Source organism: Lineus longissimus, chromosome 14 (genome assembly GCF_910592395.1).
Source record: "Lineus longissimus chromosome 14, tnLinLong1.2, whole genome shotgun sequence".
Taxonomy (NCBI): Eukaryota; Metazoa; Nemertea; class Pilidiophora; order Heteronemertea; family Lineidae; genus Lineus; species Lineus longissimus.
The window spans coordinates 13,220,051-13,361,808 of NC_088321.1; the positions used below are offsets into that span (position 1 = coordinate 13,220,051).

At 41.5% G+C, this 141,758-nt stretch overlaps 17 protein-coding genes across 18 annotated transcripts in view; 3 read left to right on the top strand and 14 right to left on the bottom strand.

Annotated features, from left to right (window-relative positions):
• Positions 1–6,052: 6,052 nt before the first annotated feature.
• Positions 6,053–12,430, bottom strand: LOC135499028 (uncharacterized). The gene is made up of 9 exons (XM_064789653.1): positions 12,366–12,430; positions 11,070–11,251; positions 10,142–10,520; positions 9,562–9,803; positions 9,091–9,213; positions 8,653–8,883; positions 8,232–8,396; positions 7,471–7,693; positions 6,053–7,101 (listed from the first exon to the last, which is right to left on the bottom strand). The coding sequence occupies exons 1-9, from the start codon at positions 12,408–12,410 to the stop codon at positions 6,823–6,825; spliced, it is 1,869 nt and encodes a 622-aa protein (XP_064645723.1). The 5' UTR covers positions 12,411–12,430; the 3' UTR covers positions 6,053–6,822.
• Positions 12,431–14,474: 2,044 nt separating this feature from the next.
• LOC135498699 (uncharacterized) lies at positions 14,475–21,803 on the bottom strand. The gene is made up of 11 exons (XM_064789081.1): positions 21,791–21,803; positions 20,638–20,804; positions 19,376–19,571; positions 18,552–18,734; positions 18,076–18,317; positions 17,199–17,327; positions 16,495–16,722; positions 16,025–16,177; positions 15,456–15,672; positions 14,943–15,082; positions 14,475–14,614 (listed from the first exon to the last, which is right to left on the bottom strand). Exons 1-11 carry the CDS (start codon positions 21,791–21,793, stop codon positions 14,485–14,487), a joined length of 1,788 nt encoding a protein of 595 aa, XP_064645151.1. The 5' UTR covers positions 21,794–21,803; the 3' UTR covers positions 14,475–14,484.
• Positions 21,804–24,812: 3,009 nt separating this feature from the next.
• LOC135498701 (kynurenine--oxoglutarate transaminase 1-like) lies at positions 24,813–28,666 on the top strand. The gene is made up of 7 exons (XM_064789082.1): positions 24,813–24,861; positions 25,835–25,883; positions 26,191–26,292; positions 26,992–27,141; positions 27,815–27,904; positions 28,342–28,470; positions 28,649–28,666. The coding sequence occupies exons 1-7, from the start codon at positions 24,845–24,847 to the stop codon at positions 28,664–28,666; spliced, it is 555 nt and encodes a 184-aa protein (XP_064645152.1). The 5' UTR covers positions 24,813–24,844.
• A 1,215-nt stretch (positions 28,667–29,881) lies between these two features.
• Positions 29,882–33,132, top strand: LOC135498544 (kynurenine--oxoglutarate transaminase 3-like). Its single transcript, XM_064788808.1, has 6 exons — positions 29,882–29,998; positions 30,155–30,312; positions 30,776–30,965; positions 31,207–31,271; positions 32,182–32,268; positions 32,790–33,132. The coding sequence occupies exons 1-6, from the start codon at positions 29,896–29,898 to the stop codon at positions 32,955–32,957; spliced, it is 771 nt and encodes a 256-aa protein (XP_064644878.1). The 5' UTR covers positions 29,882–29,895; the 3' UTR covers positions 32,958–33,132.
• A 5,024-nt stretch (positions 33,133–38,156) lies between these two features.
• On the bottom strand, positions 38,157–51,047 carry LOC135498702 (uncharacterized). The gene is made up of 4 exons (XM_064789083.1): positions 50,915–51,047; positions 45,779–48,535; positions 45,076–45,520; positions 38,157–41,245 (listed from the first exon to the last, which is right to left on the bottom strand). The coding sequence occupies exons 2-4, from the start codon at positions 48,257–48,259 to the stop codon at positions 38,310–38,312; spliced, it is 5,862 nt and encodes a 1,953-aa protein (XP_064645153.1). The 5' UTR covers positions 48,260–48,535; positions 50,915–51,047; the 3' UTR covers positions 38,157–38,309.
• A 489-nt stretch (positions 51,048–51,536) lies between these two features.
• LOC135498792 (zinc finger protein 850-like) lies at positions 51,537–57,272 on the bottom strand. Its single transcript, XM_064789243.1, has 2 exons — positions 56,975–57,272; positions 51,537–55,229 (listed from the first exon to the last, which is right to left on the bottom strand). The coding sequence occupies exon 2, from the start codon at positions 54,951–54,953 to the stop codon at positions 51,708–51,710; it is 3,246 nt and encodes a 1,081-aa protein (XP_064645313.1). The 5' UTR covers positions 54,954–55,229; positions 56,975–57,272; the 3' UTR covers positions 51,537–51,707.
• Positions 57,273–57,890: 618 nt separating this feature from the next.
• Positions 57,891–62,221, bottom strand: LOC135498929 (zinc finger and BTB domain-containing protein 24-like). Its single transcript, XM_064789447.1, has 2 exons — positions 62,078–62,221; positions 57,891–60,349 (listed from the first exon to the last, which is right to left on the bottom strand). The coding sequence occupies exon 2, from the start codon at positions 60,057–60,059 to the stop codon at positions 58,098–58,100; it is 1,962 nt and encodes a 653-aa protein (XP_064645517.1). The 5' UTR covers positions 60,060–60,349; positions 62,078–62,221; the 3' UTR covers positions 57,891–58,097.
• Positions 62,222–63,010: 789 nt separating this feature from the next.
• Positions 63,011–73,406, bottom strand: LOC135498703 (uncharacterized). The gene is made up of 4 exons (XM_064789084.1): positions 73,191–73,406; positions 68,778–71,442; positions 68,504–68,528; positions 63,011–65,802 (listed from the first exon to the last, which is right to left on the bottom strand). Exons 2-4 carry the CDS (start codon positions 71,150–71,152, stop codon positions 63,202–63,204), a joined length of 5,001 nt encoding a protein of 1,666 aa, XP_064645154.1. The 5' UTR covers positions 71,153–71,442; positions 73,191–73,406; the 3' UTR covers positions 63,011–63,201.
• Positions 73,407–73,806: 400 nt separating this feature from the next.
• LOC135498704 (zinc finger protein 770-like) lies at positions 73,807–76,026 on the bottom strand (the record flags this gene model as incomplete). Its single annotated transcript, XM_064789086.1, has 1 exon — positions 73,807–76,026. A coding segment is annotated over one exon (2,010 nt), but the record flags the coding sequence as incomplete, so codon positions are not given.
• A 2,935-nt stretch (positions 76,027–78,961) lies between these two features.
• Positions 78,962–85,392, bottom strand: LOC135498986 (zinc finger protein 814-like). Its single transcript, XM_064789577.1, has 2 exons — positions 85,254–85,392; positions 78,962–81,881 (listed from the first exon to the last, which is right to left on the bottom strand). The coding sequence occupies exon 2, from the start codon at positions 81,589–81,591 to the stop codon at positions 79,120–79,122; it is 2,472 nt and encodes an 823-aa protein (XP_064645647.1). The 5' UTR covers positions 81,592–81,881; positions 85,254–85,392; the 3' UTR covers positions 78,962–79,119.
• Positions 85,393–91,275: 5,883 nt separating this feature from the next.
• LOC135498705 (uncharacterized) lies at positions 91,276–101,193 on the bottom strand. The gene is made up of 3 exons (XM_064789087.1): positions 101,021–101,193; positions 96,829–99,284; positions 91,276–93,758 (listed from the first exon to the last, which is right to left on the bottom strand). The coding sequence occupies exons 2-3, from the start codon at positions 99,145–99,147 to the stop codon at positions 91,416–91,418; spliced, it is 4,662 nt and encodes a 1,553-aa protein (XP_064645157.1). The 5' UTR covers positions 99,148–99,284; positions 101,021–101,193; the 3' UTR covers positions 91,276–91,415.
• Positions 101,194–101,460: 267 nt separating this feature from the next.
• On the bottom strand, positions 101,461–104,077 carry LOC135498706 (uncharacterized). The gene has a single exon (XM_064789088.1). The coding sequence runs from the start codon at positions 104,075–104,077 to the stop codon at positions 101,846–101,848; it is 2,232 nt and encodes a 743-aa protein (XP_064645158.1). The 3' UTR covers positions 101,461–101,845.
• A 3,841-nt stretch (positions 104,078–107,918) lies between these two features.
• LOC135498707 (zinc finger protein 260-like) lies at positions 107,919–112,975 on the bottom strand. The gene is made up of 3 exons (XM_064789089.1): positions 112,381–112,975; positions 108,069–110,638; positions 107,919–107,955 (listed from the first exon to the last, which is right to left on the bottom strand). Exons 2-3 carry the CDS (start codon positions 110,360–110,362, stop codon positions 107,919–107,921), a joined length of 2,331 nt encoding a protein of 776 aa, XP_064645159.1. The 5' UTR covers positions 110,363–110,638; positions 112,381–112,975.
• Positions 112,976–113,062: 87 nt separating this feature from the next.
• On the bottom strand, positions 113,063–115,784 carry LOC135499014 (zinc finger protein 33A-like). The gene has a single exon (XM_064789618.1). It carries the CDS (start codon positions 115,703–115,705, stop codon positions 113,207–113,209), a length of 2,499 nt encoding a protein of 832 aa, XP_064645688.1. The 5' UTR covers positions 115,706–115,784; the 3' UTR covers positions 113,063–113,206.
• On the bottom strand, positions 115,784–120,621 carry LOC135498708 (guanosine-3',5'-bis(diphosphate) 3'-pyrophosphohydrolase MESH1-like). The gene is made up of 4 exons (XM_064789090.1): positions 120,507–120,621; positions 118,744–118,799; positions 117,929–118,010; positions 115,784–116,097 (listed from the first exon to the last, which is right to left on the bottom strand). Exons 1-4 carry the CDS (start codon positions 120,619–120,621, stop codon positions 115,799–115,801), a joined length of 552 nt encoding a protein of 183 aa, XP_064645160.1. The 3' UTR covers positions 115,784–115,798.
• A 3,183-nt stretch (positions 120,622–123,804) lies between these two features.
• On the top strand, positions 123,805–132,000 carry LOC135499018 (uncharacterized). 2 transcript variants are annotated; one of them, XM_064789633.1, is made up of 10 exons: positions 123,805–123,826; positions 124,387–124,690; positions 124,914–125,114; positions 125,243–125,499; positions 126,128–126,436; positions 126,559–126,732; positions 126,941–127,483; positions 128,080–128,121; positions 128,662–128,902; positions 129,717–132,000. In XM_064789633.1, the coding sequence occupies exons 2-10, from the start codon at positions 124,399–124,401 to the stop codon at positions 130,820–130,822; spliced, it is 3,165 nt and encodes a 1,054-aa protein (XP_064645703.1). In that variant the 5' UTR covers positions 123,805–123,826; positions 124,387–124,398; the 3' UTR covers positions 130,823–132,000. The 2 variants fall into 2 exon arrangements, with proteins under 2 accessions (XP_064645703.1, XP_064645701.1); XM_064789631.1 differs by lacking the exon at positions 123,805–123,826 and adding an exon at positions 123,957–124,201.
• A 607-nt stretch (positions 132,001–132,607) lies between these two features.
• The window catches only part of LOC135498891 (serine-rich adhesin for platelets-like), a 9,329-nt gene continuing 178 nt past the window's right edge, over positions 132,608–141,758 (bottom strand). The window contains exons 2-5 of the mRNA XM_064789407.1: positions 136,876–141,012; positions 136,299–136,531; positions 134,401–136,000; positions 132,608–133,809 (exon numbers count right to left, since the gene is read on the bottom strand). Of these exons, the coding sequence (XP_064645477.1) occupies positions 133,229–133,809; positions 134,401–136,000; positions 136,299–136,531; positions 136,876–140,977 (6,516 nt within the window). The 5' untranslated portion in view covers positions 140,978–141,012 and the 3' untranslated portion in view covers positions 132,608–133,228. The remainder of the gene's footprint in view (positions 133,810–134,400; positions 136,001–136,298; positions 136,532–136,875; positions 141,013–141,758) is intronic.

A 141,758-nucleotide genomic window follows, 5' to 3' on the forward strand; every position in this document is an offset into this window, starting at 1 on the left:
GTTGTCAGTCCGGGGCTCGTAACAATTGCTACCTTCTCTCCATACATTTGTCAGCTTGTTCTTTATAAGGGCCTTTGATTCTGTGTAGGAGGTCTTGATCTATTTTGCTGCTACTAGCAGTTCTCGTTGGCCAGGGTATCAGCAGTGCTGTTAATTCCCCACATCGCTGCAGACGCTGCCCATAATCGTCCTCAAGTGCCTGGGGATAAGAGACGGTGCGGACATGTCTGTCGTTTGGAATATACCGGAAGTGCATCACGCCCAGTGCCTGTTTTATGCTTATACACGCCATCAGCTTGTTATGGACTTATTCAATGTTGTAGTTTTTTCAACGACGACAGTAAGTGCATGTTAAATGACAAGTCCCCCATCCCCCCCCCTCGAACTCTCAAACTGCTCTGGAAGACCTTCTTCGTTAGTCGCGAGGCCTACAGCCTTATCATCAGTAGCTAGATGCCTAACCAAACTACAATCGCATGGTTTAGATATATAAAACACGTTTCATGAAACTTCATTGGCAAATTCCCCGATGAATAGGTTATGTGTATGTAGGATACAATTGATTCTGTGGTTTTTAACCTCGTATGAACTCTTTTTCTCCTTGTGTCTGTCGCAGAGAAACAGCCTCGTCCCAAGTCAAAGTGCGCCTCCATCAATAGGTGGCACTAAACATTGCAGAGGACGGCGTCAAGGGCCGCGTCAAATAGGCCAAAGGCAACCGACACAAGGTGTTGTTTTAGTTCATGCTGAGGCCAAACCATACATCACAGGCGCCATAATCTATGCATTTCTACCTTCGTATGAACCCAGAGAAGAAGTCTACGCGATCTGCATGGCATTTTGTTAAGAAGTCCAGCGATAGTTGGCGCCACATTTGACCCCACTCGGATCCAGAAAATGGTAAAACATTTAGCCAATAAAGAGAATGATGTGTGCAGATTGTTTCATTTAGTTTCGTTATTTGATGTGAAAACATCGCCCCCCCCCCCCTCTTATTCTTTGCGTTTTATGGCCTAGAATTTGAACCAACGAAATTGCACAACTACGTCCAACCTGGCGTGGCAGGTGGAAGGTATGTTGCATAATGAGAGCAAACTGGGGCATGAGACCTGCTTCATATGGCACATATCCGAACCACATAAAATCACAACAAGATCCCTCTGCACATGGAAACTAAGGCCAGAGCGTCAAAGTAAACAGTATTTGGAATAGGATGGACCCATTTATATGCATAGAAACGGTCTGCGCCTTAAGAAGTACATTTCTTTCTTTTGGGGGAGGAGTTGACAGAACGGATCCCGTCCCCACTGTGTAGTGCCACCACAACGTTGACCGGAACGGGCGACCACCTAAGTATGACGAGATCTCACAGGGAGGCGCGTGGTTTACCAAGCAGGCTGGCAGATTTTGACAGAAATATAGTGCCACCTGACCGACGGAAGCTGCTGGACGACTGTGGTTGCACAGGTGGCGACAAGGTCACCATTATCAGATGATGATGATGGCGATGACGATTCATCACTATGACCAAATGACCCCGTCTTGATTACCGGTGAATGAAACCTTACCGACTCTTGAAAGACAAAGCTTGTGCGGTTTCATTTGATGGTGACCATTGGCAACTCGAACGTGTTATTGAATTTGCTGCGCATGCGTAGCTTTTACTGTCGTGCTTAATAGATTCAAGAGCTCGTCCATTGTGCCTTAACACCTGTTTGTTGTGGACAATTGCTTTGAAAGGAGTATAGCAAAATTCCTCATGGCTACAGGACCTTTGCCCCTGTGTAGAAAAAGAAAATATCCCCCTCGAAATAGTCTCCGGGCCTATTGTATTCTGACGAATTATGGTATACAGATTTATAGAGGCCACGGCCGTCAAATAAGCGCAAAATAGAATTCTTTGTTTCCCGAACATTCTTTCCCAGGACAGTCGAACTTCTGCACTGGATAGTTAGTTCACGAGAATAATTAGTCCCGGGAAGATATTCGTCCCTTTTTCCAGGGGGACATTTCTTTACTTCTACCCCCCGGCCTTCACAGCAATGCGGAGTTCAAAGTATGCCGAGTGAACTGTCATAGTTTTTATTGATATTCTCCCTGAATCGTATACCCGGAAATTATTGTTTTATAAGCTTTCATAACATAATGTACCTTATTTTTTCCAGTATGATGTGCCGTCATCAAATAAGACATTTTAACGAGACCTTATTATTTTTACTGTACAGGTAGTTATGAATTTTAGTCCCGTAAAAGGTAGGATCAACGAGCTTGTTACTAGGATATGATGGCACCAGAAAGTGCTCTCCCTCTGTCACATCTTCTGTTGACTGCCAGTACAATAATAAACACTGTCAAGGTAATTCGGCCAGTATATACATGGAGTTTGATAATGATATAGTGTTTTTCAGATAGATCTGGCCAATTGAACTTTTTGTTTACCTTTTGTCACTAAACTGTAATAGTGTGATCACAGATAGTAATGTTACACAGCCGTGGGCAGCTTTTGTCATAGTTGACCGGCTTTAAAGCCCGCAGCACACTAGCCGCCAACTTTGGCGACAAGAAGCGTTCGGCTGACGCCTCTCGATGCCAAAGTTGGTGGCCAGTGGATCCCGGTCAGAACACACCTTCTCAGAATTGGCGTCCAGTAGCGTCTTTTCCGCCACAAGACGCAAGCTGATTGGCCATAGCCTCGCCGCCAACGCCAAGTCAGGCGGCCATTCGTAGCACACCTGGCTTCCTCTTGCGTTCAAACGCAACAACACGCGTCAAAAATCAAACATGTTAGATATTTGGCGTTTAATTGTGGCAAGTGGCGTCAAGTCGCGTTCGCCGACGCCGTTCGTAGCAGACTACGGATTTTTCAGGCGTTCAGGACTCTTGAGGCAAAAAACGCCTGTGAACGCCGAAGTTGGCGGCTAGTGTGCTGCGGGCTTAAGTGACACCGAGAAAGAGCATTGGTTGGGCCCACCCTGATGTGCCACACCACCATATTTTGGTAAATGTGATCTGGTCACACATCTGAGTTCAGTTATGTATCTTTGGCCGGAACGATATGAAAAGCACTATGACAACTATGAAGAATCATCCGGGAAAGGGAAGGAACGATGAGGAAGAAATCCGCCAACTTCTTCAACCTTTCAATGTAAGATAAACCATTCTTCTATGATGAGCCCAAATTCAGTAGTATCATCTTATCGATCAAAAGTTCTTGGGTTCGGTTCTGCACATTTGCATATGCAGTTAAAGATTGACCTATATGCATCGATATTTAGTCTGGTTATTGATAATTTGACAGAGTACCAGCAGTATTGTGACACTCATATGGGTAGACACACTTCCATGGAAAGGACTGCAAAAATCCTACTATATTGTGTATGAGGTGAGGGTTGTGGAAGAAGAGAAACGACCCTACGGGTCAAGGCGGAACGCCAGGTTCGAAATCACCCCGGCAAAATGGAAGGAAAGCGCTTGGAAGAGGGTTAATAGTTGGCCACATCACAGGAAGGAGAGAGGCTTGGAGGTGGTATTTGCAGTGGATATCAGAGGTGATGATCGTCGATGGAATGTTGGGAATGCGACGCTAGGCATGAGAAATTTCTGCTCGGATTTTGGAGTAAGGAATATCTTTTGTCGTTTATTAATGAATTGGAAATATGCAAAACCGTCGGCTTTTGAGGGGAATTCGTGCAAAAAGCGATCAGAAATAGTTTGTACTAAAGTGTTGTACAGTTTGGAGAGGCCTAAAATGAGGTGAATATTTTCCCGCGCCGGAAGAACTGCGTGCTAAAAAGCAAGTAACCGCGTTTTCTACTGTCATAGAGTCTAAATGAAATGGTAAAGACGTTTAGACGTTTTGAACGTCTTTTCAATTTCTTTATACGGTTTTAGAAAAACAGTTTACTAAGGGAACAGGAAAACCCTAATCATATTGAAAGAATAATTCTCCTTCTCTTCACAAGCCTAAGCCATTCGTTAAAAATTTTGAATTTTATATTTTAATTTGAAAATTGGTTATTGCGTAAACATATACAAGATATAAATTTCAGCATTGCCTTGTGAAGACAAATACACAAAATCAGTGCGGAGATTCGGACAGTGTCAGCAAGTCACTGTCCACTATGGCTACAGCGCTAGCAGACGACAATAACAATTTGAAAACTCCGGCAGATTCAACAGCGAATAATTCTCGACGTGGATTTGGTGGTAAACATTCCTAGACAACTGTTAGTAGGTTTACAAAGACACTCTTTTCTCTATTTATTCAGGATACAAACCTATTAACAGATGGGTTAAAGTTATAATCTAGAAAACTCTACCAAGAAATCCACGTCGTATTTATCGCCGTTGAATCGGCCTGCAGTTATCGTCGTCTGCTAGCGCTGTGGTAACCATAGTGGATAGTGACTTGTTGACACTGTCCGAATCCCCACACTGAATACACTTGTACTATGAAAACAAGTTTTAGCAAATTCGAATGCATAATAACTGCACTGCGGCATTTTGCATAACTGCATTTCTTTGTTCCTTAAGCACATGTAATTACGAACGGCGTATCCCTTTAAAATCATATTGCTTTAATCTATGATTCGTTTAGTCGATATCACCGTGATACTTCAAAGGTATAAAACAAGCATCTTCAATAAAACACGACTCAAAAAATGCCACAAATAAATATCGATGAATATCAAAATCGGGCAGGTTTTCAAATCCAGGTTTTACACATTAAAGCTCTTCATGGGTCTATCAGTACTTTGTTAAATGATCGTCGATCAACAAGTGGGTAATAGCCACTTTTTTAGGCCAAGAAATTGCAGAAATTGCATATACTGTCCTGTGTGAAGGATAAAGTAGGTCTTAGTTTTCTAGCATACAGGGTCTTAGTTTACTAGTTGGGTCTTAGTTTCCTAGCATTTAGGGTCTTAGTATTCTAGCTGGGTCTTAGTTCACTAGCATATAGGATCTTAGTTTTCTAGTTGGGTCTTAGCTTGCTGGTATATATGGTTTTAGTTTCTAGTTGGGTCTTAGGTCTTAGTTTTCTAGACACCCGTTATTGTCGTCTGCTAGCGCTGTGGTTACCAATGTGGACAGTGACTTGCTGACACTGTCCGAATCCCCAAAATGTAATTGAAGCCTTTCTTATTAGGACGACTCGCCCTTCAAGTTAGTCGGCCACCTAGTTGAGGAAAGGAGAGGCAGTCCATCAACTTACCCCAGGGATTAGACGACGGCAATAAAAAACAAAATGGATAGCGATAATTACGGACAGACAGGTGATGCGGATCGCCATCGTTTTTTGATTCAGCATGTACCAAAGAAATATTGTCAAGAACTCGTTTTAAATAAAAACATTATAGGAATCAAATTCAAACGGTTTTTGTGTTCAAAGTCCGAGATGATTTATGATGGGAAATACATGGATATTATTGTAGGTAGGTAGCAAACATACCTGCAGTAACAGCTCACTTTCAACAGTAAGGAGACCACTCCGAGCAAGTCTGAGATTGAGAGTTATTCAAACAATCTTTATCTATAAGGGTTGCTCTTGTAAATACCCCCCCCCCCCCCCCCCCCAACGTATTTGCTCCAAATGATAGCCTGTCTCCAGTATATCAATGCCATAAGAAATAAGCTTATTTTTGAAGGGGATATCATTATCACTTACATGTAAACACGAACTTTTGCACTGCTCCGAAGTATTATTCAGATTAGCGTGGCGTGTGCCAAAGGACCTCAATCATGTGCAAAATTTATCAAGTTGAGAGCAGCGCATGAACTTTGCGAAGGAACAAATTGTTAAATGGTTGTTTGAAAGTGCGTGTGAATGATTTTATGGGTAGAAATCTGTTGCGCGATTTACACCGGCTCGGTATGATGGAGGGCTCTTTTGCTCGGTTTCAGGTTGGCAATTTAAAGTCCTTACCATGGACACGGAAACAAGCTACGACATTATCAAGGCAAAAGGCAGATTCCACTGCGTCATTTTATGCATTCCTGTCTATGAGTGCTGGGGTGCTCGTTACACTATTGGGAAAGATGGGATCTTTGAGTGTCATCTTTTAAACAGCTTTTATTAGTTCAATGCGGCAAATCTGCGCAAGAGAAACTTTCAACAAAAAATATCTCATCTCCAAAATCCTTCCTAAGTTTTGTTTATTAAATCCTGAATACCTTGATAGCTTGAGGAAGCAAGTTGTACTAATCTTACGTAATCTACCTTTGGTCTTGGAGTGCTCGCACTGCCAAGATGATATCATCTATGTAAATCAATAGACCACGTGCGGTCAACTGGTAAGCCCCGCAAAACAATTCCTGACAGAATAAATGGAAGTGTTGTAGGATCACGGGCCGTGATAACAATTGGTTCTCTAGCGCAGATTTACGAGGCTGACTCAGGAACCGTGTTTCAAAAAAGGTCAATACGCAACCGTTTTGGTCCATGGCATAAAGAATTGACAGTATGAATAAATAATTGATCAGACATAGTTTCCAGTAAATTTTCTCGAAAATATGCCTAGATTTTCATTGAAGCAGCGATCAAGTACACTAAGTGAATCGACATTCGTCATGCATTAAAATTGAATGGAATAGTGCGAGTTGTCTTTATGTTGGGGCTGATCAACATCATTCTAATTGTTTATTATTAATTGTTTCACAGTAAAGTTCTCTCCAACTTCACGAATGTTCAAATTAGCGGGATAATCTCGTGACATTTTTTAACCAGGCATCACTATCAGATTACTTTCTCAGCTCGCCACTAGAGGCGGTCGTATCTGAATCAAGTATATCACTAGTTGTGAGACCTGCCGCTGTTTGGCACCACTAGTTACAGAAGAACTTAAAATGTTCGGGCAGGAGGTCTTGGTACGTGTTCCACTGCATCAGGACGTCTTTAAGCGCATCCATCTGCTTCCAGATTCCGCTTCCCTCCCCGTGGAGTGGCGCGATGGGCCATCGCTGTCTGATCTTTCCAACTCCGGGAATGTGTGGCAGGATAATATTGTGCCCGGACGCGACCACGGAACGGACGGTACCATTCCTGTCTAGGACGCCAACGCCGTGAGACTTGGTCCCGGTGTCAGCAGAGTCCTGTTCCTTGTTCTGCAACGAGAAATTGATGTGTTTGCATAATTGGCGGCTGTGAAGGGCGAACTACTTTCAGCTCGATCGGGCTTGGTCATTGAGGATTCCGACTGATTATGAAACTGATACTCGGAACTGATGTGACACACAAAAAACACTCCATCGATGGCTTGCACAAGACCATGTGATTTTTCATGGCAGGTACTTAAATACGTTGTGATGATGATTTCTCCAAAACTAGATCGGTCTAGCCCAGTCGATAGGCTAATGCAGCGTCAAGACCAATGGGTATGAGGTTGTCAATTTACCGGCATTTTATACCGTCAGGTACTACATAACCATTTTTGGCCGGTTTTAGTTTTTTTTAGGTTCACCCTGTACACCAACCTGCGTGGTCGAGAAAAACTCGACGGGCGTCATGTAGTAGGTATTGCTGTTGGTACCGTTGAAGGCCTTTGCCTTGGTCTTGACACCGTTCCTCTGCCAGTGCCGGACAGTATTGGCGTACGGCGTATTGATCAAGCCCTTGTATTCAATGTTGTAAGGGTTCCATTTCGAGAGCGGAGTCGTGTAGATGATTTCAAGGGGAATGGCGTAGGTCCACCGTTGGCTACAAAAAAAGAACTGACATGATACTAGTTGGCCCCCGACCTCGCAGTTGTAAGAATTCGTGCATAGTCCAATACACGGTCCGTTGTCTTTGAACAAAGCCCGCTCGCACCTGGGCCTAATATTCTATTGTTCTACTCTCTTATCAAAGGGTTATCAGGGCAAATCTTGATAATATCGACCCCCACACCCACACATCTCCTTTCATGGGGGTCGGTATGCCTAAATCGACATGGGCAATGAATGGGCAATATCGCAGTCGTCAAAATGATGTTAAAAATCATTTTAGAATATTCTTAAAAACAAGCTCCGAACATCTCAGAGTTAACGTTCACTTTTTAGAAGATGGGGAGTTTTTGAAAATCCCCCGAAGTGCCAACTTGAACGCTTATCCCATTGTTTGATATCCCGATAAGTATGTCGAACAATGCGAACGGCGATTGCGTTTGCGGGCGTTTCGGGGAATTTGCGAAAACTCCCTACTACCTCATCACCCGAACCGCCCTGAAAACAAACTCTACCTTCCTCCCGGTACTAACCTGTATGTCTTGCACACCTTCTGTCCATTGACTTTGTTACACGTCTCCACGCTCATTGGCGCAATCTGCGGATGTGATGTCATGGACATGAAAACGCTTGGGTCGGAGAAGCCCCGGCGTCTCATATTGGTCCCCATGGCTCCGAGAACAAACTCCTTGTACCATCTGAAATATGTAACACTAGCGTAAGTTTCTGTACAGTGCGTATCACTTAAAATGTGAATTCTGGCAATCTCTTTTACCAGCAGCTACTTTCGTATAATTAGTCTGCCCTGATTTGTAAGTAAAGACAGGAATGCACCCCACTTGGCAACCTTTCTATTGGTAGACTGTCGAAATGAGCGTACATCTACGTCTCCTCTGTGGAAAAACAAAGGAATTATGTATGTCTTCTTTGGAGAGTAGCCTTCATTGTACTAACCTATGATAGAAACCAGTGTTCAGCGGTCCCTGTTGCTTCCTGTTCTCATTGATGGTCCAGAAATGGTAGGCGGGCTCGCCGTAGGTGGTGTCCGTTAGGTTGGCAGAGTAGTTGTCGAGTCCGGGAACCTCCTCCATCAACACATCTAAATAGTCAAGGAAGGTCAACAACTCGTATTTATTCCACGTTCGCCGGTTAATGTCCCCCCTAAGATTCGGGTTTAGCTGAAATCTGAAGTGATACGGTCAAACCGTCCGCGAATTAAAGGTAAAATGGGTTAATAGTAGTTTTTTTAAACCTATAACTTCGGTTAGGCAAACGATTTTCACTGCATGATCTTCACACTAAGTTTCACGAGTAATAGTTAATATAATAAAATTTTCATGGGTTGCATTATTTTGGGTCATCCTGTATAAGATTCACTCAACGTATTCTCACCTCGCTGCTCTTGTACCGGAGAATCCCTCTCGCTTTGCGCGCCTCCTCATCCGGGCATTGAAGTCGTCAATCATTCTGAACCCGTAAAGCGGCACCTGGTGTTTGAGAGGATGACACGCGATCCTAAAAAAGAAAGAGATTTTGAAATGGTACGTCGTTCGTTCACTTATATTTACTCTTGGTCTATGAAAATCAAGTTCCTATTTCTAACGCCAGGCCACGCCACTGGTCATAATGCATGCTACAGCTGCATGGTAATTTAAGCTATGTGTGCACTGTGGTCACGTTCTTTTTTCTTTAAACAAAGCCCTCTGGCACCGGGGCCTAAATTCCGATTGTTCTACTGTCTTATCAAAGGATCATTGGGGCAAATCTTGATAACATCTACCCCCTCGAAACAGCTCTTACGAGGTCGATCGGAAAAAAATCAGCAATGGCAAAAACGTAATGAGACCTGTTTTTCTACTCTACCTGTAATTCCATTGAGCATAAACAGGGATAGTATCATTCACATAGTCCACAATCTTGGTCGGAAGGAAGGCGAGGTTCTCGCCAGCATCTTTCCTTCCACTGTAGGCACTGAAACTATTCCTCCGAAGAAGTTCATGCCAGGTAGACGCATCGATGTAGTGGCGGTCGCTCTGAAAGGGTTCCTCAACTTTGCCAGTATTGTCCGTGTTCTTCCAGTAGCCCTCCAGGTAGCACAAAACCGGCTGAAATAGAATTTTGAGACCACGATATATCGAATATATAGAAATGGAAGTAAAACTAGTGACGAGTTTGGTCGGTGAACTGATGTGAGTACGATGTCACGGTTGGATGTTTGGTTTCAACATTATTTAAAACGCTAGAAACTGCAAAAATATTTTCTCCAAAATTGTAATCAGCGAGGCATTGTTTTGTCCTTGTTGCTTGTTGAAACGATACCAGTCTCCTGCTGGTAATAGCGACTGTCTCGCTAGGGACAGAGATGGTTAAGAGTACACAAGGCCATTTCCCAGAAAGATTATGGGTAGAGCTGGCCATTTCCAATGTTATGGTCGTCGTTTACCTTGAAATATTTCCTATAATCCCGTGTAGAATGATCAGAGTCCTTCCATGCCTTAAACCAAGCCCTCATCTCCTCAATCTGCTCATCAACAGTCGACTTGGACAGTACCTCTGGTGGTACATCCGGAAACGGAACATCCTCCATCTTCCTGAACTTCGTTTGGGTGGTACTGGGCATGCGCAATTTGTAATCGTTGTGGCGTGTCTTGAATTCTATACCATTGAGAACAGCAACGACTTCCCCCATCCCTATGGTTCGAATGTGGTTGGCATGGTCGTGGATGGCGGCGTGGCGGTCGCCCGTGGTAGAATCGTAGAAATAAGGCCTGGTGCCGCCGACCAACACACGGTTTTGCTTCAGGCCTGACTGCCCGTCAGACCTGGAACACAACGGAACATGTTCACATTTTCCCTTCTCAAAGCAAGGCTGTCCAGGTGAAATGGAGACCACAATTGTGACCCGTTCCAGCAAAACCAGTCGCATGTCGCTCTGAGCTTGGCAGGTTGAGATGGACTGTTTTTTTATTTCACTATTGTCTGCATTTTGTGAAATCTGACGACATCAATTTCTTCTATTATCTCCTGGTGTCGTCTAGGCTCATCTTATGTGCGACATGCGACTGGTTTTGCTTGAACGGGTCACAATTTGTCTTCGGTGCAGCCTCGCTCGATGTGGCAATGGTCAAGGTGGTACTTGGTTTAGCAGTGCATGAAAGACCGAAACTAGAAATATGGTGGGAATCCCTGCTCAGTTTTGCGATCCCGTAGATTGCGTACGACTTTGTTTACATTTACATTTTAAATTCGTATTCACGTAAACATTAGACTCACACCTGTTTTACACAATATTAATTCCTTAACAGTTAAACCCTGTTGTTTTCCGTGGAATAAAGAGGGTGGGAGCATTTACAATCTACGCGGGTACTCACCTTATTCTCTCCTCAAACTCGGACTGCTGCATCATGACCTGTTTCGTCAGAAGCGACATCTTTCTTTCCATGTCCTCTAGCTTCTTCTCAAGGTCGCTGACTTGGTCACTGGATTCTGACCTTGGCTTGCTTTGCGTTGGCGTCGTCACCAGCATGACAGCCAACACCATTAGGCACACTCCCTGAATAAAAGTAACAAAATGTTTATGGCCAGAGACCTCTATTAAAACCTGTGTACATTACGTGTACATTGTTGTGCATAAGTTTTGGTAAAAAAAGTACACATTGGACCAATCAATCTGTACAAAATTTTATATGTGTCAAGAAGAACACTTTGCCAATAGCATAATAAAGTTTAAAAACATTCCAATACCGATTGCCTGAGAAAAAGAGATTTCCGTACACCATATCCATCAAAACGTCACTGGCGCATTGATATGGCCCTGTCAAAGTACAAGTTCTAAACTGACCAGTGAGACCACATTTTCTTGAATATATTATCAAAAAGCATATTTCTGTGATGGCCTGACTCTGTAGATTAAGAATCAACCACAGATTGAGAATTAATTCCACTTTGGTCCATCCCAGCCATGTATTTACCACAACTTGACATTTTGATAAGCTCTATGTTTGATGATGCAGTAACAACAGGTAGCCTAATTCATATTTTTGCATATTTGGAGGCAAATTTTGTGCAGAATCATATTGGGATTTGCGTCATGGCCATGCATGGGCCAACGCGGCAGTGTCGAAAGCGAGTCCCAACAACATTTTAGCTGATCTTTTGTTTTCTGATATTAGACAGGATTAGCAGACGCCCAAATCCGGATCCTACTTCGAATATGAGTTTGAGTCCTACCGGGAATCGCTTCTAGCTTGGTTCGTAGGGATATGGATCGGGCGAAAAACACATTACTCCAAGGATCATATAGATATCGCGAATTGTCACTGCGGATGAATATTAATTCAACAAAAATAAGTTTTTGTTTGCTTGTTTTTGGTCATCAAACTAATGAAAGGTACTGCGGGGGATGCATTTGGCCGCTCCACATTGGCCTATATTTGGGTACTGCGACAGCGGCGTACCTCTAAACTGCAATATTGTTCAAAAGTTTAATGACTGACACTTCTTCATGGAATATCACATGAAATAAATGGATGTGAATTACGTTTAAACTGTTTTGAACATCTTCACAACGAAAAAAACCCCCGAAATATCCGTGTGGTCACCATCTATATGAAAGAATTTTAATCCATATTGGCGCATATCCGATTGGGTGCCGCAAAGTCACCTACCTTATCAAGAGAGAACATGTTTACGCCCTTCGAGAATTTCTGCATATGCCAATTTAATGGCCCAAGTTGAATTCTTATCACTGCTGGTATGTATAACTTGAGAAGATAAGAGCGATTCCGATTGGCCGCATGCCTTACCAGAGGTCATCGGAGAGATTTTTTTTTAATCAACAAAAGAAGAAAAATCCAAACATTAAAGGTACATTGTTCTGTGGATTACACAGACATCTTACCAACAGTAAATCGTGTTTTTACTGCGCATCTTCTCGTCTAAATCGGGTGCATCTTATCCGCAGCTGTCCCCGGGATGGGGTGAGGGTCCTCTCCGGATTATTTCTATCAAAACGGCGGGCCCGTGCGGGAGATCTTAGCCACTTTTGTGGAACTTTAATTTTTTGCTTGCAATAGCCAATGGAATTGCTTAATCCACCATCAGCTGCATTAAACTTCTACAAACACAACATTGGCACCCAGAAAAGCACGAAAGCCCCGATTTGAAACAACAGCTGTCCGACCGACTACCACCCAGCCTTATTCAGAAACTTAGGAGTGCATTATCTGCGCAATACTTGGCCAGTTGAGGCCAGTTGAAGGTAGATGCAGTGGCACCGTCCGATATTCTGAACCACGACCTTCCGGTGCCACTGTTAGACATAGCTTTTTTCAAACTACATGTACCAAGACGTTTCGCCTTCCCTAATACTGCCATAAAACAACAAGACCTATTAACATTTTCTTACAACTATCAAAAGCATGACGATAGTCACACTTCAATGAGGGATTCGGGCTTATCTGTTAAGTGAATGCATAATCCTACTTCTTGAATTAGACATAGCAAATCCATTAAACTGATCCGAATGCTGATTTCCTTTCCCGATATCATATCAACAGAATTTCTGTATTCTTAAAGGCCAATTCCATTCGTTAAAAAATCAAATGCGAACCTGAATTTGAACATTTCCAATAAATACGTACTGAATACAAACTTCGAAGTCTAAGTTTCCTTTCAGTTACGCACAAATTGGGCAACAAAGACGTGCCTGTAACACGCTTATTTATCAGTGAATGTTTCCCCTGTGTTACGCAGGCCCTACGCACCGAGTATTGGGTCCTTGAATAACCCCAAAAATGTTTAGGTAGGTAAAAATCCGAAAATTAATAAAACATTTCAGAATCTTTTTCATTTTTTCTGAAATTTTCTTTAATAAAAAAATCATGAATGATTTGAACAGCCCTTCTGCCGGCCGATCAGGGGAGAGTTATCGGCGGTGAAGGATGGATATACGCACAATGACGGTGGATCGACATGCTGTCTATAGTCTTCCTTAAAATTCATTTCAACTGGGACAAGTTATCGTTTTTTCAACACTTTTCTTTTAAATAGTATGTATACAGTCATGATCATGTACATGTATATGTAAAGATGTCATCTTAAATGCATGTAGGTCAGATTAAGAAACACTTGAATGTGAAAAATTTGTTATGGCGCGTTAAATGAATGTTTGAAATTATAAAACTATTTTTAATACAGTCCATTCGTAAATGCATGGTCGCGAAGCAAATATCAAAGTAATAGATCATCATGCCCTTGTAGCTACATATCTCAGCCCCGAGTAAGATGCGGACAAGACATTCACAATGGACGTAACCTAGTTCAACTTAAGCTCAGGGAAGTGACCTAGGTCATGCATGAATCATCATAAGAGACCTACAACATTAACATTTAATCGTAGTTTTGCCGATATACGAGTGCTTGATTAGTGATAAGAAACTAAAGCGAAAGCAAAACCAAACATGACGTCATGACTGTCAGACCACTTGGTGTCTAACGACCAACTATCTATCTGAATTGATTGGCATAGAACAACCTTGTAAAGATAATTTCTTTTTCATTGGAAATGATCGTGGAGTACTTCCATTGAGATCTCTAAATAGGCCCGGTGGTCCTTAAAATCGTTGTTAAAACTTACTTTGGCGCAATGATTTCATTGGAAGTGATCGTGGAGCACTTCCTTTGAGATCTCTGAATAAATGCATAAATGTACATATTCAGCAAAACCATTATTTGAAGATAATGTCGCACAGGTAAGAACTTTTAATGGTTTAGATTCAAGGTCATCTACAAGCGGAAGTCAAAGTCATCATAGAACATCGGAATGTTGTGTCTCCATGCCAACACGATATCCTTCAGGGCGTCCAATTCCTTCCAGACCGGGCTTCCCTCCCCGTGGATGGGGGCGATGGGGTACCTGAGGGGAACACAAACAGGCTCAATGAATCTCAGCAGAACGATCATGAAGAGTAAACAACTACATGCACAGTACGGGAGGCACCGGTTTAGAATACGGGCATGTTTTTTTCTATTTCGATGCGTTTTGCCGCTATTGAAAGACCAAAGAGGGCCTAAAAATATTATGATAGTGGAAAAGCCGAGTCCATCCGGAGGCAATTGCGGCCAAGGGACGTAAGGACGTCGTCAATAAGTTCCGGACATATGCAAGGAGGAGGATTGTTTGAAACACTGAGATATGGAGAACGCTAAAACCCATTTTACCAGCAACACATTTCATTACGTACCGCTGCCTGAGAGTTCCTACACCTGGGATGTCGGGGAGGTGGATCCTTACTCCAGCGGCCTTGACTCTACGCATGGCCCCGGAAGGATCAAGGACACCGACGACATCGGCGGCTGTGTCAGCCTGGTCACCTTGGGATATCTAGAAAGAAAAATTACTTTGAGGTCAACTACCGTCGAGGTTCATGATGGATTGAACAGCGGAAGACCTCGTCCCAACTAGATGTTGCGTGTATCTCTCTATGATCGAATTTGGATCTCTAGAAATGAAATACATTTGTCGCCGGGACACTCTATCCTATGACATTTAAACCTGGTACATCATGAACCATAAAGAATAATGTGAATTGGAACAACTATATGCAAACCCTATCCCAACGTTCGATAATGCCAGGATGTCAAACAATAGACAAAATAATAAAAAGGCGTCCACATTGGCATTTCGGGGGCTCAACGAAAACTCCCTAATGTCACTCGAGCACTCTTGCTTGACAGGATGTTTTCTGGTGCATTACCTCGCCGCCGTCAAAGAAGGCTTCCGGAGTAATATAATAGGTGGCACTGCCCGTTCCATTGTAGGCCTTGGCTGATGTAAACCCTCCGTTGCGTCCATTGGCCTTGCTGATCTTGTCTTGCCATGGAAAACCATGATACGCGAGATTGTATGGGTTCCAACCTGATAATGGAGTGGTGTAGATTATCTCGATAGGGATGGCGTAGCTCCAACGTTGCCTGGAAGCGAGATTCACCATTTATGAACTCATGAGAAATCCTTCACCACAGGTGATAAACATTTATCTAATCAACAATCCAGACACTTATTTCCAGGGAGCATTGTGACATGTTATGATTGGAGCGAACAAAATGACTTAAAGGACCAGAAGACTTATCACGAACAATTTCACTATGCTGTCGACTGTCCAGTCCCCTTCCACTCCACAGTCCTAGTACATGCAGTTCCTATCATCTGAGTGGACAAAAATTTGACTGAATTATCGCGCTATTCTCATTTTACAGGACAGGACTCGCTCGATGCTCATGCAATCTCGTCTCGATGGGCGGAGTACTTCCAAAGTTTGCTTACTGGAAATTGGTGCATTTATTCTTTTTGCAGTAGTTGAGGTTAGATGGCGCCACCTGCGGTTGAGTGTTCATGGCCATGAAGACACTCTCATCAGAGTAGCTTCTTTTCCTGTCGACAACCCCCATTGCACCGACGGCGAACTCCTTGTAGAAACTGTAAGGAGAGAAGAGAAGTTCACGGTTGAGACGTTAGTCTACTGATTTAACGACACAAACAACACCTGCTTAGTATAAATCTAGCTGACTTTTTTGTTCTTTTGATATGTTACAGCGACATTTTGCTAGAGGACTTCGGTGGCGCATCTTGAGGATAAGGTGTGTGGATTTCTACGACCTTCAAGCCAGGGATTTCGCCAATGTTAATGTTTGCTCTTCGCTACTCCCAACCTAGGGATCAAATTCTGACCACCGATTCTTGTGTTGATTTGGAACGTGCAGCGAAACAAAAATAGCTTGCAGTTCATTACCTACCGATGGTAATATGCTACATTCTTGGCTGGCGCGTCAGGTGAATATGGTGTGCCGATTTCTATGGCTTTGTAGTTGAAGGCGTCGTCGACGAGGTCGGCTCCGTAGTTATCCAAGCCTGGTATCTCGCCCATGAGCGTGTCCATGAATTCGCGGTTGGACATGCGCATCTCCCACCAGGGTTGCTTTGGATTGTACCACTTCTGTCCGATCCTTGGGTTGATTTGGAACCTACAGAGAGACAAAATAACTCCTGTTATTTTTACTTTTGAAGGCGACGACCGTGTGTACTGAAAATCAATTGGAACTCATCATGAAACAGCAATATCTTTACTCACTGTCATTTAGAACATAATGGGAATACATGCTAAAATTACAATGTAGGTCCCCAGGCCAGTAGAAACCGGTTCCACTTTGCCCTCGTCCCAATTTAAATACACTTCTTAAGGCGCGATCGAGCTGTCTAATCTCGGATATATTTACGGTCATGGCTTCTTTAAACCATTAATCCATCATAAAACAAGAGGAGAGGGGACCGGATATTAATTAAACAGCCAGTGCTCCTAAATGATGGAGCACAACTTTGTGAGCCCTTTTAGAAGGCAGCCTCTTGTCTCATCAGAGACTTGCAAATTACATCGAATGGCACAGCCAGGGTCAATGTGGAATTCGTTATCAACGTTTGTAAAACCAAACGAAATATCTACCTTGCAGCTCTGGAGGCAAGTTGGGCAGTTTTATTTCGACCTTCTCCAAAGGACTTTCGTGAGGCAAGATCATCTACCAATCGGAATGCGGAATGTGGAACTTCGGTCTTCAATGGATGACAGTTAATCCTGAAATAGATGAACTCATCTAAACAGTGTCTCCACCTATTGTCAGAATTATGTTGGCGGGAGTGGGCTCGATCTTAATGTGCCGATTCGAACCATCCCACGGAGTGGCCTCAAACGGGTGGAATCGGTGGGTATACTTCAGTTTGTAATTTTGGGTTTCTTGGGACCTCGTCCATCAATGAGGAACCTGCACAACAAAACCTGCCAATAGGAGGCCCTGCAGGCAAGTGGACCATGGTTGTAATGAGAAAGCCATTCTCCGGGTCAATGATCATTGAATATTTAATCCCTTAATTACTCTACATGGGGAAATGGCACCAAAAATGTTGTTTTATTGGTCCTTAATTCTATTTTGATGAGTTTTAGGGAGAAAATCAACAAAAATTAATTTTCATGGAAAATGCACTACTGGAAGTGTACCTTTTAGTACTGGTGCTGCCATCTGGATTTTTAGTTCTGCAGGTTCCTCATTTCGTCCCAAAAAAGACCTTCCAACGTTTAGATTGCCTCACCTATTCGCTTATTTTACCCGAGGCAAGGAGGTGACCAGATACTAACAAAAAACTGAATGTTTTCATCACCTTGCTGCCAAAAAGTGCCACAGTTTGTGCGATGTGGATGTATGCATGGCATATGCTTACAATTTGGAAATGCACTGAAATCATTGCTGGCACTGACGTATACATTAAAATGTGTGCAAAAATTGTTTTCAAAACACTCCAGCGTTGAAAGCTCCTTAAAAACTAACCTGTAACCCCATTGGGCGTACACTGGGATAGAACCATTGATAAATTCCGTGATCTTCGTGGGCAAATAGGCGAAATTTTCCCCGGCGTCTTTACGGCCTGAATAGGCACTAAATCGAATCTTCTGGAGGAGGTCATGCCATGAGGTAGCGTCCAAGGCGTGACGCTCAGAGTCAAAAGGTTCGTCGATCTTGTCGGAACCGTCGGGAATTGTCCAGTAGCCTTCGAGGTAACAGAGATTGGGCTAAAATGGAAGGAGATGGCAGCGTAAGTATGATCTCCGAGGGAGGCTAGCAAGAATTGATTGCATTTACTGAAAATACGTCTCGGCGTTCGATAATTCCCCTGCCTCACAGCTATGATGTTGTCTAGTATACTTCTTGTTATCTCTGGCAGAGATGTCATTCCACCGATTTCCGCGCGGTTAGAGTAATCCTTGACTAATACCTCTGCCGTCACGGACCCCTTTTTGTCTTACCTTGAAATACTTCCTGTAGTCTCTGGTAGAGTGATCAGAGTCTCTCCAGGCCTTGAACCACTCTCGTAACTCGGCGATCTGCGCGGTCAGAGTGGCCTTGCTCAACACCTCTGGGGGCACATCGGGGAAGGGGATGTTTTCAACTTCCCTGAAAGCCTTGCTATTTTCGACGGGTTTCTTGAGCTGGAGTTGAAAGGATATGGAATGGTTTTGGCATCCTACGCAGCATAATTCGCTTTGGATCAAAGGTAGCTGAGCCAAACGACTGTAGAGGCCCCATAGCGGGTGGACAAACAATGGTTCAGAGTGGGACACAAAATATCCATTACTTTCCGTTTGCCGCGAGTACTAGACTTTAAAGTCCTTCACAAAATAATAATAGAGTTCAAGTCTTAATGCAATTTATCGAAAGCACAATCGAAGTCTATGAATTGACCATGGTGTTTGCTTGTGCTTACACGACAGGGTGAGTACGGCGTCCGTAGTGGATGCCACCCTGACCGTAACAAGTCGAGTGTGGGGCCAATCAACCCACAACGCTAACGTCAGAAGCACTGCAGAGGCGCTACACTCTTTAAACTAATTTTTGAGAGGTTTTCGCCCAACACAAATAATGCAACCCGTAGAAGTTTTCCGGGGAAATGATTCTGGGAAATGAATAGTTTTTCACAGGCTCGAAACCTTTTGGGGGTTTTCATTTCTCTGAAAAACCTCTGCGAGGTGCATATGTGTTGGCAGAAAGCCCCAAAAAGGTTTTTCAAAAGTTAAAAAAAAACCAATATGTATTTTGAAGAGAGTGGCGAAGCTGAAACACATTGGCTCACCTGAAAGTCGTTGTGTCGGGTCTTGAACTCTACGCCATTAAGGACAGCAATGACTTCGCCCATGCCTGCCGTCCGGATGTGGTTAGCATGGTTGTGGATAGCTGCGTGCCTGAAGCCGGTGTGCGACTCCGAGTGGTAGTTCTTCGTGCCAATCTTGGTGACACGGGACTGCTTCAGACCGGATTGGCCATCGGACCTGTGAGAGTACAGTAGAACCTTCCTCAGGGGACACCTTTCTAATAAGGACACCCTCATTATTAAGGACACAATTTCTGGTCCTAAATTGGTTTTCTCCATCAAATATGACCTTTCTAATCAGGACACCTTTCTATTAAGGACATCACCTGTCAGTCCTGCGGGAGGGTGTTTTTGATAGAGAAGTTCTGTTCTACTAGAGTTTTCATTTTATTTTCATTTTCTGAACAGTCCAAGCATCTTTAATTGGACAGAAGCCAGGTACATGTAGGTCAGATTCAAGTGAATTTTGCACACCCAGCTTTTTAGCCTATTTGGCTTTATTCGGTCAGCGGAATTTTTTACTTTATCACATTCGTTTTGTTTGTTTTTTGCATGAAGAAAAACAAGGTACGTTTTGAAGGTACATTTTAAGACTTCTTCGTTAACATACCAGTTCGTATACAACAAATACATGTACAGTCATGTATTAAAGATGAAAAAGAGCAATGTTCGATTAAATTGCAAATGTAATCTCAAAGTTGTTTGTTTATACCAAACATGTGTTTATGCGGCGCCTCGATAAACCTCATAGCGATACGTATTGCCAAGGTCGGTTGGTCGACCGGACTGCGATATTCTACCCACATAACTCCTGTATACAATGTACTAGCAAACTGATACACGCTAAAGTGTCCATGCGTGGGTCTATGCCGGGGATTAATCATCAAGGTTCTATTCAAGGACCCATCCATGGAAAGATGATGGAGAATCCCCATCACATGTTCTTTCCAACCCCATGGACATTCCTGATTCCACATTTTTATAAGGCCCCAAACATTTTATTCTTGCTTTGTATTGGCAGGGGAGCTCTTGAAGGTTTTTGAACAAGTTTTGAGGGTGTGTGCACTGGGGTGTGAGCAAATTCACAGAGCCTTTAAATAAGATTGGATATTTCTGATGCGTTTGGGAATGCGCCAAAACGCGCAGCAATACGCCTTTCTCGGGACAAAACGTGCCACGGTGTGCCAAAACGGGTGCTTTTTGATTAATCGCGCCATTTTGGGGGTTACTAGTGTATAACTCACCTAATTTTCTCCTCATGCGCAAGTTGCTGCATCATCAGCTGACCTGTCAACAGCCCTATCGTCTGTTTCATCGAGCGCATATCAGCCTCTAACCGAGCCAAAGTGTCGCTGCTTTGACATCTTGTTGACGTCACAAGTACAACAACCACAAGTGACGTAATGCGCCACTTTTAAAAGAAGAATTATAAATTTGTTCTTTACAAGGGAAGTCGTGATATTTACATTGATATCCTTGGCGTTTGTACAACAGTAGAACCTGTATATTAAGGACACCCTCGGGACTGAGAAATCCCTATAACTAGGGCGGTGTCCTTATTATAAAGAGGTCAGAACTAATGAAGGCAACCAATTTGCGACCAAAACAAGTGTCCTCAATAGAGAGGGTGTCCTTAATAGAGGTTCTACGTACATGTATACGTATTTAAACGCTAAATTATCACCTTCGGTGACGGTTCACCGGAGGCCAACCAGAGTACTTTTTGCACCTAAATTTCAAGCAGTAGTAAAAACAACTAATTTGGTTGTTCCTATTGAACCAACTGTGAAATAACATGTAAGGTAGAATGGGGTATTTGTAGCTCCAGTTTATTTGTAGGCCCTGCATTGTTTGATGCACGGGGATATCAATCAATGTCATAGGCAGGGGCTACAATTATCCTATTCTACCTTACTTTTTCTAGCTGGAAAAAAATCATAGTAAAACATAACCATTAAAATGGTTAAGAATCATAACAACGCTTTTCACAGTCGGTGCAATAGGAACTTCTTGAATAGTAAAAATAACTATTTAAAAATATTATTATCATATTGTTATTTTACTAATTAATTTTAAGAGTTTGTACTCCGTCATTTGCAGGAAATAGTGTAGCCACAGGCCAAAATCGATCAAAATTAATAAGCCGGAGATGCAGTCAAAAACACGGCCTACTATTATTGTATCGGTCTATAGACTTGAATTGGAACATGGGAAAAGTGGGTACGGAAGTTTGAAATGTCCTAAAGATAGATTGATGAGGAAAGAAAGGATTTCGATAATCTTTAAACAATTTTGTCTCTTAGGCGAAATGCCCTGTATCTCCTTTATATTTAGGAGCTCAGCTGATAAATGATATTCACAGAAATAAGTAAAGTGGTATACATGTATAGTACCTACCATCTTGTTTGCTTTTGGAAATCTGACTCGAATCTAGGTAGCCTTCACCAATATCAATCTTATATTTTATATATTTATATGAAAAATTGGGAACTTTTCCCTAATCTCCACCTGTCAGATAATCTCTATCCAACGATAAGAAAACCGCATTACGTAAAGCAAATACATCTAGACAAATTGTAGTTGGGCAATCTGCAAATCCATTCCCCAGACTGCCGGGAATCAGGCAGGCCTTCCAGATTGCCGAGCTGGCCTGTTCCGGGAAGGAAAAAATTATCCAATTAAGTTGAAAAAACTGTGTTATTTGAGTTTGTCAATGGTTATCGTTGTGTTGATCTGGTAATAAAGTTCCTTCAACCATGATTTGCATTAAGGAGGCAGAAAAATGCACCGCCGGTTTGTCCAAAGGATGGCGAACAAATTAGAAAATATGCATGTATTGAGTTGATTTTGTGTGCGCACCACAGATTAACCCGCTGGTCAGACATGTATGGTGGTTTGAGACGTAAGGGATCACGAGGCCGAAATAATTAATGTGATAAAGTTATTTACTTTCGGCATGGCGAATGAAACGCCACCATTCGAGGTCAATTCCCGCCCCTCTCGTAGTGGAACGGGCAAGCGCTGGTCTAGAGATTTACGATGCAGTTACTCGTATCGTTTTCTGGCAGTTTAGTCATGCGAACTGGCTGGTTGTAAGAGTGTATTCGATCAATGTATTTCAAAGTAGTTTAGAGTTTGAATTCGGTCCATAATGTCCGTCTGAATTTGATGAAACTTCTCCAGCTGTAAAACGAAAGAGTAATATTTTGTATCCATGGCAACTCTTTTGCCATATCTTGGCTCCTGGTTGAGTTGTTGAAAAAAATGAGATTTTACAATTGTGTCGCCCAAGGTCCAATGTCTCATGAAAAATAGTGTCTTGCACAAGGCCCCACATCTTGGCACAAAGAAAGTGTTTTGTTAAAGGTCGAGAATCACTGCAGATAGTGAATTGTTTTGTCCAACCACGTCACATGATCAGTGGCAAGGAGTTTACCATAGGTACCGCCATTTTGGCTAAAATCCTAAAGCAATTTTAATTGCTTTATGATTTTAGCAAAATTAATTGAATGCTCATTTAAAACCCTGGAGGCTGTGCTCTGGAAAAGAAAGAACCGACTCCTGCCCTTGAAATGAACATTCACTATGTTTTGAATAAGTTCTAATTGCTTTAGGATTTGGAGGTCTACACAAAATGGCGGAACCTATGGTCAACCCTTAATGGGGCAACCATGCATAACACATACTACTAAGTATCCAGTTCACCTAATATCAACACGATCAAGTTATTCTAATAACTCTATTAATAATCATAGAAGTGACTACTTGGCAAGCAGCGACTTTTTCTTGTCCTGAATGGAGAGCCGAACTCATGCATATTCAACCATCCAGGAGCTCATTATCATTCGTGGCAACACGGTCAGCAACACTGGAGTTACAGTGAAACGCCTTTAGAAATGCACACTAATGCATTTAACATACTTATCAGTCAAATCACGTTTATGACTTTTTTTGTAAATCCATTCAGTCATGTACATGTACATGCTTCTTCATGGATTATTGACCAAAACCCGAGTTTAGTAACAGAAATTGAATCGAGAGCGGGAAGTCGGCCATTGTTAAATATGCGCATATAAATTCGAATATGACGTCACTGCTCTCTGATTGGCCAACATGTTGTAACCTCTCCGGCTCGCCAAAGAGGGTAGTATTTTTGCCCTGTTTGGCAAGCCCGGCTTGCCGAACAGAGTTGATTTTTAGTGCTGTTTGGCAAGCGGCTCTCCAAGCAGGGCAAAAAAAGATGCCTGTTCGGCGAGCCGCTTGCCAAATAGACCCGGCCAATAATCATATCATCCTTATGCTCCCAATATACATTCGCGATACACAATAACCTCTTTCACGTTGCTGATTACCTGCATGTATTGAAGCCATTACCGCACATCGTCGTAATCAGTAGCTTTGCCGCTCATTGAAGAAATTGTGTCGATCAGTCAGAATACCAGAATGATAAAAGCCGGTTACGTCAAATCTGTCAATTCATTGCTGAACTAGCCAATCATGACAAAATTCGCGCTTGAAGACATGATGTGGCAATGCAGTATTATAATCTTGGGTTGGGTGGGGCATGGCCAACGGACTGTCGTTTAAAACCGAGAATAAAGGATATTATACTTACTTTGGATACATTACATGACGTAGGTGTTGATATCAATATGAGCTTGACTGCACCACCCACACCTGTTTTACGCCATTCACTGTCCCGGTATTCACTTTCCGATGAACCCACAGTTATTGCAATAAATAGAAAATCAATGAATAAGGAGAGATTGTCAGCCCATGAACAATAATCAGTGTCACCATGACTTACTGCATTTGTTTGATAATGGGATTCTGGTAGGCCTCGGTCTAACATATGTTGTAGTTTGCTAGCTACGTATTTGCCGGGGATCTTGCTCCCATCCAGCAGTCGATAGAAGGCTACTGGAGAGCACGTCCGTAGAAGGAACTGCTGGTTTCTCTAGGATTGTGAATCCGACAAAACAAGAAAATCACTATTTGTACTTTACTTAAAAACGTAATTCTTGGGCTTCCAAAATATATAAGGGTTGTATAGACGAGATAGACGATAGACGATAGACGAGAAACGAGAACGAGAACGGCAGCGTTTCCTGTACAGGTGTTGTCGTACGGACAGCTATTCCAGAACTCCCCCGGAAATGACATAATACATCAAAGAACACCTTATGAAACTCGTGCCTACGTCAATAATATTTCATTGTCATAGCGTCAATGTCGAGTTACAAAACATATCAAACATTATCTAATCACATGCTAAAATAAGAAATGACGATCTTGATTGGGCACGGCACAGATGAAAACCCTGTTATGATTCACCAAAATATAGGCCTATTTAAACTGTTAAGTACATGTACAAGCAAAGACTAAACAAGCTACCTATCTGTAACACATACACACAACCAAAACAGCGCCGTGTGGGATTGATCTAAGAAAATGAGGGACACAGTGATGTAAGTATCATTCCCAAAGGTAGCTTCGCGAAAATACTTTTCGGCTACTGTATGTGTAAATACCCTTTTCACAGGCAACTGGAGTTTACCATGACATAAAAATGATTTTTCATATGACATCATCACCAAAATCATTTAAAATATCATCAACATTCAGACCTGGACAACTTCAAATGAATTACTTGAACGAGTGTGCTTGTAGTTACTTTTGGATTTTTTGAGGTCACATTTTGGCAACATTTCTGTCGACAATTTCCTGTAGTGTTTTTGCACGGCAATTCCTCGACCCACTAGACAAATGTGAATAGAACGTGCATGTTTGTAATTTTGAGCGAACAATTGCTATCGGAAGGTGTTGCAAAGCGTCAGGACTAAATAATATGCAGCATGCTCCTAAAGCAAACTTTAACCCCATGCACGCTGGTATTTTACCCGTACCTATTTTACCTAGTACCTATTTTACCCGTACCTAATTTACCTGTACCTATTTTACCGTACCTATTTTACCGTACCTATTTTACCCGTACCTATTTTACCCGTACCTATTTTACCTGTACCTATTTTACTGGATACCGCAAAAAATGCTAGAGGATAAATGATTGGCAATATCCCTCCTCAAAATTTCGGCAAAATTTGATCCAAAATGACTACGGGTCACAAAACCGGCGGCTATTTGGGCAAAGGGCACAGGACGTACGCATTCACATTTTGTGATAAAATTTTGCTTTTGGAGCTTGCTGCATTGCATTGTATTGTTTAGGCCCGACACTTTACAACACCTTTCGAAAGCAAGTATTCCCCAAAATTACAATCATGCACGTTCTGTACTAGAATGTCCATGAATTGCCGTACAAAAACAATTCAGGACAACAAGATTATTGGTAAATGTAGCCAAAATTTTACATCCAAAAATCCAAGATGGCGTCCGATGACATAACCCTTAAGAAACATCCCTTTCTATCTCTCTTTGCAGGGAGTTAGAGCGGATGTGCAGCGGAGATTCAGCGATCAGCCTGCTTGTGGTATGTTTTCACACCTCCACATAATACACATCAACGAGAATGTTTTTCAACACAATATAGCTAAGCTAAGCACAAAACAATGTTTTAAAGTAGAATAAACAAATCAAATCTGATTAAGGGTTTGTATCTGTTTACCAACAAAATGAATACTTAAAAATAGTGATTGGCATTGGCATACACTGACTGTAAGCCAAGCCGAGCTCAAATTTATTGGTAATTTTGTCTTTACCAAACATGGTAAATTAGAGTGCTAGACCTCTTGATAATTAACATTTCAAATTGTATTTTGATATTCCTGCTATTTCAGGGGTTCCCCGACTATAGTCCTCCAGAAAATCTCGTGGAATACATCAAAGACACTGTTAGCGGGAAGAACATTATACTGAACCAGTACTGTACAACAACAAACGTCAGTATACCAATGAAGAACCGGCGTTAGGATAAATGCCAGTGGCGGCGCCACAATCGATCGTACCTTCTGACGCCATGACGTCATTTTCTGGTGTGTTGACGTCGCATGAGGTCAATCACGGGAAACCATTGCGTACATTTTTGCACAGGATTTCAACAACAGAAAACGTGCCCAATAACTGGCATCGCGCATATTTTCCGCAAAATTATCTTAAGAAACTGACAACTCAATAGATTTAAAACAGGAAGATGCAAACGTCGCCGAAATCGGTCGAAAATAAGCGATCGTTTTCAGGCTCAGAAATAACATGATAATGCATTGGAAATGGAGAGTTTCGGTATGATCGATTGCAGCGCCACGCGGCGGATAAATCGCGCCGGTTCCTCATTGCAACTTATCCTTTATATACGGTTATCTACCTTTATTTGGCCTTGCTGCCCGGACGTGACCAACCGGAATATGCCAAATATACGTTAGTAACTCTCCCACTGGTTGGCACACGATTACCGGTAAACCGAAATGCTGTGCGCCTATATCTGGTGAATTTATGATTATTGTTTCTTTAAACATCGATGTTGTGTGTAATGATAGCTAGCAGATGTAGAGCAGAGTCAGTAAATTGGGCAAGAGAGCAGTTGTTACCAATGGTGAGGCTAGGAGATTGGCATTCATTAAAAGTCTGTCCTCTCATTTCAGGGCCATCTCCCACTGCTGGAAGCATTCGCTGACCTCTATTCCCCCAAATTCAACAGAACCTTGCACCCACTCAAAAATATTGCCACGTCTATTGGAGCGACAGGTGCATTGATGAAGCTATTCAGGTCGTTTACATTACCTGGGGACGAGGTAACGAAACATTTTTTGGTCTATTTTATCCGTTTGAAGTTTGACAGGAATAATTTGAATTTGAATATATCCATTGGGCTCTAATTACATTCCTTGAAACTTTCGCCCCACTGTAAATATCCGATATTAACCATTTTTGTTGTTTGTTTTAGTTTGTTTGATCGCATGATCTGCATTAGGTAAAGGAATTAATACCGAGCTGTTATTGTTTATAATTAACCCGACCACTCGGGTAGGCCGAAAATGCGGAACAAAACCCGAGATGCCAGCCGAGTGATTTGGACATAATTTGAGGTCCAACCATGCGTGGTCTTGATGAGACAACGAATCACCCAGAGCGACGATGTTTATCTTTGTTGTAAAATGGCTGCACATTTGCGAGCGAGCATGCATGCATGTAGCCTGAATTATGACTATTGGCTTCGCCTGGCGTCAGAAGTGGGAAATAGACATACACTGTAGTTGAACCAACAGTAATTATATAGGCCTATGAACGAACGGCGTACCACTTAAGCAGGGGTGTTGGGGACACCATTTTCGACCCCGTGCCTTACGCTGAATGAATGACCCAGATATAAAAAGGTCACTGTCACTTGATGGGATGAAAGGCTGGTTGGCCCTGGCATCTAAGAAAGAATCGTAACTTCATCGTTATTTCATTTTGCAATTTCAGATAATTTTATTTGAACCCTACTATACCCTCTTCTATCACATGATGCAGGACACTAGTGGCGCCACCGCTGTCACAGTGCCATTACACTTGGTAGGTATACATACGAGAAAATGTTTAAACTATTCTCCGAGCAGATCGAAGTATACACTCTCTCTCTCTCTGCCAACTCATATTTCCATGACACCATGCGGACACGGGTGCGTGATAAAAGTAAAATCAACTCGAGCAATCAGCCTCAGGTAACCTACAGAAAACACACAAGCACTTGGACATCAAAGAGTCCATTGTTTTGTAGGCTGTGAAAATTAATTGACTTGGGATCGATCTGCCGACTGCAAGGTAAGAGGCAAAATAACGTTCAGCAAAACACCAGTGGCGATCAAGCAGATCGACTTATGCACTCTCTGCAAATCGGCTTTCTCAATGTGTTCCTGCTCTGAATTGAGCTGATTTCGAAAGTTTGCTCTTTCCCGAAGTTTCTCTTTGATTGTTGACAATCACTCTCTGTAATGGCCGTCTTGTTCTAGAATCGTTCACCGAATGCTGTACCTCCAACAAGTGCAGATTTCACATTCGACCCCGAAGAATTGGAGGCAGCATTCACGGAGAAAACCAAGATGCTTCTTTGTAACACGCCTCACAATCCAACAGGAAAGGTAAAGTTAAAATTGTTCTGTATAGCTTTGTATTTGATGTTAAATTTCATTATGTATATCTTTGTATACAGCAGCCCACACAATCCAACTGGAAAGGTAAACTGGTGTTGTGTGGCTTTTGTATATGCAACAGCGAAGATAAACTCGTTTGTAGTCAACTGTCATCTGAATCCAACAGAAAATTTCTGGTCTATAGCGCTAACAATCACCCAATGAGAGGACTCCGCCTTATTGCCTCGACCCAACCGGAAGAGGCCAAATTTACGCTAGTATCACTAAGCAACCGTCCGTTACCAATGGTGAGGCTAGGGGATTTTAGAACCTGTCGACCATAGTCCAACAGGAAGTGTCAGGGTAGCTGGTGCAGTTATGTTTTACTTGACAGTGAATTGAGGGTTTGTATGCAACAGTTTCACAAGGGCAACTCGCCTGCGCGTTTAATGGCCTGTGTACACTAGTAAAATATTAACAACATTTTTACAACATTTCCAGTTGCAACAAATGTTGCAAAAATGTTGCGTAGTGTGTACAGAGCAAAATGCGTTTTACAACATGTTGTAAAATTGTTGTAAAATTGTTGCAAATTAAATGCAAAGCAATTCTTTGTTGCATGTTGTAAAAATGTTGCAAACTCTTCAGCCAATCAGAAATAGGATTTGCGTCATGTGATCTACCTGAGGTCATGTGACTTGAACAAGAAGCTGGTATAGCAACTCTCAAGTGAGTGTCTTGCTTCGTAGGGTGGTGAAACCTTTTCTAGAAGTTTCATCCATTCGCAGGAAGTTTTTGTATGACGGCTTGTCAGTCAGCCGCAACTCCTTTAACATGCAGTGATATGCCCCATGATCCAGCCTCATTTTCATCCAGGGCCAGGTCCATATTATCTTTGGTTATTTCGCCGCCTCTTCCGCCTCCGCTCAACAAAGAAAGCTAGAATTGCTGCAGAAGCACTCAAAACACATCTTCTCTCCTTGGAATCATCCATTTTCCCTCCAAAATACCATTTCCCTTTGTTCCCACTAAAAAGTTTGCAGCAGTTTACCAACATGTTGTAAAATTGTTGCTAATTTGTTGCAATTTTGTTGCTAGTGTACACAGAACCTTGAAGGGCTTGTTGAAAAATTGTTGTGAAAATGTTGGTAAAATGTTGAAAAAATGTTGCTAATATTTTACTAGTGTACACCCTGCTTTAAGTTCGATTTCTCACCAAGCACTATTCCACGCGTAGGTCCTTCCTCAAAGTGCTTCGTCATCCATGAATCATTGGACTATAAAGGGGCGGCTACTAAGCGCTCACGACCCACCACGCTACCGCACTGTCGTAGATATGCCCTTTTTTAAAATCCAGAATGATCATCAGAAGTTCAACATGGCCGCTACATTTTATTTGTATCTGAATCCTTTTAGATGTTCACGAGAGAAGAAATGGAGATCGTTGCCAATCTCTGTAAGAAACATGATGTGATCTGTATCGCTGACGAAGTCTATGAGATGTTCACATATTCTGACCAAGAGCATATCAAAATGGGTAAGTACAAAAAAATGTTCAGATATTCTGATCAAAACGGGTAAGTCTATGTGATGTTCACATATTCTGACCAAGATATGAATAGTCAGCCGACAGTTGGTGATATTGGCGCTTATAATGCCATAGTCCTTTGAACGTAGTGCATCCTCATTCCAGCTACCCTCCCCGGCATGTGGGAACGAACGGTTACCGTTGGAAGCGTCGGAAAACTGTTTGGCATGACAGCCTGGGCGACAGGGTATGTCATTGGACCGGAGCACCTGATTGAAAAATATCTACAGCGGGTCGTCATACCCATGAACACTGTTTTACAGGTAAGTTTATTTTGACAACCTTTTGGCTGAAACATACGTTGGCCTGTGAGCATTTTACCGTGTCATTATACGGTTTGCACGAGTTGTGGTTATTGGTCTTGTGTCACTGTCTTCGACAAGAGAATTATTCATCCAAATTGCTTGGCAATTTGTTTCTTCCTCGATACAGTCTTTTACATGCATAAACAGATTTTTCCTTCCATTCGCAGTCTTTTCTCTGCGTTGGATCTGGTGAGTGTTTTGCTTCCAACTGGAAGTAGTTGGGCACCGATTGGGTTCATTCGACTGGGGCTTCTGGCGGAAAGTTAGACGTCTGTCACAAGCCACTATCCACTTGCATGTTGTATCTTTTGCTTGTTTGGTCAATGATCATGATAGGCACCAGCAACTTCTAGCAGACTACCATGTAGGCCCGGATGCAAGGTTCGGCCGACTTCAAATTCGTATATTTTTTTTTGCACAGGACGTATACGCCCAGGCCTACCGCCATGAACTGAACCGCCTCGACCAACCAAACTGTTTTTTCAAAGCACTACCAAGAGAATTGAAGGCCAAGCGTGACCAAGTGATGCATATCATGTCGGGAATTGGGCTCGAGCCTATTGCACCTGAGGGTGGATACTTTATATTCGCCGATGTTTCCAAGTTCGACGGTAGGTACAAGTGCGCTGTGTATGAGGATGAAAAGTATTTTGTAAGTGAGGTAGTTTTATGTAAGTGGGAAGTGTTTCGTTGTGCTATGTAAGTGGAAAGTGTTATGTAAGTGGGGAAGTATTACATGTATTATGTAAGTGGGATTTTTGTGTAAGTGGGCATGTGTTATGTAAGTACGATCGTGTGTTGTTAGGGTATGTCTGACTTTCAGGTGTAAAGATATTGCCATTTGCCTTGCAGACCAATACTGTCAGGCTTCCGGAGACAAGGCGTCCAACTTTGCCTTATGGCTCTGCAAGGAGAAGGTGGGTTAATAATTGGTTTATTTCCCTTGGAAAAAGTTGCTATAAGTGCTGTGCTTTGATGAACTTAAGGATTGACCATAGGTAACACAATTTTGGCTAGAACTTAAAATCCTAAAGTAATTAGAACTCCTTCAAAAAATTAGGTGAATGCCCATTTGAAATAGAACCTGGGAGGCTGTTTTCTCTTGAAAACAAAGAACAGACTCCCACTCTTGAAATTGGTATTCAATTCCTTTTGAAATAGTTCTGATTGCTTTAGGATTTCACGTTCTAGCCAAAATGGTGGTGCCTCTGGTGAACCCTTAATCATCCTCTGTCATTGTTTAGGTCGATTCCGAAGCGACTGAAGCTATCAGTGGAGTCTTTTCCTGGGGGTTGATTAGCCCTGGCCCAGAGGTCACCAGGATATCTCCCCAGTTTCAGCCTTGGTTAAGTTTGTAAAGTAGCTCTCACTGAGATCTTTCAAGAATCACCTCGTTCTTGGTGTAAAACAAGTGTCCTATGGCCATTTTCAAGTCGAATGCTTGGTGGAAGCCCACAGTCAACCGAACACCATATAAAACAGATGAGCCCTGAGACTGATAGAGAAAGGTAGTTTAGGGTTACCCGTTAGATGATCCTGCTCAGAGATGAAGCAACGTCATCCTGGGCTGGCGAAGCAGTCTAAGCCCCCCCCCCCCCCCCAAGAGAGATTAACAGTGCATGATAGAATTTCGTGCCCCCCCCCCCCCTCTCTCTATCCTAGGATATCTTTAAACGATAAAGAAGTAGAAAATGTATTCCGTGAAAAAGTGTTGTAACTCTTGCATTCTGACGGATTGTGGTGGCTCTATAGAGCCATGACCGTCAGTAGCTCCGAGATTAAAGCCCATAATTGGGTCATGTTATATTTCATGATGACACATTTCAGGGCATTGGCGTAGCCCCAGCATCAGTATTCTACAGCACGGCGAACTCACATCTTGGAGAAAACTATATTAGGATCTGCTTTGTCAAGGTAAACATTCATTCTTGGACTATTTTGAAGGAAAAAAATGCACGGGAGTATGGAGGTCACTATTCTTTATCAAGGGCAAAAGTATAACAGGTGATACAAAACTGTACTCAATCATTTTTTTCAAGTTAATTTTTTAAATTGAAATAGCTTTTCAATATGTAGAATATATTTGTATGCGAACTGTCTAGTTTCCAAAGCATCACAGCAGAATGATGTCTCATTTTTCTGTATCGTGCAGGAGGAATTCCCAAGATACACAAACTGTACGTGAAATCCAAAGGGTCACCTGGGCAAGCTTGATGGCACTGGCCCCGATGAAATCCGTTTTAACTAATCATCTTACACCGGTCTTGAAACGGTTGTACATGTACATGCCCATACGTAGCTGAATAATATCTTAATGAAGAATACAGTTGAAGAGCTGCATCGGGATTTCCGCCCTTCGTACCGCCTCACAGTAATCTCGGGTCATGAAAATAATAAACGAAGTAACGTGGCGATATTGTGCATTGTTTTTTCAGAGTGAGGCTACCCTCAATATCGCCGAAGACAGATTAAAAGGCGTAAAGGTATCAAGGAACAATGACGAGATTTGCAACGTTTTGGCCAATGGCAAAGGCGGTTTGGCCAATTGTAAAGATGATTTAGTCAATGGCAAAGAAGATTTGACCAATAGCAAAGACGGTTAGGCCAATGGCAAAAACGGTTTGGCCAATGGCAAAGAAGATTTGGCCAATGGCAAAGACGGTTTGGTCAATAGCAAAGACGATTTGACCAATGGCAAAGAAGATTTGGCCAATGGCAAAGACGGTTTCGCCAATGGCAAAGAAGATTTGGCCAATGGCAAAGACGATTTGGCAAAGTGTTGGGCTATATTAAAGAATCTATATACAATTGTAAATCATATTTGAAGTATTTATATATAGCTTTTCCTTTTAGAAAATCTATAGGAAATTGCCATATATAATCTATATTGAATCAATATAGATTTTGAACGGCCCTCATTTTCTTTATAGATTTTTTCACGGAAATGTTTCCCCGTGAGATAACCATGGTAGCGATATCACAATGGCCTAGTCTCTGACATTCGGATGCAATGCACAGACTAAGAGGATGGTATGAATATAATGATTATGTGATTTATAATTTGGTTATGTTGCATTTTTTACAGGGGAATCCTTGTAATTAGGCTACTGGTGTGTTCTACGAAAATAGAAATGTACTCTCTGCTATGCCGTAGTGCACTTATTTTGCATAGGACTATCTTGAAATTTTTGATTGTATGTATATATGTTACCTGTTATATTTATGTATACCGCATGTGAAGAGTATATTTGATTTTTAATTGTTGGCACTTCTATTATTAAACTGCACCTCAGCTCAGTTATGGCTTCCAGTTCAATGCCCGAGAGAGCTGTGGGATCTTGTGTTGTAAGTCGCTCCTCCATCGAAAGTTCTATTAGTATCACCAGTACACAGCATCATCTCTAAAACTAAAACATCTTAAATCACTCAATTCGAGTTCTTCTCTTCCTCCTTCAGCCATATTTATTTTACATTGATTACAGGTAATACAGGAAAAACAATTACGCAGTGGATATTTTGCCGTGAACCGGTCGAGAGTTATTTTCGCTATTTTGCCGTGCACTTCCGTTGGACATGTGCAGTTCGCGTTTTTCGGACTTAGCGTTTTTCCGTAATGCTGTTTGCCGGCAAGACTTGCCAGGGAGTCCAACTTACTTTTGATTGGGTCGTTGACCAGAACTCTGCTGCGGTTCATATTTTCGGCCACCTTTGATGCATGTGAACCGCAACTCATAGTATTTGATCTCGTCATTTTCCGGCAGATGCTTCAGTCTTTTCCAGGCAGCAGTAATTGTCCTTGAATCTCGCCGCCAGTATGATATATGCTGCTCTTCTCTTTTTCTAAAGCTCTTATTGCGATCTGAACTTTGTGAAATGAGGAAAATTCGTCCCGATCAAGCATGTCGAGAGTGAGATCGTCAACACGGCGGACAAATCTGAAAAATGCCAAGTCCGAAAAACGCGAACTGCGCATGTCCAACGGAAGTGCACGGCAAAATAGCGAAAATAACTCTCAACCGGTTCACGGCAAAATATCCACTGCGAAACAATTAACTTAAAAAATAAAACAAACTCCCAACCACTGAATAGAGTAGGAATTTGATTGTATCCTGGGAGTCGGTCTCTGTTTTACCAAGTTTACTAGTCTTGGTTGTAACAGGAGTCTTACCAAGCTCAGTACTGTGATCAACATGACTGTGATCAACACGACTGTGAACGACAGGTTTCTTACCACCAGTCTTCACACCAATAGCATTAGTTTCAACTCTTATTTTCTTCACACTTGAACCTTCCATCATTGAAGGAGACCAAATCTTTTTATCATTAATGTCTTTTTTACCAGGTTTTAAGTGTTTTGGAGCAACTAAGATGTTGTTATTGTAATTCTTGATCTTACCAATCTTAAGGATCATGTCAGATCCAATTATGTACAATCCTGGAGCTATTACGTATTCTAATCTTGTATGAGTGTCAGACAATGCTTTCTGGTACCTAGCAATTGAAGTTGGGATATCCACGTGTTGGTCAATTGAATCTTGTAAGAGTTTAAAGAATTGCTTCTGTGCGTCCAATTCAGTTCGAATTATCGCTGTCCTTGCTTCAGCCTGGGCTCCAAAAATACAGTAAACATAAGTTCTTATGCTGTCGTTGAGTCTAACAATTCCAGGCTCAGTTAAGCTCTTCTTATCACACTTAATGAAGTATTTCCAACCATCATCATTCTGAACAATTCTCTCTATCTTAGGTATGTGTAACGATTCAGCAAATGTGTAATGTTTATCAGGCAAAGCATGGTGGTCTCTATGATCTATGAATCCATTTCTGTGAACTCCATAACCCATAAAACATGTTGTTCCCATACCATAATTGTCTCCTTTCTTTGTCTGTAGATACATTAAATCCATTACATAATCTGAAAAATTCTGTTGCACTGTAGTGATTTTTTATAGCAGATTTAAATGCATCATCCGTGAGTGTAGTATTCCGTGTTATCCTCTATTTTTGTAGTAATAGGGAAAGGCGTTGGGGTGGTTTTAGGGTTTATACTTTAGCCATTCTTAGTGGTTTTGCTCCAAATAATATTGCCGAAATATATTATTACCTAGATTCCTACCAGCGCCTTTCCTACCAGCACCATGGGCATGGATCTACCAATCCGTGGCTAGGTCGGTCTGGTGCCCAGCTTGTGATTGCAAATAGGCCGACTGTAACAACTCAGCCTAATAAAAAGCCCAACAGTACAATAATGAACGTTTTTCTTTTCGTCTGTAGAGTGCAACCTCAGGATGTCTGGGGCAAGGTCAAACAAAAAGTCAAAAATACTGCAAGTCAAAAAGTCAATGGTCACTGGACATCACTTCCCAGTCGTTCATATAAACTTAAGAGATATAAAGATATCAAGCTCTTTGCCAAAGACTTTCATCAAAGATTATTCTTTGCTGACTTTAAGTTGTCAGTTGGGCTTGCGTTCTCGGTCTTGATGCATTGGCCTTTGGTCCGATATTGGCATTTGGTACTGGGAGTCGGTAGCAGACATCCCAAAATGTGTAGGCCTATCTCGAAACGGGACCTATCACTGGTCACAATGCATATGCAAAATAGAATAATCTATTGTAGGTTCAAGTGTAACATTTTTGATAGTCCCAGGATAGATAGTTCCTGGGACAACGGATTCTATAATGCACTTTTAATCTTTGTCTGCATTGTTGAATGTCAACAGTCTATATTGAATCATACTTTAATCTATCATCAACAATAGGGAAGGCCACTTTCTCGAGGGGATATTTAATACAATGTAAGAAAGTGGCCTTTGGAGAGATTATGCAGGTGCAAGCCATTTGGTGCCTTACAGAGTGCACTTCGAAGGGTGTGGAGAACAAGGGCCTTGCTGCCTTCAGATTAAGTCTTGCAAATTAATTTATCTGAAAGGCACTGTTTGGATGGCCATATGATGACAGCCATAAAATTCCAGGTATGGAAATCCATCCCATTCCAGACTATCTATGAATTGTTTATGGAGAAGGCTAACAGGAAACGAATACAGCCATAGACTAGTTATTGTAATTGTATTTTATTCACACAAATTTTTACACAATGTATTAATCACAAGGTCTGTTTCCATACATACTCGAACTTGCTTAAAACTCAATCAAAGAAGAGGAAACCAAACTCTCCATACACATGAGACTAAGACTGGTCGCCTTTTTGAATCATCGATAACTGATTTAACAGGAGAATACAACAGTTATATTCTCTTGACCTAATCTGTATTTTCACACAACATTTCTGCCCAGCGATCAAACACTGCAATGTATTAATTAATCTTGGACATATCAACCTGTGCACCACTCGAGTTTTCCTTCTCTACCCTAACATGCCTTGCTTGAGACATGTCATCGTATGACTCACTTTTTACACTCACCTGATCTATAGGAGATATGACACTTGTTCCACTTTTTATATTGGCCAACTCTACAGGAGAAATGTCACATGGTTCGCTTTTGATATCAACCAGGTCAATAGGAAACAAGTTATCTGGCGCACTTAACACCTTGGTTCGTCTATTAACGGACACATGTCATCTGGCTCACATTTGACATTGTCATGTTCTGTAGGATACATGTCACATAGTCCATATATTTGTAAGACATAATCTTGTTCTAGAAGAGACACGTCAAATGGCACAATTTTCACATTGGCCTGTTCTATAGAAGATATGTCACATGGCTCACTTTTGACATTGGTCTGTACATTAGGAGACACGTCAGTTCGATCACATTTGACATTGGTCTGTTCTGTAGGTGACATATCAGATTGACATAGTCCCCTTTGGAAAACTCTAACTCTGTAGGTGGCAGGTTGACGGCCCCACTGTTGACATTTCTCTCCTTGGTAACATGAACAGCCCGTACATTACAGCCTACTGAAGTGAATTGCTGCCTTACAAGGTATGCAAAGGAGCAAGCCACTGGCTTTGGAGGGATCATTTTCAGGTTCAAGACACCGCGGCCGCCATCTGGAGTGTAATATGGAAGGGTGGTTCCCCTAGGACGGGGTCAAGACAGGTGACTTGGTTGTCATGTTTGTAGATCAATACGAAACTAGAATTGTCAGTTGAGTCTTTGCAGACTCTGGAGTCTCCGCCTCATATGCACACAGCCATGCATGTTGACAAAAACAAAACAAAAACATCGCACTTTCACTGATAAAGGCAACATAAAGTGTCCAGAAGGGAAGAACACATTCTTGAAACTCAGCTGCTTTAATTCACTGCCGTTTTTTCTTATTTCATAGCCCATAAACTCCAAATATTAGGTTTTATAGAAAAATGCTTCGATGGTGTAGACTAGTCCCTGGTCTTTATCCGTTACGTTCCTCCATATGTGCAGCCAATATGTAATACACATAACGCGGGGCACCAGTCATCGTGCCGGTATGGCGAGGTTTATTGGTTAAAAATTTACATGTATTGCGCTATGCATGCCCATAGCACTTTCGCGGCTGTTACCCAGATTGACTTCTTAATTCATGGACACCCTCGTTTTATCGATGTTTTGCAATGCATTGCCGTGTTCATGTACATATGAAGCTTTCACCTGGGGACGAGAGTTTGCTGGCATAATTTCTTGAGGAGAATAATACCCTAATACAAAAGTCTCAGCCGATGGCGGAGACTAATTCCTTGTATGGAAATCCTTCTCATTCCAGACTATTTACCGGTACAAATTGTTTATGGAGAAGGCTGACAAGAAATGAATACAGCCATAGTTTAGTTATTTTTATTTTATTTTATACACTCAAGCTTTTACACAATGTACCAATCACGTGGTCTATTTCCATGCATCCTCAAACTCAATAAAAAAAGAGGAAACCAAACTCTCCATACACATGAGACTAAGACTGGTCGCCTTTTTGACGGATTTACCAGGAGAATACAACAGTTTTATTCTCTTGACCTAATCTGTATTTTCACACAACATTTCTGCCCAGCGATCAAACACTGCAATGTATTCATCAATCTTGGACATATCGACCTGGGCACCACTGGAGTTTTCCTGCTCTACCCTAACATGTCCTGCTTGAGACATGTCATCCCCCAGACCTACAGGAGATGTTGCACTTGTTCCACTCTTCATATTGGCCAACTCTACAGGAGAAATGTCACATGGTTCGCTTTTGATATCAACCTGCTCAATAGGAGACAAGTTATCTGGCTCACTTATCACCTTGGCCTGTTCGAAAGGACACTTGTCACCTGGTTCACCTTTGACATTGGCCTGATCTGTAGGATATATGTCACATGGTCCAACTACCTGAATGATATATCCCTGCTCTTGAAGAGACAAGTCACATTGCTCACTTTTGACATTGGCGCCCTCTTTAGGAAATGCGCCGTCAAACGGCTCACCTTTGACATCTGCCTGCTTAACAGGAGACATGTTACCTGACATTTCACACGGTCTCACTACCTCTATGATATAACCCTGCTCTTGAAGAGACATGTCACACTGCTTACTTTTTACATTGACCTGCTCTTGAAGAGACAAGTCACATGGCTCACTTTTGACATTGGCCCCCTCTTTAGGAAATGCGTCGAACGGCTCACCTTTGACCTTTCCCTGCTTAGAAGGAGACATGTTACCTAACATATCACACGGTCTCACTACCTCTATGATATAACCCTGCACTAGAAGAGACATGTCACACTGCTTACTTTTGACATTGGTCTGTTCTATAGGAGATGTGTTACATGGCTCACTTTTGACATTGGACTGTTCTATAGGAGATGTGTTACATGGCTCACTTTTGACATTGGACTGTTCTATAGGAGATGTGTTACATGGCTCACTTTTGACATTGGACTGTTCTATAGGAGATGTGTTACATGGCTTACTTTTGACATTGGACTGTTCTATAGGAGATGTGTTACATGGCTTACTTTTGACATTGGACTGTTCTATAGGAGATGTGTTACATGGTTCACTTTTGACATTGGACTGTTCTATAGGAGATGTGTTACATGGCAGGTTGAAGGCCCCACTGTTGACATTTCTCTCCTCTGTAACATGAACAGAACGTATGTCTAGTTCAGCCCTGGACTGCCCTGTAGCAGATGTGAGGGCTGGTTCAACACTTCCATCAGACTGGTCGGCAGCAAAGATGTCAATGAGTTGACTTTTAACATTTCCAAGCTGATTAGAATTATGATCAATCGAATCTCGTTTCACACCCAGCCGCAAAACTTCATAATCTTCTCTTTTGGCAGTACCCAGACCAACAGTTTCATTCCCATTGATAACAGTAATTTTTGCAGCAGCATCCTTGATATCCATGTCCAAACACCCGACTGCAGCAGGCAACTTTGATACCTCACTCTCAGGCTCTCTGCTGATCAAACATTCATTCGTCGCAGAACTTGCAGGGACTGGGTTTTGTCCATTTGGAGAATTATTGTTATTTGAAGGACCAGTTAATACTACTGCATCTTCTCCCACATCAGTTTGCTCACAACGAGACCTTGAACGAGAACTTTTCATAGCTTTGCCACTTTTTGACTTTAACCGTTTATCCTTGCCGGGACTTGCATCAGACACCTTGCGAGTATTACGAGAAGTATCATTGTGGCTGCGTTTATGTTTTTGTAAGCCAGACTCACTCTTAAAGGTTTTATGACAATATTTACAGTTGAAGCTGAGTTGGAATAGTTCGTCTCCTGCATGAACATGACTATGACTGACAAGAGCCTGCTTTGAGAAAAATGATCTCTCACATTGTACACATCTGAACGGTCTTTCTCCTGTGTGAATACGCTCATGATTCAAAAGACTTCCACTGCGTGAAAATAATTTCTCACAATACTTGCACTGGAATGGTTTTTCTCCAGTGTGAATACGCTCATGAATGAATAGATATCCCTTCTGTGGAAATGATTTATAACAATATTTGCATTGGAATGGTTTTTCTCCTGTGTGGATACGCTCATGAGTCAATCGATGTCCCTTCTGTGAAAATGATTTCTCACAATATTTGCACTGGAATGGTTTTTTTCCAGTGTGAATACGTCCATGAATCAATAGATTTCCCTTCTGTGGAAATGATTTATCACAAAATTTGCACTGGAATGGTTTTTCTCCTGTGTGGATACGCTCATGAGTCAATAGATGTCCATTCTGTGAAAATTGTTTCTCACAACACTTGCACTTGAATGGTTTTTCTCCAGTGTGAATACGTCCATGAGTCAATAGATGTCCCTTCTGTGAAAATGATTTCTCACAATATTTGCACTGGAATGGTTTTTTTCCAGTGTGAATACGTCCATGAGTCAAAAGATATCCCTTCTGTGAAAATGATTTCTTACAATATTGGCATTGGAATGGCTTTTCTCCTGTGTGAAAACGCTCATGAGCCAATAGACTTCCACTCCGTGAAAACGATTTCTCACAATATTTGCACTGGAATGGTTTTTCTCCTGTGTGCTTACGAATATGCATTACAAGACCTTGCTTAGTTACAAATGATTTCTCACATTGTACACATCTGAATGGTTTTTCTCCAGTGTGAACACGTTCATGATTCAAAATATTCCTCTTCCCTGAAAATGATTTCCCACAATATTTGCATTTGAATGGTTTTTCTCCTGTGTGAATACGCTCATGCGTCAATAGACTGTCACTCCGTGAAAACAATTTCTCACAATATTTGCACTGGAATGGTTTTTCTCCTGTGTGCTTACGAATATGTATTACAAGCCTTTGCCGAGTTACAAATGATTTCTCACATTGCACACATCTGAATCGTTTTTCTCCAGTGTGAACACGACGTTCATGAGTCACTAGACATCCCGTCTGTGAAAACGATTTCTCACAATAAATGCATTTGTGTGGCTTTTCTCCTGAGTGGATACGCTCATGAGTCAATAGATGTCCATTCTGTGAAAATTGTTTCTCACAATACTTGCACTTGAATGGTTTTTCTCCAGTGTGAATACGTCCATGAGTCAATAGATGTCTCTTCTGTAAAAATGATTTCTCACAATATTTGCATTGGAATGGTTTTCCTCCATTGTTCTGGCATATGTGTTGTATAAGCTTTTGCTTGGTTACAAATGATTTCTCACATAGCAGACATCTCAATGGTTTTTCTCCAGTATGAATACGTTTATGAGACAAAAGATTCCTCTTACCTGAAAATGATTTCTCACAATATTGGCATTGGAATGGTTTTTCTCCTGTATGAATGCAAATATGTCTTACAAGACTTTGCTTGGTCAAAAATGATTTCTCGCATTGTACACAAGTGAGGGATGATTTTGGTGCCATCCTAGTGCTCAAAGGGGCACAATAATTAGGCCAATACAAGTCCACTTCTTTGAAACATCTAACATAGATCTCGCACTGCGTCAATCACCTTCTTTGCCCATTCAAAATATTCCGCTACTCGATCATCCGTCCGACCAACTGGGGTCGTCAATCAAGGTCACAGAGATTGTACAGTATATCTGCTAATTTTAAGAGTTTCACACGATTCAACAAATCGAAGACGTTTCCGCACCTGTTTTGGTAGTAATTTATCATCAGTGATCTCTGCCACGACACCTGCAAATAAAAAGGATTATAGACAGGTACAAATTGTTTTGTTTGAATTGTTTAATGAAAGCCAAAATACTTCTAACAGATTGCGTTTACATCTTTTTACAAGATAACCATGAACCAGGTTTCAAACCCTAATCATATGAATTTTGGATGAACGCTACAATAGCAACCGGCATCATTTTGGGTTTTTGATCGGGCACGAAATCCACCATTTGGATTAATTTGATAAAATGATATTAGAATTAATGATATACATGTATAAAGTAGAACCTCTCTATTAAGGACACCCTCGAGATTGATAAGTGCTGTACCTAATCATGTGACTAGAGAGGTGCCTGATTAGACACAGGTCTAATTGAATTTGGGACCAAAACTAGTGTCCTTCATACAGTGGTTGTCCCCAAGAGAGGTATTCGATATCAAGGGAGGATCCACTACATATGATTTCCTTCCGCCCGAGATAAACGAATCTACGCAGATGGAGGACCTCACCAGATTCTTAAAAAGGTGGGAATCAGATTATGAGCAGTTTCACCACATGGGAATTAGACTATGAAAGATCAATATCAGTGTCAGGGGGTAGGGATCAGATTATAAATGATGTCAGCATGCAAGAATCGGGAAATGATAGAATAAGCAGGGGGCGGGGATTAGATTATGAATAGTGTCAGCATTTGAGAATTAGATTATGAATGGTGTTATGGTGCAGGAATCAGATTATGAATGGTGACAGGGAGTGGGAATCAGATCAACACCTGCAACGATTATGAAAGGGTTACACTAAATGTTAATAATTTGAAATATGTAATTGGATTTGAAAATTTCCCATTGCGTAAATACACATGAATAAAAGTGCCTGTAACTACCGTTGTCAAGACAGCTATCCAAAAACTTAATTCGTATGCATAAATACTACCATATGGCCTTGTGTATAACTGCATTTTCATTTTCCTTGACCACCAGTTAAAGAATGCATTATACCTTTAAAAAAACAGTCTCAGCTGGTTGAGATTATCCGTTGCCTCGTTCTATGCCATTAAACTTTTAAAGGGATACACCATTCGTGTTCAATATATTTACTGGTGATACAGGAAAATAGAAATAGAAAATGGATATAGTAATGCAATTATAATGCAGGCCAATGGTCAGATGTCTGACATTGTTTGAAATTTCACAAGCGTTTACGGTAGATATAGAAGATAACTGCGGTGTGCGCGCCGTGTTCAGATATACATGTAGTGTTCTCATTCATGCCAAACAGTTCAGTTGAGTTGAAGCTTTATAGGCTTGTGACTCTAGGTTACAGATAGGTTGAAGTTTTGAGAAATCTTTTGAGATGACTTAGTATAGTAGTAATCGTTGTTGCAAATGTGACAACCGAGATTGCACAATGGAGGCCTACGGTACTGGAATGCCTTCTATTCTTTTACGTATTTTATCAGTGGTGGGTGTTTGTTAGTCGATGGGGGGGGGGGGGGGCATGACCGTGGGAGGATTTCAACGTTGTAAAACCTCAGTCAAAGTGATAGTGCTGCAGGTAAACATGCCATGCATATGTGCAAAGCAATCTTCTGATCGTGAGATACGCCTCCTGTTCCTCTAGTCAAATGCCAATCAAAAACCAGGAATATTGTAATTTTTCAGGGACACCCGGTAGCCAAGTTTAACGTGCACCACACTAGTCTCTAGTTATTACGGCTGATATAGCATATATATAGATAAACGATGGAATTATGAGGTTACCAAAAGGATGAGTGATACACGGAGTAGCGTCTTTATTATCTCCTACGCTGATCTTTATGTTTGATCGCTGCGAAATTGGCACATTTTATCAAAATTAAAACAATAATAGGATTTCATCATATCGTAGTTGAGTAATTGGTTCACAGATGGCACTTTGGGATTACCGTAAGGGTTTTGGAAAGTGATGAAGCGGTCTATCTGAGTCTTGCCAGCCAAGACACTTTACTGTTTTTTCTTCGGGACACACTAGCTCACATTTCAAGCAATAATCGCGCATTAATATCAAGTGATATTTTGACTCAGAGAGGGGCCTTTGGAGGGGTCAGGAGCAAGCCATTACAGCCTACTGAAGTGAATTGCTGCCTCACAAGGTGTGCAAAGGAGCAAGCCACTGACTGCCTCACACTCACAGTGTGGTATTTGGAGGGGTCACTTTCAGGTGCTAGACACTGCGGCCGCCATCTAGTGTGTCCTATGGGAAGGGTGGTTCCTTGTGGTCAGAAGAAAGCCACTGGCTGTCTTCTAGTGTGTCCTTTGGAGGTGGAAGGAGCAAACCGCTTGCTTAACGATTGTGGCTCATTGGGGGTCAAGAGAAAGTCACTCCTGGAGGAGTGGATCGACGGAGGAGCAAACCACTTGCTGCCTTCTGAAATGCCTTTCGAAGGGGTCAGGAGCTAGCCTCTTGTTGGGTGTCCTATATGAAGGAGCTAAGGAGCTAAACACTTGCTGTATTACAGAGTGTCCTTTGAGCGGGCAGGTTACAAATTGCCCTTCGGACACGGTCAAGACAAGTGACTTGGTTGTCTTGTTTGTAGATCATCAATACAAAATTCCTTGTATGGAAATCCATCTCATTCCAGACTATTTACCGGTACAAATTGTTTATGGAGAAGGCTGACAAGAAATGAATACAGCCATAGTTTAGTTCTTTTTATTTTATTGTATTCACTCAAGCTTTTACACAATGTATTAATCTCATGGTCTGTTTCCATACATACACGGACATGCTAAAAACTCAATAAAAAAGAGGAAACCAAACTCTCCATACACATGAGACTAAGTCTGGTCGCCTTCTTGAATCATCGATATTTAACAGGAGAATACAACAGTTAAATTCGCTTCACCTAATCTGTATTTTCACACAACATTTCTGCCCAGCGATCAAACACTGCAATGTATTCATCAATCTTGGACATATCGACCTGTGCACCACTGGAGTTTTCCTGCTCTACCCTAACATGCTCTGCTTGAGACATGTCATCCCCCTGATCTATTGGAGATGTGGCACTTGTTCCACTTTTAATATTGGCGAACTCTACAGGAGAAATGTCACATGGTTCGCTTTTGATATCAACCTGCTCAATAGGAGACAAGTTATCTGGCTCACTTATCACCTTGGCCTGTTCGAAAGGACACATGTCACCTGGTTCACCTTTGACATTGGCCTGATCTGTAGGATATATGTCACATGGTCCAACTACCTGTATGATATATCCCTGCTCTTGAAGAGACAAGTCATATTGCTCACTTTTTACATTGACCTGGTCTGTAGGAGATGTGTCACATGGCTCACTTTTGACATTGGCCCCCTCTTTAGGAAATGCGCCGTCAAACGGCTCACCTTTGACATCTGCCTGCTTAACAGGAGACATGTTACCTGACATTTCACACGGTCTCACTACCTCTATGATATAACCCTGCTCTTGAAGAGACATGTCACACTGCTTACTTTTTACATTGACCTGCTCTAGAAGAGACAAGTCACATGGCTCACTTTTGACATTGGCCCCCTCTTTAGGAAATGCGTCGAACGGCTCACCTTTGACCTTTCCCTGCTTAGAAGGAGACATGTTACCTAACATATCACACGGTCTCACTACCTCTATGATATAACCCTGCACTAGAAGAGACATGTCACACTGCTTACTTTTGACATTGGTCTGTTCTATAGGAGATGTGTTACATGGCTCACTTTTGACATTGGACTGTTCTATAGGAGATGTGTTACATGGCTCACTTTTGACATTGGACTGTTCTATAGGAGATGTGTTACATGGCTCACTTTTGACATTGGACTGTTCTATAGGAGATGTGTTACATGGCTCACTTTTGACATTGGACTGTTCTATAGGAGATGTGTTACATGGCTCACTTTTGACATTGGACTGTTCTATAGGAGATGTGTTACATGGCAGGTTGAAGGCCCCACTGTTGACATTTCTCTCCTCTGTAACATGAACAGAACGTATGTCTAGTTCAACCCTGGACTGCCCTGTAGCAGATGTGAGGGCTGGTTCAACACTTCCATCAGACTGGTCGGCAGCAAACATGTCAATGAGTTGACTTTTAACATTTCCAAGCTGATTAGAATTATGATCAATCGAATCTCGTTTCACACCCAGCCGCAAAACTTCATAATCTTCTCTTTTGGCAGTACCCAGACCAACAGTTTCATTCCCATTGATAACAGCAATTTTTGCAGCAGCATCCTTGATATCCATGTCCAAACACCCGACTGCAGCAGGCAACTTTGATACCTCACTCTCAGGCTCTCTGCTGATCAAACATTCATACGTCGCAGAACTTGCAGGGACTGGGTTTTGTCCATTTGGAGAATTATTGTTATTTGAAGGACCAGTTAATACTACTGCATCTTCTCCCACATCAGTTTGCTCACAACGAGACCTTGAACGAGAACTTTTCATAGCTTTGCCACTTTTTGACTTTAACCGTTTATCCTTGCCGGGACTTGCATCAGACACCTTGCGAGTATTACGAGAAGTATCATTGTGGCTGCGTTTATGTTTTCGTAAGCCAGACTCACTCTTAAAGGTTTTATGACAATATTTACAGTTGAAGCTGAGTTGGAATGGTTCGTCTCCTGCATGAACATGACTATGACTGACAAGAGCCTGCTTTGAGAAAAATGATCTCTCACATTGTACACATCTAAACGGTTTTTCTCCAGTGTGAATACGCTCATGAATCAATCGATGTCCAGTCTGTGAAAATGATTTCTCACAATACTTGCACTGGAATGGTTTTTCTCCAGTGTGAATCCGAATATGCATTTCAAGACTTTGCTTGGTTACAAATGATTTCTCACATTGTACACATCTGAACGGTCTTTCTCCTGTGTGAATACGCTCATGATTCAAAAGACTTCCACTGCGTGAAAAAAATTTCTCACAATAATTGCACTGGAATGGTTTTTCTCCTGTGTGCTTACGAATATGCATTACAAGACTTCGCTTGGTTACAAATGAATTCTCACATTGCACACATCTGAATCGTTTTTCTCCAGTGTGAACACGTTCATGATTCAAAATACTGCTCTTATCTGAAAATGATTTCTCACAATATTTGCATTTGAATGGCTTTTCTCCTGTGTGGATACGCTCATGAGTCAATAGATGTCCATTCTGTGAAAATTGTTTCTCACAACACTTGCACTTGAATGGTTTTTCTCCAGTGTGAATACGTCCATGAGTCAATAGATGTCCCTTCTGTGAAAATGATTTCTCACAATATTTGCACTGGAATGGTTTTTTTCCAGTGTGAATACGTCCATGAGTCAAAAGATATCCCTTCTGTGAAAATGATTTCTTACAATATTGGCATTGGAATGGCTTTTCTCCTGTGTGAAAACGCTCATGAGCCAATAGACTTCCACTCCGTGAAAACGATTTCTCACAATATTTGCACTGGAATGGTTTTTCTCCTGTGTGCTTACGAATATGCATTACAAGACCTTGCTTAGTTACAAATGATTTCTCACATTGTACACATCTGAATGGTTTTTCTCCAGTGTGAACACGTTCATGATTCAAAATATTCCTCTTCCCTGAAAATGATTTCCCACAATATTTGCATTTGAATGGTTTTTCTCCTATGTGAATACGCTCATGCGTCAATAGACTGTCACTCCGTGAAAACAATTTCTCACAATATTTGCACTGGAATGGTTTTTCTCCTGTGTGCTTACGAATATGTATTACAAGCTTTTGCCGAGTTACAAATGATTTCTCACATTGCACACATCTGAATCGTTTTTCTCCAGTGTGAACACGACGTTCATGAGTCACTAGACATCCCGTCTGTGAAAACGATTTCTCACAATATTTGCATTTGTGTGGCTTTTCTCCTGTGTGGATACGCTCATGAGTCAATAGATGTCCATTCTGTGAAAATTGTTTCTCACAATACTTGCACTTGAATGGTTTTTCTCCAGTGTGAATACGTCCATGAGTCAATAGATGTCTCTTCTGTAAAAATGATTTCTCACAATATTTGCATTGGAATGGTTTTCCTCCATTGTTCTGGCATATGTGTTGTATAAGCTTTTGCTTGGTTACAAATGATTTCTCACATAGCAGACATCTCAATGGTTTTTCTCCAGTATGAATACGTTTATGAGACAAAAGATTCCTCTTACCTGAAAATGATTTCTCACAATATTGGCATTGGAACGGTTTTTCTCCTGTATGAATGCAAATATGTCTGACAAGACTTTGCTTGGTCAAAAATGATTTCTCGCATTGTACACAAGTGAGGGATGATTTTGGTGCCATCCTAGTGCTCAAAGGGGCACAATAATTAGGCCAATACAAGTCCACTTCTTTGAAACATCTAACATAGATCTCGCACTGCGTCAATCACCTTCTTTGCCCATTCAAAATATTCCGCTACTCGATCATCCGTCCGACCAACTGGGGTCGTCAATCAAGGTCACAGAGATTGTACAGTATATCTGCTAATTTTAAGAGTTTCACACGATTCAACAAATCGGAGACGTTTCCGCACCTGTTTTGGTAGTAATTTATCATCAGTGATCTCTGCCACGACACCTGCAAATAAAAAGGATTATAGACAGGTACAAATTGTTTTGTTTGAATTGTTTAATGAAAGCCAAAATACTTCTAACAGATTGCGTTTACATCTTTTTACAAGATAACCATGAACCAGGTTTCAAACCCTAATCATATGAATTTTGGATGAACGCTACAATAGCAACCGGCATCATTTTGGGTTTTTGATTAAGGAATTGAACCCGAGGCGGAGGACCTTGGTTGAGTTACCAAGACACTCGAGGGTGGAGCTAAAATACAGTCCAAACCCGAGCCGACAGGCGAGGGTTTGGACGAAATTTTAGCTCCACCCGAGAGTGTCTTGGTAACTCAACCAAGGTCCGAAGCCGAGGGTTCAATTTCTATTCTAAAATACCTCAAACTTAAAAAGATAGGCCACGAAATAACTTGAATATGTGCGAATTTGGCAAATTCCATCCATCGCCTGCCCGGAGCGCCGGTAGCGCCGTTGTTTACATTATGTTACGGCAGCCCGTATAGGAAGTCCGGATCGGCTCGCTCAAGTGACGCTAAAATCCGCGCAAATGGGCTATTTGGAGCGTTTTTCTCAGCAAATATGTGTAGTGCTCATTAAAAAACTTAGGGTGGTTGATGCTTCCTTGGCTGATTTGTGTTTGAAGCAGTGTTTTGAGAGCCTCAAACTTCTGAAGTGAGCTGTGTGCATGGTTCCACATTTTAGTGCAACCCGAGGGAACTTTGGTAGAGCATCTTGGTTGCGTGTCCAAAACACTCCACTCTCAGAACGAGGCTTATGCATTTTCCATTTAAAAGTTGGCTTTACGGTACCAAGGTATTTTAGAATCGGGCACGAAATCCACCATTTGGATTAATTTGATAAAATGATATTAGAATTAATGATATACATGTATAAAGTAGAACCTCTCTATGAAGGACACCCTCGGGATTGATAAGTCCTGTACTTAATCATGTGACTAGTGAGGTGCCTGATTAGACACAGGTCTAGTTGAATGGTAACAACCAATTTGGGACCAAACCTAGTGTCCTTCATACAGTGGTTGTCCCGAATAGAGAGGTATTTGATATTAAGGGAGGATCCACTGCATATGCTTTCCTTAGTTACCGCTCCAGATAAACGAATCTACGCAGATGGAGGACTTCACCAGATTCTTAAGAAGGTGGGAATCAGATTATGAGCAGTTTCACCACGTGGGAATAAGCCTATGCAAGATCAATATCAGTGTCAGGGGGTAGGGATCAGATTATAAATGATGTCAGCATGCAAGAATCGGGAAATGATAGAATAAGCAGGGGGCGGGGACTTGATTATGAATGTTGTCAGCATTTGAGAATTAGGTTATGAATGGTGTCAGGGAGTGGGAATCAGATCAACACCTGCAACGATTATTAAAGGCTTACACTAAATGCTGATAATTTGAAATATGATTTTGAAAATTACCCATTGCGTAAATACACACTAAATAAAAGTGTCAGTACTTGCTGTTGTCAAGACATCTATACAAATACTATAAACACCGGGGTAGTAAATTCATATGCATAATTACTACCATATGGCCTTGTGTATAACTGCATTTTCATTTTCCTTGACCACCAGTTAAAGAATGCATCAGACCTTTAAAAACCAGTCTCAGCTGGTTGAGATTATCCTTTGCCTCGTTCTATGCCATTAAACTTTTAAAGGGATACACCATTCGTGTTCAATATATTTACTGGTGGTTCAGGAAAATAGAAATACAAAATCGATGCGGTAGTGCAGTTATAATGCAGGCCAATGGTCAGGTGTCTGACATTGTTTGAAATTTCACAAGCGTTTACTGTAGATATTGAAGATAACTGCGGCTTTTCCCGTGTTCAGATATAGTATTCTCATTCATGCCAAACAGTTCAGTTGAGTTGAAGCTTTATAGGCTTGTGACTCTAGGTTACACAAAGGTTGAAGTTTTGAGAAATCTTTCGAGATGACTCAGTATAATAGTAATCGTTGTTGCAAATGTGACAACCGATATTGCACAATGGAGGCCTACAGTACTGGAGTGCCTTCTATTCTTTTACGTATTTTATCAGTGGTGGGCGTTTGTCAGTCGATGGGGGGCGGGGGGGGGGGCATGACCGTGGGAGGATGTCTTATTTCAACGTGGTAAAGCCTCAGTCTTAGTGATAGTGCAGCAGGTAAACATGCCATGCATATGCGCAAAAGCAATCTTCTGATCGTGAGATACGCCTCCCGTTCCTCTAGTCAAAGGCCAATCAAAAACCAGGAATATTGTAATTTTTCAGGGACACCCGGTAGCCAAGTTTAACGATGTGCACCACACTTGTCTCTAGTTATTACGGCTGATATAGCATATATATAGATAAACGATGGAATTACGAAGTTACCAAAAGGATGAGTGATACACGGAGTAGCGTCTTTATTATCTCCTACGCTGATCTTTTAGTTTGATCGCTGCGAAATTGGCACATTTTATCAAAATTGGAAACAATAATAGGATTTCATGATATCGTAGTTGACTAATTGGTTCACAGATGGCACTTTTGGATAACCGTAAGGGTTTTGGAAAGTGAAGACACTTTACTGTTTTTTCTTCGGGACATACCAGCTGACATTTCCAGCAATAATCGCGCATTAATATGAAGTGATATTTTGACTCATAGAGTGGCCTTTGGAGGGTTCAGGAGCAAGCCATTACAGCCTACTGAAGTGAATTGCTGCCTTACAAGGTATGCAAAGGAGCAAGCCACTGGCTTTGGAGGGATCCTTTTCAGATTCAAGACACCGCGGCCGCTATCTGGAGTGTACTATGGAAGGGTGGTTCCCCTCGGACGGGGTCAAGACAGGTGACTTGGTTGTCTTGTTTGTAGATCAATACGAAATTCCTTGTATGGAAATCCTTCTCATTCCAGACTAGTTACCGGTACAAATTGTTTATGGAGAAGGCTGACAAGAAATGAATACAGCCATAGTTTAGTTATTTTAATTTTATTGTATTCACTCAAGCTTTTACACAATGTATTAAACACGTGGTCTATTTCCATGGATACTCGAACTTGCTAAAAACTCAAAAAAAAGAGGAAACCGAGCCCTCCATACACATGAGACTAAGACTGGTCGCCTTTTTGAATCATCGATCACTGATTTAACAGGAGAATACAACAGTTATATTCTATTGACCTAATCTGTATTTTCACACAACATTTCTGCCCAGCGATCAAACACTGCAATGTATTCATCAATCTTGGACATAGCGACATGTGCACCACTGGAGTTTTCCTGCTCTACCCTAACATGCCCTGCTTGAGACATGTCATCCCCCAGACCTACAGGAGATGTTGCACTTGTTCCACTTTTAATATTGGCCATCTCTACAGGAGAAATGTCACATGGTTCGCTGTAAATACCTGGTTCACCTTTGCCATTGGCCTGATCTGTAGGATATATGTCACATGGTCCAACTACCTGTATGATATATCCCTGCTCTTGAAGAGACAAGTCACATTGCTCACTTTTGACATTGGCCCCCTCTTTAGGAAATGCGTCAAACGGCTCACCTTTGACATCTGCCTGCTTAACAGGGGACATGTTACCTGACATATCACACGGTCTCACTACCTCTATGATATAACCCTGCTCTTGAAGAGACATGTCACACTGCTTACTTTTTACATTGACCTGATCTGTAGGAGATGTGTCACCTGGCTCACTTTTGACATTAGCCCCCTCTTTAGGAAATGCGTCAAACGGCCCACCTTTGACACTCGCCTGCTTAGAAGGAGACATGTTACCTAACATATCACACGGTCTCACTACCTCTATGATATAACCCTGCTCTTGAAGAGACATGTCACACTGTTCACTTTTGACATTGGTCTGTTCTATAGGAGATGTGTTACATGGCTCACTTTTGACATTGGACTGTTCTATAGGAGATGTGTTACATGGCTCACTTTTGACATTGGACTGTTCTATAGGAGATGTGTTACATGGCTCACTTTTGACATTGGACTGTTCTATAGGAGATGTGTTACATGGCTCACTTTTGACATTGGACTGTTCTATAGGAGATGTGTTACATGGCTCACTTTTGACATTGGTCTGTTCTATAGGAGATGTGTTACATGGCTCACTTTTGACATTGGACTGTTCTATAGGAGATGTGTTACATGGCTCACTTTTGACATTGGACTGTTCTATAGGAGATGTGTTACATGGCAGGTTGAAGGCCCCACTGTTGACATTTCTCTCCTCTGTAACATGAACAGCACGTATGTCTAGTTCAGCCCTGGACTGCCCTGTAGCAGATGTGAGGGCTGGTTCAACACTTTCATCAGACTGGTCGGCAGCAAACATGTCAATGAGTTGACTTTTAACATTTCCAAGCTGATTAGAATGATGATCAATCAAATCTCGTTTCACACCCAGCCGCAAAACTTGATAATCTTCACTTTTGGCTGTACCCAGACCAACAGTTTCATTCCCATTGATAACAGTCATTTTTGCAGCAGCATCCTTGATATCCATGTCTGAACACCCGACTGCAGCAGGCAACTTTGATACAGGCTCTCTGCTGATCAAACATTCATTCGTCGCAGAACTTGCAGGGACTGGGTTTTGTCCATTTGGAGAATTATTGTTATTTGAAGGACCAGTTAAAACTACTGCATCTTCTCCCACATCAGTTTGTTCACAACGAGACCTTGAACGAGAACTTTTCATAGCTTTGCCACTTTTTGACTTTAACCGTTTATCCTTGCCGGGACTTGCATCAGACACCTTGCGAGTGTTACGAGAAGTATCATTGTGGCTGCGTTTATGTTTTCGTAAGCCAGACTCACTCTTAAAGGTTTTATGACAATATTTACAGTTGAAGCTGAGTTGGAATGGTTCGTCTCCTGCATGAACATGACGATGAGTATGACTGAGAAGAGCCTGCTTTGAGAAAAATGACTTCTCACATTGTACACATCTGAACGGTTTTTCTCCAGTGTGAATACGCTCATGATTCAATAGACTTTCACTCCGTGAAAACGATTTCTCACAATATTTGCACTGGAATGGTTTTTCTCCTGTGTGCTTACGAATATGTTTTACAAGCACTTGCTTAGTTACAAATGATTTCTCACATTGCACACATCTGAATCGTTTTTCTCCAGTGTGAACACGTTCATGATTCAAAATATTGCTCTTATCTGAAAATGATTTCTCACAATATTTGCATTTGAATGGCTTTTCTCCTGTGTGGATACGCTCATGAGTCAATAGATGTCCATTCTGTGAAAATTGTTTCTCACAACACTTGCACTTGAATGGTTTTTCTCCAGTGTGAATACGTCCATGAGTCAATAGATGTCCCTTCTGTGAAAATGATTTCTCACAATATTTGCACTGGAATGGTTTTTTTCCAGTGTGAATACGTCCATGAGTCAAAAGATATCCCTTCTGTGAAAATGATTTCTTACAATATTGGCATTGGAATGGCTTTTCTCCTGTGTGAAAACGCTCATGAGCCAATAGACTTCCACTCCGTGAAAACGATTTCTCACAATATTTGCACTGGAATGGTTTTTCTCCTGTGTGCTTACGAATATGCATTACAAGCACTTGCTTAGTTACAAATGATTTCTCACATTGTACACATCTGAATGGTTTTTCTCCAGTGTGAACACGTTCATGATTCAAAATATTCCTCTTCCCTGAAAATGATTTCCCACAATATTTGCATTTGAATGGTTTTTCTCCTGTGTGAATACGCTCATGCGTCAATAGACTGTCACTCCGTGAAAACGATTTCTCACAATATTTGCACTGGAATGGTTTTTCTCCTGTGTGCTTACGAATATGCATTACAAGCTTTTGCCTAGTGACAAATGATTTCTCACATTGCACACATCTGAATCGTTTTTCTCCAGTGTGAACACGACGTTCATGAGTCACTAGACATCCCGTCTGTGAAAACGATTTCTCACAATATTTGCATTTGTGTGGCTTTTCTCCTGTGTGGATACGCTCATGAGTCAATAGATGTCCATTCTGTGAAAATTGTTTCTCACAATACTTGCACTTGAATGGTTTTTCTCCAGTGTGAATACGTCCATGAGTCAATAGATGTCTCTTCTGTAAAAATGATTTCTCACAATATTTGCATTGGAATGGTTTTCCTCCAGTGTGAAGGCATATGTGTTGTATAAGCTTTTGCTTGGTTACAAATGATTTCTCACATAGCAGACATCTCAATGGTTTTTCTCCAGTATGAATACGTTTATGAGACAAAAGATTCCTCTTACCTGAAAATGATTTCTCACAATATTGGCATTGGAATGGTTTTTCTCCTGTATGAATGCAAATATGTCTGATAAGACTTTGCTTGGTCAAAAACGATTTCTCGCATTGTACACAAGTAAGGGATGATTTTGGTGCCATCCTAGTGCTCAAAGGGGCACAATAATTAGGCCAATACAAGTCCACTTCTTTGAAACATCTAACATAGATCTCGCACTGCGTCAATCACCTTCTTTGCCCATTCAAAGTATTCCGCTACTCGACCATCCGTCCGACCAACTGGGGTCGTCAATCAAGGTCACAGAGATTGTACAGCATATCTGCTAATTTTAAGAGTTTCACACGATTCAACAAATCGAAGACGTTTCCGCTCCTGTTTTGGTAGTAATTTATCATCAGTGATCTCTGCCACGACACCTGCAAATAAAAAGGATTATAGACAGGTACAAATTGTTTTGTTTGAATTGTTTAATGAAAGCCAAAATACTTCTAACAGATTGCGTTTACATCTTTTTACAAGATAACCACGAACCAGGTTTCAAACCCTAATCATATGAATTTTGGATGAATGCTACAGTAGCAACCGGCATCATTTTGGGTTTTTGATCGGGCACGAAATCCACCATTTGGATTAATTTGATAAAATGGTATTAGAATTAATGATATACATGTATAAAGTAGAACCTCTCTATGAAGGACACCCTCGGGATTGATAAGTGCTGTACTTAATCATGTGACTAGAGAGGTGCCTGATAAGACACAGGTCTTGTTGAATGGTAACAATCAATTTGGGACCAAACCTAGTGTCCTTCATACAGTGGTTGTCCCGAATAGAGAGGTATTTGATATTAAGGGAGGATCCACTGCATATGCTTTCCTTAGTTACCGCTCCAGATAAACGAATCTACGCAGATGGAGGACTTCACCAGATTCTTAAGAAGGTGGGAATCAGATTATGAGCAGTTTCACCACGAGGGAATAAGCCTATGCAAGATCAATATCAGTGTCAGGGGGTAGGGATCAGATTATAAATGATGTCAGCATGCAAGAATCGGGAAATGATAGAATAAGCAGGGGCGGGGACTTGATTATGAATGTTGTCAGCATTTGAGAATTAGATTATGAATGGTGTCAGGGAGTGGGAATCAGATCAACACCTGCAACGATTATTAAAGGCTTACACTAAATGCTAATAATTTGAAATATGATTTTGAAAATTACCCATTGCGTAAATACACACTAAATAAAAGTGTCAGTACTTGCTGTTGTCAAGACATCTATACAAATACTATAAATACCGGGGTAGTAAATTCATATGCATAATTACTACCATATGGCCTTGTGTATAACTGCATTTTCATTTTCCTTGACCACCAGTTAAAGAATGCATCAGACCTTTAAAAACCAGTCTCAGCTGGTTGAGATTATCCTTTGCCTCGTTCTATGCCATTAAACTTTTAAAGGGATACACCATTCGTGTTCAATATATTTACTGGTGGTACAGGAAAATAGAAATACAAAATCGATGCGGTAGTGCAGTTATAATGCAGGCCAATGGTCAGGTGTCAGACATTGTTTGAAATTTCACAAGCGTTTACTGTAGATATTGAAGATAACTGCGGGTTTTCCCGTGTTCAGATATAGTATTCTCATTCATGCCAAACAGTTCAGTTGAGTTGAAGCTTTATAGGCTTGTGACTCTAGGTTACACAAAGGTTGAAGTTTTGAGAAATCTTTCGAGATGACTCAGTATAATAGTAATCGTTGTTGCAAATGTGACAACCGATATTGCACAATGGAGGCCTACAGTACTGGAGTGCCTTCTATTCTTTTACGTATTTTATCAGTGGTGGGTGTTTGTCAGTCGATGGGGGACGGGGGGGGGGGCATGGCCGTGGGAGGATGTCTTATTTCAACGTGGTAAAGCCTCAGTCTTAGTGATAGTGCAGCAGGTAAACATGCCATGCATATGTGCAAAAGCAATCTTCTGATCGTGAGATACGCCTCCCGTTCCTCTAGTCAAAGGCCAATCAAAAACCAGGAATATTGTAATTTTTCAGGGACACCCGGTAGCCAAGTTTAACGATGTGCACCACACTTGTCTCTAGTTATTACGGCTGATATAGCATATATATAGATAAACGATGGAATTACGAAGTTACCAAAAGGATGAGTGATACACGGAGTAGCGTCTTTATTATCTCCTACGCTGATCTTTTAGTTTGATCGCTGCGAAATTGGCACATTTTATCAAAATTGGAAACAATAATAGGATTTTATCATATCGTAGTTGAGTAATTGGTTCACAGATGGCACTTTGGGATTACCGTAAGGGTTTTGGAAAGTGATGAAGCGGTCGATCTGAGTCTTGCCAGCCAAGACACTTTACTGTTTTTTCTTCGGGACACACTAGCTCACATTTCAAGCAATAATCGCGCATTAATATCAAGTGATATTTTGACTCAGAGAGGGGCCTTTGGAGGGGTCAGGAGCAAGCCATTACATCCTACTGAAGTGAATTGCTGCCTCACAAGGTGTGCAAAGGAGCAAGCCACTGACTGCCTCACACTCACAGTGTGGTATTGGAGGGGTCACTTTCAGGTGCAAGACACTGCGGCCGCCATCTAGTGTGTCCTATGGGAAGGGTGGTTCCTTGTGGTCAAGAGAAAGCCACTGGCTGTTTTCTAGAGTGTTCTTTGGAGGTGGAAGGAGCAAACCGCTTGCTTAACGATTGTGGCTCATTGGGGGTCAAGAGAAAGTCACTCCTGGAGGAGTGGATCGACGGAGGAGCAAACCATTTGCTGCCTTCTGAAATGCCTTTCGAAGGGGTCAGGAGCTAGCCTCTTGTTGGGTGTCCTATATGAAGGAGCTAAGGAGCTAAACACTTGCTGTATTACAGAGTGTCCTTTGAGCGGGCAGGTTACAAATTGCCCTTCGGACACGGTCAAGACAAGTGACTTTGTCGTCTTGTTTGTAGATATCAATACAAAATTCCTTGTATGGAAATCCATCTCATTCCAGACAATTTACCGGTAAAAATTGTTTATGGAGAAGGCTGACAAGAAATGAATACAGCCATAGTTTAGATATGTTTATTTCGTTGTATTCACTCAAGCTTTTACACAATGTATTAATCTCATGGTCTGTTTCCATACATACACGAACATGCTAAAAACCCAATAAAAAAGAGGAAACGAAACTCTCCATACACATGAGTCTAAGACTGCTCGCCTTTTTGAATCATCGATATTTAACAGGAGAATACAACAGTTATATTCTCTTGACCTAATCTGTATTTTCACACAACATTTCTGCCCAGCGATCAAACACTGCAATGTATTCATCAATCTTGGACATATCAATATCATGTGCACAACTGGAGTTTTCCTGCTCTACCCTAACATGCAATGCTTGAGACATGTCATCCCCCAGATCTATAGGAGATGTGGCAATTGGCTCACTTTTGACATTTGCCCCCTCTTTAGGAAATGCGTCAAATGGCTCACCATTAATATTTGACTGCTTAGAAGCAGACATGTTACCTAACATATCACACGGTCTCACCTCCTCTATGATATAACCCTGCTCTTGTAAAGACATGTCACACTGCTCACTTTTGACATTGGTCTGTTCTATAGGAGATGTGTCACCTGGCTCACTTTTGACATTGGACTGTTCTATAGAAGTTGTGTTACATGGCTCACTTTTGACATTGGTCTGTTCTATAGGAGATGTGTTACATGGCTTACTTTTGACATTGGTCTGTTCTATAGGAGATGTGTTACATGGCTCACTTTTGACATTAGACTGTTCTATAGGAGATGTGTTACATGGCGCACTTTTGACATTAGACTGTTCTATAGGAGATGTGTTACATGGCAGGTTGAAGGCCCCACTGTTGACATTTCTCTCCTCTGTAACATGAACAGCACGTATGTCTAGTTCAGCCCTGGACTGCCCTGTAGCAGACGTGTGAGCTGGTTCATCACTTCCATCAGACTGGTCCGCAGCAAACATGTCAATGAGTTCACTTTTAACGTTTCCAAGCTGATTAGAATGATGATCAATCAAATCTCGTTTCACACCCAGCCGCAAAACTTGATAATCTTCACTTTTGGCAGTACCCAGACCAACAGTTTCATTCCCATCGATAACAGTCATTTTTGCAGCAGCATCCTTGATATCCATGTCCAAACACCCGACTGCAGCAGGCAACTTTGATACTTCACTCTCAGGCTCTCTGCTGATCAAACATTCATTCGTCGCAGAACATGCAGGGACTTGGTTTTGTCCATTTGGAGAATTATTGCTATTTGAAGGACCAGTTAATACTACTGCATCTTCTCCCACATCAGTTTGCTCACAACGAGACCTTGAACGAGAACTTTTCATAGCTTTGCCACTTTTTGACTTTAACCGTTTATCCTTGCCGGGACTTGCATCAGACACCTTGCGAGTATTACGAGAAGTATCATTGTGGCTGCGCTTATGTTTTTGTAAGCCAGACTCACTCTTTAAGGTTTTATGACAATATTTACAGTTGAAGCTGAGTTGTAATGGTTTGTCTCCTGCATGAATATGACTATGACTGACAAGAGCCCGCTTTGAGAAAAATGATTTCTCACATTGTACACATCTGAACGGTTTTTCTCCAGTGTGAATATGCTCATGAATGAATAGATGTATCTTCTGTAGAAATGATTTATAACAATATTTGCATTGGAATGGTTTTTCTCCTGTGTGGATACGCTCATGAGTCAATCGATGTCCCTTCTGTGAAAATGATTTCTCACAATATTTACATTGGAATGGTTTTTCTCCAGTGTGAATACGCTCATGAGTCACTAGATATCCTTTATGTGAAAACGATTTCTCACAATACTTGCACTGGAATGGTTTTTCTTCAGTGTGAATACGCTCATGAATGAATAGATATCCCTTCTGTGGAAATAATTTATAACAATATTTGCATTGGAATGGTTTTTCTCCTGTGTGGATACGCTCATGAGTCAATCGATGTCTCTTCTGTGAAAATGATTTCTCACAATATTTGCACTGGAATGGTTTTTCTCCAGTGTGAATACGTCCATGAGCCAATAGATTTCCCTTCTGTGGAAATGATTTATCACAAAATTTGCACTGGAATGGTTTTTCTCCTGTATGAATGCGAATATGTCTGACAAGACCTTGCTTCGTCGAAAATGATTTCTCACATTGTACACAAGTGATGGATGATTTTGGCGCCATCCTAGTGCTCAAAGGTGCACAATAATTAGGCCAATACAAAGTCCTCTTCTTTGAACCATAATATAGATCTCGCACTCCGTCAATCACCTTCTTTGCCCATTAAAAAAATATTGCGCTACTCGATCATCTGTCCAACCAACTGGGGTCGTCCATCAAGGTCACAGAGATTGTACAGTACATCTGCTAATTTCATGTGTTTCGCACGATTCGTTTTTTTTGTGCTTTCAACAAATCAATTTTCCGCTGCTGTTTTGGTAGTAATTTATCATCAGTGACCTCTGCCACGAAACCTGCAAATAAAAAGGATGAGAGAAAGGTACAAAATTTGTTGAATTGTTTAATGAAAGCCAAAATACTTCTAACAGATTGCGTTTACATCTTTTTACAAGATAACCACGAACCAGGTTTCAAACCCTAATCATATGAATTTTGGATGAACGCTACAATAGCAACCGGCATCATTTTGGGTTTTTGACCGGGCACGAAATCCACCATTTGGATTAATTTGATAAAATGATATTAGAATTAATGATATACATGTATAAAGTAGAACCTCTCTATTAAGGACACCCTGGGGATTGATAAGTGCTGTACCTAATCATGTGACTAGAGAGGTGCCTGATTAGACACAGGTCTAATTGAATTTGGGACCAAAACTAGTGTCCTTCATACAGTGGTTGTCCCCAAGAGAGGTATTCGATATCAAGGGAGGATCCACTACATATGATTTCCTTCCGCCCGAGATAAACGAATCTACGCAGATGGAGGACTTCACCAGATTCTTAAAAAGGTGGGAATCAGATTATGAGCAGTTTCACCACGTGGGAATTAGACTATGAAAGATCAATATCAGTGTCAGGGGGTAGGGATCAGATTATAAATGATGTCAGCATGCAAGAATCGGGAAATGATAGAATAAGCAGGGGGCGGGGATTAGATTATGAATAGTGTCAGCATTTGAGAATTAGATTATGAATGGTGTTATGGTGCAGGAATCAGATTATGAATGGTGTCAGGGAGTGGGAATCAGATCAACACCTGCAACGATTATGAAAGGGTTACACTAAATGCTAATAATTTGAAATATGTAATTGGATTTGAAAATTTCCCATTGCGTAAATACACACTGAATAAAAGTGCCTGTAACTACCGTTGTCAAGACAGCTATCCAAAAACTTAATTCGTATGCATAAATACTACCATATGGCCTTGTGTATAACTGCATTTTCATTTTCCTTGACCACCAGTTAAAGAATGCATTAGACCTTTAAAAAAGAGTCTCAGCTGGTTGAGATTATCCTTTGCATCGTTCTATGCCATTAAACTTTTAAAGGGATACACCATTCGTGTTCAATATATTTACTGGTGATACAGGAAAATAGAAATAGAAAATGGATATAGTAATGCAATTATAATGCAGGCCAATGGTCAGATGTCTGACATTGTTTGAAATTTCACAAGCGTTTACGGTAGATATAGAAGATAACTGCGGTGTGCGCGCCGTGTTCAGATATACATGTAGTATTCTCATTCATGCAAAACAGTTCAGTTGAGTTGAAGCTTTATAGGCTTGTGACTCTAGGTTACAGATAGGTTGAAGTTTTGAGAAATCTTTTGAGATGACTTAGTATAGTAGTAATCGTTGTTGCAAATGTGACAACCGAGATTGCACAATGGAGGCCTACGGTACTGGAATGCCTTCTATTCTTTTACGGCAGTGGTGGGTGTTTGTTAGTCGATGGGGGGGGGGGGGGCATGACCGGGGGGGGATTTCAACGTTGTAAAACCTCAGTCAAAGTGATAGTGCAGCAGGTAAACATGCCATGCATATGTGCAAAGCAATCTTCTGATCGTGGTACGCCTCCTGTTCCTCTAGTCAAATGCCAATCAAAAACCAGGAATATTGTAATTTTTCAGGGACACCCGGTAGCCAAGTTTACAATATGCACCACACTAGTCTCTAGTTATTACGGCTGATATAGCATATGTATAGATAAACGATGGAATTATGAGGTTACCAAAAGGATGAGTGATACACGGAGTAGCGTCTTTATTATCTCCTACGCTGATCTTTATGTTTTATCGCTGCGAAATTGGCACATTTTATCAAAATTGGAAACAATAATAGGATTTCATCATATCGCAGTTGAGTAATTGGTTCACAGATGGCACTTTGGGATTACCGTAAGGGTTTTGGAAAGTGATGAAGCGGTCGATCTGAGTCTTGCCAGCCAAGACACTTTACTGTTTTTTCTTCGGGACACACTAGCTCACATTTCAAGCAATAATCGCGCATTAATATCAAGTGATATTTTGACTCAGAGAGGGGCCTTTGGAGGGGTCAGGAGCAAGCCATTACAGCCTACTGAAGTGAATTGCTGCCTCACAAGGTGTGCAAAGGAGCAAGCCACTGACTGCCTCACACTCACAGTGTGGTATTGGAGGGGTCACTTTCAGGTGCAAGACACTGCGGCCGCCATCTAGTGTGTCCTATGGGAAGGGTGGTTCCTTGTGGTCAGAAGAAAGCCACTGGCTGTCTTCTAGTGTGTCCTTTGGAGGTGGAAGGAGCAAACCGCTTGCTTAACGATTGTGGCTCATTGGGGGTCAAGAGAAAGTCACTCCTGGAGGAGTGGATCGACGGAGGAGCAAACCACTTGCTGCCTTCTGAAATGCCTTTCGAAGGGGTCAGGAGCTAGCCTCTTGTTGGGTGTCCTATATGAAGGAGCTAAGGAGCTAAACACTTGCTGTATTACAGAGTGTCCTTTGAGCGGGCAGGTTACAAATTGCCCTTCGGACACGGTCAAGACAAGTGACTTGGTTGTCTTGTTTGTAGATCATCAATACAAAATTCCTTGTATGGAAATCCATCTCATTCCAGACTATTTACCGGTACAAATTGTTTATGGAGAAGGCTGACAAGAAATGAATACAGCCATAGTTTAGTTCTTTTTATTTTATTGTATTCACTCAAGCTTTTACACAATGTATTAATCTCATGGTCTGTTTCCATACATACACGGACATGCTAAAAACCCAATAAAAAAGAGGAAACCAAACTCTCCATACACATGAGACTAAGTCTGGTCGCCTTCTTGAATCATCGATATTTAACAGGAGAATACAACAGTTAAATTCTCTTCACCTAATCTGTATTTTCACACAACATTTCTGCCCAGCGATCAAACACTGCAATGTATTCATCAATCTTGGACATATCGACCTGTGCACCACTGGAGTTTTCCTGCTCTACCCTAACATGCTCTGCTTGAGACATGTCATCCCCCTGATCTATTGGAGATGTGGCACTTGTTCCACTTTTAATATTGGCGAACTCTACAGGAGAAATGTCACATGGTTCGCTTTTGACATCAACCTGCTCAATAGGAGACAAGTTATCTGGCTCACCTATCACCTTGGCCTGTTCGAAAGGACACATGTCACCTGGTTCACCTTTGACATTGGCCTTATCTGTAGGATATATGTCACATGGTCCAACTACCTGTATGATATATCCCTGCTCTTGAAGAGACAAGTCATATTGCTCACTTTTTACATTGACCTGGTCTGTAGGAGATGTGTCACATGGCTCACTTTTGACATTGGCCCCCTCTTTAGGAAATGCGTAAAACGGCTCACCTTTGACATCTGCCTGCTTAACAGGAGACATGTTACCTGACATTTCACACGGTCTCACTACCTCTATGATATAACCCTGCTCTTGAAGAGACGTGTCACACTGCTTACTTTTTACATTGACCTGATCTGTAGGAGATGTGTCACATGGCTCACTTTTGACATTGGCCCCCTCTTCAGGAAATGCGTCAAACGGCTCAACTTTGACACTCGCCTGCTTAGAAGGAGACATGTTCCATAACATATCACACGGTCTCACTACCTCTATGATATAACCCTGCTCTTGAAGAGACATGTCACACTGTTCAGTTTTAACATTGGCCTGTTCTATAGGAGTTGTGTTACATGGCTCACTTTTGACATTGTTCTGTTCTTTAGGAGATGTGTTATGTGGCAGGTTGAAGGCCGCACTGTTGACATTTCTCTCCTCTGTAACATGAACAGAACGCATGTCTAGTTCAACCCTGGACTGCCCTGTAGCAGATGTGAGGGCTGGTTCAACACTTTCATCAGACTGGTCGGCAGCAAACATGTGAATGGGTTCATTTTTAACATTTCCAAGCTGATTAGAACGATGATCAATCAAATCTCGTTTCACACCCAGCCGCAAAACTTGATAATCTACACTTTTGGCAGTACCCAGACCAACAGTTTCATTCCCATCGATAACAGTCATTTTTGCAGCAGCATCCTTTATATCCATGTCTGAACACCCGACTGCAGCAGGCAACTTTGATACTTCACTCTCAGGCTCTCTGCTGATCAAACATTCATTCGTCGCAGAACATGCAGGGACTGGGTTTTGTCCATTTGGAGAATTATTGCTATTTGAAGGACCAGTTAATATTACTGCATCTTCTCCGACATCAGTTTGCTCACAACGAGACCTTGAACGAGAACTTTTCATAGCTTTGCCACTTTTTGACTTTAACCGTTGATCCTTGCGGGGACTTGCATCAGACACCTTGCGAGTATTACGAGAAGTATCATTGTGGCTGCGCTTATGTTTTTGTAAGCCAGACTCACTCTTAAGGGTTTTATGACAATATTTACAGTTGAAGCTGAGTTGGAATGGTTCGTCTCCTGCATGAACATGACTATGACTGACAAGAGCTTGCTTTGAGAAAAATGATTTCTCACATTGTACACATCTGAACGGTTTTTCTCCAGTGTGAATACGCTCATGAGTCAATAGATGACCATTCTGTGGAAATGATTTCTCACAATATTTGCACTGGAATGGTTTTTCTCCAGTGTGAATACGCTCATGAGTCACTAGATATCCTTTATGTGAAAACGATTTCTCACAATACTTGCACTGGAATGGTTTTTCTCCAGTGTGAATACGCTCATGAATGAATAGATATCCCTTCTGTGGAAATGATTTATAACAATATTTGCATTGGAATGGTTTTTCTCCTGTGTGGATACGCTCATGAGTCAATCGATGTCCCTTCTGTGAAAATGATTTCTCACAATATTTGCACTGGAATGGTTTTTTTCCAGTGTGAATACGTCCATGAATCAATAGATTTCCCTTCTGTGGAAATGATTTATCACAAAATTTGCACTGGAATGGTTTTTCTCCTGTGTGGATACGCTCATGAGTCAATCGATGTCCCTTCCGTGAAAATGATTTCTCACAATACTTGCACTGGAATGGTTTTTCTCCAGTGTGAATACGTTCATGAGTCAACTGATTCTTCTTACATGAAAATGATTTCTCACAATATTTGCATTGGAATGGTTTTTCTCCAGTGTGAATACTTTCATGAGTCAACTGATTCCTCTTACGTGAAAATGATTTCTCACAATATTGGCATTGGAATGGTTTTTCTCCTGTATGAATGCGAATATGTCTGACAAGACCTTGCTTCGTCGAAAATGATTTCTCACATTGTACACAAGTGATGGATGATTTTGGCGCCATCCTAGTGCTCAAAGGTGCACAATAATTAGGCCAATACAAAGTCCTCTTCTTTGAACCATAACATAGATCTCGCACTCCGTCAATCACCTTCTTTGCCCAATAAAAAAATATTGCGCTACTCGACCATCTGTCCAACCAACTGGGGTCGTCCATCAAGGTCACAGAGATTGTACAGTATATCTGCTAATTTCATGTGTTTCGCACGATTCGTTTTTTTTGTGCTTTCAACAAATCGATTTTCCACTCCTGTTTTGGTAGTAATTTATCATCAGTGATCTCTGCCACGAAACCTGCAAATAAAAAGGATGAGAGAAAGGTACAAAATTTGTTGAATTGTTTAATGAAAGCCAAAATACTTCTAACAGATTGCGTTTACCTCTTTTTACAAGATAACCACGAACCAGGTTTCAAACCCTAATCATATGAATTTTGGATGAATGCTACAATAGCTACCGGCATCATTTTGGGTTTTTGATCGGGCACGAAATCCACCATTTGGATTAATTTGATAAAATGATATTAGAATTAATGATATACATGTATAAAGTAGAACCTCTCTATTAAGGACACCCTCGGGATTGATAAGTGCTGTACCTAATCATGTGACTAGAGAGGTGCCTGATTAGACACAGGTCTAATTGAATTTGGGACCAAAACTAGTGTCCTTCATACAGTGGTTGTCCCCAAGAGAGGTATTCGATATCAAGGGAGGATCCACTACATATGATTTCCTTCCGCCCGAGATAAACGAATCTACGCAGATGGAGGACTTCACCAGATTCTTAAAAAGGTGGGAATCAGATTATGAGCAGTTTCACCACGTGGGAATTAGACTATGAAAGATCAATATCAGTGTCAGGGGGTAGGGATCAGATTATAAATGATGTCAGCATGCAAGAATCGGGAAATGATAGAATAAGCAGGGGGCGGGGATTAGATTATGAATAGTGTCAGCATTTGAGAATTAGATTATGAATGGTGTTATGGTGCAGGAATCAGATTATGAATGGTGTCAGGGAGTGGGAATCAGATCAACACCTGCAACGATTATGAAAGGGTTACACTAAATGCTAATAATTTGAAATATGTAATTGGATTTGAAATTTCCCATTGCGTAAATACACACTGAATAAAAGTGCCTGTAACTACCGTTGTCAAGACAGCTATCCAAAAACTTAATTCGTATGCATAAATACTACCATATGGCCTTGTGTATAACTGCATTTTCATTTTCCTTGACCACCAGTTAAAGAATGCATTATACCTTTCAAAAACACTCTCAGCTGGTTGAGATTATCCGTTGCCTCGTTCTATGCCATTAAACTTTTAAAGGGATACACCATTCGTGTTCAATATATTTACTGGTGATACAGGAAAATAGAAATAGAAAATGGATATAGTAATGCAATTATAATGCAGGCCAATGGTCAGATGTCTGACATTGTTTGAAATTTCACAAGCGTTTACGGTAGATATAGAAGATAACTGCGGTGTGCGCGCCGTGTTCAGATATACATGTAGTATTCTCATTCATGCAAAACAGTTCAGTTGAGTTGAAGCTTTATAGGCTTGTGACTCTAGTTTACAGATAGGTTGAAGTTTTGAGAAATCTTTTGAGATGACTTAGTATAGTAGTAATCGTTGTTGCAAATGTGACAACCGAGATTGCACAATGGAGGCCTACGGTACTGGAATGCCTTCTATTCTTTTACGTATTTTATCAGTGGTGGGTGTTTGTTAGTCGATGGGTGACCGTGGGAGGATTTCAACGTTGTAAAACCTCAGTCAAAGTGATAGTGCAGCAGGTAAACATGCCATGCATATGTGCAAAGCAATCTTCTGATCGTGAAATACGCCTCCTGTTCCTCTAGTCAAATGCCAATCAAAAACCAGGAATATTGTAATTTTTCAGGGACACCCGGTAGCCAAGTTTACAATATGCACCACACTTGCCTCTAGTTATTACGGCTGATATAGCATATATATAGATAAACGATGGAATTATGAGGTTACCAAAAGGATGAGTGATACACGGAGTAGCGTCTTTATTATCTCCTACGCTGATCTTTATGTTTTATCGCTGCGAAATTGGCACATTTTATCAAAATTGGAAACAATAATAGGATTTCATCATATCGCAGTTGAGTAATTGGTTCACAGACGGCACTTTGGGATTACCGTAAGGGTTTTGGAAAGTGATGAAGCGGTCGATCTGAGTCTTGCCAGCCAAGACACTTTACTGTTTTTTCTTCGGGACACACTAGCTCACATTTCAAGCAATAATCGCGCATTAATATCAAGTGATATTTTGACTCAGAGAGGGGCCTTTGGAGGGGTCAGGAGCAAGCCATTACAGCCTACTGAAGTGAATTGCTGCCTCACAAGGTGTGCAAAGGAGCAAGCCACTGACTGCCTCACACTCACAGTGTGGTATTGGAGGGGTCACTTTCAGGTGCAAGACACTGCGGCCGCCATCTCGTGTGTCCTATGGAAGGGTGGTTCCTTGTGGTCAAGAGAAAGCCACTGGCTGTCTTCTAGTGTGTGCTTTGGAGGTGGAAGGAGCAAACGGCTTGCTTAACGATTGTGGCTCATTGGGGGTCAAGAGAAAGTCACTCCTGGAGGAGTGGATCGACGGAGGAGCAAACCACTTGCTGCCTTCTGAAATGCCTTTCGAAGGGGTCAGGAGCTAGCCTCTTGTTGGGTGTCCTATATGAAGGAGCTAAGGAGCTAAACACTTGCTGTATTACAGAGTGTCCTTTGAGCGGGCAGGTTACAAATTGCCCTTCGGACACGGTCAAGACAAGTGACTTGGTTGTCTTGTTTGTAGATCATCAATACAAAATTCCTTGTATGGAAATCCATCTCATTTCAGACTATTTACCGGTACAAATTGTTTATGGAGAAGGCTGACAAGAAATGAATACAGCCATAGTTTAGTTCTTTTTATTTTATTGTATTCACTCAAGCTTTTACACAATGTATTAATCTCATGGTCTGTTTCCATACATACACGGACATGCTAAAAACTCAATAAAAAAGAGGAAACCAAACTCTCCATACACATGAGACTAAGTCTGGTCGCCTTCTTGAATCATCGATATTTAACAGGAGAATACAACAGTTAAATTCGCTTCACCTAATCTGTATTTTCACACAACATTTCTGCCCAGCGATCAAACACTGCAATGTATTCATCAATCTTGGACATATCGACCTGTGCACCACTGGAGTTTTCCTGCTCTACCCTAACATGCTCTGCTTGAGACATGTCATCCCCCTGATCTATTTGAGATGTGGCACTTGTTCCACTTTTAATATTGGCGAACTCTACAGGAGAAATGTCACATGGTTCGCTTTTGATATCAACCTGCTCAATAGGAGACAAGTTATCTGGCTCACTTATCACCTTGGCCTGTTCGAAAGGACACATGTCACCTGGTTCACCTTTGACATTGGCCTGATCTGTAGGATATATGTCACATGGTCCAACTACCTGTATGATATATCCCTGCTCTTGAAGAGACAAGTCATATTGCTCACTTTTTACATTGACCTGGTCTGTAGGAGATGTGTCACATGGCTCACTTTTGACATTGGCCCCCTCTTTAGGAAATGCGTAAAACGGCTCACCTTTGACATCTGCCTGCTTAACAGGAGACATGTTACCTGACATTTCACACGGTCTCACTACCTCTATGATATAACCCTGCTCTTGAAGAGACGTGTCACACTGCTTACTTTTTACATTGACCTGATCTGTAGGAGATGTGTCACATGGCTCACTTTTGACATTGGCCCCCTCTTCAGGAAATGCGTCGAACGGCTCACCTTTGACCTTTCCCTGCTTAGAAGGAGACATGTTACCTAACATATCACACGGTCTCACTACCTCTATGATATAACCCTGCACTAGAAGAGACATGTCACACTGCTTACTTTTGACATTGGTCTGTTCTATAGGAGATGTGTTACATGGCTCACTTTTGACATTGGACTGTTCTATAGGAGATGTGTCACACTGTTCACTTTTGACATTGGACTGTTCTATAGGAGATGTGTTACATGGCTCACTTTTGACATTGGACTGTTCTATAGGAGATGTGTTACATGGCTCACTTTTGACATTGGACTGTTCTATAGGAGATGTGTTACATGGCAGGTTGAAGGCCCCACTGTTGACATTTCTCTCCTCTGTAACATGAACAGAACGTATGTCTAGTTCAGCCCTGGACTGCCCTGTAGCAGATGTGAGGGCTGGTTCAACACTTCCATCAGACTGGTCGGCAGCAAAGATGTCAATGAGTTGACTTTTAACATTTCCAAGCTGATTAGAATTATGATCAATCGAATCTCGTTTCACACCCAGCCGCAAAACTTCATAATCTTCTCTTTTGGCAGTACCCAGACCAACAGTTTCATTCCCATTGATAACAGTAATTTTTGCAGCAGCATCCTTGATATCCATGTCCAAACACCCGACTGCAGCAGGCAACTTTGATACCTCACTCTCAGGCTCTCTGCTGATCAAACATTCATTCGTCGCAGAACTTGCAGGGACTGGGTTTTGTCCATTTGGAGAATTATTGTTATTTGAAGGACCAGTTAATACTACTGCATCTTCTCCCACATCAGTTTGCTCACAACGAGACCTTGAACGAGAACTTTTCATAGCTTTGCCACTTTTTGACTTTAACCGTTTATCCTTGCCGGGACTTGCATCAGACACCTTGCGAGTATTACGAGAAGTATCATTGTGGCTGCGTTTATGTTTTCGTAAGCCAGACTCACTCTTAAAGGTTTTATGACAATATTTACAGTTGAAGCTGAGTTGGAATGGTTCGTCTCCTGCATGAACATGACGATGAGTATGACTGAGAAGAGCCTGCTTTGAGAAAAATGACTTCTCACATTGTACACATCTGAACGGTTTTTCTCCAGTGTGAATACGCTCATGATTCAATAGACTTTCACTCCGTGAAAACGATTTCTCACAATATTTGCACTGGAATGGTTTTTCTCCTGTGTGCTTACGAATATGTTTTACAAGCACTTGCTTAGTTACAAATGATTTCTCACATTGCACACATCTGAATGGTTTTTCTCCTGTGTGAACACGTTCATGATTCAAAATATTCCTCTTATCTGAAAATGATTTCTCACAATATTTGCATTTGAATGGTTTTTCTCCTGTGTGAATACGCTCATGAGTTAATAGATAATCATTCTGTGAAAATGATTTCTCACAATACTTGCACTGGAATGGTTTTTCTCCAGTGTGAATACGCTCATGACGCAATAGATGTCCCTTCTGTGGAAATGATTTCTCACAATACTTGCACTGGAATGGTTTTTCTCCAGTGTGAATATGTTCATGAGTCAATTGACTGTTCTTACGTGAAAATGATTTCCCACAATATTGGCATTGGAATGGTTTTCCTCCTGTATGACTGCGAATATGTCTGACAAGACTTTGCTTCGTCGAAAATAATTTGTCGCATTGTACACAAGTGATGGATGATTTTGCCGCCATCCTAGTGCTCAAAGGGCACAAAGATTAGGCCAATACAAGTCCTCTTCCTTGAACCATAACATAGATCTCGCGCTCCCTCAATCACTTTCTTTACCCACTCAAAACATTTCGCTACTCGATCATCCGTCCAACCAACTGGGGTCGATCATCAAGGTCACAGAGATTGTGCAGTTTATCTGCTAATTTCTTGAGTTTCGCTTGATACATTTTTTTGGTGCGTTCAACAATTCGGAGACGTTTCCGCTCCTGTCTTGGTAGTAATTTATCATCAGTGACCTCTGCCACGACACCTACAAATAAAAAGGATGATAGAAAGGGTACAATTTTGTTGAATTGTTTAATGAAAGCCAAAATACTTCTAACAGATTGCGTTTACATCTTTTTACAAGATAACCACGAACCAGGTTTCAAACCCTAATCATATGAATTTTGGATGAACGCTACAATGGCAACCGGCAGCCATTTTGGATTTTGGATCGGGCACGAAATCCACCATTTGGATTAAATTGATAAAATGATATTAGAATTAATGATATACACATATAAAGTAGAACCTCTCTATGAAGGACACCCTCGGGATTGATAAGTCCTGTACTTAATCATGTGACTAGTGAGGTGCCTGATTAGACACAGGTCTAGTTGAATGGTAACAACCAATTTGGGACCAAACCTAGTGTCCTTCATACAGTGGTTGTCCCGAATAGAGAGGTATTTGATATTAAGGGAGGATCCACTGCATATGCTTTCCTTAGTTACCGCTCCAGATAAACGAATCTACGCAGATGGAGGACTTCACCAGATTCTTAAGAAGGTGGGAATCAGATTATGAGCAGTTTCACCACGTGGGAATTAGACTATGAAAGATCAATATCAGTGTCAGGGGGTAGGGATCAGATTATAAATGATGTCAGCATGCAAGAATCGGGAAATGATAGAATAAGCAGGGGGCGGGGATTTGATTATGAATGTTGTCAGCATTTGAGGATTAGATTATGAATGGTGTCAGGGAGTGGGAATCAGATCAACACCTGCAACGATTATTAAAGGCTTACACTAAATGCTAATAATTTGAAATATGATTTTGAAAATTACCCATTGCGTAAATACACACTAAATAAAAGTGTCAGTACTTGCTGTTGTCAAGACATCTATACAAATACTATAAATACCGGGGTAGTAAATTCGTATGCATAATTACTACCATATGGCCTTGTGTATAACTGCATTTTCATTTTCCTTGACCACCAGTTAAAGAATGCATCAGACCTTTAAAAAACAGTCTCAGCTGGTTGAGATTATCCTTTGCCTCGTTCTATGCCATTAAACTTTTAAAGGGATACACCATTCGTGTTCAATATATTTACTGGTGGTTCAGGAAAATAGAAATACAAAATCGATGCGGTAGTGCAGTTATAATGCAGGCCAATGGTCAGGTGTCTGACATTGTTTGAAATTTCACAAGCGTTTACTGTAGATATTGAAGATAACTGCAGCTTTTCCCGTGTTCAGATATAGTATTCTCATTCATGCCAAACAGTTCAGTTGAGTTGAAGCTTTATAGGCTTGTGACTCTAGGTTACACAAAGGTTGAAGTTTTGAGAAATCTTTCGAGATGACTTAGTATAATAGTAATCGTTGTTGCAAATATGTGACAACCGATATTGCACAATGGAGGCCTACGGTACTGGAGTGCCTTCTATTCTTTTACGTATTTTATCAGTGGTGGGTGTTTGTCAGTCGATGGGGGACGGGGGGGGGGGGGGCATGACCGTGGGAGGATGTCTTATTTCAACGTGGTAAAGCCTCAGTCTTAGTGATAGTGCAGCAGGTAAACATGCCATGCATATGTGCAAAAGCAATCTTCTGATCTTGAGATACGCCTCCCGTTTCTCTAGTCAAAGGCCAATCAAAAACCAGGAATATTGTAATTTTTCAGGGACACCCGGTAGCCAAGTTTAACGATGTGCACCACACTTGTCTCTAGTTATTACGGCTGATATAGCATATATATAGATAAACGATGGAATTACGAAGTTACCAAAAGGATGAGTGATACACGGAGTAGCGTCTTTATTATCTCCTACGCTGATCTTTTAGTTTGATCGCTGCGAAATTGGCACATTTTATCAAAATTGGAAACAATAATAGGATTTCATGATATCGTAGTTGACTAATTGGTTCACAGATGGCACTTTTGGATAACCGTAAGGGTTTTGGAAAGTGAAGAAGCGGTCTATCTGAGTTCATGACAGCCAAGACACTTTACTGTTTTTTCTTCGGGACATACCAGCTGACATTTCAAGCAATAACCGCGCATTAATATGAAGTGATATTTTGACTCATAGAGTGGCCTTTGGAGGGGTCAGGAGCAAGCCATTACAGCCTACTGAAGTGAATTGCTGCCTTACAAGGTATGCAAAGGAGCAAGCCACTGGCTTTGGAGGGATCCTTTTCAGATTCAAGACACCGCGGCCGCTATCTGGAGTGTACTATGGAAGGGTGGTTCCCCTCGGACGGGGTCAAGACAGGTGACTTGGTTGTCTTGTTTGTAGATCAATACGAAATTCCTTGTATGGAAATCCTTCTCATTCCAGACTATTTACCGGTACAAATTGTTTATGGAGAAGGCTGACAAGAAATGAATACAGCCATAGTTTAGTTATTTTAATTTTATTGTATTCACTCAAGCTTTTACACAATGTATTAATCACGTGGTCTATTTCCATGGATACTCGAACTTGCTAAAAACTCAAAAAAAAAAGAGGAAACCGAGCCCTCCATACACATGAGACTAAGACTGGTCGCCTTTTTGAATCATCGATCACTGATTTAACAGGAGAATACAACAGTTATATTCTATTGACCTAATCTGTATTTTCACACAACATTTCTGCCCAGCGATCAAACACTGCAATGTATTCATCAATCTTGGACATAGCGACATGTGCACCACTGGAGTTTTCCTGCTCTACCCTAACATGCCCTGCTTGAGACATGTCATCCCCCAGACCTACAGGAGATGTTGCACTTGTTCCACTCTTAATATTGGCCATCTCTACAGGAGAAATGTCACATCGTTCGCTGTTAATACCTGGTTCACCTTTGACATTGGCCTGATCTGTAGGATATATGTCACATGGTCCAACTACCTGTATGATATATCCCTGCTCTTGAAGAGACAAGTCACATTGCTCACTTTTGACATTGGCCCCCTCGTTAGGAAATGCGTCAAACGGCTCACCTTTGACATCTGCCTGCTTAACAGGAGACATGTTACCTGACATATCACACGGTCTCACTACCTCTATGATATAACCCTGCTCTTGAAGAGACATGTCACACTGCTTACTTTTTACATTGACCTGATCTGTAGGAGATGTGTCAACTGGCTCACTTTTGACATTAGCCCCCTCTTTAGGAAATGCGTCAAACGGCCCACCTTTGACACTCGCCTGCTTAGAAGGAGACATGTTACCTAACATATCACACGGTCTCACTACCTCTATGATATAACCCTGCTCTTGAAGAGACATGTCACATTGTTCACTTTTGACATTGGTCTGTTCTATAGGAGATGTGTTACATGGTTCACTTTTGACATTGGACTGTTCTATAGGAGATGTGTTACATGGCAGGTTGAAGGCCCCACTGTTGACATTTCTCTCCTCTGTAACATGAACAGAACGTATGTCTAGTTCAGCCCTGGACTGCCCTGTAGCAGATGTGAGGGCTGGTTCAACACTTTCATCAGACTGGTCGGCAGCAAACATGTCAATGAGTTGACTTTTAACATTTCCAAGCTGATTAGAATTATGATCAATCGAATCTCGTTTCACACCCAGCCGCAAAACTTCATAATCTTTTCTTTTGGCAGTACCCAGACCAACAGTTTCATTCCCATTGATAACAGTCATTTTTGCAGCAGCATCCTTGATATCCATGTCCAAACACCCGACTGCAGCAGGCAACTTTGATACCTCACTCTCAGGCTCTCTGCTGATCAAACATTCATTCGTCGCAGAACTTGCAGGGACTGGGTTTTGTCCATTTGGAGAATTATTGTTATTTGAAGGACCAGTTAATACTACTGCATCTTCTCCCACATCAGTTTGTTCACAACGAGACCTTGAACGAGAACTTTTCATAGCTTTGCCACTTTTTGACTTTAACCGTTTATCCTTGCCGGGACTTGCATCAGACACCTTGCGAGTGTTAACAGAAGTATCATTGTGGCTGCGTTTATGTTTTCGTAAGCCAGACTCACTCTTAAAGGTTTTATGACAATATTTACAGTTGAAGCTGAGTTGGAATGGTTCGTCTCCTGCATGAACATGACGATGAGTATGACTGAGAAGAGCCTGCTTTGAGAAAAATGACTTCTCACATTGTACACATCTGAACGGTTTTTCTCCAGTGTGAATACGCTCATGATTCAATAGACTTTCACTCCGTGAAAACGATTTCTCACAATATTTGCACTGGAATGGTTTTTCTCCTGTGTGCTTACGAATATGTTTTACAAGCACTTGCTTAGTTACAAATGATTTCTCACATTGCACACATCTGAATGGTTTTTCTCCTGTGTGAACACGTTCATGATTCAAAATATTCCTCTTATCTGAAAATGATTTCTCACAATATTTGCATTTGAATGGTTTTTCTCCTGTGTGAATACGCTCATGAGTTAATAGATAATCATTCTGTGAAAATGATTTCTCACAATACTTGCACTGGAATGGTTTTTCTCCAGTGTGAATACGCTCATGACGCAATAGATGTCCCTTCTGTGGAAATGATTTATCACAATATTTGCAATGGAATGGTTTTTCTCCAGTGTGAATACGCTCATGACGCAATAGATGTCCCTTCTGTGGAAATTATTTCTCACAATACTTGCACTGGAATGGTTTTTCTCCAGTGTGAATATGTTCATGAGTCAATTGACTGTTCTTACGTGAAAATGATTTCTCACAATATTGGCATTGGAATGGTTTTCCTCCTGTATGACTGCGAATATGTCTGACAAGACTTTGCTTCGTCGAAAATAATTTGTCGCATTGTACACAAGTGATGGATGATTTTGCCGCCATCCTAGTGCTCAAAGGGCACAAAGATTAGGCCAATACAAGTCCTCTTCCTTGAACCATAACATAGATCTCGCGCTCCCTCAATCACTTTCTTTACCCATTCAAAACATTTCGCTACTCGATCATCCGTCCAACCAACTGGGGTCGATCATCAAGGTCACAGAGATTGTGCAGTTTATCTGCTAATTTCTTGAGTTTCGCTTGATACATTTTTTTAGTGCGTTCAACAATCGGAGACGTTTCCGCTCCTGTCTTGGTAGTAATTTATCATCAGTGACCTCTGCCACGACACCTGCAAATAAAAAGGATGATAGAAAGGGTACAAAATTTGTTGAATTGTTTAATGAAAGCCAAAATACTTCTAACAGATTGCGTTTACATCTTTTTACAAGATAACCACGAACCAGGTTTCAAACCCTAATCATATGAATTTTGGATGAACGCTACAATGGCAACCGGCAGCCATTTTGGATTTTGGATCGGGCACGAAATCCACCATTTGGATTAAATTGATAAAATGATATTAGAATTAATGATATACACATATAAAGTAGAACCTCTCTATGAAGGACACCCTCGGGATTGATAAGTCCTGTACTTAATCATGTGACTAGTGAGGTGCCTGATTAGACACAGGTCTAGTTGAATGGTAACAACCAATTTGGGACCAAACCTAGTGTCCTTCATACTGTGGTTGTCCCGAATAGAGAGGTATTTGATATTAAGGGAGGATCCACTGCATATGCTTTCCTTAGTTACCGCTCCAGATAAACGAATCTACGCAGATGGAGGACTTCACCAGATTCTTAAGAAGGTGGGAATCAGATTATGAGCAGTTTCACCACGTGGGAATAAGCCTATGCAAGATCAATATCAGTGTCAGGGGGTAGGGATCAGATTATAAATGATGTCAGCATGCAAGAATCGGGAAATGATAGAATAAGCAGGGGGCGGGGACTTGATTATGAATGTTGTCAGCATTTGAGAATTAGATTATGAATGGTGTCAGGGAGTGGGAATCAGATCAACACCTGCAACGATTATTAAAGGCTTACACTAAATGCTAATAATTTGAAATATGATTTTGAAAATTACCCATTGCGTAAATACACACTAAATAAAAGTGTCAGTACATGTACTTGCTGTTGTCAAGACATCTATACAAATACTATAAATACCGGGGTAGTAAATTCATATGCATAATTACTACCATATGGCCTTGTGTATAACTGCATTTTCATTTTCCTTGACCACCAGTTAAAGAATGCATCAGACCTTTAAAAACCAGTCTCAGCTGGTTGAGATTATCCTTTGCCTCGTTCTATGCCATTAAACTTTTAAAGGGATACACCATTCGTGTTCAATATATTTACTGGTGGTTCAGGAAAATAGAAATACAAAATCGATGCGGTAGTGCAGTTATAATGCAGGCCAATGATCAGGTGTCTGACATTGTTTGAAATTTCACAAGCGTTTACTGTAGATATTGAAGATAACTGCGTCTTTTCCCGTGTTCAGATATATTATTCTCATTCATGCCAAACAGTTCAGTTGAGTTGAAGCTTTATAGGCTTGTGACTCTAGGTTACACAAAGGTTGAAGTTTTGAGAAATCTTTCGAGATGACTCAGTATAATAGTAATCGTTGTTGCAAATGTGACAACCGATATTGCACAATGGAGGCCTACAGTACTGGAGTGCCTTCTATTCTTTTACGTATTTTATCAGTGGTGGGCGTTTGTCAGTCGATGGGGGGCGGGGGGGGGGGGCATGACCATGGGAGGATGTCTTATTTCAATGTGGTAAAGCCTCAGTCTTAGTGATAGTGCAGCAGGTAAACATGCCATGCATATGTGCAAAAGCAATCTTCTGATCGTGAGATACGCCTCCCGTTCCTCTAGTCAAAGGCCAATCAAAAACCAGGAATATTGTAATTTTTCAGGGACACCCGGTAGCCAAGTTTAACGATGTGCACCACACTTGTCTCTAGTTATTACGGCTGATATAGCATATATATAGATAAACGATGGAATTACGAAGTTACCAAAAGGATGAGTGATACACGGAGTAGCGTCTTTATTATCTCCTACGCTGATCTTTTAGTTTGATCGCTGCGAAATTGGCACATTTTATCAAAATTGGAAACAATAATAGGATTTCATGATATCGTAGTTGACTAATTGGTTCACAGATGGCACTTTTGGATAACCGTAAGGGTTTTGGAAAGTGAAGAAGCGGTCTATCTGAGTTCATGACAGCCAAGACACTTTACTGTTTTTTCTTCGGGACATACCAGCTGACATTTCAAGCAATAATCGCGCATTAATATGAAGTGATATTTTGACTCATAGAGTGGCCTTTGGAGGGGTCAGGAGCAAGCCATTACAGCCTACTGAAGTGAATTGCTGCCTTACAAGGTATGCAAAGGAGCAAGCCACTGGCTTTGGAGGGATCCTTTTCAGATTCAAGACACCGCAGCCGCTATCTGGAGTGTACTATGGAAGGGTGGTTCCTCTCGGACGGGGTCAAGACAGGTGACTTGGTTGTCTTGTTTGTAGATCAATACGAAATTCCTTGTATGGAAATCCTTCTCATTCCAGACTATTTACCGGTACAAATTGTTTATGGAGAAGGCTGACAAGAAATGAATACAGCCATAGTTTAGTTATTTTAATTTTATTGTATTCACTCAAGCTTTTACACTTGGTTGTCTTGTTTGTATTAATCACGTGGTCTATTTCCATGGATACTCGAACTTGCTAAAAACTCCAAAAAAAAGAGGAAACCGAGCCCTCCATACACATGAGACTAAGACTGGTCGCCTTTTTGAATCATCGATCACTGATTTAACAGGAGAATACAACAGTTATATTCTATTGACCTAATCTGTATTTTCACACAACATTTCTGCCCAGCGATCAAACACTGCAATGTATTCATCAATCTTGGACATAGCGACATGTGCACCACTGGAGTTTTCCTGCTCTACCCTAACATGCCCTGCTTGAGACATGTCATCCCCCAGACCTACAGGAGATGTTGCACTTGTTCCACTTTTAATATTGGCCATCTCTACAGGAGAAATGTCACATGGTTCGCTGTAAATACCTGGTTCACCTTTGACATTGGCCTGATCTGTAGGATATATGTCACATGGTCCAACTACCTGTATGATATATCCCTGCTCTTGAAGAGACAAGTCACATTGCTCACTTTTGACATTGGCCCCCTCTTTAGGAAATGCGTCAAACGGCTCACCTTTGACATCTGCCTGCTTAACAGGGGACATGTTACCTGACATATCACACGGTCTCACTACCTCTATGATATAACCCTGCTCTTGAAGAGACATGTCACACTGCTTACTTTTTACATTGACCTGATCTGTAGGAGATGTGTCACCTGGCTCACTTTTGACATTAGCCCCCTCTTTAGGAAATGCGTCAAACGGCCCACCTTTGACACTCGCCTGCTTAGAAGGAGACATGTTACCTAACATATCACACGGTCTCACTACCTCTATGATATAACCCTGCTCTTGAAGAGACATGTCACACTGTTCACTTTTGACATTGGTCTGTTCTATAGGAGATGTGTTACATGGCTCACTTTTGACATTGGACTGTTCTATAGGAGATGTGTTACATGGCAGGTTGAAGGCCCCACTGTTGACATTTCTCTCCTCTGTAACATGAACAGAAAGTATGTCTAGTTCAGCCCTGGACTGCCCTGTAGCAGATGTGAGGGCTGGTTCAACACTTCCATCAGACTGGTCGGCAGCAAACATGTCAATGAGTTGACTTTTAACATTTCCAAGCTGATTAGAATGATGATCAATCAAATCTCGTTTCACACCCAGCCGCAAAACTTGATAATCTTCACTTTTGGCTGTACCCAGACCAACAGTTTCATTCCCATTGATAACAGTCATTTTTGCAGCAGCATCCTTGATATCCATGTCTGAACACCCGACTGCAGCAGGCAACTTTGATACCTCACTCTCAGCCTCTCTGCTGATCAAACATTCATTCGTCGCAGAACATGCAGGGACTGGGTTTTGTCCATTTGGAGAATTATTGCTATTTGAAGGACCAGTCAATACTACTGCATCTTCTCCCACATCAGTTTCCTCACAACGAGACCTTGAACAAGAACTTTTCATAGCTTTGCCACTTTTTGACTTTAACCGTTTATCCTTGCCGGGACTTGCATCAGACACCTTGCGAGTATTACGAGAGGTATCATTGTGGCTGCGTCTATGTTTTTGTAAGCCAGACTCACTCTTAAAGGTTTTATGACAATATTTACAGTTGAAGCTGAGTTGGAATGGTTCGTCTCCTGCATGAATATGACTATGACCGACTAGAGCCTGCTTTGAGAAAAATGATTTCTCACATTGTACACATCTGAACGGTTTTTCTCCAGTGTGAATACGCTCATGAATCAATCGATGTCCAGTCTGTGAAAATGATTTCTCACAATACTTGCACTGGAATGGTTTTTCTCCAGTGTGAATACGTTCATGTTTGTAAATATTCCTCTTATCTGAAAATGATTTCTCACAATATTTGCATTTGAATGGTTTTTCTGCAGTGTGAATACGCTCATGGGTCACTAGATATCCCTTATGTGAAAACGATTTCTCACAATACTTGCACTGGAATGGTTTTTCTCCAGTGTGAATACGCTCATGAATGAATAGACATCCCTTCCGTGGAAATGATTTATAACAATATTTGCATTGGAATGGTTTTTCTCCTGTGTGGATACGCTCATGAGTCAATCGATGTCCATTCTGTGAAAATGATTTCTCACAATATTTGCATTTGAATGGTTTTTCTCCTGTGTGAATACGCTCATGAATCAATAGATGTCCCTTCAGTGGAAATGGTTTATAACAATATTTGCATTGGAATGGTTTTTCTCCTGTGTGGATACGCTCATGAGTCAATCGATGTCCATTCTGTGAGAATGATTTCTCACAATATTTGCATTTGAATGGTTTTTCTCCAGTGTGAATACGCTCATGATTCAATAGATGTCCCTTCTGTGGAAATGGTTTATAACAATATTTGCATTGGAATGGTTTTTTTCCTGTGTGGATACGCTCATGAGTCAATCGATGTCCATTCTGTGAGAATGATTTCTCACAATACTTGCACTGGAAGGGTTTTTCTCCAGTGTGAACACGTTCATGCTTCAATAGAGATCCCTTGTCTGAAAATAATTTCTCACAATATTGGCATTGGAATAGCTTTTCTCCTGTGTGAATCCGAATATGCATTTCAAGACTTTGCTTGGTTACAAATGATTTCTCACATTGTACACAAGTGATGGATGATTTTGGCGCCATCCTAGTGCTCAAAGGTGCACAATAATTAGGCCAATACAAAGTCCTCTTCCTTGAACCATAACATAGATCTCGCACTCCGTCAATCACCTTCTTTGCCCATTAAAAAAATATTGCGCTACTCGATCATCTGTCCAACCAACTGGGGTCGTCCATCAAGGTCACAGAGATTGTACAGTATATCTGCTAATTTCATGAGTTTCGGACGATTTGTTTTTATTGTGCTTTCAACAAATCGATTTTCCGCTCCTGTTTTGGTAGTAATTTATCATCAGTGACCTCTGCCACGAAACCTGCAAATAAAAAGGATGAGAGAAAGGAACAAAATTTGTTGAATTGTTTAATGAAAGCCAAAATACTTCCAACAGATTGCGTTTACATCTTTTTACAAGATAACCACGAACCAGGTTTCAAACCCGTGGGGTTTCAAACCCTAATCATATGAATTTTGGATGAACGATACAATGGCAATCGGCAGCCATTTTGGATTTTGGATCGGGCACGAAATCCACCATTTGGATTAATTTGATAAAATGATATTAGAATTAATGATATACACATATAAAGTAGAACCTCTCTATGAAGGACACCCTCGGGATTGATAAGTCCTGTACTTAATCATGTGATTAGTGAGGTGCCTGATTAGACACAGGTCTAGTTGAATGGTAACAACCAATTTGGGACCAAACCTAGTGTCCTTCATACAGTGGTTGTCCCGAATAGAGAGGTATTTGATATTAAGGGAGGATCCACTGCATATGATTTCCTTAGTTATCGCCCGAGATAAACGAATCTATGCAGATGGAGGACCTCACCAGATTCTTAATGAAATGGACAGGGCCATTGTGCTCACCTCATGTGGAGGAAAGATGGATAAAGATCATGGTATTGTGTAATGTAGTGTTAGGTTTGATGTAGGTCCAAGCAATTACAATTTCCCCAAAATGGCCAATTTACAGTACATTCGACCTCTGTGACCTTGAAAAGTAGGTCAAATCAAAGAAGACCCGGGTGACACATTGAATGGTTGTTAGAATTAGATGTACCTATGATATAAAATTGGTGCCAATCGGGCAAGTAATTACTAAGAATAATGGCATTTTGAAGAATTTAGGATTTGACCCCCTCCCTGGAGGCCAAACAGGAAATCAGATCGCACCAAACTTCAGTACCTGAGATCACCTGACCAAGGGGTACATGTGTACTTAATTTGTGATCAATAGTCATTGCAGTTAAGAAACGTGCCATAGTTACGGCCTGACGGCCAATTTACGCCATTTGACCTCTGTGACCTTGACAAGAAGGTCAAATTAAAAACCTGTGTGACATATACTGTATGGCGGTTAGATGTACCCATGATATCAAATTGGTGGCAATCGGGCAAGAAGTTAAGGAATAATCACATTTTTAAGATTTTTTGATTTTGCCCCCTGGTGGTCAAGTGGTGAATCATATTGGACCAAACTTCGATCCCTGAGATCACCTGACTAAGGGGTAAATGTGTACCAAATTTGGGATCAATAGTCATTGCAGTTTAGAAACGTGCCATCGTTACATCCTAACGGCCAATTTACACCATTTGACCTCTGTGACCTTGAAAAGTAGGTCAAATCAAAAACCCGTACGATATGTGATGAATCCTTGCTAGGAGTACCTACCATAAAAATGTTATGAAAATCAGACCACTATTAAACGAGCAATCAAACATTTTAACTTTGGACATTAAATTTGGCCCCCGGGTGGCCAAACTAAGAATTTTTCAAGATGCCCGCCTGGCACCCATATTGGCTATCACATTTGATAAAAAATCAAGGATTTAGTAGAGAGTACATAGATATACATCCAGATCAAATTTGGTTGCAATCCGATCATTAGTTTCGGAGTAATAGTACTGTGTTTATTTTTCAAGATGGCTGCCTGGCGGCCATATTTGATGTCCGAACGGCCGAAATTTTAGGGGTGGAATAGAGAATCCCCAGATACATGTCCACACTGGTTTAAAACCTTCTAGCTGAAATAGATAGGAAACATGCTACTGTTCAGTGAATCAGCAAACTTTGACCTCTGTGACCTTGAAAAGGAGGTCAAATCAAAAACCCGGAGGATATATGACGCACCTTTGCTAGAAATACCTACCATATTTTTTTCAAAATTTCCCGACTACTATTAAGGGAGATATTGCATATTTTCACTTTTAACGTTTGGCCCCCTGGTGGCCAAACCATGAAACGAATCAGACCGAAACTTGGTCTCCCAGGTGTCATTACATAAGGGTACATGTGTACCAAGTTTCAACTCAATAGCTCTAACAGTTACGAAACGTGCCCTGCTAACGGACGACGGACGACGACGACGACGACGACGACGGACGACGACGACGACGGACGACGGACGCCACGGTATGGGATAAGCTCACCTCTGCTAAGAGGTGAGCTAAAAAGGTGGGAATCAGATTATGAGCAGTTTCACCACGTGGGAATTAGACTATGAAAGATCAATATCAGTGTCAGGGGGTAGGGATCAGATTATAAATGATGTCAGCATGCAAGAATCGGGAAATGATAGAATAAGCAGGGGGCGGGGATTTGATTATGAATGTTGTCAGCATTTGAGGATTAGATTATGAATGGTGTCAGGGAGTGGGAATCAGATCAACACCTGCAACGATTATTAAAGGCTTACACTAAATGCTAATAATTTGAAATATGATTTTGAAAATTACCCATTGCGTAAATACACACTAAATAAAAGTGTCAGTACTTGCTGTTGTCAAGACATCTATACAAATACTATAAATACCGGGGTAGTAAATTCGTATGCATAATTACTACCATATGGCCTTGTGTATAACTGCATTTTCATTTTCCTTGACCACCAGTTAAAGAATGCATCAGACCTTTAAAAAACAGTCTCAGCTGGTTGAGATTATCCTTTGCCTCGTTCTATGCCATTAAACTTTTAAAGGGATACACCATTCGTGTTCAATATATTTACTGGTGGTTCAGGAAAATAGAAATACAAAATCGATGCGGTAGTGCAGTTATAATGCAGGCCAATGGTCAGGTGTCTGACATTGTTTGAAATTTCACAAGCGTTTCCTGTAGATATTGAAGATAACTGCGGCCTTTCCCGTGTTCAGATATAGTATTCTCATTCATGCCAAACAGTTCAGTTGAGTTGAAGCTTTATAGGCTTGTGACTCTAGGTTACACAAAGGTTGAAGTTTTGAGAAATCTTTCGAGATGACTTAGTATAATAGTAATCGTTGTTGCAAATGTGACAACCGATATTGCACAAAGGAGGCCTACGGTACTGGAGTGCCTTCTATTCTTTTACGTATTTTATCAGTGGTGGGTGTTTGTCAGTCGATGGGGGACGGGGGGGGGGGGGCATGACCGTGGGAGGATGTCTTATTTCAACGTGGTAAAGCCTCAGTCTTAGTGATAGTGCAGCAGGTAAACATGCCATGCATATGTGCAAAAGCAATCTTCTGATCTTGAGATACGCCTCCCGTTTCTCTAGTCAAAGGCCAATCAAAAACCAGGAATATTGTAATTTTTCAGGGACACCCGGTAGCCAAGTTTAACGATGTGCACCACACTTGTCTCTAGTTATTACGGCTGATATAGCATATATATAGATAAACGATGGAATTACGAAGTTACCAAAAGGATGAGTGATACACGGAGTAGCGTCTTTATTATCTCCTACGCTGATCTTTTAGTTTGATCGCTGCGAAATTGGCACATTTTATCAAAATTGGAAACAATAATAGGATTTCATGATATCGTAGTTGACTAATTGGTTCACAGATGGCACTTTTGGATAACCGTAAGGGTTTTGGAAAGTGAAGAAGCGGTATATCTGAGTTCATGACAGCCAAGACACTTTACTGTTTTTTCTTCGGGACATACCAGCTGATATTTCAAGCAATAATCGCGCATTAATATGAAGTGATATTTTGACTCATAGAGTGGCCTTTGGAGGGGTCAGGAGCAAGCCATTACAGCCTACTGAAGTGAATTGCTGCCTTACAAGGTATGCAAAGGAGCAAGCCACTGGCTTTGGAGGGATCCTTTTCAGATTCAAGACACCGCGGCCGCTATCTGGAGTGTACTATGGAAGGGTGGTTCCCCTCGGACGGGGTCAAGACAGGTGACTTGGTTGTCTTGTTTGTAGATCAATACGAAATTCATTGTATGGAAATCCTTCTCATTCCAGACTATTTACCAGTACAAATTGTTTATGGAGAAGTCTGAAAAGAAATGAATACAGCCATAGTTTAGTTATTTTAATTTTATTGTATTCACTCAAGCTTTTACACAATGTATTAATCACGTGGTCTATTTCCATGGATACTCGAACTTGCTAAAAACTCGAAAAAAAAAGAGGAAACCGAGCCCTCCATACACGTCAGACTAAGACTGGTCGCCTTTTTGAATCATCGATCACTGATTTAACAGGAGAATACAACAGTTATATTCTATTGACCTTATCTGTATTTTCACACAACATTTCTGCCCAGCGATCAAACACTGCAATGTATTCATCAATCTTGGACATAGCGACATGTGCACCAATGGAGTTTTCCTGCTCTACCCTAACATGCCCTGCTTGAGACATGTCATCCCCCAGACCTACAGGAGATGTTGCACTTGTTCCACTCTTAATATTGGCCATCTCTACAGGAGAAATGTCACATGGTTCGCTGTTAATACCTGGTTCACCTTTGACATTGGCCTGATCTGTAGGATATATGTCACATGGTCCAACTACCTGTATGATATATCCCTGCTCTTGAAGAGACAAGTCACATTGCTCACTTTTGACATTGGCCCCCTCTTTAGGAAATGCGTCAAACGGCTCACCTTTGACATCTGCCTGCTTAACAGGGGACATGTTACCTGACATATCACACGGTCTCACTACCTCTATGATATAACCCTGCTCTTGAAGAGACATGTCACACTGCTTACTTTTTACATTGACCTGATCTGTAGGAGATGTGTCACCTGGCTCACTTTTGACATTAGCCCCCTCTTTAGGAAATGCGTCAAACGGCCCACCTTTGACACTCGCCTGCTTAGAAGGAGACATGTTACCTAACATATCACACGGTCTCACTACCTCTATGATATAACCCTGCTCTTGAAGGGACATGTCACACTGTTCACTTTTGACATTGGTCTGTTCTATAGGAGATGTGTTACATGGCTCACTTTTGACATTGGACTGTTCTATAGGAGATGTGTAACATGGCTCACTTTTGACATTGGACTGTTCTATAGGAGATGTGTTACATGGCAGGTTGAAGGCCCCACTGTTGACATTTCTCTCCTCTGTAACATGAACAGAACGTATGTCTAGTTCAGCCCTGGACTGCCCTGTAGCAGATGTGAGGGCTGGTTCAACACTTTCATCAGACTGGTCGGCAGCAAACATGTCAATGAGTTGACTTTTAACATTTCCAAGCTGATTAGAATGATGATCAATCAAATCTCGTTTCACACCCAGCCGCAAAACTTGATAATCTTCACTTTTGGCTGTACCCAGACCAACAGTTTCATTCCCATTGATAACAGTCATTTTTGCAGCAGCATCTTTGATATCCATGTCTGAACACCCGACTGCAGCAGGCAACTTTGATACCTCACTCTCAGCCTCTCTGCTGATCAAACATTCATTCGTCGCAGAACATGCAGGGACTTGGTTTTGTCCATTTGGAGAATTATTGCTATTTGAAGGACCAGTCAATACTACTGCATCTTCTCCCACATCAGTTTCCTCACAACGAGACCTTGAACAAGAACTTTTCATAGCTTTGCCACTTTTTGACTTTAACCGTTTATCCTTGCCGGGACTTGCATCAGACACCTTGCGAGTATTACGAGAGGTATCATTGTGGCTGCGTCTATGTTTTTGTAAGCCAGACTCACTCTTAAAGGTTTTATGACAATATTTACAGTTGAAGCTGAGTTGGAATGGTTCGTCTCCTGCATGAATATGACTATGACCGACTAGAGCCTGCTTTGAGAAAAATGATTTCTCACATTGTACACATCTGAACGGTTTTTCTCCAGTGTGAATACGCTCATGAATCAATCGATGTCCAGTCTGTGAAAATGATTTCTCACAATACTTGCACTGGAATGGTTTTTCTCCAGTGTGAATCCGAATATGCATTTCAAGACTTTGCTTGGTTACAAATGATTTCTCACATTGCACACATCTGAATGGTTTTTTTCCAGTGTGAATATGCTCATGAATCAATCGATGTCCAGTCTGTGAAAATGATTTCTCACAATACTTGCACTGGAATGGTTTTTCTCCAGTGTGAATACGTTCATGATTCAAAATATTCGTCTTATCTGAAAATGATTTCTCACAATACTTGCACTGGAATGGTTTTTCTCCAGTGTGAATACGTTCATGAGACAACTGATTCTTCTTACTTGAAAATGATTTCTCACAATACTTGCACTGGAATGGTTTTTCTCCAGTGTGAATACGTTCATGAGTCAACTGATTCCTCTTATGTGAAAATGATTTCTCACAATATTGGCATTGGAATGGTTTTTCTCCTGTATGAATGCGAATATGTGTGACAAGACTTTGCTTCGTCGAAAATGATTTCTCACATTGTACACAAGTGATGGATGATTTTGGCGCCATCCTAGTGCTCAAAGGTGCACAATAATTAGGCCAATACAAAGTCCTCTTCCTTGAACCATAACATAGATCTCGCACTCCGTCAATCACCTTCTTTGCCCATTAAAAAAATATTGCGCTACTCGATCATCTGTCCAACCAACTGGGGTCGTCCATCAAGGTCACAGAGATTGTACAGTATATCTGCTAATTTCATGAGTTTCGCACGATTCGTTTTTATTGTGCTTTCAACAAATCGATTTTCCGCTCCTGTTTTGGTAGTAATTTATCATCAGTGACCTCTGCCACGAAACCTGCAAATAAAAAGGATGAGAGAAAGGAACAAAATTTGTTGAATTGTTTAATGAAAGCCAAAATACTTCTAACAGATTGCGTTTACATCTTTTTACAAGATAACCACGAACCAGGTTTCAAACCCTAATCATATGAATTTTGGATGAACGCTACAATAGCAACCGGCATCATTTTGGGTTTTTGACCGGGCACGAAATCCACCATTTGGATTAATTTGATAAAATGATATTAGAATTAATGATATACATGTATAAAGTAGAACCTCTCTATCAAGGACACCCTCGGGATTGATAAGTCCTGTACCTAATCATGTGACTAGTGAGGTGCCTGATTAGACACAGGTCTAGTTGAATGGTAACAACCATTTTGGGACCAAACCTAGTGTCCTTCATACAGTGGTTGTCCCTAATAGAGAGGTATTTGATATTAAGGGAGGATCCACTGCATATGCTTTCCTTAGTTACCGCTCCAGATAAACGAATCTACGCAGATGGAGGACTTCACCAGATTCTTAAGAAGGTGGGAATCAGATTATGAGCAGTTTCACCACGTGGGAATAAGCCTATGCAAGATCAATATCAGTGTCAGGGGGTAGGGATCAGATTATAAATGATGTCAGCATGCAAGAATCGGGAAATGATAGAATAAGCAGGGGGCGGGGATTTGATTATGAATGTTGTCAGCATTTGAGAATTAGATTATGAATGGTGTCAGGGAGTGGGAATCAGATCAACACCTGCAACGATTATTAAAGGCTTACACTAAATGCTAATAATTTGAAATATGATTTTGAAAATTACCCATTGCGTAAATACACACTAAATAAAAGTGTCAGTACTTGCTGTTGTCAAGACATCTATACAAATACTATAAATACCGGGGTAATAAATTCATATGCATAATTACTACCATATGGCCTTGTGTATAACTGCATTTTCATTTTCCTTGACCACCAGTTAAAGAATGCATCAGACCTTTAAAAACCAGTCTCAGCTGGTTGAGATTATCCTTTGCCTCGTTCTATGCCATTAAACTTTTAAAGGGATACACCATTCGTGTTCAATATATTTACTGGTGGTTCAGGAAAATAGAAATACAAAATCGATGCGGTAGTGCAGTTATAATGCAGGCCAATAGTCAGGTGTCTGACATTGTTTGAAATTTCACAAGCGTTTACTGTAGATATTGAAGATAACTGCGGCTTTTCCCGTGTTCAGATATAGTATTCTCATTCATGCCAAACAGTTCAGTTGAGTTGAAGCTTTATAGGCTTGTGACTCTAGGTTACACAAAGGTTGAAGTTTTGAGAAATCTTTCGAGATGACTCAGTATAATAGTAATCGTTGTTGCAAATGTGACAACCGATATTGCACAATGGAGGCCTACAGTACTGGAGTGCCTTCTATTCTTTTACGTATTTTATCAGTGGTGGGCGTTTGTCAGTCGATGGGGGGCGGGAGGGGGGCATGACCGTGGGAGGATGTCTTATTTCAACGTGGTAAAGCCTCAGTCTTAGTGATAGTGCAGCAGGTAAACATGCCATGCATATGTGCAAAAGCAATCTTCTGATCGTGAGATACGCCTCCCGTTCCTCTAGTCAAAGGCCAATCAAAAACCAGGAATATTGTAATTTTTCAGGGACACCCGGTAGCCAAGTTTAACGATGTGCACCACACTTGTCTCTAGTTATTACGGCTGATATAGCATATATATAGATAAACGATGGAATTACGAAGTTAGCAAAAGGATGAGTGATACACGGAGTAGCGTCTTTATTATCTCCTACGCTGATCTTTTAGTTTGATCGCTGCGAAATTGGCACATTTTATCAAAATTGGAAACAATAATAGGATTTCATGATATCGTAGTTGACTAATTGGTTCACAGATGGCACTTTGGGATTACCGTAAGGGTTTTGGAAAGTGATGAAGCGGTCGATCTGAGTTCATGACAGCCAAGACACTTTACTGTTTTTTCTTCGGGACACACTAGCTCACATTTCAAGCAATAATCGCGCATTAATATCAAGTGATATTTTGACTCAGAGAAGGGCCTTTGGAGGGGTCAGGAGCAAGCCATTACAGCCTACTGAAGTGAATTGCTGCCTCACAAGGTGTGCAAAGGAGCAAGCCACTGACTGCCTCACACTCACAGTGTGGTATTTGGAGGGGTCACTTTCAGGTGCAAGACATGCGGCCGCCATCTAGTGTGTCCTATGGGAAGGGTGGTTCCTTGTGGTCAGAAGAAAGCCACTGGCTGTCTTCTAGTGTGTCCTTTGGAGGTGGAAGGAGCAAACCGCTTGCTTAACGATTGTGGCTCATTGGGGGTCAAGAGAAAGTCACTCCTGGAGGAGTGGATCGACGGAGGAGCAAACCACTTGCTGGCTTCTGAAATGCCTTTCGAAGGGGTCAGGAGCTAGCCTCTTGTTGGGTGTCCTATATGAAGGAGCTAAGGAGCTAAACACCTGCTGTATTACAGAGTGTCCTTTGAGCGGGCAGGTTACAAATTGCCCTTCGGACGCGGTCAAGACAAGTGACTTGGTTGTCTTGTTAGTAGATATCAATACAAAATTCATTATATGGAAATCCTTCTCATTCCAGACTATTTACCGGTAAAAATTGTTTATGGAGAAGGCTGACAAGAAATGAATACAGCCATAGTTTAGTTCTTTTTATTTTATTGTATACACTCAAGCTTTTACACAATGTATTAATCTCACGGTCTGTTTCCATACATACACGAACATGCTAAAAACTCAATAAAAAAGAGGAAACCAAACTCTCCATACACATGAGACTAAGACTGGTCGCCTTCTTGAATCATCGATATTTAACAGGAGAATACAAAAGTTATATTCTCTTGACCTAATCTGTATTTTCACACAGCATTTCTGCCCAGCGATCAAACACTGCAATGTATTCATCAATCTTGGACATATCGACCTGTGCACCACTGGAGTTTTCCTGCTCTACCCTAACATGCTCTGCTTGAGACATGTCATCCCCCTGATCTATTGGAGATGTGGCACTTGTTCCACTTTTAATATTGGCGAACTCTACAGGAGAAATGTCACATGGTTCGCTTTTGATATCAACCTGCTCAATAGGAGACAAGTTATCTGGCTCACCTATCACCTTGGCCTGTTCGAAAGGACACATGTCACCTGGTTCACCTTTGACATTGGCCTGATCTGTAGGATATATGTCACATGGTCCAACTACCTGTATGATATATCCCTGCTCTTGAAGAGACAAGTCATATTGCTCACTTTTTACATTGACCTGGTCTGTAGGAGATGTGTCACATGGCTCACTTTTGACATTGGCCCCCTCTTTAGGAAATGCGTAAAACGGCTCACCTTTGACATCTGCCTGCTTAACAGGAGACATGTTACCTGACATTTCACACGGTCTCACTACCTCTATGATATAACCCTGCTCTTGAAGAGACGTGTCACACTGCTTACTTTTTACATTGACCTGATCTGTAGGAGATGTGTCACATGGCTCACTTTTGACATTGGCCCCCTCTTCAGGAAATGCGTCAAACGGCTCAACTTTGACACTCGCCTGCTTAGAAGGAGACATGTTCCATAACATATCACACGGTCTCACTACCTCTATGATATAACCCTGCTCTTGAAGAGACATGTCACACTGTTCAGTTTTAACATTGGTCTGTTCTATAGGAGTTGTGTTACATGGCTCACTTTTGACATTGGACTGTTCTATAGGAGATGTGTTACATGGCAGGTTGAAGGCCCCACTGTTGACATTTCTCTCCTCTGTAACATGAACAGAACGTATGTCTAGTTCAGCCCTGGACTGCCCTGTAGCAGATGTGAGGGCTGGTTCAACACTTTCATCAGACTGGTCGGCAGCAAACATGTCAATGAGTTCACTTTTAACATTTCCAAGCTGATTAGAATGATGATCAATCAAATCTCGTTTCACACCCAGCCGCAAAACTTGATAATCTTCACTTTTGGCTGTACCCAGACCAACAGTTTCATTCCCATTGATAACAGTCATTTTTGCAGCAGCATCCTTGATATCCATGTCTGAACACCCGACTGCAGCAGGCAACTTTGATACCTCACTCTCAGCCTCTCTGCTGATCAAACATTCATTCGTCGCAGAACATGCAGGGACTGGGTTTTGTCCATTTGGAGAATTATTGCTATTTGAAGGACCAGTCAATACTACTGCATCTTCTCCCACATCAGTTTCCTCACAACGAGACCTTGAACAAGAACTTTTCATAGCTTTGCCACTTTTTGACTTTAACCGTTTATCCTTGCCGGGACTTGCATCAGACACCTTGCGAGTATTACGAGAGGTATCATTGTGGCTGCGTCTATGTTTTTGTAAGCCAGACTCACTCTTAAAGGTTTTATGACAATATTTACAGTTGAAGCTGAGTTGGAATGGTTCGTCTCCTGCATGAATATGACTATGACCGACTAGAGCCTGCTTTGAGAAAAATGATTTCTCACATTGTACACATCTGAACGGTTTTTCTCCAGTGTGAATACGCTCATGAATCAATCGATGTCCAGTCTGTGAAAATGATTTCTCACAATACTTGCACTGGAATGGTTTTTCTCCAGTGTGAATCCGAATATGCATTTCAAGACTTTGCTTGGTTACAAATGATTTCTCACATTGCACACATCTGAATGGTTTTTTTCCAGTGTGAATATGCTCATGAATCAATCGATGTCCAGTCTGTGAAAATGATTTCTCACAATACTTGCACTGGAATGGTTTTTCTCCAGTGTGAATACGTTCATGATTCAAAATATTCCTCTTATCTGAAAATGATTTCTCACAATACTTGCACTGGAATGGTTTTTCTCCAGTGTGAATACGTTCATGAGACAACTGATTCTTCTTACTTGAAAATGATTTCTCACAATACTTGCACTGGAATGGTTTTTCTCCAGTGTGAATACGTTCATGAGTCAACTGATTCCTCTTATGTGAAAATGATTTCTCACAATATTGGCATTGGAATGGTTTTTCTCCTGTATGAATGCGAATATGTGTGACAAGACTTTGCTTCGTCGAAAATGATTTCTCACATTGTACACAAGTGATGGATGATTTTGGCGCCATCCTAGTGCTCAAAGGTGCACAATAATTAGGCCAATACAAAGTCCTCTTCCTTGAACCATAACATAGATCTCGCACTCCGTCAATCACCTTCTTTGCCCATTAAAAAAATATTGCGCTACTCGATCATCTGTCCAACCAACTGGGGTCGTCCATCAAGGTCACAGAGATTGTACAGTATATCTGCTAATTTCATGAGTTTCGCACGATTCGTTTTTATTGTGCTTTCAACAAATCGATTTTCCGCTCCTGTTTTGGTAGTAATTTATCATCAGTGACCTCTGCCACGAAACCTGCAAATAAAAAGGATGAGAGAAAGGTACAAAATTTGTTGAATTGTTTAATGAAAGCCAAAATACTTCCAACAGATTGCGTTTACATCTTTTTACAAGATAACCACGAACCAGGTTTCAAACCCTAATCATATGAATTTTGGATGAACGATACAATGGCAATCGGCAGCCATTTTGGATTTTGGATCGGGCACGAAATCCACCATTTGGATTAATTTGATAAAATGATATTAGAATTAATGATATACACATATAAAGTAGAACCTCTCTATGAAGGACACCCTCGGGATTGATAAGTCCTGTACTTAATCATGTGACTAGTGAGGTGCCTGATTAGACACAGGTCTAGTTGAATGGTAACAACCAATTTGGGACCAAACCTAGTGTCCTTCATACAGTGGTTGTCTCGAATAGAGAGGTATTTGATATTAAGGGAGGATCCACTGCATATGCTTTCCTTAGTTACCGCTCCAGATAAACGAATCTACGCAGATGGAGGACTTCACCAGATTCTTAAGAAGGTGGGAATCAGATTATGAGCAGTTTCACCACGTGGGAATAAGCCTATGCAAGATCAATATCAGTGTCAGGGGGTAGGGATCAGATTATAAATGATGTCAGCATGCAAGAATCGGGAAATGATAGAATAAGCAGGGGCGGGGACTTGATTATGAATGTTGTCAGCATTTGAGAATTAGATTATGAATGGTGTCAGGGAGTGGGAATCAGATCAACACCTGCAACGATTATTAAAGGCTTACACTAAATGCTAATAATTTGAAATATGATTTTGAAAATTACCCATTGCGTAAATACACACTAAATAAAAGTGTCAGTACTTGCTGTTGTCAAGACATCTATACAAATACTATAAATACCGGGGTAGTAAATTCGTATGCATAATTACTACCATATGGCCTTGTGTATAACTGCATTTTCATTTTCCTTGACCACCAGTTAAAGAATGCATCAGACCTTTAAAAACCAGTCTCAGCTGGTTGAGATTATCCTTTGCCTCGTTCTATGCCATTAAACTTTTAAAGGGATACACCATTCGTGTTCAATATATTTACTGGTGGTACAGGAAAATAGAAATACAAAATCGATGCGGTAGTGCAGTTATAATGCAGGCCAATGGTCAGGTGTCAGACATTGTTTGAAATTTCACAAGCGTTTACTGTAGATATTGAAGATAACTGCAGCTTTTCCCGTGTTCAGATATAGTATTCTCATTCATGCCAAACAGTTCAGTTGAGTTGAAGCTTTATAGGCTTGTGACTCTAGGTTACACAAAGGTTGAAGTTTTGAGAAATCTTTCGAGATGACTCAGTATAATAGTAATCGTTGTTGCAAATGTGACAACCGATATTGCACAATGGAGGCCTACAGTACTGGAGTGCCTTCAATTCTTTTACGTATTTTATCAGTGGTGGGTGTTTGTCAGTCGATGGGGGACGGGGGGGGGGGCATGGCCGTGGGAGGATGTCTTATTTCAACGTGGTAAAGCCTCAGTCTTAGTGATAGTGCAGCAGGTAAACATGCCATGCATATGTGCAAAAGCAATCTTCTGATCGTGAGATACGCCTCCCGTTCCTCTCGTCAAAGGCCAATCAAAAACCAGGAATATTGTAATTTTTCAGGGACACCTGGTAGCCAAGTTTAACGATGTGCACCACACTTGTCTCTAGTTATTACGGCTGATATAGCATATATATAGATAAACGATGGAATTACGAAGTTACCAAAAGGATGAGTGATACACGGAGTAGCGTCTTTATTATCTCCTACGCTGATCTTTTAGTTTGATCGCTGCGAAATTGGCACATTTTATCAAAATTGGAAACAATAATAGGATTTTATCATATCGTAGTTGAGTAATTGGTTCACAGATGGCACTTTGGGATTACCGTAAGGGTTTTGGAAAGTGATGAAGCGGTCGATCTGAGTCTTGCCAGCCAAGACACTTTACTGTTTTTTCTTCGGGACACACTAGCTCACATTTCAAGCAATAATCGCGCATTAATATCAAGTGATATTTTGACTCAGAGAGGGGCCTTTGGAGAGGTCAGGAGCAAGCCATTACATCCTACTGAAGTGAATTGCTGCCTCACAAGGTGTGCAAAGGAGCAAGCCACTGACTGCCTCACACTCACAGTGTGGTATTGGAGGGGTCACTTTCAGGTGCAAGACACTGCGGCCGCCATCTAGTGTGTCCTATGGGAAGGGTGGTTCCTTGTGGTCAAGAGAAAGCCACTGGCTGTTTTCTAGAGTGTTCTTTGGAGGTGGAAGGAGCAAACCGCTTGCTTAACGATTGTGGCTCATTGGGGGTCAAGAGAAAGTCACTCCTGGAGGAGTGGATCGACGGAGGAGCAAACCATTTGCTGCCGTCTGAAATGCCTTTCGAAGGGGTCAGGAGCTAGCCTCTTGTTGGGTGTCCTATATGAAGGAGCTAAGGAGCTAAACACTTGCTGTATTACAGAGTGTCCTTTGAGCGGGCAGGTTACAAATTGCCCTTCGGACACGGTCAAGACAAGTGACTTTGTCGTCTTGTTTGTAGATATCAATACAAAATTCCTTGTATGGAAATCCATCTCATTCCAGACAATTTACCGGTACAAATTGTTTATGGAGAAGGCTGACAAGAAATAAAAATACAGCCATAGTTTAGATATGTTTATTTCGTTGTATTCACTCAAGCTTTTACACAATGTATTAATCTCATGGTCTGTTTCCATACATACACGAACATGCTAAAAACCCAATAAAAAAGAGGAAACGAAACTCTCCATACACATGAGTCTAAGACTGCTCGCCTTTTTGAATCATCGATATTTAACAGGAGAATACAACAGTTATATTCTCTTGACCTAATCTGTATTTTCACACAACATTTCTGCCCAGCGATCAAACACTGCAATGTATTCATCAATCTTGGACATATCAATATCATGTGCACAACTGGAGTTTTCCTGCTCTACCCTAACATGCAATGCTTGAGACATGTCATCCCCCAGATCTATAGGAGATGTGGCAATTGGCTCACTTTTGACATTTGCCCCCTCTTTAGGAAATGCGTCAAATGGCTCACCATTAACATTTGACTGCTTAGAAGCAGACATGTTACCTAACATATCACACGGTCTCACCTCCTCTATGATATAACCCTGCTCTTGTAAAGACATGTCACACTGCTCACTTTTGACATTGGTCTGTTCTATAGGAGATGTGTCACCTGGCTCACTTTTGACATTGGACTGTTCTATAGAAGTTGTGTTACATGGCTCACTTTTGACATTGGTCTGTTCTATAGGAGATGTGTTACATGGCTTACTTTTGACATTGGTCTGTTCTATAGGAGATGTGTTACATGGCGCACTTTTGACATTAGACTGTTCTTTAGGAGATGTGTTACATGGCAGGTTGAAGGCCCCACTGTTGACATTTCTCTCCTCTATAACATGAACAGCACATATGTCTAGTTCAGCCCTGGACTGCCCTGTAGCAGACGTGTGAGCTGGTTCATCACTTCCATCAGACTGGTCCGCAGCAAACATGTCAATGAGTTCACTTTTAACGTTTCCAAGCTGATTAGAATGATGATCAATCAAATCTCGTTTCACACCCAGCCGCAAAACTTGATAATCTTCACTTTTGGCAGTACCCAGACCAACAGTTTCATTCCCAACGATAACAGTCATTTTTGCAGCAGCATCCTTGATATCCATGTCCAAACACCCGACTGCAGCAGGCAACTTTGATACTTCACTCTCAGGCTCTCTGCTGATCAAACATTCATTCGTCGCAGAACATGCAGGGACTTGGTTTTGTCCATTTGGAGAATTATTGCTATTTGAAGGACCAGTTAATACTACTGCATCTTCTCCCACATCAGTTTGCTCACAACGAGACCTTGAACGAGAACTTTTCATAGCTTTGCCACTTTTTGACTTTAACCGTTTATCCTTGCCGGGACTTGCATCAGACACCTTGCGAGTATTACGAGAAGTATCATTGTGGCTGCGCTTATGTTTTTGTAAGCCAGACTCACTCTTTAAGGGTTTATGACAATATTTACAGTTGAAGCTGAGTTGTAATGGTTTGTCTCCTGCATGAATATGACTATGACTGACAAGAGCCCGCTTTGAGAAAAATGATTTCTCACATTGTTTACATCTGAACGGTTTTTCTCCAGTGTGAATATGCTCATGAATGAATGGATGTATCTTCTGTAGAAATGATTTATAACAATATTTGCATTGGAATGGTTTTTCTCCTGTGTGGATACGCTCATGAGTCAATCGATGTCCCTTCTGTGAAAATGATTTCTCACAATATTTACATTGGAATGGTTTTTCTCCAGTGTGAATACGCTCATGAGTCACTAGATATCCTTTATGTGAAAACGATTTCTCACAATACTTGCACTGGAATGGTTTTTCTCCAGTGTGAATACGCTCATGAATGAATAGATATCCCTTCCGTGGAAATGATTTATAACAATATTTGCATTGGAATGGTTTTTCTCCTGTGTGGATACGCTCATGAGTCAATCGATGTCCCTTCTGTGAAAATGATTTCTCACAATATTTGCACTGGAATGGTTTTTCTCCAGTGTGAATACGTCCATGAGCCAATAGATTTCCCTTCTGTGGAAATGATTTATCACAAAATTTGCACTGGAATGGTTTTTCTCCTGTGTGGATACGCTCATGAGTCAATCGATGTCCCTTCTGTGAAAATGATTTCTCACAATACTTGCACTGGAATGGTTTTTCTCCAGTGTGAATACGTTCATGAGTCAACTGATTCTTCTTACATGAAAATGATTTCTCACAATATTGGCATTGGAATGGTTTTTCTCCAGTGTGAATACGTTCATGAGTCAACTGATTCTTCTTACGTGAAAATGATTTCTCACAATATTGGCATTGGAATGGTTTTTCTCCTGTATGAATGCGAATATGTCTGACAAGACCTTGCTTCGTCGAAAATGATTTCTCACATTGCACACAAGTGATGGATGATTTTGGCGCCATCCTAGTGCTCAAAGGTGCACAATAATTAGGCCAATACAAAGTCCTCTTCTTTGAACCATAACATAGATCTCGCACTCCGTCAATCACCTTCTTTGCCCAATAAAAAAATATTGCGCTACTCGACCATCTGTCCAACCAACTGGGGTCGTCCATCAAGGTCACAGAGATTGTACAGTATATCTGCTAATTTCATGTGTTTCGCACGATTCGTTTTTTTTGTGCTTTCAACAAATCGATTTTCCACTCCTGTTTTGGTAGTAATTTATCATCAGTGATCTCTGCCACGAAACCTGCAAATAAAAAGGATGAGAGAAAGGTACAAAATTTGTTGAATTGTTTAATGAAAGCCAAAATACTTCTAACAGATTGCGTTTACCTCTTTTTACAAGATAACCACGAACCAGGTTTCAAACCCTAATCATATGAATTTTGGATGAATGCTACAATAGCAACCGGCATCATTTTGGGTTTTTGATCGGGCACGAAATCCACCATTTGGATTAATTTGATAAAATGATATTAGAATTAATGATATACATGTATAAAGTAGAACCTCTCTATTAAGGACACCCTCGGGATCGATAAGTGCTGTACCTAATCATGTGACTAGAGAGGTGCCTGATTAGACACAGGTCTAATTGAATTTGGGACCAAACCTAGTGTCCTTCATACAGTGGTTGTCCCGAATAGAGAGGTATTCGATATCAAGGGAGGATCCACTACATATGATTTCCTTCCGCCCGAGATAAACGAATCTACGCAGATGGAGGACTTCACCAGATTCTTAAAAAGGTGGGAATCAGATTATGAGCAGTTTCACCACGTGGGAATTAGACTATGAAAGATCAATATCAGTGTCAGGGGGTAGGGATCAGATTATAAATGATGTCAGCATGCAAGAATCGGGAAATGATAGAATAAGCAGGGGGCGGGGATTAGATTATGAATAGTGTCAGCATTTGAGAATTAGATTATGAATGGTGTTATGGTGCAGGAATCAGATTATGAATGGTGTCAGGGAGTGGGAATCAGATCAACACCTGCAACGATTATGAAAGGGTTACACTAAATGCTAATAATTTGAAATATGTAATTGGATTTGAAATTTCCCATTGCGTAAATACACACTGAATAAAAGTGCCTGTAACTACCGTTGTCAAGACAGCTATCCAAAAACTTAATTCGTATGCATAAATACTACCATACGGCCTTAACTGCATTTTCATTTTCCTTGACCACCAGTTAAAGAATGCATTATACCTTTAAAAAACAGTCTCAGCTGGTTGAGATTATCCGTTGCCTCGTTCTATGCCATTAAACTTTTAAAGGGATACACCATTCGTGTTCAATATATTTACTGGTGATACAGGAAAATAGAAATAGAAAATGGATATAGTAATGCAATTATAATGCAGGCCAATGGTCAGATGTCTGACATTGTTTGAAATTTCACAAGCGTTTACTGTAGATATTGAAGATAACTGCGGCTTTTCCCGTGTTCAGATATAGTATTCTCATTCATGCCAAACAGTTCAGTTGAGTTGAAGCTTTATAGGCTTGTGACTCTAGGTTACACAAAGGTTGAAGTTTTGAGAAATCTTTCGAGATGACTCAGTATAATAGTAATCGTTGTTGCAAATGTGACAACCGATATTGCACAATGGAGGCCTACAGTACTGGAGTGCCTTCTATTCTTTTACGTATTTTATCAGTGGTGGGCGTTTGTCAGTCGATGGGGGGCGGGGGGGGGGGCATGACCGTGGGAGGATGTCTTATTTCAACGTGGTAAAGCCTCAGTCTTAGTGATAGTGCAGCAGGTAAACATGCCATGCATATGTGCAAAAGCAATCTTCTGATCGTGAGATACGCCTCCCGTTCCTCTAGTCAAAGGCCAATCAAAAACCAGGAATATTGTAATTTTTCAGGGACACCCGGTAGCCAAGTTTAACGATGTGCACCACACTTGTCTCTAGTTATTACGGCTGATATAGCATATATATGATAAACGATGGAATTACGAAGTTACCAAAAGGATGAGTGATACACGGAGTAGCGTCTTTATTATCTCCTACGCTGATCTTTTAGTTTGATCGCTGCGAAATTGGCACATTTTATCAAAATTGGAAACAATAATAGGATTTCATGATATCGTAGTTGACTAATTGGTTCACAGATGGCACTTTTGGATAACCGTAAGGGTTTTGGAAAGTGAAGAAGCGGTCTATCTGAGTTCATGACAGCCAAGACACTTTACTGTTTTTTCTTCGGGACATACCAGCTGACATTTTAAGCAATAATCGCGCATTAATATGAAGTGATATTTTGACTCATAGAGTGGCCTTTGGAGGGGTCAGGAGCAAGCCATTACAGCCTACTGAAGTGAATTGCTGCCTTACAAGGTATGCAAAGGAGCATGCCACTGGCTTTGGAGGGATCCTTTTCAGATTCAAGACACCGCGGCCGCTATCTGGAGTGTACTATGGAAGGGTGGTTCCCCTCGGACGGGGTCAAGACAGGTGACTTGGTTGTCTTGTTTGTAGATCAATACGAAATTCCTTGTATGGAAATCCTTCTCATTCCAGACTATTTACCGGTACAAATTGTTTATGGAGAAGGCTGACAAGAAATGAATACAGCCATAGTTTAGTTATTTTAATTTTATTGTATTCACTCAAGCTTTTACACAATGTATTAATCACGTGGTCTATTTCCATGGATACTCGAACTTGCTAAAAACTCAAAAAAAAAGAGGAAACCGAGCCCTCCATACACATGAGACTAAGACTGGTCGCCTTTTTGAATCATCGATCACTGATTTAACAGGAGAATACAACAGTTATATTCTATTGACCTAATCTGTATTTTCACACAACATTTCTGCCCAGCGATCAAACACTGCAATGTATTCATCAATCTTGGACATAGCGACATGTGCACCACTGGAGTTTTCCTGCTCTACCCTAACATGCCCTGCTTGAGACATGTCATCCCCCAGACCTACAGGAGATGTTGCACTTGTTCCACTTTTAATATTGGCCATCTCTACAGGAGAAATGTCACATGGTTCGCTGTTAATACCTGGTTCACCTTTGACATTGGCCTGATCTGTAGGATATATGTCACATGGTCCAACTACCTGTATGATATATCCCTGCTCTTGAAGAGACAAGTCACATTGCTCACTTTTGACATTGGCCCCCTCTTTAGGAAATGCGTCAAACGGCTCACCTTTGACATCTGCCTGCTTAACAGGGGACATGTTACCTGATATATCACACGGTCTCACTACCTCTATGATATAACCCTGCTCTTGAAGAGACATGTCACACTGCTTACTTTTTACATTGACCTGATCTGTAGGATATATGTCACATGGTCCAACTACCTGTATGATATATCCCTGCTCTTGAAGAGACAAGTCACCTGGCTCACTTTTGACATTAGCCCCCTCTTTAGGAAATGCGTCAAACGGCCCACCTTTGACACTCGCCTGCTTAGAAGGAGACATGTTACCTAACATATCACACGGTCTCACTACCTCTATGATATAACCCTGCTCTTGAAGAGACATGTCACACTGTTCACTTTTGACATTGGTCTGTTCTATAGGAGATGTGTTACATGGCTCACTTTTGACATTGGACTGTTCTATAGGAGATGTGTTACATGGCTCACTTTTGACATTGGACTGTTCTATAGGAGATGTGTTACATGGCAGGTTGAAGGCCCCACTGTTGACATTTCTCTCCTCTGTAACATGAACAGAACGTATGTCTAGTTCAGCCCTGGACTGCCCTGTAGCAGATGTGAGGGCTGGTTCAACACTTCCATCAGACTGGTCGGCAGCAAACATGTCAATGAGTTGACTTTTAACATTTCCAAGCTGATTAGAATGATGATCAATCAAATCTCGTTTCACACCCAGCCGCAAAACATGATAATCTTCACTTTTGGCTGTACCCAGACCAACAGTTTCATTCCCATTGATAACAGTCATTTTTGCAGCAGCATCCTTGATATCCATGTCTGAACACCCGACTGCAGCAGGCAACTTTGATACCTCACTCTCAGCCTCTCTGCTGATCAAACATTCATTCGTCGCAGAACATGCAGGGACTGGGTTTTGTCCATTTGGAGAATTATTGCTATTTGAAGGACCAGTCAATACTACTGCATCTTCTCCCACATCAGTTTCCTCACAACGAGACCTTGAACAAGAACTTTTCATAGCTTTGCCACTTTTTGACTTTAACCGTTTATCCTTGCCGGGACTTGCATCAGACACCTTGCGAGTATTACGAGAGGTATCATTGTGGCTGCGTCTATGTTTTTGTAAGCCAGACTCACTCTTAAAGGTTTTATGACAATATTTACAGTTGAAGCTGAGTTGGAATGGTTCGTCTCCTGCATGAATATGACTATGACCGACTAGAGCCTGCTTTGAGAAAAATGATTTCTCACATTGTACACATCTGAACGGTTTTTCTCCAGTGTGAATACGCTCATGAATCAATCGATGTCCAGTCTGTGAAAATGATTTCTCACAATACTTGCACTGGAATGGTTTTTCTCCAGTGTGAATCCGAATATGCATTTCAAGACTTTGCTTGGTTACAAATGATTTCTCACATTGCACACATCTGAATGGTTTTTTTCCAGTGTGAATATGCTCATGAATCAATCGATGTCCAGTCTGTGAAAATGATTTCTCACAATACTTGCACTGGAATGGTTTTTCTCCAGTGTGAATACGTTCATGATTCAAAATATTCCTCTTATCTGAAAATGATTTCTCACAATACTTGCACTGGAATGGTTTTTCTCCAGTGTGAATACGTTCATGAGACAACTGATTCTTTTTACTTGAAAATGATTTCTCACAATACTTGCACTGGAATGGTTTTTCTCCAGTGTGAATACGTTCATGAGTCAACTGATTCCTCTTATGTGAAAATGATTTCTCACAATATTGGCATTGGAATGGTTTTTCTCCTGTATGAATGCGAATATGTGTGACAAGACTTTGCTTCGTCGAAAATGATTTCTCACATTGTACACAAGTGATGGCTGATTTTGGCGCCATCCTAGTGCTCAAAGGTGCACAATAATTAGGCCAATACAAAGTCCTCTTCTTTGAACCATAACATAGATCTCGCACTGCGTCAATCACCTTCTTTGCCCATTCAAAATATTCCGCTACTCGATCATCCGTCCGACCAACTGGGGTCGTCAATCAAGGTCACAGAGATTGTACAGTATATCTGCTAATTTTAAGAGTTTCACACGATTCAACAAATCGAAGACGTTTCCGCTCCTGTTTTGGTAGTAATTTATCATCAGTGACCTCTGCCACGACACCTGCAAATAAAAAGGATTATAGACAGGTACAAATTGTTTTGTTTGAATTGTTTAATGAAAGCCAAAATACTTCTAACAGATTGCGTTTACATCTTTTTACAAGATAACCACGAACCAGGTTTCAAACCCTAATCATATGAATTTTGGATGAACGCTACAATAGCAACCAGCATCATTTTGGGTTTTTGATCGGGCACGAAATCCACCATTTGGATTAATTTGATAACATGATATTAGAATTAATGATATACATGTATAAAGTAGAACCTCTCTATTAAGGACACCCTCGGGACTGATAAGTCCTGTACTTAATCATGTGACTAGAGTAGAGAGGTGCCTGATTAGACACAGGTCTAGTTGAATTTGGGACCAAAACTAGTGTCCTTCATACAGTGGTTGTCCCCAAGAGAGGTATTCGATATCAAGGGAGGATCCACTACATATGATTTCCTTCCGCCCGAGATAAACGAATCTACGCAGATGGAGGACCTCACCAGATTCTTAAAAAGGTGGGAATCAGATTATGAGCAGTTTCACCACGTGGGAATTAGACTATGAAAGATCAATATCAGTGTCAGGGGGTAGGGATCAGATTATAAATGATGTCAGCATGCAAGAATCGGGAAATGATAGAATAAGCAGGGGGCGGGGATTAGATTATGAATAGTGTCAGCATTTGAGAATTAGATTATGAATGGTGTTATGGTGCAGGAATCAGATTATGAATGGTGTCAGGGAGTGGGAATCAGATCAACACCTGCAACGATTATGAAAGGGTTACACTAAATGCTAATAATTTGAAATATGTAATTGGATTTGAAAATTTCCCATTGCGTAAATACACACTGAATAAAAGTGCCTGTAACTACCGTTGTCAAGACAGCTATCCAAAAACTTAATTCGTATGCATAAATACTACCATATGGCCTTGTGTATAACTGCATTTTCATTTTCCTTGAACACCAGTTAAAGAATGCATTATACCTTTAAAAAACAGTCTCAGCTGGTTGAGATTATCCGTTGCCTCGTTCTATGCCATTAAACTTTTAAAGGGATACACCATTCGTGTTCAATATATTTACTGGTGATACAGGAAAATAGAAATAGAAAATGGATATAGTAATGCAATTATAATGCAGGCCAATGGTCAGATGTCCGACATTGTTTGAAATTTCACAAGCGTTTACGGTAGATATAGAAGATAACTGCGGTGTGCGCACCGTGTTCAGATATACATGTAGTATTCTCATTCATGCAAAACAGTTCAGTTGAGTTGAAGCTTTATAGGCTTGTGACTCTAGGTTACAGATAGGTTGAAGTTTTGAGAAATCTTTTGAGATGACTTAGTATAGTAGTAATCGTTGTTGCAAATGTGACAACCGAGATTGCACAATGGAGGCCTACGGTACTGGAATGCCTTCTATTCTTTTACGTATTTTATCAGTGGTGGGTGTTTGTTAGTCGATGGGGGGGGGGGGGGGGCATGACCGTGGGAGGATTTCAACGTTGTAAAACCTCAGTCAAAGTGATAGTGCAGCAGGTAAACATGCCATGCATATGTGCAAAGCAATCTTCTGATCGTGTGATACGCCTCCTGTTCCTCTAGTCAAATGCCAATCAAAATCCAGGAATATTGTAATTTTTCAGGGACACCCGGTAGCCAAGTTTACAATATGCACCACACTAGTCTCTAGTTATTACGGCTGATATAGCATATATATAGATAAACGATGGAATTATGAGGTTACCAAAAGGATGAGTGATACACGGAGTAGCGTCTTTATTATCTCCTACGCTGATCTTTATGTTTGATCGCTGCGAAATTGGCACATTTTATCAAAATTGGAAACAATAATAGGATTTCATGATATCGTAGTTGACTAATTGGTTCACAGATGGCACTTTGGGATTACCGTAAGGGTTTTGGAAAGTGATGAAGCGGTCGATCTGAGTCTTGCCAGCCAAGACACTTTACTGTTTTTTCTTCGGGACACACTAGCTCACATTTCAAGCAATAATCGCGCATTAATATCAAGTGATATTTTGACTCAGAGAGGGGCCTTTGGAGGGGTCAGGAGCAAGCCATTACAGCCTACTGAAGTGAATTGCTGCCTCACAAGGTGTGCAAAGGAGCAAGCCACTGACTGCCTCACACTCACAGTGTGGTATTGGAGGGGTCACTTTCAGGTGCAAGACACTGCGGCCGCCATCTAGTGTGTCCTATGGGAAGGGTGGTTCCTTGTGGTCAGAAGAAAGCCACTGGCTGTCTTCTAGTGTGTCCTTTGGAGGTGGAAGGAGCAAACCGCTTGCTTAACGATTGTGGCTCACTGGGGGTCAAGAGAAAGTCACTCCTGGAGGAGTGGATCGACGGAGGAGCAAACCACTTGCTGCCTTCTGAAATGCCTTTCGAAGGGGTCAGGAGCTAGCCTCTTGTTGGGTGTCCTATATGAAGGAGCTAAGGAGCTAAACACTTGCTGTATTACAGAGTGTCCTTTGAGCGGGCAGGTTACAAATTGCCCTTCGGACACGGTCAAGACAAGTGACTTGGTTGTCTTGTTTGTAGATCATCAATACAAAATTCCTTGTATGGAAATCCATCTCATTCCAGACTATTTACCGGTACAAATTGTTTATGGAGAAGGCTGACAAGAAATGAATACAGCCATAGTTTAGTTCTTTTTATTTTATTGTATTCACTCAAGCTTTTACACAATGTATTAATCTCATGGTCTGTTTCCATACATACACGAACATGCTAAAAACCCAATAAAAAAGAGGAAACGAAACTCTCCATACACATGAGACTAAGACTGCTCGCCTTCTTGAATCATCGATATTTAACAGGAGAATACAACAGTTAAATTCGCTTCACCTAATCTGTATTTTCACACAACATTTCTGCCCAGCGATCAAACACTGCAATGTATTCATCAATCTTGGACATATCGACCTGTGCACCACTGGAGTTTTCCTGCTCTACCCTAACATGTCCTGCTTGAGACATGTCATCCCCCAGACCTACAGGAGATGTTGCACTTGTTCCACTCTTCATATTGGCCAACTCTACAGGAGAAATGTCACATGGTTCGCTTTTGATATCAACCTGCTCAATAGGAGACAAGTTATCTGGCTCACTTATCACCTTGGCCTGTTCGAAAGGACACTTGTCACCTGGTTCACCTTTGACATTGGCCTGATCTGTAGGATATATGTCACATGGTCGAACTACCTGAATGATATATCCCTGCTCTTGAAGAGACAAGTCACATTGCTCACTTTTGACATTGGCCCCCTCTTTAGGAAATGCGCCGTCAAACGGCTCACCTTTGACATCTGCCTGCTTAACAGGAGACATGTTACCTGACATTTCACACGGTCTCACTACCTCTATGATATAACCCTGCTCTTGAAGAGACATGTCACACTGCTTACTTTTTACATTGACCTGCTCTTGAAGAGACAAGTCACATGGCTCACTTTTGACATTGGCCCCCTCTTTAGGAAATGCGTCGAACGGCTCACCTTCGACCTTTCCCTGCTTAGAAGGAGACATGTTACCTAACATATCACACGGTCTCACTACCTCTATGATATAACCCTGCACTAGAAGAGACATGTCACACTGCTTACTTTTGACATTGGTCTGTTCTATAGGAGATGTGTTGCATGGCTCACTTTTGACATTGGACTGTTCTATAGGAGATGTGTTACATGGCTCACTTTTGACATTGGACTGTTCTATAGGAGATGTGTTACATGGCTCACTTTTGACATTGGACTGTTCTATAGGAGATGTGTTACATGGCAGGTTGAAGGCCCCACTGTTGACATTTCTCTCCTCTGTAACATGAACAGAACGTATGTCTAGTTCAGCCCTGGACTGCCCTGTAGCAGATGTGAGGGCTGGTTCAACACTTCCATCAGACTGGTCGGCAGCAAAGATGTCAATGAGTTGACTTTTAACATTTCCAAGCTGATTAGAATTATGATCAATCAAATCTCGTTTCACACCCAGCCGCAAAACTTCATAATCTTCTCTTTTGGCAGTACCCAGACCAACAGTTTCATTCCCATTGATAACAGTAATTTTTGCAGCAGCATCCTTGATATCCATGTCCAAACACCCGACTGCAGCAGGCAACTTTGATACCTCACTCTCAGGCTCTCTGCTGATCAAACATTCATTCGTCGCAGAACTTGCAGGGACTGGGTTTTGTCCATTTGGAGAATTATTGTTATTTGAAGGACCAGTTAATACTACTGCATCTTCTCCCACATCAGTTTGCTCACAACGAGACCTTGAACAAGAACTTTTCATAGCTTTGCCACTTTTTGACTTTAACCGTTTATCCTTGCCGGGACTTGCATCAGACACCTTGCGAGTATTACGAGAAGTATCATTGTGGCTGCGTTTATGTTTTCGTAAGCCAGACTCACTCTTAAAGGTTTTATGACAATATTTACAGTTGAAGCTGAGTTGGAATGGTTCGTCTCCTGCATGAACATGACTATGACTGACAAGAGCCTGCTTTGAGAAAAATGATCTCTCACATTGTACACATCTGAACGGTCTTTCTCCTGTGTGAATACGCTCATGATTCAAAAGACTTCCACTGCGTGAAAAAAATTTCTCACAATAATTGCACTGGAATGGTTTTTCTCCTGTGTGCTTACGAATATGCATTACAAGACTTCGCTTGGTTACAAATGAATTCTCACATTGCACACATCTGAATCGTTTTTCTCCAGTGTGAACACGTTCATGATTCAAAATACTGCTCTTATCTGAAAATGATTTCTCACAATATTTGCATTTGAATGGCTTTTCTCCTGTGTGGATACGCTCATGAGTCAATAGATGTCCATTCTGTGAAAATTGTTTCTCACAACACTTGCACTTGAATGGTTTTTCTCCAGTGTGAATACGTCCATGAGTCAATAGATGTCCCTTCTGTGAAAATGATTTCTCACAATATTTGCACTGGAATGGTTTTTTTCCAGTGTGAATACGTCCATGAGTCAAAAGATATCCCTTCTGTGAAAATGATTTCTTACAATATTGGCATTGGAATGGCTTTTCTCCTGTGTGAAAACGCTCATGAGCCAATAGACTTCCACTCTGTGAAAACGATTTCTCACAATATTTGCACTGGAATGGTTTTTCTCCTGTGTGCTTACGAATATGCATTACAAGACCTTGCTTAGTTACAAATGATTTCTCACATTGTACACATCTGAATGGTTTTTCTCCAGTGTGAACACGTTCATGATTCAAAATATTCCTCTTCCCTGAAAATGATTTCCCACAATATTTGCATTTGAATGGTTTTTCTCCTGTGTGAATACGCTCATGCGTCAATAGACTGTCACTCCGTGAAAACAATTTCTCACAAAATTTGCACTGGAATGGTTTTTCTCCTGTGTGCTTACGAATATGTATTACAAGCTTTTGCCGAGTTACAAATGATTTCTCACATTGCACACATCTGAATCGTTTTTCTCCAGTGTGAACACGACGTTCATGAGTCACTAGACATCCCGTCTGTGAAAACGATTTCTCACAATATTTGCATTTGTGTGGCTTTTCTCCTGTGTGGATACGCTCATGAGTCAATAGATGTCCATTCTGTGAAAATTCACAATACTTGCACTTGAACGGTTTTTCTCCAGTGTGAATACGTCCATGAGTCAATAGATGTCTCTTCTGTAAAAATGATTTCTCACAATATTTGCATTGGAATGGTTTTCCTCCATTGTTCTGGCATATGTGTTGTATAAGCTTTTGCTTGGTTACAAATGATTTCTCACATAGCAGACATCTCAATGGTTTTTCTCCAGTATGAATACGTTTATGAGACAAAAGATTCCTCTTACCTGAAAATGATTTCTCACAATATTGGCATTGGAATGGGTTTTCTCCTGTATGAATGCAAATATGTCTGACAAGACTTTGCTTGGTCAAAAATGATTTCTCGCATTGTACACAAGTGAGGGATGATTTTGGTGCCATCCTAGTGCTCAAAGGGGCACAATAATTAGGCCAATACAAGTCCACTTCTTTGAAACATCTAACATAGATCTCGCACTGCGTCAATCACCTTCTTTGCCCATTCAAAATATTCCGCTACTCGATCATCCGTCCGACCAACTGGGGTCGTCAATCAAGGTCACAGAGATTGTACAGTATATCTGCTAATTTTAAGAGTTTCACACGATTCAACAAATCGAAGACGTTTCCGCACCTGTTTTGGTAGTAATTTATCATCAGTGATCTCTGCCACGACACCTGCAAATAAAAAGGATTATAGACAGGTACAAATTGTTTTGTTTGAATTGTTTAATGAAAGCCAAAATACTTCTAACAGATTGCGTTTACATCTTTTTACAAGATAACCATGAACCAGGTTTCAAACCCTAATCATATGAATTTTGGATGAACGCTACAATAGCAACCGGCATCATTTTGGGTTTTTGATCGGGCACGAAATCCACCATTTGGATTAATTTGATAAAATGATATTAGACTTAATGATATACATGTATAAAGTGGAACCTCTCTATTAAGGACACCCTCGGGATTGATAAGTCCTGTACCTAATCATGTGACTAGAGAGGTGCCTGATTAGACACAGGTCTAATTGAATGGTAACAACCAATTTGGGACCAAACCTAGTGTCCTTCATACAGTGGTTGTCTCGAATAGAGAGGTATTTGATATTAAGGGAGGATCCACTGCATATGCTTTCCTTAGTTACCGCTCCAGATAAACGAATCTACGCAGATGGAGGACTTCACCAGATTCTTAAGAAGGTGGGAATCAGATTATGAGCAGTTTCACCACGTGGGAATAAGCCTATGCAAGATCAATATCAGTGTCAGGGGGTAGGGATCAGATTATAAATGATGTCAGCATGCAAGAATCGGGAAATGATAGAATAAGCAGGGGGCGGGGACTTGATTATGAATGTTGTCAGCATTTGAGAATTAGATTATGAATGGTGTCAGGGAGTGGGAATCAGATCAACACCTGCAACGATTATTAAAGGCTTACACTAAATGCTGATAATTTGAAATATGATTTTGAAAATTACCCATTGCGTAAATACACACTAAATAAAAGTGTCAGTACTTGCTGTTGTCAAGACATCTATACAAATACTATAAACACCGGGGTAGTAAATTCATATGCATAATTACTACCATATGGCCTTGTGTATAACTGCATTTTCATTTTCCTTGACCACCAGTTAAAGAATGCATCAGACCTTTAAAAACCAGTCTCAGCTGGTTGAGATTATCCTTTGCCTCGTTCTATGCCATTAAACTTTTAAAGGGATACACCATTCGTGTTCAATATATTTACTGGTGGTTCAGGAAAATAGAAATACAAAATCGATGCGGTAGTGCAGTTATAATGCAGGCCAATGGTCAGGTGTCTGACATTGTTTGAAATTTCACAAGCGTTTACTGTAGATATTGAAGATAACTGCGGCTTTTCCCGTGTTCAGATATAGTATTCTCATTCATGCCAAACAGTTCAGTTGAGTTGAAGCTTTATAGGCTTGTGACTCTAGGTTACACAAAGGTTGAAGTTTTGAGAAATCTTTCGAGATGACTCAGTATAATAGTAATCGTTGTTGCAAATGTGACAACCGATATTGCACAATGGAGGCCTACAGTACTGGAGTGCCTTCTATTCTTTTACGTATTTTATCAGTGGTGGGCGTTTGTCAGTCGATGGGGGGGGGGGGGGCATGACCGTGGGAGGATGTCTTATTTCAACGTGGTAAAGCCTCAGTCTTAGTGATAGTGCAGCAGGTAAACATGCCATGCATATGCGCAAAAGCAATCTTCTGATCGTGAGATACGCCTCCCGTTCCTCTAGTCAAAGGCCAATCAAAAACCAGGAATATTGTAATTTTTCAGGGACACCCGGTAGCCAAGTTTAACGATGTGCACCACACTTGTCTCTAGTTATTACGGCTGATATAGCATATATATAGATAAACGATGGAATTACGAAGTTACCAAAAGGATGAGTGATACACGGAGTAGCGTCTTTATTATCTCCTACGCTGATCTTTTAGTTTGATCGCTGCGAAATTGGCACATTTTATCAAAATTGGAAACAATAATAGGATTTCATGATATCGTAGTTGACTAATTGGTTCACAGATGGCACTTTTGGATAACCGTAAGGGTTTTGGAAAGTGAAGAAGCGGTCTATCTGAGTTCATGACAGCCAAGACACTTTACTGTTTTTTCTTCGGGACATACCAGCTGACATTTCAAGCAATAATCGCGCATTAATATGAAGTGATATTTTGACTCATAGAGTGGCCTTTGGAGGGGTCAGGAGCAAGCCATTACAGCCTACTGAAGTGAATTGCTGCCTTACAAGGTATGCAAAGGAGCAAGCCACTGGCTTTGGAGGGATCCTTTTCAGATTCAAGACACCGCGGCCGCTATCTGGAGTGTACTATGGAAGGGTGGTTCCCCTCGGACGGGGTCAAGACAGGTGACTTGGTTGTCTTGTTTGTAGATCAATACGAAATTCCTTGTATGGAAATCCTTCTCATTCCAGACTATTTACCGGTACAAATTGTTTATGGAGAAGGCTGACAAGAAATGAATACAGCCATAGTTTAGTTATTTTAATTTTATTGTATTCACTCGAGCTTTTACACAATGTATTAATCACGTGGTCTATTTCCATGGATACTCGAACTCGCTAAAAACTCCAAAAAAAAAGAGGAAACCGAGCCCTCCATACACATGAGACTAAGACTGGTCGCCTTTTTGAATCATCGATCACTGATTTAACAGGAGAATACAACAGTTATATTCTATTGACCTAATCTGTATTTTCACACAACATTTCTGCCCAGCGATCAAACACTGCAATGTATTCATCAATCTTGGACATAGCGACATGTGCACCACTGGAGTTTTCCTGCTCTACCCTAACATGCCCTGCTTGAGACATGTCATCCCCCAGACCTACAGGAGATGTTGCACTTGTTCCACTTTTAATATTGGCCATCTCTACAGGAGAAATGTCACATGGTTCGCTGTTAATACCTGGTTCACCTTTGACATTGGCCTGATCTGTAGGATATATGTCACATGGTCCAACTACCTGTATGATATATCCCTGCTCTTGAAGAGACAAGTCACATTGCTCACTTTTGACATTGGCCCCCTCTTTAGGAAATGCGTCAAACGGCTCACCTTTGACATCTGCCTGCTTAACAGGGGACATGTTACCTGACATATCACACGGTCTCACTACCTCTATGATATAACCCTGCTCTTGAAGAGACATGTCACACTGCTTACTTTTTACATTGACCTGATCTGTAGGAGATGTGTCACCTGGCTCACTTTTGACATTAGCCCCCTCTTTAGGAAATGCGTCAAACGGCCCACCTTTGACACTCGCCTGCTTAGAAGGAGACATGTTACCTAACATATCACACGGTCTCACTACCTCTATGATATAACCCTGCTCTTGAAGAGACATGTCACACTGTTCACTTCTGACATTGGTCTGTTCTATAGGAGATGTGTTACATGGCTCACTTTTGACATTGGACTGTTCTATAGGAGATGTGTTACATGGTTCACTTTTGACATTGGACTGTTCTATAGGAGATGTGTTACATGGCAGGTTGAAGGCCCGAATGTTAACATTTCTCTCCTCTGTAACATGAACAGAACGTATGTCTAGTTCAACCCTGGACTGCCCTGTAGCAGATGTGAGGGCTGGTTCAACACTTCCATCAGACTGGTCGGCAGCAAACATGTCAATGAGTTGACTTTTAACATTTCCAAGCTGATTAGAATGATGATCAATCAAATCTCGTTTCACACCCAGCCGCAAAACTTGATAATCTTCACTTTTGGCTGTACCCAGACCAACAGTTTCATTCCCATTGATAACAGTCATTTTTGCAGCAGCATCCTTGATATCCATGTCTGAACACCCGACTGCAGCAGGCAACTTTGATACCTCACTCTCAGCCTCTCTGCTGATCAAACATTCATTCGTCGCAGAACATGCAGGGACTGGGTTTTGTCCATTTGGAGAATTATTGCTATTTGAAGGACCAGTCAATACTACTGCATCTTCTCCCACATCAGTTTCCTCACAACGAGACCTTGAACAAGAACTTTTCATAGCTTTGCCACTTTTTGACTTTAACCGTTTATCCTTGCCGGGACTTGCATCAGACACCTTGCGAGTATTACGAGAGGTATCATTGTGGCTGCGTCTATGTTTTTGTAAGCCAGACTCACTCTTAAAGGTTTTATGACAATATTTACAGTTGAAGCTGAGTTGGAATGGTTCGTCTCCTGCATGAATATGACTATGACCGACTAGAGCCTGCTTTGAGAAAAATGATTTCTCACATTGTACACATCTGAACGGTTTTTCTCCAGTGTGAATACGCTCATGAATCAATCGATGTCCAGTCTGTGAAAATGATTTCTCACAATACTTGCACTGGAATGGTTTTTCTCCAGTGTGAATCCGAATATGCATTTCAAGACTTTGCTTGGTTACAAATGATTTCTCACATTGCACACATCTGAATGGTTTTTTTCCAGTGTGAATATGCTCATGAATCAATCGATGTCCAGTCTGTGAAAATGATTTCTCACAATACTTGCACTGGAATGGTTTTTCTCCAGTGTGAATACGTTCATGTTTCAAAGTATTCCTCTTATCTGAAAATGATTTCTCACAATATTTGCATTTGAATGGTTTTTCTGCAGTGTGAATTTGCTCATGGGTCACTAGATATCCCTTATGTGAAAACGATTTCTCACAATACTTGCACTGGAATGGTTTTTCTCCAGTGTGAATACGCTCATGAATGAATAGATATCCCTTCTGTGGAAATGATTTATAACAATATTTGCATTGGAATGGTTTTTCTCCTGTGTGAATCCGAATATGCATTTCAAGACTTTGCTTGGTTACAAATGATTTCTCACATTGCACACATCTGAATGGTTTTTTTCCAGTGTGAATATGCTCATGAATCAATAGATGTCCATTCTGTGAAAATGATTTCTCACAATACTTGCACTGGAATGGTTTTTCTCCAGTGTGAATACGTTCATGAGTCAATTGATTCTTCTTACGTGAAAATGATTTCTCACAATATTGGCATTGGAATGGTTTTTCTCCTGTATGAATGCGAATATGTCTGACAAGACCTTGCTTCGTCGAAAATGATTTCTCACATTGTACACAAGTGATGGATGATTTTGGCGCCATCCTAGTGCTCAAAGGGGCACAATAATTAGGCCAATACAAAGTCCTCTTCTTTAAATAATCAAACATAGATCTGGGATTGAAATACAAGTACTGTCATTGCTTAGCAAGGACTCCTCGCCAGCTATGTCGTAAAATGTTTACGAACCTGATCTGTTGAAATTACTCTACGACTACTGAAATGCAACGTGCTGCAAACATTGCATCTAAACTGTCCTCCAATGCTTTATTCGTACCACGGACTCCATCAATCACCTTCTTTGCCCATTCAAAATATTCCACTACTCGATCATCCGTCCAACCAACTGGGGTCGTCCTGTCCAGGTCACGCAGATTGTACAGTTTATCTGCTAATTTTACGAGCTTCGCACGATATGTTTTCTTAGGTGCATTCACAATTTGGAGGCGTTTCCGCTCTTGTTTTGGTAGTAATTTATCATCAGTGACCTCTGCTACGACACCTACAATGTGCGAATGGAAAGGAATCTTAGATTAAAGCCCAATATTTCTGCTTTAATGATTGTATGTCATATACAAATCATCCAAAACTGGAATAGATGCTCCGTATAAAATAAAGTTTGATCAAAATTGAAGCACCCAGTCCAGAACAATAGTAAATTGATTGTTTTGTTTACATGTTATGTAACAGCTTTAGTTTGGTTATCTAATGGTGCACAATAGAACCTCTCTATCAAGAACCCCCTCGGAACTGAAAAGTGGTGTCCTGTTAAAAGAGATCAAGTTGAATGGAAAGAACCAATCTGGACCAAAACTAGTGGCCTTCATCGGGAGGTTGTCCATAATAGTGAGGTGCCTGTTAAGGGAGGTTCAACTGTACGTGCTTTCCTTAATTATTGCTCCTGATAAACAAGTCTACGCAGATGGAGGACTCCGATCACCAGATTCTGAAGCAAGTAGGAATTTGACTATGACCAGTTTCAGCAATTTGGAATCAGGCTTTGAAAGATCGAATTCTCAAATTATGAATAGTGTCAGGGAGTGGGAATCAGATTATGAATGGGAACAGGGAGTGGGAATCAGATTATAAATAGTGTCAGGGAGTGGGAATCAGATTAAAAATAGTGTCGGGGAGTGGGAATCAGATTATAAATGGCGTCAGGGAGTGGGAATCAGATTATAAATGGTGTCAGGGAGTGGGAATCAGATTATAAATGGCGTCAGGGAGTGGGAATCAGATTATAAATGGTGTCAGGGAGTGGGAATCGGATTATAAATGGGACCAGGGAGTGGGATTCAGATTATAAATAGTGTCAGGGAGTGGGAATCAGATTATAAATAGTGTCAGGGAGTGGGAATCAGATTATAAATGGCGTCAGGGAGTGGGAATCAGATTATAAATGGTGTCAGGGAGTGGGAATCGGATTATAAATGGGACCAGGGAGTGGGATTCAGATTATAAATAGTGTCAGGGAGTAGGAATCAGATAATAAATGGTGTCAGGGAGTGGGAATCAGAATATGAATGGTGTCAGGGAGTGAGAATCAGATTATAAATGGCATCAGGGAGTGGGAATCAGATTATGAATGGTGTCATGGGGTGGGAATCAGATTATGAATCGTGTCAGGGAGTGGGAGATTATGAATGGTGTCAGGGAGTGGGAATCAGATTATAAATGGTGTCAGGGAGTGGGAATCAGATTATGAATGGTGTCAGGGAGTGGGAATCAGATTATAAATGGTGTCAGGGAGTGGGAGATTATAAATGGTGTCAGGGAGTGGGAATCAAGATTATGAATGGTGTAAAGGAGTTGGAATCAGATAATGATTTGTATCTCGCATTTAAATAAGATAAATTATTATATACCCTAAATGAACTAATCTTTCAGACATGCTATGACAACCATTGAATTTTACCACAAGAAGTGTGCGAAAACTGCTTCAAAATCATCGAAGTGCCCTGAAGGAATGCTATTGTGTTCAAATGAAGTCTCCACAGCATAAAATTTCATTTTAATCAGAAGGTCAAGCTTTCCAATTCCGGAGAAAATCAACCCACGCGATCTAGTGACCCGGATCACACACTTGAGCAGTATTTAAGATCCTCAGATGGTTTGATTTTTGACCAGCCGAGGGCTAGGTTGGTGACCTTTGGAGACCGCCTTTTCTTGTGTCGCTCCAAAGCTGTGGAACCGACTGCCAATCAGCTTGCGGACACTAACCAGCACCCCTGTATTCGGGGGTCACTTAAAAATCTATCTCTGCTTGGTATAATGTAATGGATACTGGCACTACAAACACCCTCATTTTGATTGATTAATTGATTCTTTTTTACCTGCTACTTCTTTGCCAAAGATGCTTTCTATTTCCTCTACTGTTGTATCTGTATCCTCAACGGTGTCGTGAAGCAATGCAGCCTGGTATAAATCAAGATGCATATTGGTATTATCATACAGGGTGTCCATAAAAAAAGTATACCTAACTTTAAATGCAGATTACTAGAATTCTGAGGAATATTTCTAAAATACTAAGGTAGAAAGCCTTGTCTGACTTCTATACAATGGTACCTGGATCATAATGTATTGTAACTGCCATGGATAACTGAGCAATCATGACCATTACAAAAGGTTGTATTATAAAATCAGCACCACATGAAGGAAAAATGCAAGCCAAAAAAATGATTTTTGTTCACCATTGCTTGGATGTATGGTCCCAGTTAGAAACATTTAAATTGAGGTTACATGACTACTCAAATCATTTCCTCAATAGAAATGCCTGGTTAAATGAACTGATACCGAACTGGAGGGATTGGGTGAGGTATCAATTTCCCTCCTTAAACTGCTCAAATGCAACACTGTACAATGCAAATTTTAAATACTTTACGACAGCTCCCGTATGCACTAACCCAAGCAGTTTTTGTTGCCTAACCATAACCGTGGAATTTAAGACTAGGTTTTGTTGACGCGTAAACACTTTCACTGTAAAATTGCGGTTCATCATAAATCAGGATGTTTTAGATTCTTCCATAGTGGTCAATCACGATTGTAGCCAATTTACAATGGAGTTGGATGACCAATCAATCGAATTCTAGTCCAATTTTTATTTCCAATTTAAGATTGAGTCTCTGTTGCTATGACAACCAACACTCACCTGAATAACAATTGGATCAGTTACAGCACCCTCTTCCGTCAATATGTTCGCAACACCTGTGAAGAGTTTTTAAGGCTTAATAATAGGCTGTTCGGTTATAATTTGAAATAAGTCACATAATGAACATAAATTATCTGTCTACACAGGCACAAACTTGCACAGTTGACGAAATTTAAATTGAATTTCAGACACTGGAATTGATCAATTGCTGTGTATTCAATTAAAATTTTCAAATTCAATCACAAATTTCAAAGGTGTAGGCCAAGACTTTGTCTGTACAGGCAACCTGCAAAAATAAATTTCAGCCATTTTGAAAAGGCCCTTTTCACAGGCATTGACAACATATGTTTACCTTGGCATAAATGTTATGTAAATACGTGTATTATACAAGCTTAATCTGGTCATAAATATTCAAGCAGTTTACTTGAGGTACATGGTCCATGTGTTCCAATTTTCATGAAATTTTGAATACTTTTGCTGATGATTTGATTTAAAACATTAAACGTTAAATCTCAAGAATCGAACCAATGACCAAAGCACTACACCACCCACAATATGGAAGTATGTGGCCGTGTTAGCCCATAGTTTATTTTAGGAACAAGAGCTGGCAGGTCAAAAAATAGTGGTCGCTCCCCACTGCACTTGTTGCGTCGCGCCAAGTCCAGTAAGCCCAAAATCAGCGCCTCTAGTGTCACGATTCGGACCGTTATGACTTTTGAACACCCACTTGCACGTTTTTCCCAATAGACGGGCCACTGCCTTAAGCGTAAAAAACATGACTAGTCCAACAGTCCTTGTAGTATGATTATCTGTGAGTTATATGAAAAAAAATTATTTAGATAAAAAAGATGTATTTTTGGCATAAAGAATACAATACAATACATGCAAGATATGAATAAGTAACATTAAATAAAGTATTGCTCTATTGGAGAGCGAACATAATGAAATCCTAACGGGGATAAAAGTTAGAATAGATATGTTTTGTGAATTGTATTCTTTATGCCAAAATACTTATTTTTTATTTAAAACCTTTTTTCATATAACTCACGGATAATGATCGGTACAGCCTCAGTGAGTTGATATCTACGACGTCTCGGAGAATGTAGCGCCTCGGGAAAACGGTTTACTGTCGTTTCGCTACATTGCCAGTTCGCTACCAGTCGTTTCGCTACATGTGGCGGTCGTTTCGCTACATGGTAGGTCGTTTCGCTACATGGGTGGAGTCGTTTCGCTACATGATGGGTACGGTCGTTTCGCTACATTGAGGACGTTTCGCTACATGGGTGGAGTCGTTTCGCTACATGGATGTAGGTAATTTCGCTACATCGTAGGTCGTTTCGCTACATGGGTGGAGTCATTATTTTTTCAAGTTTGTGCTAAACTCCGGGCTAAATATTTGTTGTGAATTTAGGGAAAAAATGCTCGAGTATACTACAATCAAGATGTACATGTCCACCCATGTAGCGAAACGTCCTCCATGTAGCGAAACGACCGTACCCATCATGTAGCGAAACGACTCCACCCATGTAGCGAAACGACCTACCAATACCATGTAGCGAAACGACCGCCACATGTAGCGAAACGACTGGTAGCGAACTGGCAATGTAGCGAAACAGCCTGATACCGGGAAAACTGTACAGGTGGATGTTCAAAGTCATAACCGATTCATGGATTGGGACACCCCGTAGCCAAGTTTCAACAATGCATCTCTTAACGCCTCATTTTTGCATATATATAGATAAACAACTGGAGTATGAAGTTACCAATAGGATGATTGATATACGGAGTAGCGTCTTTATCTTTCCTACGCTGATCTTTATGTTTGATCGCTGCGAAATTTACACATTTTATCAAAACTGGAAGCAAATCAGAATTCATGATTACAATTACGTAGTTGACTAATTTATTCGCAGATGGCGCTGTGGGACTACCGCAAGGATTTTGGGAAGTGACGAATCGGTCTGTCTGAGTTCTTGGCCAAGACACTTTACTTTTATTTTTTCTTTTGGCCACATCAAGACATTTCGACCAATATTCGTGATGATTTGTAGTATAATTCGATTTGCCAATCTAGAGTAGCTCCTATGCAATCCACTTCATCATCCTGAACGTCTTTCTGGGTGACAAAGCGAGGCTGGTCCACGCTGTGTAATCCAGAATGGACCTGGTTTGGGTTTCTACTTTGAATCTATATTTTGCACACCCAACGGTACAATGCTCTCAATGAAATCCTGAATCCAAGTTTGTATCAAGAGTCGCCCCTCTCCCCAAATTGATGCCCATCTCCGACTGAAAATAGTCAGGCACCTCCGATTATCAGAGGGGCCGGGGAGGGAGGGAGAGCACCAAGCGAGCCCTCTTATTCATGAAAATCTTTGGATTTGAACATAAAACTTGGAACACATCAGAAATTTACTGAGAAATGCAGTCATGACAGTGCATGTCTCCTTCTTTCTGGCTCCTGGATCAGCCCCGGATTACAGGCCGAAATTCTGCACGGGTGAAAGGAATATCCTTCGAGCTGTTTCTGATTGCGGTACCGGTACTTGAAGTAGGGGTGTACCCCCATTTCGCCTACACCCATTTCGCCTACACCCATTTCGCCTATTACCCATTTTGCCTACCCCCATTTCGCCTACCCCCATTTCGCCTATTCACCATTTCGCCTACACCCACTTCGCCTACTCACCATTTCGCCTACTAAAAAGGAAGAGTGGTGTGCGCTGGACATTTGAACAATTTTACCAATTGTTGAGCTTGGATTTTTTCCTTCATATTATAGCATATTTCCCAGTTAAACTTTACCATACTTTATCATTCCAACCCGGCCTCTTGAGACAAGACCACCATTGATTTTTTAAGCCTTTTTGCAGTTAAATTGTCACAGTTTGACCGCCTTGCATCAAATAATGCTTCGGGTTGTGAATCTGAAATTTGGATATGACATTCCAGACAGTCAGGCGAGTAAATGGTGAAATTTTATTAAAACTGGTGGTTGTCCACGAATTTGTTTTCTTCAAATTGGACAAATTTGAGAGACCATGATATTCCACAGTTTTCAGCCAAATCATGACCCTACTTATGACCCTACTCAGTTCGTCTGATAGTATTTAGTTGGTATTTAGTTGGATAAACTGCATATTTCTAAAAGCGTTACAAAATTCTGGCACCAATAGACATTTCAAATTAGACTAGGAGGCTGAAACATCTTTTGTATTTAAAGTCACTATCATAAAACATTTGAAATGATGTAGGCAAAATGGGTAATAGGCGAAATGGTGAATAGGCGAAATGGGTGTAGGCGAAATGGTGAGTAGGCGAAATGGGTGTAGGCGAAATGGTGAGTAGGCGAAATGGTGAGTAGGCGAAACGGGTAAATTTTGTAGGCGAAATGGGTGTAGGCGAAATGGGGATGAACCGAAGTAGGACCACAGCACAGAGGCCGGGAAAAGTGCAATTCTCTCAAGAGTCAGAAATTTGCACAAATCACAGTCTTTGATCAGCAGTCTGGCTCTATCTTGATCCCCATTGTCACATCTGCTACCAAGTGTAAATCTCTTCCAGGGTAGACAGTCATACTTGTTAAAGGCCTCTGCCCTTTGACTTTGTAACAACTGGCGATACAGGAAAATAGAAATGCAGTTCTACACAATGCTGTGCAGTTATTATGCATATGAACTTGCTGAAAACTGTTATTCATAGTATTAGTAGGCTTATTTGTATATCTGTCGACATATACAGCAATGCTGATATTTAGAAGTTAGTGCTTATGCAACTGAAAATTTTCCATTTCAAATTTTATACCAATGGCATTCAATTTCAAAGTTTCCAATGGCATAAATACTTAGGCCTACAGAACATAAATTTCAGCATTGGTTGGTAGCAGTCTGCCCCATTTCGTTCCCAAAATCCTATGGAGAGCTAGCCCATGTGGATGACTGACCATCGTACTCCTTCATTCGCCCTAGAATACCCTACCAATACCTTACAGTACCCTAGCCAAGGGTAATTTTTTTGGTAAGGCGGTGTCCTAAATATTTGTTGCTGATGCTCTCATACCAAGTACATCATGCGGTATCTGCCTTCCCATCGAGTAGTGCACTGGTCGTAATGGGTATATTCAGTAGAAGATCCAAATAACTGCACATCACCAACATTTCCGAGTGTTTGGTTTTGGCCCATATCAGGAATGTATATATATTCGACCAGTCAGCTTTATAAAGAAACAATTAAATCCCTTTCGAAACAAACTACCAGCCATGTCGCCACTCTGTCATTGTCTCCAGCGAAAAATTGAACTTCTCAAAGATCCAACAGTCCAAGTGCAGGTCATGGCGATGAAATCATGTTACAGCAAACAGGCCGGGACAAGTGCAATTCCAAGTTAAGTTAGTCACAGAATCTTGCACAAGTCGCATCCTGCTCGACAACATGGGCCAAGCCATTTTTTGCCGATGTTGGAAAAACCATGGAATAAAGATCCCATTTTAATTTAAGTCAAAAATGAAATTTTGCACAACTAAGAACGTTGTCGTCTTTTGCCCTGCTTGTCATCTTTTTACCTGCATCTTCTTCAGAACGTCACCTGCCTCGAAGCCTTTTTTCTATTACGAGGCCTATAACTTTTTCCGTATACCTTTAATGGATTCCACAAACCTCCCTGGACAGTGTCACGAGTGTGTTAAGCTGTGATATAGGCCTAGCCTAGGCCTAAACTGATCCTGATACCAGTGACTGAGTGAGTGAGTGACTGCATAATGCAGCCCATCAATCAACGTTCATGACGTTGCGCCATGGGTCAACGTAGTGACCAATACCCCCAATTAGCATCACTGCCTAATACTGAAGTGGCCATGCTTCACATTAATAAATTTCGCTGTCTTTGTAGGACATTGATGGATTGTCGAATCGAACATCATTGATTATCATCATCCATATCACCATCATGTCGAAACGCACATGGCTTCACCTACTGCGCATCGTTGTCTGCGCGCTTCCGTGGCCGAAAGGGATTTTGGCTTTGTGCGAAGTAGGTTTTCTTCATCGAGCAATATGATTTTTACAGGAATAGCGTGTATAAATAGTATGAATCTGCTATAATATTTATGATTATGTTAAACAATGTTGCTTCAAAAGACTAGAAAGTCGGCAGAATTGTACAGTAACTGTTAAACTGAATTTCCTCGCGGTTCTCATGATGAACTCATCCCGCATCGCATGGCCCCCGCATTGCGCATATGACATGTTTTAGCATTTGTCGGCCGTGTATGTTGTAAACATTAGAAACTCAGCCTGACCAACCAGAAGGACTGAGCGGTACCTCGGTTACAATCAAAGCCTGCATGTTCATCAGGTCAGTCACTGAGTTGGAGACGATTCGGAAAACTGAGCCGATTACAGCGGTCGTCCTAAACAGCGTCCACCAGCGCCCAACAGTGTCCGCCAGGGTTAAAGTCAGGTATAATAAAGTCATCACAATAAAATTTAGTAGCCATAAACGAAATAAGTATGCAATAAAACGCATTTCCTGAAAACTTCATGACACTTGAGTGTAAGATAAGTGAGATGTTGTCTAAAATCACAAGGCTCGATCCTGTCAATCATTAAGAGAGTGAATATTTTCTTTACTGCTATCTACTACAGAATCCTGAAGCCATGTCTTCGAGGAAAGAAGTCCTTGGTGTCTCCCAAGGATCCAGTCTCCTTCCTCTTCGCTTGCGACGGCAGCTTGCTGCAGCGAAATCAACACCAAGCCGCGTGACAGCAGCGCCACCTGCAGTTGAACAAGATGACAGTGATGACGATGATTGCTGTATCATAGTGCCAGATTCTCCGAAAAAGAAGCTGGAGCTGGTCGAGGTTCCCGAGGAAGAAACGGCATCCACCAGTAATGCCACGAATGAGTCTGTGAGAGCTTCGATAGTTCGACAGTCTGAAGAGGGCCAAGGTAGGCCAAAATAATTAACAAAATAAGTTCAGTTCATTTTTTGGTTTAACACTTATAGGGCAGGACTCCTGGGATAACACCGGGATAAAAATTTATGAGGGATAACTGCATGAGATTTTGTACACCCTAAAGCTAAAAAATGGCAGGAAGTGGAGGGTCCACTGAACACATTAAAAATTGGTGTGGCCTACAAAACATAAAATATGTTAATTACACTTTTCAGGTACCAACAGTGATGGCAGAACGGAAAAATCGAAAAAAACATTTCTGTCGAGTGAGTCACTTACAGCTCGGATCAGAAGAAACTTGCAGTATCTACGCGACGGGCGGGAGGCAACACCATTACCTGTTACACAGTTGCCAGCATCGGATGATGATGACGTTGGGTCCATGTCAGTCGGGGAGCTCATGAAACGAGCTAAAGGTATTAAGACTTAAAGGCCTATGTCGTTCGTTAAAAATTTTGAACTTTTAATTGAATTTTAAAATGTCAAATTGCGAAAATACGTACTACATTGTATGTTGAACAAATGTTGCATTCACTGCTTGCAGGCATGGTTGTATTAACAAATGAAAACAAAGAGTTGAAGAGAAAGGTGTTGGATCTGGGCGCTCGGTTCAATTCGTTGGAGACTCGATTGCACCAGAAGGAGGGCCTGGTCTCGCAGTACGAGTCGGAGATTGAGACGATGACAGATTTGCTGAAAGATGCGGAAAATGAACTGGATAAGGCACACAAGGAACGGATGATGAAAGGCCACTCGTCGGATGAGGTCAACAAACTCAATAAACAGTTACAGTCGCAAAAAGTAAGGTTGCAATCTCACTGTGGTATGTCTGGCCGCTGGGGTCTCCTAAAGCCCGCTACACACGAGGGATTTCTCACCAACTTAGTTGGTTTTTAAATTAAGAACAGGTGCACAGGTGACTGGAAGTTGAGAGTCGTTCACCCACTCACACGAAAGACATAATCCCAGCAATATTTAGGGCCTGCACTATATTTAGGCCAAAACCTTGGTCAAGGCTAAGATAAAGAGTCAAAATATGGCCCAACTATGTTGTTGACTGAATCACACGGGGAAATTTCTACCCCACACTCCTTATATAAACAAAAAAATCCTTATATAAACAAAAGATGTCGTCGAGAAATGGAACAAGTCGGTAGTGCAGCCAGCAACTCCAACTAATCGGGCAAAGTATCAGTTACCTGGTCTGGATTCCTGTTATGAATTAAAATTCCAACTAAGTTGGTGAGAAGTCCCTTGTGTGTAACGGGCTTTAGATCTTGCAAGAGCTCTGCGAGAGGTCCCTGGTTCGATTATCACTGTCGGTGTGAAAGTCTCGGCTGGGCTTTTAAGGAACGGCGTAGGCCTTTAACCACTATGCCACTGGTAGCCGTTTACTGCTTGATGACATTTTGCACTGTTTTTATTTCAGGAAGCTCAAGAAATGCAGGACCAGGCATTGAACGAACTGCAGCGGCAGCTCAAGGCCAGTCAGGCGGAAAACAAGACGCTAAAGTCGTCAGTATCAAAAGCGACAGAGGCCGGCCATCGCGAGGAAAAGGACCTCACCAAGAAGACACAGGAGATCGTCAAGTTGAAACAAGCGCTAAAAGACGCCGAGACGTCGTTGACTAAAGAAAAGCAGGAGAAGAAACTGGCAAATTTGGCGGAGCAGAAAGTGAAGTCTGAGATGATTTACAAGTGTAGCTTGTTGACGATGAAGACAGAAAAGCTGCAAAAAGTGAGTTTTGGGATAATTAGTAGCTGATAGTGATATGAATAAAATTCACGGTTAAAATATTCCATTTTATCAATCGAAATTGATTCTTTTGTACACAATCACATATTTGGCCTAATTTCCAGGAGGAGCGAGAGGTGGCGTCCTACCAAGAGAAACTGAAGCGCTCGGAGGAGGTCAGACGAAAGGCACTCGATGTCACCAATATGTGCTATAGTACCATTGGGGCGATGGCCAAGGAGTTGAAACGATGCAAAGAGATCAGTTGCTCCCTCAGCGATCTACTACAAGAAATACAGGTAACATTTTAACCACTTATTAATGCCGCATAAAATTGGTCGCTTTTCTGCTATGGAAACTTGGACAAGCTCCGGCAGAGTTGTTCTCGGCTGAGTTGTTCTCGCCTCGGGTGCAATAACCAAGCCGACTTTGACTTTCATTTCACTGCTACTAGTCTTTGAAGCAGGCTTGCTGATGGAGTGATTGATATATGCTTCTCTTCTGCAGCTGAAACTCATCGACCGCCAAGTCAAACAGATAACGGACGGAGCAGGACGCACTGACATCACAATGGATCAAAATCTAAAAGAAATGCTCAGGAAAATCTGGGAAGTGCAAAAACAATTCCGCCCAGTCATCCTTATCGATGTGAAAGACGACAACGTCGGGAATATCAGGAGCAATGTTACGGAAGCACCAAATATGGATACTGGGACTGGTACCAGTGGCAAAGGGAAAGGGCGTGGTAGGGGAAGGGGACGAGGGAGTATGAAGGGCACCCCGAGTGTAGCTTTGCCCTCGGCACCAGCTATTACAAATATTCCCGGTGACATGACGGAATTTGACGAAAAGACGCATCAGAATAATAAGTTGTTGTTGCAATGTTTGGATTTGTTGGCCGTGGCGCATAGTGATGTGTCGTCGAAGGAGACGCAGTTGGCAGGGCTGAGCGTGGAGTTGCAGGAAGTTCGGAAGGATCTCCAGAAGAAGGAGGAATGTTACACGATTCATGTGTATGAGCAGAGCAAGGAAAGGGAGGGACAGATTGGGGTGAGTGTCAGATTCATGTATATGAGTAGAGCAGTGTAAGGGGGGCCGAATGGGGTGAGTGCGCTTTGATTCATGTGTATAATCAGAGCAGTGTAATGGGGACCGAATGGGGTGAGTGTGCTTTGATTCATGTGTATGATTAGAGCAGTGTAATGGGGACCGATGGGGTGAGTGTGCTTTGATTCATGTGCATGATCAGAGCAGTGTAATGGCGACCGATGGGGTGAGTGTTCTTTGATTCATGTGTTTGAGCAGAGCAGTGTAATGGGGACCGAATGGGGTGAGTGTGCTTTGATTCATGTGTATGATCAGAGCAGTGTAATGGCGACCGATGGGGTGAGTGTTCTTTGATTCATGTGTTTGAGCAGAGCAGTGTAAGGGGGAACCAAATGGGGTGGTTGTTGTTTGATTCATGTGTGTATGAGCAGAGCTGGGAAAGGGGGAACAAAATGGGGTGGGTTGCAGGATTCATACCAGTTTACATATATGGAATATTTTTAATCAAACGGCATTAACAGATAAGATACCTCATGAAGACGGACATGCTCATCATTTGTCTTGAAGGATGTGACTATTTTAGTTTTGTTTGTTTTCAGGATTCTGATGCTGAAGGTGGAGATGATAACACGGGCAGTAAGGTAATGCAAATTTCTCAAATTTTGATTCCTCAAATGTTTTTTTTCCATTATCTGATGGGGTTAGGTCACTAGCAAAACTCCTAACTCTCTTCATTTTTTCAACTGGGCCCTTGACCAGCTGAGGCCGAGTTTTATGAGTATATGCCCTCGTCAATAGCATTCTGCCATAATGACGTCATTGCAACTGCTGCCCTCTATTTCCCCATCGCTGAATTACAGGCAATTTTGGACAAACATACAGTTTCGTAATGGATTCAGGCTTTCTAACTAGGGCAGTTAGATTGAATCTGGCACATGTTCGAGTGGCGAGAATACTACACAATTGTTTTGAATATTTTTCTCTCTGACTCTATGTCATCATTCATGCTAAAAACAATGCAGGGTTAAAGATAATTGACTTTGAAATAAGCTCAAATGCGTAGAAATAAGTGTAGATGTCCGACTGTCACGTGACTAAAACGTCATCGATATATTATTCAAATGACCTTGTGATCTATAAAAGTAATGTCGCGGGATGCTATTCCTTTATCTATTGCCCAGGCAGTCCAGAGGGTCATCACGTCGTATGCCGCCTTACCAAAACCCCTCGACTCGACAAGTCCAATCAAGGAGCGTCGCTCGAGCGCGAATGTCACAGTGATCCCGGCCAATGACGCAGCGCAGGAGAAGATGAACGTGAGGATGGAATGCGAGAGTGACGGTGAGATGGACGAGGGGTCAAGGACACTCGGCATACAGACAGAACCAATCAAAGATCACGTTCTGGTGCTTATTGACTCGGGTAAGGAACTGAGTCTTGTTTGATGTACGGTGGACCCTCCCTCAGCCTGCAGTTCTCTACTTAGGACACCCTCTCTAACCACTAGTTTGGGGATTGAATGAAACGATCAATTTTTTTGTTTCAAGTCAATCCTACCTATCTAATTGGGAAATGACAGAGGTCAGTCCCAAGAGTGTCCTTAATAGAGAGGTTCTAGTGTAGTGTTTTAATGTTGAGGGGTGAAAATGGCCGGTTGTTGGAGAGCACGTTAGCTGTTAAAGTGATAACTACTGCGGGGTTCACCAGGAATGACTCATGCCATTCTCCAGTTATCATCATCATGTGTGCAAAAATGGCCAGATCACAGAATGATGCCGATTTTTCAATGGCTTATTATCAATCACAACAGCCAATTTCTAGGTGCACATTTTCAAACAAATTCCTGATGTTTCTAGTTCATGATGTCATGATGAGGAACCTGCACAACAAAACCTGCCAATAGGGGGTTATGCAGGCAAGTGGACCATGGTTGTAGTGAGAAAGCCATTCTCCGGGTCAATGACTATTGAATATTTCATCCCTTAATCATGTTATTTACTCTACATGGGGAAATAGCACCAAAACCGTTGTTTTATTGGTCCTTAATTCTATTTTGATGAGTTTTAGGAAGAAAATCAACAAAAATTAATTTTCATGGAAAATGCACTGGCAGTGTACCTTTTAGTACTGGTGCTGCCATCTGGACTTTAGTTTTGCAGGTTCCTCATTGTATTAAGTTTTTCTGCTTTGCCCCTTTCGCCGACAAGAAAACTAATTTCACGTATCTTGAATTCAGATGATGAAAATCCTGTAGTCATAAGCGATACGGAGGACGAACAAAATTTATCCATGGACGGGGAGTCTAGAAGCGTAGGCATTGGTGTTAATACCAGCGCAAGGTATCGCCCCGATTCCAATCCAACAGATATCACAAAAGACGAAAAATCAAGCTCACCAGTCAAAGCCTTATTGACAAACGTCACAACAATACCGCAAAGTTTGTTTGATAACTTTTCCACGCCTTCAGATGACGTCTCCACCTCGCAGGCAGATGAGGAGAAATCTACCAGTAAAAATGACAGTTCTGAGAATATTAAATCTTTTGATGCGGAGATGAGAGTAGACGCCGACTTGGTTGCACCTCGTGAAGATGTGAAGGAGGAAGACGCGTCAGATTCTAAAGAGAAATCCCTTTGTAAAGATGATGCGACTGACAAGATTAAGGCTTTAGAACTAATTGATGAGCTCGAGAGCCAGAAAGTCGACTTGAGCAGGGGCCCGCCAACAGCTCGGTATACTATCAACCAGATTATGATGGCGCGGATGATGCTCAAAACGAAGCGGGTGGGTTCTTCGGGTGTGGATGGAGACGCAAAGGGTGCAAGTGAAGCTGAGCAAGGTTCTGAAGGTGGCGTTGAGAAAACCAGTGGTAAGGAGTCGGACTTGGATCGGTCTGCAGAAGGAATTGATCAGGATTTGGAAAAAGACGCAGCAAGCGAAAAAGCACATTTGACTAAAGACAAAGCAGACGTGCAATCAGTACCATCGAACGAGAAGTGCGTATCTCAGAATGATGAGCAGTCGAAAGAGGTTAGCACAAGTGCTGAAAATACGGGCACTGCTGAGCGGGATTCGGATGATCAGGTGGCTCCATCTGCTGGAGATGAGCCAAGCAATGAAGTCGAGAATGATATTATGTCAGAATCGTTGTCTGTTATGAAAAGTCTGGCGGAAGATGCAGCAAAACTTTTTGATTTTGACGACAAGGGGGGAAAGTCTGATGATACTGCAGAACCACCTAGTGGCCAGTGTCAGAAACGGAAGCATTCGGCGGATGATGATGATGATGTCGATGATGATGACAAAAGTGAAAAGAAACAGAAGCGAGATGCGAGTGACTAGTTTGAATTTCAAATGGGCATCATGGCCTGTAGATAGCGAGTGTTTCAGATGAAGAGTTGTAGCAGGGCTAGAGGGCAGCACAGTGCCTTTTCTCTATTTCATCTTTTTGCCTTTTTCTACAGTGGCCAATTTGCGACGTTGAAATTGTTGCGTCATGCCAGCCTGTAGAATGCTGATGCTCGCAGCCAAATATTTTTTAAAGCAATGTCAGAATGACGTCACTTCTTAACTGAAATATCCATGTAGTTCGATGCGACTTTGGTCGATCTTAGGGTTGGCAGGAGAGTGTATGTTTTTCAGTATTGCAAATGTTTCCAATGTTTTATTGCATGTATGTAAGGTGTCAAGTTGTAGTGGTCTATAGTTACCTGCCTCAAGTTTGTCAATTTCATGCTTGAAGGGATAAGGAATATAAATATCACGGACAACCCTTCCTCGGTAAATTGCATTTCTATTTGTTTGTTTACTTGTTCTTATTGATGAATAAGATTCGTTGCTAACTTTAGCTAGCATTGGCGAGTGCCACCCACATATGTAGAAAAATGGCCTTGTTGTTCAGTGCATCAGATTATATTTGATACTTGTCTAGGTTTTATCTGGCTCACATGATGCACTTGGGAAGGTAGTTAGTCATGAACATTACCAAGTTTACTGTAATTTTAATGCAGTAGATGTTTGCGACTAACCCCCTGTAATCTTAATTACACTAGACTGGGTAATGTTCGTAATACAGTAGATGTTTGCGACTAACCCCCTGTAATCTTAATTACAGTAGACTGGGTAATGTTCGCAATACAGTAGATGTTTGCGACTAACCCCCTGTAATCTTAATTACAGTAGACTGGGTAATGTTCGCAATACAGTAGAAGTTTGCGACTAACCCCCTGTAATCTTAATTACAGTAGACTGGGTAATGTTCACAATACAGTAGATGTTTGCGACTAACCCCCTGTAATCTTAATTACAGTAGACTGGGTAATGTTCACGACTGTTTTATTTTCAACTTTAATGCATTAAAGGAGTAACCCATTTTATGTCGGTTGTATTTACTGGTGGTTCAGGAAAATTGAATACAAAATGCTGTGTTGAAGTTATGATGCGTGAAGACTCGCAATGACGTGGTAATTTTTTGTATTTGTTTACTGTTGTATACTGATTTCCACTGATTGGTCAGAACAAAATCCCTTTTATAATAAAATCATGATCAAATTTATATAGGGTTTTGTTCTTATCATTTCAATTATTGGATGGGTGGCTATGATAAATCACATGTTGAATATGAAAGATCGAGGGCTACGAAATCACCCTGGGGAATCAAAATCCTGATAGTCTGGGCATAACGTGCCAAATTCAGGTTTCAAGTCATCGAACAAGTAGGTCATACGTATACTCCCAGTATTTACACTTTGGATGTAGTGGACCGGCCACGTCCTGTTGCCCAAAAAGAGGATCTGGATGTCGAAGTGGACTGCATGGGAGTCTTTTAAAACTCCCAAATGCTTACTGGTGGTGCTGGCTACTTTTTCCGAAGGACCTTTTTCCCTGATCGGCAGCGCAAGAGGAAAGACAGCCTCGGGGGAGGAATACTCCCCGGAAAATAACACCTTCAAATGTGGAGCGAATACTGAAGAAGAAAATGAATGCCGTGGTCACGACGTGGCAACGAGTTTGTGGCATCTGCATTGCAATGGAATATTTGAGAGACTTTGTTAATACACCGTAAATATTAGAAGTGTCATCTCCTGACTGACTTGACTGTAGAAAGTAAAAGTCGAAACAAACCAGTACTGTAATAATTTGAATATTTAATGTATAACTATAGATGAACAATGCTACAATAATGCCACCATTCATCACATGAAATGGTATCGATCAATATCCACAAATGGATTGAGTATTTAGCTAGGGAAGAGTGTAAAGGTTGACACAACCAAAGATAAATGAACCCAAATCATATGAACCGGATAAACACTCCCAAACATGAAACTGATGATCAGATTGAGATGTAATTTTCATGTACATGTAAACTTTCATTTGAGGTTAACATTGCTTATTTGTTTGTTTAGTTTGGCTTGGGGTCCATCCATTTGTTTGGTATGTACACACTGAAGGGGAGCGGGTCTGGGAGTTTTGGGGAAAATGCTTACACTTGTGTATTTGCCCTGTACATTTTGTCCTAAATGTGCGTACAGGGGGGGGGGGGGGGGGTCTCAAAATCCCCAGTTTGATGCGTACATACATTATGGATGGTTGTTTGTTTCATTTGGCTTGTTTCAACACATACATGGTACATTCAGTGTCACAAATGTCAGCTTTAACTCATCCGCAGTCCACTAAGCAAAGGTGGTCCACCGAATCCACAACTAAGAGGGAAGATATCAATCTTAGGAGTGTCCGCTCAAACGCTCAATACCAGAAACCGTGAGCCTTATCGTGGTCCTGTTCCTGACAAAAAGATGTCACATCCAAATACGAATCATTTCGTATCAAATTCGATTCGGACCCATCCACAGCATTGGAAATTCCGCAAACTTTAAAAGACTTCTTGATCGTCTGTAAATTGTCCCGCCAAACCTTCTCCCAACCTTTTACAACCCATTTCGCGACTGATTCCATTTCTTCATTCGTCCAATGAGCGCTTGGCATGTTGGCTAACTTGCTGACCGCTTCATTGACCGTGTGGAACCACGACTCTTTTAGATGTGAGCGGAAAAGTTTACAAACGCTGATCGACACCGGTTGTAATCGCGAGTTGCATCCCTCGGGTATCACTGCTACGATGACGTTGTACTTGGAGAATAAATCCATGATGAATTCGACTCTGTGAGGTTCGTATGAGTCGATGACGAGGAGGGATGGGCGGCCATGCGTGTACGGGAGGAGGACGCGCTGGATCCACTCCACCATGATGCCCTGGTCAACGCTGCCTTTATCCGTTACCTGAAGGATGCAGTGCGGGGGTGTATCGATGTCAGCATCAGATTTACCTGGAAGAAATGTTTACAAAATATTTGTATTACGTTGGATTAAAATTAGAGTACTAAATTAATATACGAGACAAACGCAAGAGCAAGGTTGGCCCACTTCAGTTCCAAAACTAAGGTCAGCAATAAGTGCCTCAACTCACTAGGTGACACGACATTTGTACAAGGAACATGTCTATTAGTTTCAGAACTGGTAGAGCCTGCTTCAACTTAGTAACTGTGGACAATAGCCGACTGGACACCACTTGAACCCCCCTAATTCCTCCTGCCTGTAGTCCGATCAAAAATTTATACAACGGAAAGGGTGTCGGTTACATTGTAGTAACTGACACTTTTAGCAAATTTCTTGGAGTCCCTGGTACCGTGCCATCTTGTTCATCAGACTCCTTGCTCGACTAAAATCTAAATAATTTTTCAATGATTTTGTTTGGCGACAGTTACGGTCTATTAAATGGGAGCCCTTTTTGCATGAAAAACCAACATACTGTATCTCCCTCGTGCTCAAGTTGTTGCTTTAAAACATTGTTGTAACATTGACAGTTAAAACATTCTAGGATTTTACCGACGACAATAAGTTTTAATCATATCATTTACCTTTCATGACCAACATTGGCTTCAATCCCTTCCCCTCGCCCGTCACCGCTCCGAGCAATGTCAAGTGCTGTTTCCGCCCAATCGTCACACGAACGACGACTTCCTGTTTCACCTTCGTTGACGTCTTCATCTTTTTACCCGTCAAATCGAAGTAAATCGGCACCTCATCCATGTTGATAATCAGCGATGGATCAATCGAGTACTCCTGTCGAATCTCATGAATCTGGCGTTGAAATTGGGTAATCAAGTTTTCCAATTTCGGCGGTAACTTTTGCGACATTGGCGTACGACCATCAAGCATTGCCACATGGCGGTTCCGAAATTTCGCAACCCAACCATGCGATGCTTTGAAAGACTCGCACCCGTCAACTTGGCGGACAATTTTTCCAGCGTAATTACCAATATCGTCCACGGTCGTTGGACGATGCAAATCCCGACATTCTAAAATCCATTGCAAAATCAATTCATCCACTTCATTCCCATAGCACAATTTTCGTCCAGAGCCGATTTTTCGCCCCGATGTGGGGTCGCGATTTGCATCTTTCTTGAACGTCCGCTTCCAGCACGATATCGTAGAGACCGGTATATTAAGTTTGCTCGCCACCGCCCTCCCACCGAATTCCTCCGCCAACTTCAACAAGTCCTCCTTCTGTTGATAGTTGTACGAGTTATATTTCCCGCCACGCAACGACTTCTGCACGACCCAATCTGGTATTGCAGAATCCGGAATCACGCTCCCACGATCGACATGTATGATCTTATCTTTCTTCGGGCGGCCACGTTTCTTTTTCCCAACCTCATCCCCAGTCAGTTCAACCTCAGGTTTAGCAGTTTCGACATTTGTCACTTTCTTTTTCGGGGGTTTGCTGCAAGGTTTTATGATAGCCCCCGGGCCGACAACAGAAGTTTCAGCCAATGTCTTACTGGTACCCTCTTTGTCAAGTGATTTCTCCCCAGTGTCATCATCGCTTTGGTTTCTCTCGGCTCTCTCAGAGGTTTTCACGTTATCGTCATTTGATTGCACCATTTTATCTGCCTCCGATTGTGTGTTAACCCTTTGTTCCGGCTTACGTTTCCTGGGAAACTTCTTCCGAATCTGCGGCAATTCCCTCAAATCAATCTCAAGATTTGAATCTAATAGCTCAACATTTGACGCATGATCTTCACCATCACCAACAGTGGATCTCTTCCACATTTTCCCTTTTCTCTCCTGATCACCTCGGTCTTCCAGCTGCTTCTTAGTTTTAGAGGCACCCACCCAGTCATCTCCATCAGTCAATTTTCGCTTCCTCATGTTATATGCACCCTCATGATCATCTCCATCTGCCAGTTTCCGCTTCCTTGTTTTAGATGCACCGTCATCTACATATTTCTCTCCCTCCTTCAACTCTGATGGCAATGTAATTAGATTCCCCATTTCTTTAGATGCTGCTTCAGGACCACAGGAACCAGCCAAGGGTGCTACATCCAACATCACAGTATCACTGTTCCCAGCAACAGGTTTTCGTAAGTTGTGTCTCATTGGATGCTTGTATTGTTCTGCACTAGGGGTCGGCGGAGTCCTTTCAATTTTCTTCGGCCTTCCTGCTTTACGTTTTGTCTACAAAGAGAGTGATTTAAAGGGATTCAGAATCAAATAAGTGTACCAGACCGGGCTCCTTAGCCCTGGCAGACAACAATTCTCAGGGATGGTAAACTCAGCGATTTGTGTGCTGGGTTGGAGAAGCGAACATTAACCCCCCCCCCCCCCCCCCCCGATTTCCTCAGGATGAAGCAAAGCTCAGGGATGTGGAAAGTTGTTTTTGCATTTTAGACAGAAAAATGGAGAAAAAAAATTGAATGTTGATTATGTTCTTTGCTTGGACTCCTCGAAATGATAACAACAACATAGTACCCACCTTAGGTGTGTTTGAAGCGCTCCGTACCACCTCATCTGTAGCGACTCGTACAGGTGCTGAACTTTCATTTTCCTGCCGTATCTCTTTATTTTGGCTCAGTCTGGTCTTGCGGGGACGGCCTCTCTTTTTGTGTGGGGCAGAAGGTTCCAAGGCAGCATTCTCCACTGCTGCTAAGGTGGTGCCAACTTGCCGCCGACACGACACTTCACTTGTGATATTCTGCTCATGATGAACTGGAAAACAAAAACCTATATCTCCATTTACCAAATTACTGTCAGCCCGGACATTTTCGTGAGCCGTTTATTTTCCTGTTAACAGATAATCGAGACAATATCATGACAATGACCTCGAAAATGAAAATCTAAATTAAATTATTGCTACGGATTGTCAAAACGCTGAATTAAAAGTATTGGTACGCACATTACAATTATTTCAAAAAACCGCATAATAGAATGGCCTCAAATATTAAAAAGTTGTAGAACATTTCATCACAAGCTACTCAAGTTTATCAGTCGGTTTGGTCTTTTGAGAGAGGTTCTATTATACTTTTATGGTGGTGTTTATTAGGTCTGCCTACCTGGCTGAGAAGTCTGTTCTGATCTGCCCTCCTCTTCCTCTGATTGTTTACTCATTGCAGGTAAACCTTCCGGTCTCTTGGCATTCTTGGTAGGACCACACATCTTCTTGAGGAGCTCCTCAGTTTGGACAGGAGCTGGGTCTTCATAATCACGACTGGTGCCAGCAACACTTGAGCCATGTTTCTGTTTGCTAGGAGTGATGTTGTCCTTGGCGACAACAGTTTCCATGGTGTCACCACAGGGACCAATAGCAACAATAGGGCTAGCAATATTGTCCTCTCCACATGTGGGTTCCACAGCAACTGAAGTTTTCATGGTAACAGTGGGTTCCACAACAACTTCTACTTCTTTTGCAACTGTAGAGCAACAAGATGCTGTTGCCATGGCAACATGACTTGTTATTGGAACCCCGGACACACCTGACCCACTTGACACCTCCTCTTCTTCACCGATAACCGGAACCCCAAACACTGGAGACTCACAAACCTCGACCGTGCTGCTTATTTCGTTTGAATCATCCGGCGTTGGCTTAAAAATTTGTAAACGTGTCGGCAGGTGTACATAAAATCCCCTCGCATGTCTTTCCCTTGTGGCTTGACTGACTGTCGCTGAACGCAGTCTCTCCTCTGGTGGATCCCCCTGTTGGGTACTATCAGGTTCACACGTCACCACCTCCACTTTCGTCCTCTTCTCAAATTCTTTCGACGTATCTTCCAACTTTCTTCGCCGTGGTTGCTTTGCGGTTGCGTTTCTGTGGCTACTTGTTGAACCTGAGGGTCTGGGCAAGTCACTTCTCCCTGTACTACTAACACTACCTATTGGCAGTTGGGCTGCACTACCTGCTGCTGCAGATGGCGCCCTGGGGCTTCTCCCATGAGCAGAGTCTTTAATCCGCGACTGATTGGTGATCTCGCAAGTTTGTGACAGTCTCTCTATCACTGTTGATGGAGCTGCATCAGCAAATGTCAAAACTTTACGGTCCATTTTCAACTGATTTCCATTTGTGGTCTTTTCCTCTTTTCGTTCCATTTTTACAGATTGTACAGGAGTAGTGTCAGGTGGATTATAGGTGGTGCTGGTATGAGGTAGATGCAATGACTGTTCAGGCCTTTTCACACTGGGCAGTTGACTTGCTAACGAACACAGTAGGTAATCCTTTAAAGGGCCTTTGATATCATTTGAATTCATTGAACTGAACGCATTGCTTGATTGCGTAAACGAACTAATACGAGGTAGAATATTTGTACCAATCCCATCCGGAGTAAAATACAACACATTTTCTTTCATAGAGTTCAACTGGACTAGCGTCGCAATCTGTGGTAATGAAGTACTTTGGCCACTAGATGGTGTATTACTGAATTGACTACAGGAAGCAGTTTCTACGAAATCGGTATTTTCAGTTTTTGGAGTCGCCATCTTGGATGATTCGGAGTACAACGCCTTATCGTTTTCTGCACGTTGGTTGTGGTTTATCTCTGCATGCTTTTCTGGAATATAGGTTGATGTCGCCAGGCCAGCTTGTACCAACTGAGCGTAATTTTCTTTATCTAACGCAGGATCGCTGGGCGAGGCCATATACTGTAACTGGTACTGGGCATCTGCGGCATCAGACTGCAAATGCCCACCAGGCTCCTGATATGAATAAGCCTGCCCCCTATCTTTAGCATTGGAACTAAAACCAGAATAATTTCCCCCTGAATAGTCAGTATAGTTGGTAGCTCTTTGATAGAGGACAGAATCCTGAGATACATTTGACATTCCAAGATGCAGTTCGTCGTCATAGCGTTCGTCTTGTGATTCGCTAGTTTCCTCTGCATACAAAGGAGTGGCCTTTGTTTGCAATGCAGTGTAATAGCTGTGATCCAAGGCGTTAACATGTTCGTATCCCATATTCGACAGTCCAGAACCGGTCACACTCTGCGCCAACATTGCGTAATTGTGAAACAAGTCGATTGGGGTCGTCGTTTGCGGATAGTACGCAGATTCTAGTTCCGGGTCTTCGGCCGGTTCGTGCAAGACTGAATCATCCTGGTTCGTACTCAAGGAGTCATGCGAGTAGGAATAACTGGAATCTGAAGTCTCTAAGCTCGTTGAACTTGAATTAGCTGTAGGGTTTTCGTACTCGAATCCAGAATGTTGCACAATGGCTGTGTTGCTGATGTAGTGTCTGTCAACTGCTGAAGTAATACTCTGACTGGTGTCTCCCGATTGCACGCCTTCAACAGAGTCCGAGGTGGACCCGTGTTTACTCGATGTTATCGTTTTGCTGGGATAACTATAATTGGGAACAAGGGCGAAGGCACTATAAGACTGATCCGCTGTGATTTCCACTCTTGTTCCAGGGTCATGTTCCGAGGGTGGCAGATGAGATGCACATGAAGATGCCGCTGCGATGGTTGTGAGAGAGTAGCCATAGTTTGGCACAATCGAACTGCTACTGAAAGAGCCTGACGTTGGTGCATTAATATCTCGAGTCTCAGTTCCTGCGTGGACTGAAGTTGAAGACACTGAACCTCCTGACTGACTATAATCCAAAGCTCGAGACGTCTGAACTGCATTATCTATTGAAGCCGACTGACTGGGCTCAGCAGTTAGCTTAGAGAAATTGTAACCTGAAGGAGGCAATTGAGACGAATTTGAATCTGTTGCAAATGAGCTGGCCCCAGAAGCAGTGCTTTGATACATGTAGTAATCAGGTTCAATTCGACTGCGCGCTGCATTTGTCACTTTCGAGCCAATATTTGATGAGGACTGCGGACATCTCTCATAGTTGTTTTCCAGATTCTGCGATACTGAAGTAATTGTATCGTTGATGGCAAAGTCGGACTCTGTGGCTGTGGTAGAATATTCATATTGTGATGAAGATGTTCTTGGCGCAAGTGATACAAAACTTTCCTGACTTAGGCGCCGTGCCAATTGAGAGTACACCTGTGGAGAGTCGTATTCTGAAGCCTGAGCTGGCGGAGCTGAACTTGTCTCGCGATTTAGCGAACGCGCAATCTGGCCGTAAGCATAACTAGCCGCTCGGATTTCTGAAAGAGTCTGGTCCAAACTTAACCCCATTTCTGATGACGCCACGCTAGATGTTGCAATTGTACTCAAGTCTACACCCGTTTCTGATGGCTGGGAATAGTTAGCATAGACTGCATGTTTACTCGATTGTACCACATCAACAGCTTGTCTACCAGCATTTGCACCCGATATAGAAGGATAATAGTACCTTGAATCATACTCAGGTTGCACTTCAGACACTTCAGTCTCCTCGGTTTTAACCAGACTTTGATCGTACATGCTGAAGGTCAACTCAAGCGAGGACTGTCCATGGCCGGCAGTCCTTCCATAAACATGGTCTGTATAGCTATCTGAATGTCCACTGACCTTTTCCTCTCTCTCATCACTTCGGCAGCTCCCCTCCTGCTTCACCTGGCTGGCATACAGCTGGGCAGAATACACTGCTGCTATTGCCTCAGGCGTCATGGAAGCATAAGCCTCTGGCAATTTCTCCTCTACCTCATCACTCAGTGTCCCCCGGGGCGTCACCTCACCCGTTTCTGTTAGCTCGTAAGACACAACCCTACCCCGCGACGTCTCACTCCGAACGCTTGCCTGGGACACGTGGTATGTCTTTGATATAGCTCCTCTCTGCAGTGCCTTCGCCTTGGACCGACTATCATTAGCTCCACAAGGGAACTGGAGTTCACCAGCATATCCCTGCTCATTTGTACTTTGAACAGACTGCAGGCCACTTGAATTAGATTCAACAGGGCAGCGATCATTCACGGTCTGAACAGAATGCAGTTCATTGAGATTTTCAACAAGTTGTGTCCCACTCATACCAGCTTGAACAGAAACTGACTGTGCTGCTGCAGTGCACACAGATTTGGAAGTGAGAACTTTTGACGTGTTTGTTGCAGCATCCTGGCTCTCTGCCGATGTTGTTTGTGTTTGTGGCACCTTAATCCCGGACATGTCCAGCGACGAATTTGAAGCATTGTTGCTGCAATTGAGCTCTAGTGCAACTGGAGGAGAGGTCTTTGAGGCATCGTCAGCCTGGGTAGTGCTGATCTCACCAGACGGCGAAACAGTCTTCCTCTCTTCCATCTGTTTAGGTGACGACAAAATGAAAATGGTCAAACCTGAAAAGAAAAAAGGGACAAGACGATAAAGCATCAAATTTAAAATTTAAAAGGACTCTTGCTGGGATCTGTCTTCCATTTGATACGGCCTCTCTTCCCTCTCCCTGGTTTTGAATAAATGTCTCCCTAATCTCCCTTATTGTGAAAATGTTGTGACTATGTCTTCACTCTAGCTGGTTGTGATGTCTTCACTCTAGCTGGTTGTGACAACATCTCTTCTGTTTTCACAGTAGACAGAATGCCTCCTCTCTCTCCTTAGTTGTGGCCGGCTTTTCTGCTTATGGGGCCAGGGGGTCAGCCTTTCATGTTCTATTTTTCTCACATCAGCACATGACAGGAGTACACGGAAACATCAAAGGCCAACAGCAGAAGTCTGTCACTCTTTCCCACAGCAAAGCCTCTCACCAGAGGGCCATCACTATAGGTAACAGGCGAATTGTCTACACTGCAGGGGTTATGATTACACTAGGGCAATAATTTTAACCACTTTACAGTCCAAATCACAATTTACATCGGTCCTGCTTCGCGTCAGTGACAGTGACACGCCACGCACACGAGTTGCGTGCCAATGACGCACCAGTGACACGATTATCTATGTTTCACGCATAAGAGCTCAATAACACTGTCCCCCCGCCCCACTCGATTCGGGGAGGGGGGGGGGGGGGGGGGGCGGGGGGACTATTGAGGCTTGAGAGCTTATTTTCACGTGCCTGTGATTCAGATGAAAATGGAATTTTTTTCACTTT

What these genes read in the sequence shown, in the direction of transcription:
- LOC135499028 (XM_064789653.1), bottom strand. Translation starts at nt 12,410, where the DNA reads ATGCAGAAATTCTCGAAGGGCGTAAACATGTTCTCTCTTGATAAG. An exon ending in TATGCTCAATGGAATTACAG is followed by an intron (nt 9,214 to 9,561) that starts GTAGAGTAGAAA and finishes TTTCTTTTTTAG; the next exon opens with GATCGCGTGTCATCCTCTCA. An exon ending in AGTTTTTCTCGACCACGCAG is followed by an intron (nt 7,102 to 7,470) that starts GTTGGTGTACAG and finishes TTCTCGTTGCAG; the next exon opens with AACAAGGAACAGGACTCTGC.
- LOC135498699 (XM_064789081.1), bottom strand. An exon ending in TACGCCCAATGGGGTTACAG is followed by an intron (nt 17,328 to 18,075) that starts GTTAGTTTTTAA and finishes CATCTATTTCAG; the next exon opens with GATTAACTGTCATCCATTGA. An exon ending in AATGTAGCATATTACCATCG is followed by an intron (nt 16,178 to 16,494) that starts GTAGGTAATGAA and finishes CTCTCCTTACAG; the next exon opens with TTTCTACAAGGAGTTCGCCG.
- LOC135498701 (XM_064789082.1), top strand. An exon ending in CAGCGATCAGCCTGCTTGTG is followed by an intron (nt 25,884 to 26,190) that starts GTATGTTTTCAC and finishes CTGCTATTTCAG; the next exon opens with GGGTTCCCCGACTATAGTCC. An exon ending in TCACAGTGCCATTACACTTG is followed by an intron (nt 27,905 to 28,341) that starts GTAGGTATACAT and finishes GTCTTGTTCTAG; the next exon opens with AATCGTTCACCGAATGCTGT.
- LOC135498544 (XM_064788808.1), top strand. Translation starts at nt 29,896, where the DNA reads ATGGAGATCGTTGCCAATCTCTGTAAGAAACATGATGTGATCTGTATC. An exon ending in CCATGAACACTGTTTTACAG is followed by an intron (nt 30,313 to 30,775) that starts GTAAGTTTATTT and finishes TTTTTTGCACAG; the next exon opens with GACGTATACGCCCAGGCCTA. An exon ending in TTAGGATCTGCTTTGTCAAG is followed by an intron (nt 32,269 to 32,789) that starts GTAAACATTCAT and finishes TTGTTTTTTCAG; the next exon opens with AGTGAGGCTACCCTCAATAT.
- LOC135498702 (XM_064789083.1), bottom strand. Translation starts at nt 48,259, where the DNA reads ATGGCACCAAAATCATCCCTCACTTGTGTACAATGCGAGAAATCATTT. An exon ending in AAAGTGAGCCATGTAACACA is followed by an intron (nt 45,521 to 45,778) that starts TCTCCTATAGAA and finishes CCTTCTAAGCAG; the next exon opens with GGAAAGGTCAAAGGTGAGCC. An exon ending in CGAACAGGCCAAGGTGATAA is followed by an intron (nt 41,246 to 45,075) that starts GTGAGCCAGATA and finishes GTATCCACTCAG; the next exon opens with GAGAAAAGCCACACAAATGC.
- LOC135498792 (XM_064789243.1), bottom strand. Translation starts at nt 54,953, where the DNA reads ATGGCACCAAAATCATCCCTTACTTGTGTACAATGCGAGAAATCGTTT.
- LOC135498929 (XM_064789447.1), bottom strand. Translation starts at nt 60,059, where the DNA reads ATGGCGCCAAAATCATCCATCACTTGTGTACAATGTGAGAAATCATTT.
- LOC135498703 (XM_064789084.1), bottom strand. Translation starts at nt 71,152, where the DNA reads ATGGCGGCAAAATCATCCATCACTTGTGTACAATGCGACAAATTATTT. An exon ending in GATCGCTGGGCAGAAATGTT is followed by an intron (nt 68,529 to 68,777) that starts GTGTGAAAATAC and finishes ATTTCTTGTCAG; the next exon opens with CCTTCTCCATAAACAATTTG. An exon ending in TCCATAAACAATTTGTACCG is followed by an intron (nt 65,803 to 68,503) that starts GTAAATAGTCTG and finishes TGAAATTAGCAG; the next exon opens with ATATACTGTACAATCTCTGT.
- LOC135498986 (XM_064789577.1), bottom strand. Translation starts at nt 81,591, where the DNA reads ATGGCGCCAAAATCATCCATCACTTGTGTACAATGTGAGAAATCATTT.
- LOC135498705 (XM_064789087.1), bottom strand. Translation starts at nt 99,147, where the DNA reads ATGGACGACCCCAGTTGGTTGGACAGATGGTCGAGTAGCGCAATATTT. An exon ending in TGTTGTGTGAAAATACAGAT is followed by an intron (nt 93,759 to 96,828) that starts TAGGTCAAGAGA and finishes TAATGGGCAAAG; the next exon opens with AAGGTGATTGACGGAGTGCG.
- LOC135498706 (XM_064789088.1), bottom strand. Translation starts at nt 104,077, where the DNA reads ATGGCGCCAAAATCAGCCATCACTTGTGTACAATGTGAGAAATCATTT.
- LOC135498707 (XM_064789089.1), bottom strand. Translation starts at nt 110,362, where the DNA reads ATGGCACCAAAATCATCCCTCACTTGTGTACAATGCGAGAAATCATTT. An exon ending in CAGTCCAATGTCAAAAGTGA is followed by an intron (nt 107,956 to 108,068) that starts GCCATGTAACAC and finishes TGTCTCTTCTAG; the next exon opens with TGCAGGGTTATATCATAGAG.
- LOC135499014 (XM_064789618.1), bottom strand. Translation starts at nt 115,705, where the DNA reads ATGTTTGATTATTTAAAGAAGAGGACTTTGTATTGGCCTAATTATTGT.
- LOC135498708 (XM_064789090.1), bottom strand. Translation starts at nt 120,621, where the DNA reads ATGAATTCTGATTTGCTTCCAGTTTTGATAAAATGTGTAAATTTCGCA. An exon ending in CTGATCCAATTGTTATTCAG is followed by an intron (nt 118,011 to 118,743) that starts GTGAGTGTTGGT and finishes GATTTATACCAG; the next exon opens with GCTGCATTGCTTCACGACAC. An exon ending in CTTTGGCAAAGAAGTAGCAG is followed by an intron (nt 116,098 to 117,928) that starts GTAAAAAAGAAT and finishes CGCACATTGTAG; the next exon opens with GTGTCGTAGCAGAGGTCACT.
- LOC135499018 (XM_064789633.1), top strand. Translation starts at nt 124,399, where the DNA reads ATGTCTTCGAGGAAAGAAGTCCTTGGTGTCTCCCAAGGATCCAGTCTC. An exon ending in ATCTACTACAAGAAATACAG is followed by an intron (nt 126,733 to 126,940) that starts GTAACATTTTAA and finishes TCTCTTCTGCAG; the next exon opens with CTGAAACTCATCGACCGCCA. An exon ending in TCTGGTGCTTATTGACTCGG is followed by an intron (nt 128,903 to 129,716) that starts GTAAGGAACTGA and finishes TCTTGAATTCAG; the next exon opens with ATGATGAAAATCCTGTAGTC.